Source organism: Nesoenas mayeri (genome assembly GCF_963082525.1).
Source record: "Nesoenas mayeri genome assembly, chromosome: 16".
Taxonomy (NCBI): Eukaryota; Metazoa; Chordata; class Aves; order Columbiformes; family Columbidae; genus Nesoenas; species Nesoenas mayeri.
In genome coordinates this window covers 10,971,132-11,082,653 of record NC_137562.1, presented here as the reverse complement: position 1 = coordinate 11,082,653, position 111,522 = coordinate 10,971,132, and the positions used below count along the sequence as shown (strand labels likewise).

Genomic DNA, 111,522 nt, shown 5'->3' with positions numbered 1-111,522 from the left:
CTGCATCTTTCTGGAGGTGAGTGTGGATCAAAGGCAGGTCCTGGCACAGCCAGGGATGCTGCAGCCACTGGCCAGGTCCTGCTCAAAGCTCAGAGGGAGGTAGGTGATCAATAACATGCCCAAATTCCACTGATGACTTTGGCAGTTGGCTTTGGGTCTTGGCTGTGCTTGTTCTTTAGAAAATCAGCATAACGGTTCTGGAATGGGGCACAGCAGTGATCTCCCAGACAGAGAACCCGCTCGTGCTGCTGGTGGCCGGGGAGCTGTACAAGGACCCGGTGACGTCCCTCTGTCTGTCTGGCTGCAGCGGCACAGGGCACAGCTCGGTCCCCTCACCCTCTGCATGTGTGGTGTGATTCCAGGTGTTGGCTGGTGCCAAACCCCACCCCGTGCCAAACACCACTGCGTCCAAACCCCACTGTGTCCCCTGCTGCCACTCCCAGCCGGGATGAGAAGGAGCTGAGAATATTTTCCTGCATCCTCTTTTCTTCTGCTGAAGTTAATGACTGTCATCACAAAACATCGCGGCTCCAGCAGGCTGGGCCTTGCCTAATTTAGAGAGATTTGCATGCTGGCAGCATTCATTTTTTATCTCCAAGAAAAATGCATTGTCAGGGAAGCTTAAAGGCTTCCTTCAATCATGAGTGCGTAGGCACTGCTGGCCTGGACGCCATCAAACGCCGTTATTCAGGGATCAACGTGGAAGTCAAGGTTTCAGCCGCCACAAAGAGCTGCAAAAATACGTTTTTTGTTGCCAAGGTTGTTTGAATTCCTCATTTCTTTCTTCTGTTTTAACCCCCTCCCTTAAAGGTGTTTTCCCCTTTATCTTTCAGATGTGTTCAGTTTTTTGAGTGTTGGAATTGTTCCCTTTCCACAGCACAGACGGGGTTTTTGGTCAGAGCAGGTCTCTGGTTTTCCTCCTGGAAACTGAGCTGTGGTTCTGTCTGACAGTGCTGGTCAAGGGACAGCGGCGGAGGAACTGGAGGCACTGTTGGTGGTGCCGGGGCTGTGCTGTGGAGGTGGCTGTGCCATGGCGGTGCCGAGGCTGTGCCATGGTGGTGCCAGACCGTGCGGGTTTGCTGGACCCAGGGCAGTAGGGACAGGTCCTGGTGTTGCTCTGAGTTCAGTGGTCAGTGCTGTCCCCACTTTCCCACCTGGAGTGGGGATAACTGCTGGGGAGCAGGAACCCTTGCAGGAGGGTTGTCACTCATTTTTACTTGTGAGCTGAAGGAGATATTTACAGGGATTAAAAAAGCCCAACTGCCTGTGCTTCCCTGAGCACCACCCAGCCATGGTGTCTCTCGTCGATAAGGATGCTCCAAGTGCTGCTGAGGAATTAGCACAGAGCTTGTTAGTGCAGGTCAGGCTTTTACACGGTGGTTGATGGATTGTTCTCTCCTAATTTCCAGACTCTTTCAGGAGGAGGAACCCCAGTGCTCAGGAGTTGGGATCCTCTGCCTGACGGTCCCTGCCCTGTCTGGGACAGGTGAAACCTGTTAAATTGTACAAAACCACAGTAAAGCACAAAAAAACCCTTTAGCATTCCTGGGGCCTGGTGGGTGTTGGTGACCTGGGTGTGGCAACAGGGTCTGGTCCCCAGCGTCCCAGCACAGATGGGGGTGGGAACCACCGTTCCATCCTGTCCCCCTGCTGCGGGGACCTCTGCGCTGGTGTTGCTGCTCCCAGCGCTTGTGCCTGGAAAAATCCCTGCTCTGGACATACTGTCAGCAGGAAATAATGGAATTGGGTGAGGAGCAGGAGATGCACTGGGCGAGGGCGATGACCAGTAAATGGGGATGTTGGTCTGGGCCATGGCAGCCAAGCTGTGCTCTGGGTGGGTTTGGGGAGTCCCTTTGTGCCCCTCCTGCGGCTGGGGGAGCCCCCGGCACTGTCAAAACCTGTGCCTTTACTGCAGGCACCGGGTCCTTGTGCTGCCCACCTGGCCTGCTATTATTAATTAAGGTAATTATCAGCCTAATGTGCTGCTGCAGGCCAGCTCCTTTTTGTGGTGACGCTGAGCAGCAGAGGAGCCTCGGATCTCTGAGGACGGGCACCATGAGCCTGAGCAGCTGTGGGGACATCGGTACTGTAATTGGGGGAGGATAAAAGGGTTGAGCTAATAATAGGTTTTCTTAACGAAGCATTTGTAGGTTGTGGATGGACAGTGAGGTTTGTTCCCTGATTTAACCCCATCTGATTTTTTGACCCTGAGCTGGAGCTCAGGGACGGCAGCATCACTGTTGGCTTTTGGGAGCGGGAGTGGCCCAGACCCCGCAGCACCAGGGGGGCTCCGCAGGGACGTCTCCGAGGTGTCGGGAGCCAGGTGGCTTTGGCTGGTCTGGGAGCCCTTGGTTTGGTTCCTGTGCCCACCCGAGGTGGCTCCTGGGCTCGGGGGGTGGGAGATCTCATGTTGGGGGGCAGAGCCCGGGGGGTCCAGGCTGCTGCCCCCACTGCTGCCCCCGCTCTAGGGGCTGTCGGCTGCGGTTCGGGGGCCGTGAGCATGCGAGGGGGGAGCAGTGTTCACTGAACCTCTCCTTGGCTCATGTTTTCTTGTCTCTGATCGTAAACAGATTTGACTAAGGAGGTGGATTAGACATTAATTAGAGGGAACATGATTGATGAGGCACTCAGGTGATGGGGAGGTGGGAAACTTGCACTGAGAGAAAGGAGAGGGGAGGGGGTTCGGCAGCAGGATTGTTGCCCTTCGCCCCCCAGCCCCCTGCGGGGTTGGGGCTCAGCTCCCCCCAGGAGCCCGTCACCCTGGCATCGGGGCTCTGCCAGGGCACCGCTCTGGGCAGCCTTTGGAAAGCAGAACAGCGAGGGACGGGGAGATGCTGTCCCCATGTCCCTGGTTTGCAGAGCCATTGGCTTCCTCTGGTGTGGGGGCTCACCTGATGGGTTTTGCCGGGGCCAGGTCCTCCCCAGGACAGTTGCGGCTCTGCTGGGTGAGTCCTGGGGGTGTCGGTGGGGGAGAGAGGGGCAGAGGACGGTGCCACCAGCCCCACGGTGGTGATGGTGGGACCCTGGTGCAGGTCGGGTCCCAGCTGCAGGACTTTCCTCACCTGGCGTGGGTGACGTTTCCCATGGCCACAGGGTGACACTGGATCCAGCTCCAGCTCCACTCCCGGCTGAGCCGCTTGAAACGGGGGGAAATGAGTGTAAATGATGACTGAGGAATATCTCCTGACATCCCGGTAGGGATCCTGGTGGAGAGACCCAGGCTGCACTAAATGCAAAGAGACACTGTCAAAATGGGGAAATGTACCTTCAGTAGCACAAATAAGTCACTTAAACTATTGATTTTTTTTTTTTTTTAGGAGTTTTTTTAAGAATCTGCTTTCAGGGAATGGTTTTCTTGTATGGCAGTAAATAACCGGGAGGGGGAAGGGGCGGTTTGGGTTTTTGGATTGAGTTTTTTTTGCGTTTGACTTTTTTGGCCCTTAAAACCCTGGTTTGGAAAGGGGGAACTGCAGCCGAAGCGACTGACACGGTGACAGCGCTGCCCTCCATGGACCTGGGACGGGCCCTGGGAGGAGGAGGGAGTTAATGGGCTGGAAACGGGCATGAATTGTTCTCTGAAGAAATAATTCTTCTCAAGTAATTTCCTTCTGAATGTTGTGCTCTGGGTGACCTTGCCCTGCACAGGGGTGGCTCTGGGCAGAGGCCGGTGACCCCAGAGCCCTTTGGGGTGGGTGGGGGTTCCCACCACCTTCCCCTCTCCTGGCCCAGCCTCCCTGCTCAGCTCATTTACTGTTGTTATTTGTCGTTGTTGTGCCGTGGCCGGGTGGTGTTTGCTCCCCTGGGCTCCCCCCGCCGCTGCCCACCAGGGTTTTCCGCGGATTCTGCCTGAGATGATTTGTGGAGGAGAAGGTTGTAGTGTTGGATGTCGGTCGTGTTGTTTCCTGCAGCGCACACAGACCTTTGCAAATAATCTAATAATGCAGGAATGTCAGGCTTCAGCTGTGGAAGGAAATCCTTTTGTACAGGGATTGTCAAGTCTCTAAACAAGTCTCAGAAATGAGCTCGGTATCAATGTGGAGGGTGTTTATTCTGCCCGTCAGAGAGATGAACAACCCAATCTGCTCCCGGCAGCTGCGGATCAGAGCGGCTCGTGGGCCCTGCGAGGGCTCTGGGACCTGCGGGGAACATGGGACCAGCCGCCCTGGGGGTGAGAGTGGCTGTGGGCAGCGTGGACAGGATGGGCAGAACAGGCAGGGTGGGCAGGGGGGACAGGAGAGCAAACATGTCCCCTGCTGTGCCCCAGAGTGAGGGGCTGAGCTCCAGGGTGCCCCTGCACAAACCCTTCAACAGGTGAATTTCAAAATAATGCAGGAGGCAGCGCTCAGCGCGTCAGGAGCTGCAGGGTTTGTGGTGGGTTTTTGTTTCTCTTCCCTGAGTCCCGAAGCTGACGGTGCAGGTGCTGTGTTGCTTGGCTGTCAAAAGGGAACACAAGGTTGGGCTTGTGTCAGAACAAACGTGAGCAGTGTGCGGTTGCCAGCAGGACAGACTGACCCCACTTTGGGGTGGCTCTGGGTGTCCCTGAGGCTGCCAGGCCCGGGCTGTGTCACCAGGGGACGTTCCCCACGTCCTGGCAAGTGGATCCTTCCGGGGGATCATCCCGGTGCCCTGTGGGGTCTGGGTCCTGCCGGGCGCTGGTCGGGGCGATGCCCCAGGAGGTGCCGCTCATGGGGCTGGGGCCCTTTGGTCCCCTTGCCCTCCGCCCTCTCGTCCAGCTCTTCGGAGCTTCGCTGCAGCTGCTGGCCCCACAGATTCCACTGCCCAACATGCACGGGAACCACCACACGGTACCACCAGGGGCTTCACGGTGTTACTACCTGGAAACGGCCACTGGATTCCCCGTCTTGCAGCTGCCTACCCTGAGCAGAACTGATGGCACATGCAAAATTAAACAGGAAGCAGCAAACCTGGCACTAATGGAGATAAGAAATGTTTTATCCTTGAGAGCGAGTCCCTGGGCAGGTTCAGCTGGAACAGGAGCCCTGCAAGGGAGACACCAGTGATTATAGAGCAATAGTGAGTTGCAGATAAGGGGCCTCGTTACGCACCGAGCACTGGTGTCGGTGTCGGGAGCTGCTGGCTCTGCTCTCGCCCTGTGAGCGAGCGACCTTCCCTCCTATCGCTGTCAGACCCCGGGGTTCAGCAGCGCTGCGTGGCTGCAGCAGCCGACAGCGTCTGCTCCGGGCCTCGGCACCGAGGAATTAAAACTGAGGAGGAAAATGAAACCTTCCCAGTGTGCTTGAGGTGCGCAGATGCTTGGCTCTGCTCCCCTCCCACCTGCTGGGCCCCTGCACAGCCTCGGCCTCCGTTTGTCATCCTGCTGTGGCGGCAGAAAATCAGCTGGAAATGGGACAATCTGGAGGTGTTCTCAGCTCCCTGGGGAACTGATGCTCTTTGCTTTCTTGTGGTGTGATTTAAATATCTGTGCTGACACCTGGGAGATCCCGGCAGGTTTCAGCTGTGAAGGGGCCGTTGTGCTGCTCCTGGGGCTGCGCTGGAACAGGGACCCCAGGGGTGTCCCCGGCTGCACCGCAGCGGGTGCTTTGCAGACTGAGGGTGTCAGGTCTGGGGGGCAGGTTGGAGGTGCTGGCTTCACTCAGGTTCCCTCTCTGTCTCCGGGGCCACACTGTAGCACACAAGACCGAAGGAACCCTGCTGAGGGAAGGGCGAAGAAATAGAGTTTGTATTCTCAAGCCAAATTTAAAGAATCTCTTTGTAGCAAGCATCTGTCATCTCATGGCAGAAAACACCTGAAATAATCTGATTTTTACTGTTTATCTAGAGAGCAAATATCCTTCAGATCGCTACGTAGCACACAGATAATATCATGTGAGTGAAGTCTGCATCTGTGCCCTCCCTTCAGCATTGGAGCTGCTGTTCAGGGTGGAGATCTGCTGCCTTCCTCCTCCTCTTTACGTTCTGGACTTTTCAGAATAGGTGTATAAATTGTATAGCTCATGGTGCCATGGTTCTGATCTTCTGCAAGGCCCAGGTTTGGGGAAAGGCTGGTGCTGTTGGTGGGTCTGGCCTCTGGATTTGTACAGCTGAAGGGAGATGAGGATCTTGGCCCTTCTCTTACCTGCTGTCTGTGGCAGGAGCAGGTTTGCTGTTCCCAGCCTGGCAGGGTGGGTTCTTGGAACAGCCTTTCTTCCCCGAAGGGCTGATTTCGGGAGCTCCCTGGCTGGGCTGTGACCAGCGGTGCTCCAGCCGGGCCCTCAGGGTGGGTTTGAGCCCACACATACTCCGGCTCAGGGTTTTCAGGTTTGAGCCAAGCCTTGGTCAGCCCGTGGCAGCGATCCCTGACCTGCCCGGGAATCGCGCCCTTGCTCTTCCCTTAGCCTGTGAAAAAAAGGAGAAAACCACCCCAGCCGTGGCATGTCCCCCGTCCATACCGGGGGTCCCGGCTCCTGTCCCCTTTCCCGGGGCTGCAGTGGGAGCTCCGGGGGGAGCCGGGAGCTGTGAATCATCCCGGCACCTTCTTTTCCCCGAAATCCCCGATTGTCCCTGGTGAGAGGGGTGAGGTGCAGCCACCGGCCCCGCGCCCCGCCGGGGGGTGACACGGGGGTGGCGGGCAGTGCATCACCCCCGGTTCCGCACCCCCGTGCATCGCTCCCCGCGGGGGCCGGGCCGGTGGAGCGGCGCGCGGCGGCGGGCGCTGTCCCGGGTGCTGAAGCCGCCCCCGCCGGGACCGGCGGCGCACGGGGGTGGCGGGGCCGGGGCGGGATCCGGGCGGAGACCCTTCCCGCGTGGGGCCCGTGCGCGTGGCGGTACCGGGGGTCTGGGCGGGGCGGGAGTCTCGCGTGGGCGCGGCGGGGCCGGCCCCGCCCCGCGCAATTTTAGAATGAACCGTGGGAAAAACTTTGGGGGTGTGCGCGGGGCCGGGATCCCTCCGCCGGGCGGGGGAGGCTCCGGGCTGAGCCGCGGCACCGCCTCGGCGCGCGGCGCCCTCCGCGCGAGGGAAGAGCTCCGCAGCGCGGCGGCGCCGGGACCGCGGCGCAGCCCCGGGGACAGGGCTCGGCCCGGCGGCGCCGCCGCCCCCGGGACAGACGCGCCCGCGGCAAGATGGGCGCCCTGGCCCTGGCCCTGGGGATTTTCCACTACCTGGGGCTCTACCTGCAGCTCGGCGCCGCCTCCCGGCACCCCCCGTGGGACGCCCCGGCGGCGGGCAGCGGTGAGCGCGGGCAGCGGGGCGGGCGGTGCCGGGGCGGCGGCGCGGGATCCGGAGCGGGCGGCTGCCCGGAGAGGGCGGGCCGGCTGCGCTCGGAGCGCTCCCGTGGCTCGGTCCGCCGCCGTGTCGGTTCACGGGGCTGCCGGTCCCGGCGGTGGGTCGGGACGGGCGGCGAGGGGGTCCCGGTGCCCGCGGCGGCGCTGAGCTCCGCCGCTATGGGCAGCACCGCGTCGCGGTCCGTCGCGCCGGCGGCTCCGGGGAGCTGGGAGCGGGGGGCGGCCGGGGCTGGGTTCCGCCGCTGCCGTCCCTGGGGCGGCCTCTGCCTCCGCCGCTGGGCTCCCGAGCGCGGGGGCTTTGCACGGTGCGTCCCGGTGCGCTCCCCCGTGCACACCCGGTGCAAGGATGTATCTCCGTGCACACCCCCGTGCAGCCGCCGTGCCTCCCTGCGCGGTGCCACCCGCCGCTGGCGGCGGGAGCACTCGGGCTCCGCTCTCGTCTCCCGTTCCTCTGCCGGCTCCGGTGCACGGCAGGTCGGCGGGTCTGCGGTGCTGCCGAGTCTGGCCGGGGCCCAGCCGGGGGCTGGGAAAGGGGAGCGTCTTTCTGCAGCCTCCTGCGAAAAAGTCTGTCCTAACGTGTGGATCAGGTGACAAGGGACAGAGCCCCCTCAGAGTATAGCGCTGAGACCTTCCTTGCTCTCTGCGGGGTGACACGGGTGGGTTTAAGCCTGAGCCCGAGGAGTGTCCATGGGGTGCGTGCTGGGTGCCCGGTGCCCGGGTCGCAGCTGTTCCCCTTGCCCAGCTCCGCAGCTCCCGGCACGGCAGGAGCTGCTCTCTGCCCCGAGGAGCCACCAGGCACAGAGACGGCAGGGCCGTGGGGTGTTCAGTGTCCTGCCCGGTGCGGTGTGTGCCGACCGTACCTGCCTGCACGGGAAGGGGTGATTTGCCTTTGTGCTGGAGGGGCAAAGGCAGGAAGGTTTCTGGACCTGCCAGCCTGGCATGCCGGGAGGAGATGTGGGCGAAGAGCCTCCATTAGCCGCTGCTGCTCCCCTCAGAAATTCAGCAATAGGCAAATAAATAGTGAAATGGTTGCTGTGAGGGAGCAGGGAGCAAAGGAGAAGAAATATTCTGGGAGGACGCGTGCACTTTGGAGCCACATTACAGCTGCTACTATGAGCAGTTCTGCAGCAACTCACTTAATCACAACAGAAACCTTTATTAACGATACTGAAAAGCAGTGAATAAATGGGTCATGTATAATAAGCCATTTGTGTTCAGTAGGTGAATACCAATTTGATAAAAGCTGTGTGTGCTGAAAACCTGTATAAATTGCTGTTTAGCAGATCGGAGATTGATCATTTCATTACTTACTGGTACAGCGTTCCCTCCACACCGTGAGAGCTCGGCGGGTCGGGGCGCAGAGTGGGGCTGGGGCCAAGGGGACGGATTCAGCAAGGGGTGTGCAGGTCCTGCCGGGCTCTGCCCGCAGCGTCCGGCACTCGCCGCCATCTCTGCTGGTGCAGGCGGCCTGGAGGAGCCTCTGCTGCACCGGCACAGCCTGGCAGCGCGGTCACCGTTACTGTTAACTTGCCCATGGCAGATGCAGCGAGGGAGCTGAGCAGGAGCTGGGTGCACTCTCAGGCATCGGCAGGTGGCCCTGAACACCTCTCAGGGCAAGGGCTCCCCCATTCTAGTGAGCTCCTGCCCCTGCTCACATGGCAGTCAGGGCTGCTCAGGGAGGGAAGAAGACTGTTACAGAAAGTCCTTTCCCTGCCCCCACAGTAAAGGCTCTACCTCGAGTGAGAATGGAGGAAGGATGGGTTCCATCTGCCCTGCTGCCCCCAGGAGAGTGCCCAAGCTGCAGGATCCTCCCGGCATCCCTCCCCTACCCACAGCGCTGCCGCGCTCCCCTCCTCTCTCGTCTCTTCTCCTCGGGCTGGCGCCTTCAATTATTCATGCCCCCCGTTGCAGACAGCCTGTGCACGCTGGGCTGCTGCCGTCGGCTTTCAAACCAGCGCTGGCTGGGAAGCTCCAGCCACCTTCCTGGCCTGCTGGTCCCAGCGCAGGACACGGAGAGCCGCTCGGTGAGCAGCTGGTGTTCCCGAGGAGGAGAAGCTCTTTCCTGCATCGTTTTCAAGCGTTAGTGTCTCACCGTCACTAGAGCTGCTGCTGAAGGGCTGAAGGCTGGAGGGAGCAGCACCCCAGCTCCCCAGGGTGCTGCCCTGCTCCTTTCTCACACACCCCAATGATTATTCTATCAATTACTTTCATAAACACTTTGCATTCTGCTGGATTTTTTCGTGCTTCCTGATGGGAATTCTCCACCTGATGTGTTTTTCCTGCTGCTGTTCGTGCAGTCATTCAACACAATTACTTCTGACACTTCTCCTCATCAAATGTCTGTGCTTTCTTTTCCCTTGAAGAAGCTGACAGACGATGGGCCAGACACTGGGAATTATTACGTTAGGACAGTGACAGCTAATTTTAATCATAACGTTCCCTGCGAGCGAGGCAGCAAATCAAACGAGCAGCCGGTGCGGCTGCGCGTGGGCCAGAGCCGTGGGCAGCGCACCGGGGCCGGGGGGGAGTGGAGACCCGGGGGGCTGTCGGCTCCACGTCGCTCCCCCCGTGGCTGATGCTGCTCCGGGGATCAGGGCTGGGCAGGTGCCCAGGTGGGGACAGGTTCGGGTGCTCCTCCTATCGTGGGTGCTCTGGAATTTTACTGCGTGGTTTGGGGACTCGTGTGCCCCAGGATGAAGAGAATGTCCTGGCCCAGCACTGACGGCTCTGCCTTTGTCCCTGCTCCTCTGCTCCGTGGCTGTGGGTTGAGCTCCTGCCTGGCTCCTGCACTGCGCCGGGGCTGGTGCTGGCGCTGAGCTTGGCTGTGCCAGGTGCATTTGTGCTTTTTACCATGTGCTCCATCCAGAGCTGCTGGGACAAGTCACAGGGCAGGCAGAGCCGGGCGGGCGACACTGTGCCTGCAAGCACCGGGACAGACACCAGCACCGTGCGTGGCGTGGGCAGCTCTCTGCAGCGACTGCTGGTGCCGGTCACTTGTGTTTTGGGTGCTGGGTGTGAGACCAGGGGGGCTGATCTCCAGCAGAGTGGTGCTCCTTCCTGCCTCATCCCGGCTCCTGCCCGCTGGGACCGTCCCTGTGTGTGGCAGTGAATGATGGCTGCATGGTGCTGCCAAGGGTCCCACCGAGCCATCCCAATGGGCTATTTTAGGTTTTTGCTACTTATGCTGTCAGATAACTGCTCCTCCTCACTCCCCTCGGGAGGCAATTGTCTGGGAACCACGACGGCTCTGGGAGGCCGCTGGGAGCAGTGAGTCCCCTCGCCTGCTCAAAGCTCCTGGTACCAGGATGGAGGGTTCTCAGTGCTGGCAGCTCTTGTGCTGGCTGGTAAATCCTGGGCACGGCAGGGCTGCAGGAGCTGGGGACAGCCCAGCCGCAATGGTTCACTCTTGGAAATACTCACAGGTTTCAAGGTTAATTCCCGCTCCCTGGCGAGGTGAGCTCTGGCCGGATCACAATCACCAAATTAGCTGGATTTTTTTTATTTTTTTTTAATTTACGCTGCAAATTTGAGCTAATTCTGCTGCTAATATGACAGTAAATAGGGGCAGAGAAATGGCACTCCTGTCCCAGCGTGCGGCAGGCACTCCAGCCTGGGGTTTCTCTTGGAGCAGGGAATTGCGGGATTGCTGGGGGGGAGCAGCTCCCACGGTGCGGGTCCAGTCTGCCGGCACCCGCTGGCACAGCCGGAGCTGCCCAAGGGCTCTGTGGCCGATCTGTGCCCGGTTCACCCTGGCCTGTGTCCCCTCCCTGCCGTCCACTGGAGCTGCCGGGGCTGGAGCTGCATGCCCGGCTCTTGCTGGTGACGCCAGCTGTCGTGCCCCTGTGCTTGTGCACCCGTTTGTGGCCATGGTGTGTTTTTGGTGCCCCGGGTCAGCATCCCTGCTCGCAGGCAGGTCAGGAGGAGTGGCTGACACAGCTGTGCTTGGGGTTATGCACAACTCGGTCTTGGCCCTGGCGTGGGGGAGTGAGACCTCCCCAGGTGAGACCCCCCACTCCCCACTGTCTGCCTGCACCCTCCTGCCTGCGCCGCGCGGGGCCGCGGGGCTGGATCCTGCCCGCTGCAGGGGGGAAAGCAGCAGCCGGTATATCTCTGGTTTATGAGAGCACCAAGCTGTCCCAGCAGGCGTTTTCAATTCCGTTTATCTGTGTTTCCCCATTGAGTTCATTTTATTTCCCCTGATTTTTGTTTCCTGGAAGATTTATCGATCCTGATTCTCTCAGTTTATGACAGGTACAGGCCATAAAGCACGCGGAGCAGCCAGCCCGGCACCGGCCCCCTCCCTGTCACTGGGAGGATGCAGCACCGACGGCAGCACTGGGGAGGGGGTGGTGATGGGCAATGGAGGGGCCGGGGTGGGCAGGGGGTGGCTGGGCTGTCCCACGGCCCTGCCGGTGGTGACACCCCGGTGAAGCATCTGTGCCCCCCGTGAGGCTCCTCATGGCTGGAACTGCCGGGGGGGCTGTTTCTCCTCCACCTGTGTCCCTGTGGGGCAGCAGGGCTGGGGTTGGGGGGCACAGCATGGCCAGTCACCACTGTGTCACCTCTGTCTGGGTGCAGGGGTCCATGATGTCCATCAGGGAGGGCACATGGTGCTGTTGGAGGGATGGGGACCAGCCCCTCTGTCCCTCCCCAAAGATGTCACCTCCTGGCAGCCCAGGGGGGCTTTGGGGCCTGGGGGGGCTCTGCAAACACACTCTGACCTTCCTCCCGCTCATCTCGCTGCGCTCTGTGGCCCCAGCGTGCGGTGGGAAGGGGTCTCAGGGCAGGGGCTCCCTGGGGACGCTGGGTGCTCCGGATCAGCGGGTCCCCAGCAGGACCTGCCCTCCTTTGGATGCACTCTGAGGCGGCCAAGCCCTGGGGTTAATTAATACATACGCTTCCCAATTAAAATCTGAAAGAAGATGCTTGATTCAATCAAACCCTTCCTCTGCTCAGCTGCCAAATTCCCACCTGTGGGAGCAGATTTTAATTGTGTTTGGGGTAATTTGGACACGGCTGGAGCCCTCAGGCCATCGCCCCCACTCTGCTTTGTGGGGTCCCGGGGCTGGGGGGCTCTGCAGGGACCCCTGGCTCTGCCATCACTGCTGTCCCCAGGAATCCCACGGAGCAGAGCCCAATCCCGGTGTGGCTGGGGCGCATGTGGGGAGGGTCGGCTTGTGCTGGTTGCGGGATGAGCTGTCGCCACGTGCCGGCAGCACCGCAGCCACCTGCTCTCCCGCACCCTCGAGTTTGGAGCTGCTCCCCAGCCCCAGTTCCCTCCGCTCTCGGCACGGAGGACACCGGGGTCCCAGGCAAAGGAGGGTGCAGCACCTGTACTGGGAACCCACCAGGGGGAGGACTGGGATTCCCAAACCCCTGCGCTGGGTGTTCCCCGCAGTGTCCCGCTCAGATGGAGTAAAGGGAAGAGATAAGTGTATGGGATTTCCATCCTTCTGGAGAGACAAGGAGATTTTAAAGGCATTAACTTTTCTGTTGGGGCTGATAATTGTTCATTTTCAGAGAGGATCAGGGCTGTGTGAGCAGTGATGGGATGTGTGTCCCGGGTGTTCTGGCAGCACCGGAGGGACCTGCACAGCAGCTGTGAGCGGCAGCACCTGTGGCACGAGGTGGCTGCTGGAGACGGGAGGGGACAGAGCACCTGGCACAGACACGGTGGGACCCTGATCTGGCGTCTGTCACCAACCCGGGCTGGGCACTGAGCACTGCGGGGCAGGAGCGGCAGATTCCAGCTGGACCAGGTTTGTCTGGTGCTGCTGCCAGCCCCGAAGTGATGCTCTTCAGGTGGTGGGGACATGGCAGGTGGTCCCTGTGCCCCGCAGCCCCTGCTCGTCTCTGCAGCCAAACGGTGCCCCAGGCAGTGCCGGGGGTGGCAGCCCCAGGCCGGCTGTGCCAGCGCTGGGGGCTCAGCCCCGTCCCTGTGTGGTGCCAGGCTGGGGAGAAGCCACCACAGATTGTCACAATAACATTTGCTGGTGACCTGCGCGCTGGGGCCGTCTTTACAGAGGAACAATATTCTCTCCAGAGGAGATGAAAAGAATTCTAATTACATCTCCAAACAATATTTGTTTTGAGCGAGGAAAGCAAACCATATGGCATGTGGGAGACTGTTTGGGGGCCACATTAAACAAGGATTTGTTTTTCATTTATGCGCTGATCTGAGCAGAGATGTGATCATGTTTTGTTTATGTATTCCATCCCAGAGGCACATGGGGGTCCTGTGCCTGCTCTGGGGGGTCCCAGGGGACAGGGTGGGCCCAGAGGCTCCTACTCCCCCCGCTCCTCCCGCTGCTCTTTGCAAGGTGCTGGGGCCAGGGGCACTACCGGGCTAGGGTGGGGACACTGTGGTGGGCGAGGGGCAGCAGGGACAGGAGGGTCCATCTGCATGGCAGGGACCTGTCCCCTCTGCCTGGCTCTGGCCAGGGAAGGGTCTGGGCGCTCCTGGTGACACTGCTCGCGTGGCCAGTGGCTCCGTCCCTCTCCGAGGTGGTGGCACGTCCCCGCAGCCCTCGCTCTGTCCCCCGCAGCCCTCTTCACCGAGACCCCTCATGACATGACGGCGCAGGCGGGCGAGGACGTGGAGATGGCGTGTTCCTTCCGCGGCAGCGGCTCCCCCTCCTACTCCCTTGAGATCCAGTGGTGGTACGTTCGCAACCACCGGGACTGGACGGACAAACAGACGTGGGCTTCCAACCAGGTAACGTCCCTCCTGCTCCGGTAGCGGCGCCGGGAGGCAGAGCCCGTCAAGGTCCCCGGGGACTGAGCTTTGTCTTTGTGCTTGTCCCTTCTCCCATCTCATCACCGACTCGTCCCCTCGCATCGTCCCGCATCTTCTGCCCCCCAGCCTTCCCTTGTTCTCCTGGTTTCCGTGTGGACCAGGCTCAGCAAACAGCTGCCTCTTTATTTCTCTTTCTGCTCACACAGAGATAAGGGCCAAATAATGGGCAGGCAGCTCTAGGTATTTTAATGAGCCTTTATTATTGTGTCTTTGGCAGAGCTACTCCTGGCATTACCATAAATTGAGAGCAGCACCAGGGCGACGCTGCTGCTGGGGAGCAGGGCTGGGGGTGTGGAGTGGGGCTGTCAGGGCACAGGGGGCTGGGGGTGCCCGATGTGGATGGGCTACATGACTATGCGGGGACCCCGGACACCTGGGCCCTGGTGCTGACGATGACAACCAAAGGGGATCCAGGGCGCTGCCGATTTAGCCGATTTGGGAATACTGATGGTGGTCAGAGCAGGTTCTGATTGTGAAGGGTGGGGGTCACTGGGGACAGGGTCACTGCCGCGGGGGCAATGCTGTGGGCAGCTGGTCCCCAGGTGGCGCTTGCTGATGAGCCAAACTGCAGGGGGCCCTGGGGGAGCACCCAACCTCCCGGTGCCGCCATTCCCTCCCGTTCCCAGCCACCCATGGGTCCTGGTTGCCCTGGATGCCCAGGTTTGCCCTTCACCCTCCTCCCCACTCCCCTCTCCTCCCTCGTGGCTCCTGTCCCCCCAACCTGGCTGATGATTCTCTACCCTCTCTGCTCTCCCTCCATCTGCTCGTCCCACCAGCTGCCGTTGTCGCCGCCGGAGGATCCGGGGAAGGATGCAACCAAGATTAGTGTGAGTTTCCCCGATGGTTCTTATGGGGGCTCAGGCCGGTGGCACCGCTGGGACGTTTCCCCTGGTGCTGCCACATGGAGCTGGGGCTGGGGGGTCTCCTGGGGTTTGGGTCCCTACACAAGGCTGGGGGCTCCGGATGAGGCGTCCGGGCGAAGTGGGGGCTGCTGGTCCCGCCGGTGCTGCCGTGCTGTGGGTTGGTGACACTGGGTGGGCTGGACACCCCCAGCCTCGACACCTCCACCCTCAGTGCTGAGGACCACAACCGGACCAGGAGCCCCACTGCCTGCTGTCGGCATCTGAGCGACACGTTTACGCTGAGAAAATAATCTAATTTTCTAATTTACTCGTCGGATTAGCATCCCAAAGCCATTTAGGCTCACGTGAGCAGAATGAGGAGACACTAATCAGTTAAATAAAATAAACGCTCTTGGCTTCCCGCTGTCAGGCATGTGCCCCCTACTGCTGGCCTCCCCTCCTTGGGGGGCTTCACGTCTGGGGTGCCACGGAAACTCAGCAATAGCGGAAAGTGGGTCCCCCACCACCCCTGCCCGGGCACCGTGCTGGTGTCGTGTCCGGTTTCCCTACCATGTTGGGGACGGGGCTCGCCCGGCGCCCACAGCCCCTCTGGGTGGGAGAAGAGACTGGGGGGACTGCAGAGCCTTCCTGGACCATCCACCCCCTCAGCTCAGCCGTCGCATTTTTCAGTATAATTAGGCAGTTAATTGCACACCGGAATGTAATCGATGCGTGTGCATGTGCAACCAGGATTTATTTTGAGGCACTCAGGGTGCGATGCTTCTGCCGTCTCCTCCAGATCAAGCCAGCGGGGAGAGGCTTGAGTTCCAAACCTTTTTTTGTTTTTGTTGTTTTAAATGTCCTTGATTATTAAGTGTTTATGGAACAGAGGAGATAAACGAACACGGACAAGGCACCACGAGCAGTTCTGATAAAACGTGCGTTACAGGCACCGCGGCAATTGCCTGAGAACAAACGTCAGCGTCAAACAATGCAAGATGATGTAAATCAGATGCAGAAACTGCTGTGTCCGGCACCCCTGGGCCAGTTTTTATCCATCAAAACACATTCGGTGTCAGAGGTGCAGGTACCGGCTCTGCCAGTGCCACCGCGCTGTGCCGGGATGCTGAGGGGGAGCTGCTGCCGCCCTGTGCTGTGCGGTACAAAACACAGCAGGTCTGGGGTTATTTGTTTCCCCCTTGAATTCTTTACACCTGCTGCTTTGCCCCCGAGCAGCCGTGTGTTGCAGAGCTGAGCTGGGGCTGCGCACCGCCCTGTCTGTCTGTCCGTCCCGCTCCCACAGGGCTGCTCAGTGTCACCGTCCTGTCTGAGCCTGCAACTCCCGGAACATCTTGACTGTCACAAAACTGTCCCTCCCGCTCATCACCTGCCATGGTCTGAGACTCCGGCAAATTGGGGGGTTCTTTTATTAGTTATCAATTTCCCAGCCATTGATTTTGGTGACTCCTTGCTCCTAGGACACGCAGGGGTTGTTTTGAAGCTCCTTTCCCCACGCTGCTGCCCACGTTTGAGTGCTGTCCTCTTTGCCTTTTGGGCCGTGAGTTTGTGGGTCTTTGGTTGCAGCTCCCAGCCCCATTTCTAAACACCATAAAATCTTCAGCTAACAAACGCAGCGGCAAGTAGAAAAATGGCCTTTGCCATCCAGTGTGATTATAGGGAACAGAGCCAGGGGCCTCGGGGCAGGTTATAAATCTGATTTATTGACCCAGTCGAACAGCAGCCACAGCTCTGGCTACCCAGTCTTAAATTTCATGGAGTGATAAATACTGAGAGCGAATCAATTTGGTAGAAAAGCTAATTAGCCCGCGTGGTTCTGCATCGATCTCGGAGCCCACGCGGCTGGGCGTGCACTGGGGACTCCATCACCGGGGCCGGGGTCCCCCCATGCCCACTGCCCAGCGTCGCCCCCTTCGCTGTGTCCTCCCCGGCATGGGGCTGGGCACAGTGCGGTGGCACGTGGTCAGGGGTGGCAATGACCCCCGTGTGTGGGGCTGTGGGGCCCTGGAGCCACCTGACCCCTCTGCCCGCTGCAGGTGGTGAAGGTGGTCGGCAGCAACATCTCCCACAAGCTGCGTCTGTCGCGGGTGAAGCCGGCGGACGAGGGGACGTACGAGTGCCGGGTGATCGACTCCAGCGACGGCAAGGCACGGCACCACAAGGTGAAGGCGTACCTGCGCGTGGAGGCAGCGGGGGCGCCCGGGCACCCCCAGGACACCCAGCTGCGGGGCGCCCCACTGCCAGAGCCCCCCATGCCGGGCTCAGCCCACGCACACCCGCACCCTCACCAGCACCGGGCTGGGAAGGAGCTGAGGAAGCGCTCGGCAGACGCCTCCTGCGTGCTGTAGGTGCCGGGGATGCCGGAGCCCCCGCTGCCCCGGACTCAGCGGAGCCATCGAGGGTCCCGCGCCCCTGCCAGAGACTGGCTCCACTGCCCCGTCCTGCCCACCGCCCCCACCACTTTCTCCCACCCACCACGGCCACACCAGCTCCGTTTTGGCTCCATCCCTGTGACACATGCTGGCTCAGTTTTATGCCCAGCCCCGTGGCGCAGCAACGCCGGGCTGGGTGTGGGAGCAGGACTGTGTCCGTGCCAGGGCTATGGCATTCGCCCACACACAGGTCTGCATCCCCCTGGCCCCGCACAAGGGGGACCCTGCTGCTCGCTCTCCTCGCGGTGCCACCGGCCATGCTGTGCCCCAGCTTCACGTGCCCGGTGGAGCCCCCCTGCCAGCAGGACCCTCCCACCCGCCTTGTGCTTTGCAGAACCAGCATCTGTCCCGTAGGAGCCCCAGGTTAGTTGCTCTGTTCCCGCCCCGCAGTGTGTAGATAAGTTCCAGCATCCATTCCAGCCCAGGTATATTGCCCCTCCTGCCCGTCCTGTCCCTTTTGCCACTGCCCACCCCAGCACGTCGAGGCCCGAGCTCAGTGGAGGAGGAGGGCACGGCACGCTCCCAGCGCGCTCCTGGCACAGCCATGGTGCTGTGCGCTGTACTGTGCATCACCCAGTTGAGCAGCCTGCCCTCTGTCTGTGTGTGACCAGGGAGCCGTGCCATCGGAGCTGGGTCACTGTCACCCATCGCTCCTCCTGCCCTTCGCGTTTCACAGGGATGGGGGGCTCAGCCACCCTTTCTCTGTCCCTGCTGCCCGGGCGTCCCCTTTCTCCTGCCCCACGGCACCGCGCTGCCCGGGCAGGGTCCAGCTCACGGGCTCTCATGTTTCAGTGTGAACGGCAGAGCTCAGCCCCGGTGCCCCCGTGGGCAAACGCCGCTGCTGGGGACAGGGCTGCAGGGAGGGAGGGGGGTCCCGAGCCTCCCCATCTGGGTGCCGGATGCTGCTCCCTCCGCCTGCCCCCACCGCCCAGCTTGCCGCCGCCAGACCCGCTGCAGCTAATAAAGCTCTTTAAACAAAGCCTCTGCATCTGCGGTCTCTGTGCCTGGCGTGGCCAGGCCATGGTTCTTTGGCGCTGGCTTTGTGAAAAAGAGGGCATGGCTGGGGCTGCCCTGGGGGCTGCTGGGGATGGCAATGGGCATCATCATCATCATCATCATCATTATCATCATCACTTGCAGCTGTGGGCTCAGAGCATTTAAAAGCCACAGCTGGGAGCTCCCTATCCTGCCAGGAGCTTTTGCCTGTGGGTGTGGGATGTGGCTGGATCTGGGTGAGCGGGGGCTGCTCTGCAGTGGGGTGGGTGGCGCTGGGGCTCTGGCCCCTCTGCCGGGTACCAACCCTGGCCCCTGCCTGGGCTCCCGGAGCAAAGGCTTTGTCCCTGGCCAGGTGGGAGGTTGGGTCCCCAACGTGGGACAGCAGCTCCCAGCACTGGCAGCGCCCACTCAGCCCCAGCTGCTGGGAGTCTGCTGGCTGCTTTGCGGTTATTAATCCCTGGAGCTCCATCGCGCTCACCTCTTGCTTTGTTGATATGAAGCGATTTGTCATGTGTTAGAGTAACAAAAGCAAGAGCTGCTGGGCCGGTGTCAGCCAGCGGCAGAGGAATGGCATGGCGCGACTGGTGACGGTGGGACGCGGTGAGAGCCGCACTCACCTTTGCCACCCGCTGTAGGTGTCACCGCAGAGCCGTGGTCTCAGGGCAGCAAATGGCACAGGAGCCTGTAACCACACGGGGTGCTTTGTTGGGAGAGAAATATCCAGCAGCTGCAGGGCAAGGAGCTGCCGTTGGACGTCGTGCTTTGCCACGAGCACTGACAGCCGCTGTGCCGCAGCTCCTCGATAGAGACCTGGGGCTTATGCTGTCCCCCCTGTCAGGGACCCGTGTTGCTGCAGGGGGAGCAGGAGGTGTCAGCCACGGGTGCAATAAAAAATAATCTACAGAGGAGGAAAATGGAGAGCTGGAGCTGCTTTGGGGAGGGTAAAAGGCTGCAAATCACCTCAAATGGAGAGTAAACAAATTGCTGTGTGGTGTAGTAATTTGCAAAACCTAGAGGCAAGCTTTAAAAATAACAGGTTTTATTAGAAGAGATTATTTTTGCTGAGTTTATATGAAATCTTGGGAGTGGGAGCTGGAGGAGAGGACAGCGCTGGCTCCGTGTGCAGGACCCCGTGAGGCTGCATCCGACCCGGGGTGCTGGGGCTCCCCGTGCTGTGGGGTTTGTGCTGGAGGCAGCTGGACAGGGCTGTCCCAGCCCTGGGGTGTGGGGGGAGTGGGCTGGCAGCCCCACGCTGGGCCGGGGAAGGGCCGGGTCTGCTCCAGGGTGCTGAGGGGTTTAAGGCTGGAGCTGGCCCCCCCGCCACGCCTCAGGGTGCTGCTGCGGATCAGTCCCACACCCTGGAAGGTTTGGGGTGCTCAGTGCAGCCCAGGGAGGGGCTGTGGGGAGAACCCCCAGGCTGAGCTTGATATGCAAGTCACTGCTGGGGAGGAACCAGGCTCATGAAAATGCCATTTCCACGCAGTCGCTCCTCTGACCATTATCCTGCCTCAGACAAAAGCAATTTACTCTGCCTGTAATAAAGCAGGGGTGATAACGAAGCTGCGAAGAGCTGTGACAGGGACGGTGAGCCACAGCCAGGCCAGGCTCTCCCAGTGGGAGATGGCCACAGGGACCATCTCTGCAGAGCCGAGACGCACCAGGAGAAACCGGCGCTGGGATGCGGTGGGTGTCCTGGTGCAGTTGCTTGTGCCAGGGCCCAGCCAGGGGGATGCGCTTTTCTTTTCAGAAATATGCAACTTTATCCTAAAACCAGCTGGAATACGGGTTATTGGTTTCTCTTTCCAGCTGGTCCGGTCTGTGCTGAGGTGAACTGGGCAGCGCTGGGCGGTCACTCCTGCTCCCGGGGTGACCGGTCTGGATGCAGCAGGTGCAGGTAAATCCCTGCTCTGCCCGCAGCCATGAGCCGGTGACAGGATGGTGCTGCTCAGCAGGCTGGTCTGGGGGTGACACCGCGCTGCAGGACCACAGCACAGGTTTCTCAGGGGATGTTTGTCCCTCTCTGGCAGGAGGAGCGCGGCACAGCGCGGTGCTGCGGCTGGGGAACCAGTTTGGGCAGCAATACTGACACCATCACCACGCTGCTCATCTGTCACACTGGAGCCCCAACCAGCGCTGAAGCGATGGCAGAGACGGGCTGGATGCGGCATCTGCACCTGATGGATGAGATTGATCAAGTGCTACAACAATCCAGAAAATTCTGCACCACCCCCCAGGCTGCTCTGGAGCCCCAGGTAATATTTCACCTTTCTGCCTCTCCTGTCAGATCAGCTCTGAAGGGTTCCTTTGGACAAAATTCAACCCAACATTAAGCACTGAATACATATTTTAAAAAGCATAAAAAGGTAAAAGCTGAACTGCAGCCCTGTCCTACCTGGTAAAAAGCCACTGACTTGGGTTCTCCCTGCAGAGGCAACCAGGAGTAAAGCGATGGGGGGTGGGGATCAGCAGCTGTCCCCTTGTCCCAACAGCTGAGACATGTTCTGGACGCTCACCCAGGATCCCCAGCAGTGACGCACATGCCTATTCCATGTAACAATCACTTTATTGCTTTGGTTTTTGTGATTTTGAGCTTGCTTCAAATGTCCAGGCCAGACCCATCCCTGTGCTTCACCCGCACAAAGCTCCATGGGTGTCTGTTGGAGGCAGCTGCTGCATCGGTGCAATGTACGCACCTCATCCTCAAACACAGTTTATAAATAATAAGCTTCTGTCCATGGGTAGGGTGTTCAGGCAGCGCCTTAGCCTGGGCAATTCTTCTCCTGTCCCCAGAATGATTGGCCTGATATGGGCATTTTCCTCAGTGAGCTCTGTCCCCTCTGTCAGGGAGGAGGGTCCTGGTGGGCGCCAGCCCGTGGCTCTGTGCTCTCCCGCTGCTGCAGCTGCTCCAGCAGCCCCAGTACATTGTCGGTGAACTCATCCCGCTGCCGCCCCATCCCCGGCAGCTGCACCGGCCGCAGGCTGGCGTGGGGGGGCCGGTACCTGTCGGGGCAGCAGATCTCGCTCAGCAGCAGCCAGGTGCTGTCGGGGTCCATGTGCATCAGGTGGAGGAAAACACTTTGGAAAAGAGCAGGAAGAAAGGGAAGGTGTGTAAGGAGTAGGTCCTTGGACTGGCCCCCAGCAGGGTCATTACCAGAGCTACTGGAGTTCTGGTGGGGATTGGAAGGGACCTCAATAGATCATCCAGTGCAATCCCCCCATGGAGCAGGAACACCCAGATGAGGTTACACAGGAAGGCGTCCAGGCGTGTTGGAATGTCTGCAGAGAAGGAGACTCCACAACCCCCTGGGCAGCCTGTTCCAGGCTCTGACACCCTCACTGAGAAGTTTCTTCTCAAATTTAAGTGGAACCTCTTGTGTTCCAGTTTGAACCCATTACCCCTTGTTCTATCGTTGGTTGTCACTGAGAAGAGCCTGGCTCCATCCTCCTGACACTCACCCTTTATATATTTGTAAACATTAATAAGGTCACCCCTCAGTTTCCTCTAACATTCTGTGATTCTGTGTCTGCAGCCCGAGGCTGGAGCAGAGCTGGAGGCTCATGAGACAGTGAAATGTCTCCTGTGCTCAAGTGAGGACAATTCAGAGCTTGCACATCTACCAGCAAGTGGGAGAAGAACAGTTACTGTGCACCACGGTAAGTTATCAACATCAGACAACCCGGTGGCTAAGTGGCCCAGGCTTTGGTGTCACCACAGCTGCTGCTGGCAAAGCCTCGGACATCAGGCAGTCCCAGAAGCGACTGCGGAGCGTTGTATGTGCTACGTGCATCTGGTGTTGTTTGGACAATATACAACAAAAGAAGTTGTCTGCCTCCAAATTTTCTTCCTTCCGAATAGCACCTTTCACAAAGCAGGAATTTTTTTTAAACAACCAAATCTTCATTAACAATAGAATGGAGGACAAGAGGAATGACAACTTCCTCTAGTGCTTTACTGCTGTGTTGATGTTTTTCACTTTGAATGTCAATGCCCCAGGTAATGTGGGGATTTGACTCCTGAGTGTGCACTTCTCACCTCTGACTGCAGCTGCAGGGACAGGACAGTCCTGATCTCCGTGTCTGCTGAAATCATGGGGCCAGGAGAACAACAGCAGCTTTGCAGCCCCTTCCCAACCCACTGCGGGTCCGGGAGCTCCTGCCCCTGAGGCTGTGGTGTCCCTGGGATGATCTGATAACCTGAGCTGCTCTGATGAAAGAACAACTTGACTTTTACATTTTCAAACTAACTCTGGGGTAGTTTCTAAGCAACCTGTTTCCATGGCAAAGAATCCTGGGGTTAATCCAGGTCTATTTTCTGTTGTTGCCTTTTTTTTTTTTCTTTTAATACTTAAATACTGTTTTATTGAATTTTGCCTTGTGCAGGTGGCTGTTTTTGTGCACTTCAGCCCGGCTTGTGAGTGACAGCTGTCAGTAACTGTTCCATGAACTACACAATCAAGCCAGAAGAGGTATGCTGGGTAATCAACTTGGGTATCAGAAAAGGTCCAAAAATAGCTCACATTTGTTCCAGCTAAACAACCTGTTCTACCAGCACAGAGCAGTGTGGCTGTTCTGCTGCCCTGTCTCTTCCCAGGCTCTAAGCAAAGCCACAGCACGGGGACAGGCAGCAGGATGGATCCTGCCTTGGGCGTCTCTGCCAAGTGTTTAACCACAGACAGTCCACTGCAAACTGGGGAAACGATTCCCACATCCTGGGGAAAAAACCTGATCCTATCCAGACTGCGGACCAAATGGGCACATGTTAAATTGCACAGGCTGTAAACACTTACTAGGAATTAAGTGTAAATTTCAAACCAGTCACTTCAAACTGGAAAAGCGCAGAACTCCTGGGAAGTGCTGACGCAGGCCAGGGACAGTTTCTTGATCTCTTTTCCTGCAAAGTTTTTTTCCCCCAAAGTGACCAGCTTCTCAGGGATGATGCAACTTAATGAACTGATGAGAAGCTCAGATTGACGTATTGTGACTGCCAGTTTGCACCATCTTTCCCCCCGGCTCCCATACCAGCTCCTTGCTGCTCGTGGCACTGCCTGATTTCCATGGGAGCAACGCTGAGATGTAGCTGGGGTTCCCCAGCCTTCCCCAATGCCTCTGCAGGGTTTTTTTTCCAAGCTTTGGATAATATTCCTCTCCGGGAATACTCCCAGCAGTCCCATTTTATCTTCCTCAGACATGCTGGGTTCATTTCTAATGTTTTTTCCCTAGCATCTATTTTTGCCTGTTGAGTATTGCATGAAGCTGCAGCTACAAAATTCACTTACTCCCACTGGTTCATCTAATAGAACTACAGGGTCCCATAAATGGGATTAAGCAGCCTCCTCGGGCCATGATGACATCCTTGGAAGACAGCCAAAACACCCTTTTTGTTTTCAGGTTTGTTTTTCGTTTGCGGGTTTTTTTTGTGGCTCCAGCACCCTGGCCAAAAATTCCTGCTTAGCCCTTTGCATACCTGCAGAATCCTTACGTCCTGCAGGGAGTTAGTGGGGCTGGAGCTGACTTTGTAAGACCCGACCTTGTTCTTGGCAGGTCACAACTCATGAGTTGAGTAAGAATCCAAAAGGCTGAGCAAAGGCCAGTGAGTATAAATCAATATGGCAAGCTGATTCCAAACATCCTTTTACCTTGTAGGATTTCTGCAGTGATAAAGCTGAGTTATGTGACGTATGTTGGCACTCATTCTGCAGCTAAGATTAGTTCTGGTCTGTCTGTTTTTAGAAGCATTTAAAATGCAGAATTTTTCATGTAGCAGGCTGATAATGTCACCCTTGCTGAGATGGAAAGGGCGTCACTTGTGATGACCCGTGTGTGTTTTCAGGGTTAGTTCAGCACGTGGAGAGCCAGGCCCGAGGGCCAGGGCTGCCAGATTCTGGTGGTGCCACAGCCAGGGGAAGGGGCTGCGGCACGGCCGGGATTGGACCCTGGTCCTGGTGCTGGAGCTGATTGTTATGGTACAAACTGTAATTTTGATTTTCCCAAGCTGAAACCTCACATGTGCTATAGTTAAAAGCGACATGATATGTTTAACTCTGATTCATCCAGGACCAGGGATCACACAGGACTAAACTGAACAAAAAGTAAAGCAAAGTGAATGCCAAGTCCTGCCATGTGTGTGGTTAGTACCGGGCCAGACGTGATCCACGCCTCAGTGCACGGGTGAGTCCGGCCAACAGAGCTGCACACGGGAGAGCTGTTCACAGAGCCCTCGCTTTGTTCAGTGAGATATGTAACACACGGTGCACCAAAGGCATGGGGGGAGCAGTGTAACGTGGCATTTTTCCCTTAAAATAGAATAAAAATAACATACAGGAGAAAAATGTTATTTAAGCCTGAACTTTGCTGCTCCTTTTTCTCCAATAACAAGGAGCTCGCTTCACAATATAGCTTCTAATAACTGTATTGCATCATAGGGCTAATTCAGTATTTCCCCCACCCCTGCTGGGGGGGGAAATTGCACAGCTTTTCAGGCTTCTTTGTTAATGATTTAAAAGCTTAAGATTCCAAATATCTAGATGAATCCTGGTGTTCTGCTTTCTGTTCCAGCATTGCTTACACAGATGAACGCTTTATGTATGAAGGGTATGTGAGCCCACAGCACAGAGCCCCTCTGCAGAACAAACGCTGCTCAAGCCTGCTGCGATGCAATAAAAGCCACCAAGATAAAAATAAACCTCCTCTCCCCAGCGCAGGAACACAAACAAAGGTACGAGTACAGCTTGAGAGCGCTCTGAACTGCTGCCCAGCCACACAAAGCACTTCAGCTACGGGAGGGCTGTGCTCAGGTGAGGGAACGGGCGGCTCTGCCCTTTGCAGCAGCCAAAACTCCAGCGCCCGGGAACTTGCTGCCCGTGGGGAGCAGGGCCACCCAGAAAGGGGAGGCTGTCCCCCTGTCCTCCTGCAGGGACAGAGCTGCTTGGCTTCCTCATCCGCTGCCTGAGCTCTGTAACTGCCTGGGTCTGGCTGCTGGCATGGCTGGCTGTGTTTCCAGGTGACAACATATGACAACAGCAATTTCTTCACCTGGCAGCAGGAACATCCTGAGCAGGAGTTTGAACACCAAGCAGCAAAGTATGTCTGTCAACAGCTCACAGAGCTGCCGCATGTTCACCTCAACTGTTTGTGCTCTTTTCACCTCTCCCAGCTGCCTCGGAGCGAGTCTGGTGCCCAGACTGACAATTCCAAATCAGCCTCTGTCCGCCCAGCAGAGCCTGCGCTGATGATCACAGCAGCCCAGGGAAAACAGGAGGATAACACACGTAAATCCCCAGCCTGCAGAAGGTACAAAGCGATAAAACGCATGGGAGTGTCTGGCATGTGTTCCTGTGTAGCTGTCCTCCCCCTGCAGTTTTTTATGCCACCAGTGGGCCAAGAGCCCTGAATATTCGAGCACAGGAGGTGGTTAGAAAACAGCAAGCAGCACCTGGCCCCAAATGCACAGCGAGGTTACCTGACTGTCAGCTGTAACCTGTGGGCAAGCCCAGCTCTCCAGCTCATTTTGGGCAGTAACTCTTCACCAGAGAAAGGGGTTAAATTCTGTGAGACCCTGTTGTATGGGACTCAGATGTGCAGGAAGGAGGAATGGGGAAGGTGAAGAAGGGAAGGGGTTACTGTGCTCCCTCCGTCCAGTGTTATTTGCACACGTGATATACCTGTGTTTAACAGATATTACCTCCGGGCAGCTTCTTGCAGTTTCATGGGCTGCTTGGCACTGAGGTAGATCAGGCAGGCATCTGCCACTTTATTCAGGTCACTCTCGCCTGCAGAAATGGAACACAAAAGAAGGCTAGGAGGGATCCGACTCAGCTGCGGCTGCTGCCTAACAGAACTGGCTCTAAATTGGCAGCAAGTGGTTTCTGAGCCTTTGAACTGCCTGACCCAGAGCTCTTCTGACCTTGCCTCTTAAGCCTCTTGCTGCAAAGCCAGGAAAGCAATCAAGGGCATTGCGAAAGGAAAAGAGCAACCGGCCAGCAAACCTTCTCCCTCATCAAAGGTAGCTCCAGATATTTAACCTGGGACAATTTCAGAGTTTCAATCCGCAGAAGAATGTGATATGCTGCATTTAAAGGGTCACCCAGAGAGATGCCTCAAAACAGAATCAGTCAGCTTAGCCGGAAGCCTTCTCTGGGCTCCACTTCTTCAGCTAACGAAGAACAAAGCATGGCCCAGCAGGCATCGCTGCAGCTGCACTCCACCTCACACCCTCTTCTCACACACAAGCAAGATGAGCAGCAGACTCTGCAAGGTGCTGGGCACCATCCCACTATTTGTCTCTTGAGCAATAAAGAGTGACCAGCCCCTGTGAGTGGACAGACAAAAGTCGCACAGGACCTAGGTGGCATGAGGTTGGAGAAGATCAGGAAACCAACCCCTGGGGCAGCAGAAGGGTGAGGAGCAAGCACAGGCCTGGGAAGCTGGGAGGATCAAAGAGGTGATTTGGGCAGAGCTGTGGCACAACCTCTGCTGTCCTCGGTACTCACCCATGTCCAGCCGCTGGCACAGAGCACCCAGGCCCTGCAGCACGGCCAGCTGCAGCTTGAAGGCGAGCGTGTGGCTGTAGATGGGCCCGGCGCGGGCGCTGGCCGGGGCCTGGCTGCGCAGGGAGCTGGTCAGCGCGGGCAGCACGTCTCTGGAGAACCTCTGCCTCAGGAAGTCCCCGCACCGCTGAGCCAGGGTGCACAGCACCTGGGGGACACACCGGTTACTGGGGGCAGCTGGGACACCCCACCAGTGCGGGACAGGCTGTCATCCTCCCATGACACTCCTGCAGCTGAGAGCAACACACCCACACCTGCCACAGCTTCCCACAACAAGCAGAAGGCAAATGGCCAATGGAGAGACCTGCACGCTGCTCTTCAGCTCCCCAGGGCGGTCCCAGGACTGCCCTTCCCACACCAGCACAGCAGAGCTGAGGAGCTCGGCAACTCAGAACTGCTGGAGGACCCTCTGACGGAAAATGCCATTAAAATATAGATTCCCTTTGTGATGGAAACAGTCCATATTTACAAGTGTGCTAGTGAACAGAAAGACCAATTGCTACAGCATAGGGCACCCAGCACTACTGGTGTGTGCCCAGGCTCAGAACCAAACCAGCCCATGGAATGGCCTTAAATACACCTGAAAATGGAGGAAGATCCACAGGGACAGAACACGGTTCTCTCTCAGAACTTCACCAAGCTCCTGGTTTCAGTGTGCACGACTGAGATGCTGATTATGCTGTATTTGGCTTTCACTGATACTACGCTGCTTGTCCTGAGATTTAGGAAGCTAGTCCTGGGGGATTTCTTATAACAAACCCCAAACTTCATGCTAATTGAAATGATCCCTCAAACTTTTGAAGAGTTAGTTTCTGTGTAGTGATCTCTCCTTCCTTTAGGGCAGGCACGTGTGAGGTATGGCTACTCTGAAATGCTAGTGTATGGCTTCTTGAATTTGGGGAATTGAAACTCTCCTTTTATTCATACTGAAGGACTTTAGCAGCTGGCAACCTCTGCAAACGTGCTTTATTGTGCAGCTGGTGAGTCAGGAGAATGCAGACAGCTGATGTGGGCAGGAGCTCTGGAATAGTGTCATTACGAGGCTACGGCTTTGCTTAACCTCTCCCCTCCCCTGCCAATGCTTCAATCATGGAACAATCCCTTCTCTTCAGCTTAAGACTTCCAAAAGCAGTGCTGAGACTGCGGCTCCAGCAAGGGCAAGTTGCACTGTACGGTACCTCTGACAGCTGCTTAGGCTGCAAAAGAACTGTTTTCCACTTCCCTGCAATAACCACTCACATTGCTGTTTCCCCCAGGAACGGTGTCAAGGTTTTATCTGTGGACAAGCTGCAGTGGGAGCAGTACAAGCCTACGCACGGCAGGCTGGTGACCCTGTGTGCCAAACCACGTTTAAAAATCACCGCACAAGCCCAGCGCTTCTCTCGCGGGCTGCAGCGCTGCCTGTTTGCCTTCCCAAGCAGCAGCAGCGTGAAGGCTGCTGGCAGATCTGCGTCCGTACCTTGAAGGCTCTGAGCACCGCCAGAGGGTCGTCGCTAATTAGCCGGGTGACGAGAGCTGGCCAGGCACGGTGAGCCAGGGGAAGCAGGTGGTTTCCGTGAGGATGCAGCACAGTCACGCAGAGCTCCAGCACGTCCAGGGCCTGGCAGGAGGGGCAGGGAACAGACTGAGCGCTGTGGGGCCAGGGATCCCCGGCACAGAGCCAGGAGAAAGGAGGTTTCATACCAAAGGTACAGTTTTACCTCAGCATGAACTGGGATAACAGAACAGCGCACAGAGCACGGGCTTGTTTGAAAGGGACTAGCGGCACAGCAGCATTGCCTGTGCTGGAAGCAGGGCAGGTCCTGGCCCTTCCATGGGCTGAGCTGCGTGCGGGACCCAGCTGCTCCCCGGCACGGCAGCGGGACCACCGGGCAGGGCTGGGGCTGCTGTGGTAAGAATCTGGGTTACGCCTCACTGCTGCATTTTCTGCCTTGCTTTGCAGTTTCAAAGGAGGCCACCTTCAAAGGGTTTTTATAATTAAAAAAACCCAGGCTTTTCGCCCTGCTTATCGTCACCCCAGCAACTTCAAAAATGTTAATCAGTCTGTGAACTACAGTCTGAGGAAGGGGGATGGGAGACCTAGATGGGAGAAATATGATTCTGCATCCTCCACCAAAGGCTGAGGCACGAGCCTTGACTACCATGAGCATCGAGGGAAGGTGCCTGACACATAGCCATCCTTCAGATCCTGATCGGCCTGGCTGCCGTTCTTGAACTGGACTGCTTCCAGAAAACCACCCCCCTTTCTCTCACCAGCCTGGGGAGCCTCTGTCCCAAATTAGCAACCTCATTATGTTAGGAAGCCCATTGTGTTAATGAACTACCAGCCCCCTTCCTGGGCCCCGTCTGCCCTCCCAGAGCAGAGTTTACAGACCTGCAGCCGCACTCGGAGGTTCCCATCAGACAGCAGGTGGATGCACCTCTCCATCGTGTCCTTGGCCAGCTGAGCGTGGCTCGGCAGGGGAGCTTCTCCTTCTGTGTCAGGGCCATTTGGGTCCAGCTTAGCACAGGGCGGAACCTCATCTGGAAGGCAAAACCATTACTGAAGCCACAAAAATGATTTGGGAGTTCTGGGAGATCACAACACCCACCCACAACTACTCTGCAAATCCCCAAGTGAGGCCTTTGGCATTTTTAAACCTATCTGGATATAGTCAAGCCTGTGCTTGAGTTCTGCGAGTTAACTGTCAGATTCATTTAGGAGTGTGGGACTGGGGAAGGTCTGTGTTCTTCACTGGACAGTGCAGTTGATCTGACATTTGCAGTGTCTCCTCACCATGGACTTACTTCCCATTGATTTTTATTAAAAATGAAAAGCCTGGGTATTTAAAGATGAAGTATGTAAAGGTCAGGATTGCAGCACAGCCCAGGAAAGACTAAGAAGCTCCCTGCATGAATGTCTGCAGGACTTGCCAAGGCCAAGAGAGAAGGGAGTGGTGGCATCATTAGCTGGGAGAAAATGGTACAGGGACTCCCAAGGGAGGGTGAGGAAAATGCAGGAGGATCCTGGAACGAGGAAACTTTGCATCCTGAACCCAAACAGCCTGTGATGAGGTCAGGAAAAACAGTGTGCTTGTGTCTTAGAGCCAGACAAGCCTGGATCAGCAAACATTTCACTTCCCCCACTGCCACGCACAGAACAAAGTGAGAACACGCAGTAGCACCTTCCAGCTCAGGCCAGCTCAAAGCAGCCCCGAGTGTCAGGAGCAGCTGGGCTGTCACCCTGCCCCCATGGCCCCGTCTGACAAAAGGGAACCTCGGGGGTCATGGTCTTCCTCCAAGCTGAACAGGCTCTTCTCCAGGCACTGACCTGCCTCCTCGTCTGTGTCAGGAAGATCGCCCTCTGCAATCTGCTTCTGTCTGACGTAGTCAAGGAAGAACTGCTGCAGCTCCTGCCCTGTCACCACCTGCGGCCCCAGGGACAGAGTCCCGCTCTGGCCCTCAGCAGCCTGGAGTTCCTCACCGCAGGATGAGCCAAACCACCGCACTGCAAAAAAGGAATTGGTATGTTACTAAGTGATCATGGTCCCTTCCTGAACATCAACAAGGTGTTGAGAGACAAATACGAGTCTCATGGGACTGAACTACAGAATAGGGCACCTGCTGTTGCATCACTCTGACCTCCCTGATGGTAGGAGAACATTAAAGCCCCCCAAAAAGAGGAATACGCTTCATATGCTCACACAGAACATGTATGTAAGCAGGAAATCCATCCTTTCTGGGCCACTATGGGCTGTGTTCCTGCATATCTGCAGGCCAAACAAACTGGCTGTGGAGGGGGAAGCTACTGGCAATCACTGCCCCACCAGCACAGCAAAGCTGCCACCAGCCACGGCACCTCGGCTGCTGGAACCTCCCGTGGCAAGGTGTCACGTCAAAAACAAGAACCCTTGGCTACAGTGAGCCTGAACTACGCAAAGGGAACATTGCTCAGGTACCTAATGCTGAAGTGACTGAGTGGAGAACCCTGAGGAAAGTGGGAGCCTGGTGACTGTAGGACTGGTCTAGAGCAGCCAAGACATCTTGGATAACATCTTCTACGAGAGGCAGCAAGCTGGCATCCGAATGCCTCAACATCGTGTCCAGGACCTGGGAAGCGTGTGGCTGATGTGCCAATTGGCGCAAATTCAGGGAAATCCCGTTCACCAGATAGTCCGAATTCTCATTTATCAAACTCTGCACAGAGTCATAACCACAGGCCTCGCATATGTCTGCCAGTGTCCCCAGCGCCGTCTCGCTGATGAGCAGAGTCTTGTCACCAGCCTTCTCCAACACTGGGTAGAGAGTCGACAGCAGAAGCAAGCGGAACTCCCTCCCCAGGACAGCGGCGAAGCAGCCGATGCCTTCCAGCTGGATGCAGATCTGCCAGATGTTGCTGTTCATGGTGCGGGTCGTTGCGGGAGGCTCTGGGGACGGAAGCAGAACGCTGCTGCACGCACCTCTGGGACGGGCGGTGAGCTTTGCATGCTGCACAGAGTGCTCCTGGCTGATTTCTTCTGCATCAATGCTGGTGACCAAATACCAGTTTGCCTGGTCTGTGTACTCATCAAGAATGGATGTTATGGACCCTTTGAGATCATCCACATTCGGTGAAACTTCCCTCTCCTGAAGGACATCCACGCCCATGCCAGCAGCCCCGGCCAGCAGCTCATTCAGCACCATGGCTGCCTGCTTTCGGTACACGCCAGACTCACTGTACAGCGCTGTGAAGTGATCCACGAGCAAATACAGGTTCCCATAGTAGCCCAGGACACGGCAAACTTGCTGCAGGAGCTGGAAAACCTTCTCCTCCGTGAAGAAGCGGAAGTATTTCCTCTGCCACCTGCGCGCCAGGGAGCCCGCGGGCCCGCACGGGCTGGCGCTGCCCCCGCCTCTCTCCTCCACGATCTTCACATCTGTCACGTCCAGCTCCAGGACCTGCATTAGCGCTTTGGACAGACGCTGGAGGTGGGACGTGGAGTTGAGAACAAAGTTAATCTTGGGGCCCAACAGCTTCAAATAGCCCAGTAAGAGGCTCAAAGTGGAAACTTTGCCTGTGTCATCCTGAGTGTTGATGAGGCGTGGGAGGGCTGTGGCGAGGGAATGGAGGTTCTCGGAGAGGACATCAGCGAGAGCCCGGTTCTGCGCGACCATCCCCTGCTCAGCCATGCCCTGCAGAACCTCCTGACACCGCCTTTGCACTTCGGGGTTTTCATCGTTCACCAGCCCAACCAAGGCCTTTAAAAGGTGACTGAATGAGTCCACCAGTGACCGACTGCAGTTCTGCAGCAAGTGCTGGACCAGTTCCACCAGCTCCAGTCTCACTTTCCAGTGTGGGTGAACTGAAGAGAATTCAACTGTTTTATGCAGGAGGAGCAAGAGTTTTTCAGCAGTACTTTTACTCCAGTCGGGTCCTCTATGGACCATTAGTTCTGATATTCTGCTTTGTTCCACTGGCAGCTTTTCTTTATTCTTTGGGACTCTGGCTAGCTGTGCATCAGCCATCACCAAGCCAACAATCAGATAAAAGAGTCTGATGGCAGAAACGGTGGGTTTGTGACCTTGTTTGAGGTCTCCAGTAATAACCCGAGACAGCGTAATGGAAATCCCAGGCAGAAAGGAAGCAAACAAGTCCCCACATCGCTGCGCCTCGTCTGCATCCAGGCACCGATGCTCCTGGCAGTCACATTGCAGGACTAGGACCTGTAAGCACTTCAAAGCAGAGATCTTAATTTGCTTTGCTTTCTCATGCTCTGCCAGGCCCAGAAGTGAAGACACAGCAAATCCCAGGAGCGGAAGGGTGGCAGGCTGGTACAGGGACAGCACGACATCCTCGTGAGCCGAGTGCAGGAGGGTGTGCAGCGCCTCCATCACAGCCAGCGTGAGCTCCTCCGCCTGCGGGGCCGGTTTACCAGCGGCGCCCGGGGCCGGGAGGCAGGTGCTGAGCTCGGAGAGCAGCTCCCGCAGCAGCTCGGGCCGCCGCACGCGGGTGGCGGCGAGCACGGCGGACACGCACCGCACCGCGCTCTGCGCCAGCCGCTCCCGCCGCGGGCCCGGCGCCCGCAGCGCGAAGCGCACCGGGAACAGCACGTACTCCTGCAGCTCCTGCAGCGCCGCCGCGCCCACCGCCGCCAGCTGCGCCTGCAGCCGCGCCACGTTCTCCGGGGTCTGCGCCCGGGTCAGCTGCACGCAGACGGGCCGCAGGGCCCCGAAGGCCTCCTGGGGGGTGTCGAACACGGCCATGCCGGGGACCGGGCCGCAGCTCTACGGGCTCCCCCGGGCCGGACCTGCCGCGCTCGGGCCCGGGGCGGCCCCTGCGGGCCGGGGCGCCTACCTGCTCCCGCGGCGGGGCGGACACGTACCGGAAGTTACGCTGAGAGAGCTGGGGCTATCAGCGCGACAAAGCGCACCCATGCGAACGCAGCGCGGGGTGTGTTGTGAGAAAAGTCCCGGGTGCGCGCAAAGCGCATGCGCCTCATGGCGTGCGGGGAAGCCGCGCATGCGCTTTGCTTCCCCCGCCGCGTTCTGCGCCGAGCGTGGCGGTTTCCGCTCTCCCTCCGGCGACCCGTACGATGCCGCCCTCCGACCTGCCGCCGCGGGGTCAGGGGTGGGGCGGCCATCTTGTGGCGGCGGCCGGCTGTCGGTGAGGCGGCGTCGCGCCCTCCCCGCGGGCGGAGCAGCCCCGGCGCGGGCCGGCCCGCCGCCATGTCCTCCTTCTCCGAGTCGGCGCTGGAGAAGAAGCTGTCGGAGCTGAGCAACTCGCAGCAGAGCGTGCAGACCCTGTCGCTGTGGCTCATCCACCACCGCAAGCACGCAGGGCCCATCGTCTCCGTCTGGCACCGGGAGCTCCGCAAAGGTACGCGGGCCGGAGGGCTCGGCCGCCGCCGCTCCGCTCCCCGGGCTCGGGCCGCATCCCGGCGCGGGGACCCGCGCCAGCCTCCCGTTCTCGGGCCGGTTCCTCAGGGCCGGGGGCTCGGTAACCCGGGAGCGGCGGGGGAGCCGGGCCGCGGCCGCCGCTCTGGTGGGGTCGTTTATCGAACCATACGGGATTACCGCGCACAGCGGCGGGATGCGTGTGCTGGGGCGGGCGGGAAGCACCGGGCAGTGTCGGCCGAGGGGGCCGGGCCGGGAGCGGAGCTGTGCCCGGCGGGCTCCCGGGTGCGCCCGGGAACCGGGATGTTATAGTTGAATTAGTTTTTACATCTTATAGTTGAAATAAGCTTTGCATCTTATAGTTGAAATTAGTTTTCTTATGGTTGAATTAGTTTTCTGTTTTGCAAACCGTATCTAAGATTCTTGGTTTAGTAAACTGTATCTAAGATGCTATATCCAAGATTTTTACCTTATTTTGAAGTTTTCGGACTGTGTCCAGGGAGATGTGCATTCAGGCATGGTCTTATATAACCGTACCCTATTCTTCAAATTGACATAGATTTATGACATATTCTCTTAAAACAGGTAACTTAGAAATAGCTGATAAACATGCGAATGTTACTTAGCATCGCTTAGATAGACAGTTTGTGTTAAAATAGGTGTGGAATATGCTAATGGTTGTTAAGAGTTGTGATGAATATGTATGTAACTAAGTTGTATAAATGTAGTGAGTTTTGAATCGGTGGTCGAAGCTTTGGGTGCGAACCCCTGGTTTCCCAGCGCTGGAATAAAAGCACCGCATATAACTACGTCCGTGGTTATGTGTCCTTTTTGCTAACAGGGACGTGCTCAGCTCCGGGATTTTGCTGCTAAATTTCGGATTCATGCCTCTTATCCATTATGGAACTGCGCTGAGAAATTAGCAATTCAGCCAGGTGAACGTGACTGTAGAGATCTTATAGAAACGCTTTGGTGGTATAATCCAGAAATATTTTGTAGTTTTTATCCTTGCAGATCAACTTAACCAAAGTTTACCTTCCTAAGTGCCGCAGAGCAGTGTGAGGGTCAGTGCTGGTGCAGTGTCCCCGGGCAGCCGCAGGTCCAGCCGCCGTCACCCCCTGGCCTGGGCAGCAGGTCCCAGCCGGTGCCTTTCACACAGTCGCTCGAGCACATGAAGCGGGAATTTTGGAAACCTGGGGCTTTGCCCTGCCGTGGGAATCCCTGCTTTTGTTTTCGGCCTCGTGTGTGTGGATGTGCGGCCGTTGTGCTCCGGAGAACTGCATGTGGCGCCAGTTCTGCCTGTAGGAAAATGGAAACTGGAGGTGCAGGATGGGAAAAACTTCTGGTGTAGGGAAGAAATTTAACATTGCTTCGGCACAGTGTTGCCTGGAAAAATATTGGAGTCTCCGCAATAGATTTCTCCTGCAATTTCACTCCGTTCTGAGTTAAGTTGTTCCATACCAAGTTTGGTTCTTTTCTTTCCTATAGTTAATGAAAAATAAGTCTGTTGGCACATTAATTTGCTGGTAGCTTAGAACAGCTCACTTTAATAAAGTGCTTAATGTTTATTTATTACACAGCTTTCCTCAGGGTTGATGCGTCCCTGTGTGCAAAAAGTACTAAGCTCATGTTTGTTTTATAGATCAGTTAGAAAAAAACCCAGGAGAAGTAAGGAGACGAAGAACTACTTGACTTAAAAGTCTCTAATTTGCTTTGGTAGCATGGAAATGTGTTGAACTTTGTTTTTAGGCTAAAAAGCTATAAGCAACTTTGAAAACCATTTCAACAATTCTAGGTGGAAGAAATGAGAAATAAACGCGAACTCTTTTTTTTCTTCCTTTTTTTTTCCCTTTCCCAGCAAAATCAAGTAGGAAACTGACTTTCCTGTATTTAGCAAACGATGTCATCCAGAACAGCAAGAGGAAAGGTCCTGAATTTACCAGGGAATTTGAGTCAGTTCTCGTGGACGCTTTTTCTCATGTCGCCAGGTATGTTGCTGTGTTGGGCATTTCTTCAGCTTTTCTCTCTAGAGATTGCTGTTCTTGTTGTACAAAGTTGAATTCGGTTGTGTTTTTTTACCAGATCTCAGGGATGCTCCTACACTCTCTAGTAGAGATGTGATTGTGACTACTTTAGAGTGAGGAGCTGCTTAGCACTAATATTTCTCTTTCGGGAAGCATGTTTGTGTGTGAATCAGCCCCTGATGGCTTAAATATACTTGTTCTCTGCACACAGTGCCTATGTGCTTTATTTTAATTGTTACCGAAAAGTCTTATGGATCTGTTCAGGGTGGAGAAATTGAATAGTTGCCGCATAACGAATGGCCCTTCCCTGTTGCCTCTAAACCAGCTGATATTTGGGTCACTGGGTTGTCATCAGTCTCCTGGTTCGAGCACAGATTCTTTTTGCCTTGCTTGTTGTAACGGTTATTTGATCGATAGTCTCCTTGCTGGGGGAAGAATGAGTTTTATACCTGAAAAGGAAGAAGACACACAGCTGCCATCCTATCCAAAATGGACTGTAGTTTAGTTAGCATTTTCTCTAATTAGCATAATAATTATCACAAGTAAGGAAGTTGGTACTGTGTGTTTGGGGGTGCAGCTCTGGGTGGCTGTGGAGCTTCCAGCACTGTGTGAGTGCAGTTAAGTGCCTAATGATCCAAACAACATGCTTTTTAATTGGGATGTTATTGACTGAAACAACTGTTTAAAGCTAATACTCTGAGTTGTAAATGTGTCAGCTTGGGGGTGTTTTATAATTCTTCTTGCAAATTCTGAACAATAGCAAGTTTCTTCCTTCAAAACTTTTCCTGCTTTTACTCTGGGGTGGGAATGTGGGGCACTTCCAGGCAATCTTTGGCCCCAATTAAAGGAAAAAATTGACCACAAATGTGTTTTGCCAGTTTGTCCCAGACAATATGAGAAAGATTCTCTCCAAATGTGCAAGTATGGCAACAGACACAGCTGCTAGTTTGGCAGATGCTCTCTTAAAACATAAGGGATGTTTTTCAGCTGAATTATAATTGTTTTCTAATCTGTGAACAGAGAAGCAGATGAGGGCTGCAAAAAGCCCTTGGAACGATTGCTTAACATCTGGCAAGAGCGAAGTGTGTACGGCAGTGAGTTCATCCAGCAGCTGAAACTCTCTATGGAGGACTCCAACAGCCCCCAAACTAAAGGTCAGTGCCTGTTGCTCTTGTTGTCTGCCTCACTTTGGTTTTAAACTGGTGCATGTTCCGCTGCGAGGAGGGGAGCTCAGGGCTCCTGGAGCTGAGTTATTGCCAGCGCTGGGCAGGAGATTCTTCGGGATTGTCTTGGGAGAAGCCTGGTTTTGGTTAAACTGGCAGTTCAGGTTTGCAGGTGTGTTGCTGTGGGGCGGCGACAGGACGCTGCGCTGCACGTGGTTCTGTCTCTGCTCATGGGCAGAGCACTGCAGGGCTGGGGACAGCTCAGTGGGCACAGGGAACTAACTGATGATATTTTGGGAAAACAAAAACTTTGCATCATTTAACATCATTGGAATATCATGGTTATATCCTTATTATTGCATGAGACAGATGTGAGTAACTGAGCATAAGCTTCTTGTGTTTACTGCTTTCATGCTGCTTTGGCAGACACTGCCGCCTCTTCTGCAGCATCAGAAAACGTTTAACCAGTAGTGCTGTACTGACAAGGGCAGCAGCAGGACGCATGACCTGTGACAGGTGAGGGTTGTTAATGGCCAGTGTTCTGTCAGGGGAATATTTGTCCGCTTTGCAGCTGAGGGAACTGTCAGTGTCTTCAAATCACCTGCAGTCACGTTGCTGCTTCAAGTGGGTTTTGCTCTGTTCCTCACAGGGCTGCAATAATTTGTGAGCAAGTTGGCTTGGCTGTTAGCAAAGTGCTCTAATGCTGGTCTTAAGTGGTGAAGATGAGCAAGATACATCTACTGGAGTTGGTAATTAATACAGAATGAATACAAAGACATGAGCATTAATACAAGACGTGCACGTACAGACATCCATCTGGGGCTGTAGGTTTGTGTTTTCAAGGTGCTGCTTCAGGCCCAAGTCCCGGCTGGCGCCGCAGCAGCGACTTCCCAGCCTGCCCTACTCGGAGTGGGGCGGCCAGGGGGTTTGGCCATTTCCCTCAACACTGGAGGCACCGGCGCTGCCCGGGGGTTCTGTGCCCATGGGGAGCGGGCAGGGTGGGGGTACAGCCTCTGTGCCAAACCTCACACTGGGTGGTTCTGCTTGGGCACAACGCATAGGGCACTGCTTGGAGTAAGGCACAGAATTTACTTACCTGAACTCCTGTTAGACCAAGTAACTGAGGGGTTGAAACTGTTGGTGTAAGGTATGGCACCTAGAGAAGTGTTTCACCAGTGTTTGATTTTTAATGTGAACCAAGTGATACTGTGTGTTCAGGGACAGGCAGTTCCTGGGGAAGCAGCAGGACCCTCACTCCATGTGTCCTCCTGTGGCCGGTGGTGTCCTCAGCCCTGCTGCTGTTACCTTCCCCATTTTCACATGATTATGCAAAATCAGGCCCTTCCGAAGTGTAACAGACTTGTCGCTGTGGGAAGCAGAACCAAGAAATAACAATGTTTTAAGAACTCCTGTGTGCATGTCTTCACTTGTGCAGAACTATTGATTTGTCTGGGTAACTGGAAATATTAATGTAGTGTCCTGTATTTGAAGGAGCAGTTCAGGCCTTTTCATGAGTGTGAATATTGCTGCCTTGTCAATTCAATGTAAAAAAAGAAATGGAGATTTTTAAACTAAGAGAAAAAGAAATTGGAAAAACTCAGCAGAGTTCTCCTGAGTTTCTCCTTGTTTTGACTGGCTTGTTTTCAAATTAGCTGCTTAATGATAAGAGCTAGTTTCATGTGGGATTTTCATGGATTTCTGAGATAAATTGGTGTTTGTCCAGTTTCTGGTGGGTGACTATGTATGTTACAGAAGGCTTTGTTGTAGTCACTCTGTTCTGTTTTCAAACAGATGAACGTAAGCGAGATGGATAATAATGTGTTGGGTTTTACAAATCTAACGTTTATCATAAAAGGGGAAAACTGTAGTACACTGCTCCTCCAGAATCGTTCTGACGTCCTGGGTTTGTCTGTATCCAAGGTAGACACAGCTGGGCAATAACTACCGGTGTCTTTAGATTGATACAAGGTTGTGCCATTAACATTTTGAAGCTCCCTAAGGATATCTGGTGCTGTAATAATGAGTATTCTTCTTTTCAGCCCAAGATATGGTTTAAATTCAGCTTGTTTGTCTTTCAAATAATGGTTACCTATAGAACTTCACAAGTCAAATCCCCTGTTCTACAGGTTTAGTTGTTATTCTAGAACTACAATAGCTGTGAAATGGGGTTTCCTTGCACGTTTCCCTGCAGGCAGAAGTTTCTGCTCATGCAACTTGTCCTATAACTGTGTGCTTAACTATCAGAAAAGGTGGGTGATGTAGCTGTGCTGGGGCTGATAAATCCTCATGTGAAATAAGGACTTTTTACTTATTGGAACCCTTTGCACAGTTCCCTCCAGTGAAAAGCGTTATCTACACGGGGAGTTCCCTACCGTATGGTGTGGCTGCTTCATGAGCGGGGAGATGAATGTAACCAAGTCCTCGTGAGAGCAGATAATAATTTTGTGTTGCCTTGAGATTAAAAAAAACCACACATAAAGCCACTGTTTTTAACAGAGCCAAGTTCCTGCACTCTAGTTATCCTTTTGTATGTGTGCATATGGATTCCACAGCTCATTTCTCTTTTCTGTGCACATGAGCCTGGAGTCAAATCAGAGCAGCCTGTTTACCTGTAAAACACATCCTGAGAGATGAGAACAGGTGAACCCCTGGGTGGGAAAGTCTCCCAGCCGGAGGAAACCTTGGGCTTCGTGACCATGGTCTGTGAGGCTGTGAGCTTTCTCAGGCACCAGAGAGGGTTTGAAGACGGAAAGGCTGGTGGAGAAATACCTTTACAAGTCTCGCTGGACACTGCAACAGCGGGATAACAACACGTGGAGTTTCACTGCAAAGCTGTTATGATGGCAGTTGGTTGCTTTGGAGAAGCAAAGTGCTTTGCTCTTTGAAGGCTTGCGGGGAGCAGTTTGGTTGTTGAGCTGTGGAGAAGAGCCCGAGGAGCAGGAGAGCTGACTGCATCTCCAGTAGTGGCTTCTCAGGCTTCTTTATGGCTGTGTCAGGAATGGCCTCGTGATTTTCCTGCCGGAAACTGCCCATGTTCTCCAAGGATACCCCGATTGTTTCAGAAGATGCGTTACACACCACCGCTGGATTCGGATCAGTTCCTGGTGCTCTTAATGCTGGCTTTCCTCTTCCCTTCTGGGATTTGATGGGCTTTTTCAGAAGTGCAATGCTGCAATAGTCCAATTACTTTTGGCTAGCGGATTTTGAAAGCTACCCGAGCAGGGTGTGTTGTAATTGATGCCTGGGTTCCTGCCTCTCTCAGAGGTCCTCTTCCGCTGTACGCTCTGGAGTTTGAAAATAATAAGTGCGGGTTTTTTTTTTCTATCTTGCTGTAATGGAGATGGTGTTTCTAGGACTCTTCAGTGAGGTCTTCCACTGCTGCTGTTTGCTGATGCCAAGGAAAGAAGTGCAACAGTCCACTGTTATGTCATGCTATTCATGCCCAAAATGCTATTTCAGTAGAGTCTTTCCAATCCAACTCCCTTGGTCTTGTTCAGATGGGAAATTCAATTCTGAATCCTCACCATTAGAGTGGTAAGCAGGCACAATACTATCTTGTGCTAGAATGGTTGGCAACACAGCAGGAATAGCTCTTCAGGAATTTGAATGCCAATTCTCATTTTTATTTTCATTTCTGTGCACACTACATGTATTCTTTTATTGATTATCTTGTGTTTAGCCTTTGGTTAATTACTTTATGGTAAGTGCACACAAGTGATAAATATTGTTGACAGGTTGTCCTGGGCTGCACAACTTTAACTGCTCTCTTTGGTCGTTTTGTCACCTGTACATCTCCCTTGAGCTCGGCTGGTCCCTTTTGCAGAGCTCAGTGGACAGCAGGTGGTTTTTGTGTTGATCTGGTATCTTTTCAGTCAGATTATCAAGCGTTATTACGCATATGATATACATACAATACTTAGTCTGTACCTTTTTCTAGCCTAGGTAGCTTTGCTCTAGCATGCATCAAAAGTAATTTGGTTGAGGGTAACTGTTTTCTGTGCTTCTTTGCCTTGCACTGAGTAAATCTGTTGTCTAACAGAAACGTGTTTGTGTCGGCCTCACGAGGGTTGTTCAGCTTTTTCTCACAGCAGCATGTACAGCACCTCTCACTTTGTCTCTCTGGAAATAAAGCTTTTCAGACATATGTCCCACCTGAAAAGCAGGGAAAGTTCTGGATTTAGGGACAGACTCTACTGTTTCCTTCCTCATTAGAGCTGGGCAGACTGATCTCGTTTAAAATCAAGTGTCCTTGGGTTTTCTTGTGAATCAAATGTTTTCCTTGAACTCCATGATTATCTTGGCAAGACTTTGATTCCATTGAAGGGATGTTCACAAGACTGTCCAGAGCTTTCTTACAAATCACCCTGGCCCTTATGAATTCTGGTGGCAAGTCTGAAGAATGATGTGTCTTCTTCTGAAGGCTCTGTGACTGGAGCAAAGGCTGCACTGGGATTTCAGACTCATTCAATAAACTCTCTCTCCCCTTTCAAGCTCGAGTATGCTACACTGGGGTTCATTTAACCGACACCGCCTTGCTGTATGAAATCCTTATTTCTGAATGCTCTGGGTTACCTGCTTGGAGGCCGGTTCATGCTCTGCCTGTTGCTGTCATTGCTGGGTTTTTGTTTCACAGAGCTGTCCTACTCTGACAGATAAGTGGAAGGTTGAATAATCAGCGGTCATTCAGTTCATGGTGGGACCACAGTGAGCATATATTTGGTGCAAAACGATAACAAGGAATTCTTCTGTCCATGTGTATCTTGGTGTCGATGCATCATTTCTACTGGTAGAAATCTTGAGCTGTGTACACGGTATGAACCAGAGAATCAGAGCGGGCTTGGAGACCCACCGTTTATCGGCAGATAGAATGTTTACTTGCCTTTCGTGCTTCAGTGTAGGAGGCAGAAGTATGTGTACAGTGCACATGGCTGATACAGAGACTGTATCCTAGTACTTGCACGTACAGGATGCATGTGTGGGCAAAAACAGCCTTTTATTGCTGTTTTGCCTTTGAGTGTTTGGAATATGGTGCCAACGTGAGAGTCCAGCTGTGGTCACCCTTCTCTTTAGAGAGCTTCATTGTTAGAGCATCTGGTGCTGGTTTTTTTTAAGTAGAGATAGTCAGGGTGGGCAGATCTGGCATCCAGATGAGTTACTTATGTACGTCTTCAGTTGCAGAGGAGAAGAAGTCGTTGAAGCGAACTTTTCAGCAGATCCAAGAGGAGGAAGATGATGATTATCCCGGGAGCTACTCGCCCCAGGACCCCAGCGCTGGGCCGCTGCTGGTACGTGGGGAGCGGGGCTGAGGCACCTCCCGCGGGTGCAGCCACGAGTTGGAGCTGCCCGCAAGTGCTTTCATGGGGACATTCATGTGGGGCTTGAGAAATCCCTGTGAAATAGAACTGGTTCCTTTTTCGTATTGGAACGCTCTGCCGCTCCTGGGTGATTGCATGTAGTCTAAACCGAGTCTGAGTGGCACTACCAGTAGAGAATCTCGAAGGGCTGCTGGAAGAGCAGACCATATTCTAAATTCTTGCAAAGAACAGTGTATAATCTCTCAAACCCAAAGTTGTAACACAGTTAAATATTTTCTTTTGTAGAATCTCTCTCCATGACCTATTAAAAAGCCCAACCTTTGATAGATGTGTATGGAGCTGGTTAGGAAACCAGTTCTGAAGACTTTATTTTAGTAAGAATTAAATAGAGGATCATTCTGAGCATTCAAGGCTACAAAATGAGTGTGTTAAGCCTCAGATGCAGTGACCACAGCCACAGGAAATGGCTTAAACGTTACCTGGTTTTAATGTTTGCTTACTTGTCTTGTAGACTGAGGATTTGATCAAAGCCCTGCAAGACCTGGAAAATGCAGCATCAGGAGATGCAACAGTGCGGCAAAAAATTGCCTCCTTGCCTCAGGAAGTTCAAGATGTTTCATTACTGGAGAAAATTACAGGTATGGAACTGGAAGATGGATAAACATGGGTCTGAGGAATAGCTTAGAAATCAAAGGTGGTTTTCTTTAAATAATCAGAAGGTACAGTGGAGTGAGTTCCTGCTTTTATGTCCTTGTTGTGTAGCTCTTGGGTAATGAATAGGCAGCAATGCTGAGAAGTAAGGTTGAAGATGGAAATTCGTAGCTGCTTCCATTTTTTTGGCTTGGACCAAGGCTTTTGTACTTGAAGAGCATCAACAGCATTTTGCAAGAACGTAAAGGACATAGGGCCAGAGTTCTCAAATGGATGTGTTTGATTTTGAACACCTTGACTGTCAGATATTTTTGAGTTTTATCAGACTGTGCTGAGTACACGCATAGTCCTTGGTTGCTATGGAAAAGGAAACTTGCTACCCCCATTAGTCTGTCAGTCCTTGTTTAAATGGGCTTTTACAATTGTATTTGAAAAGTAATCTTAATAGAAGCATTTGAAGGTTGAACTGATTTGACTCTCGTTCATTCAAGCAGTTTTAATGTAGAATTCATTATGAACTGTTACTTACTCAGTCCTTTATAATATAATCTTACAGTGTCCAACTGTGAAGACTAGTGTTCAATTCCTATCTTTGCTCATATACATTAGGAGTTGTTCAAAGAAAAGATCAATTAAAAAGTGCAAACCATGTTTAAATGTGGAAACCACCTGATTTGTTTAGACTGCACTTCCAGAATTCAGTTAAACTTTTGATTAGCCAGTTTGTAGAGGCTAACTTCATAGATTTATTCTCCCACCAGTCACCGACATTTCTGCAAGGATTAAAGGCCATCAGTCATGTCAGCATCTCAAAACCACGATTCTTGGCCTGTGGTCCTGTTTTCTTTGTATCCCCTGCTGCAGGAACTCTCACTTTCCTGTCAAGCCAGGAGCATGTTTATGAGTGAGATGTTATTGTGTGTGTGGCTGGTGAATTGCAGCCCCTCTGTCAGAGAGGAAAGTTCTAAACTTTGTCCTCTGCATTACCCGACCCTTGTGCACGCAGACAAAGAGGCAGCCGAGCGACTCTCGAAGACGGTGGACGAGGCGTGTCTGCTGCTGGCCGAGTACAACGGGCGGCTGGCGGCCGAGCTGGAGGACCGGCGGCAGCTGGCACGCATGCTCATTGAGTACACCCAGAACCAGAAGGACGTGCTGAGCGAGAAGGAGAAGAAGCTGGAGGTGAGTATTGGTGGCAGGGAGCTGACTGCCTCACCACACACTCCTGCTCGGCCCCTCATCTGTGTTTCTCTCAGGGGAAATGATTATAGATGTGAGCGTTACATTTGGAGTAAAACAGGAGTGCGCATGCGATGTAAAAAGTCTGGAGAAGACAAACCTGTTCTGGTGTTCAGTCTGGTATGTTTTAATGCATGTGGACGTGGAAAGCCCAGAACTCGGTAATTTTTAAAGAAAAATAGGTTCACCCAACGAAGTTTCTGCAGATTTACTCTATTTTTTAAATTAAATTGCATTTCCAAAAATTCAGTGTCCCTTTGCCACAATTAGCTGGCGCTTTTTTAGTAGTTGTTTTTTTTGTTATTCTTTTCCTTATGGTTGGGTGCCCCTCATCTGCCTTCCCAGCCTCTTCATGCTAAGGAGCTGCTGTTTAAACAAGATCTTCTGGCATCCATCCTTCAGCAGCCGCTTCCCAACAGCTTCAGGGATGAGGTGTGAACTGGGCTGATGGGAAAGGCTGGTGACTTGCGTGTCCTGCCGTAGCTCCTCGAACACAGGCAGAACGCCGGCAAATGCACCAACAGGGCCTGAGCACCAGCCGCACATCCCAGGGGCCGCGGCACCCGCCATCCATCTCAAACGGGCTCTCTTGGAGGAGGTTCTTTGAGCGCCACATCCTGGGAGCAGTGGGGAGGTTTAATTACCGACCGTGGCTGTGTGTCACTCTGCCATCTGTTCAGCAGCCCCGGGCGGCACGTGAAGCGCTTCCCCGGGCGGCTGGTGCTGTGAGCAGCTGCAGAGGACAAAACCTGCTGCAAGGAGACTCTGCTGGAGCATGTGCAGCCTCTGCTCACTGTCGTGACAAACTTGTCCTCTGACAGCTAGGCAACGTTGTTCTGGGGGAAATTTGGGATGTTTCTGTTGTCATAGGTGTTTATACCAGAGTTTATCCGTGTCTTGTGGCTGTGAACATGTTGCTTTTCCAGAGCAAGGTTTTTCCCAAATCAACCAAACAAGTGCTGATGCTGCACTCAGAATTAGAGTGGATAGTTAATAATTCTGTTAGCTTGTTTAGCTTGAATTTCTTCAAGCATAGTGTCTGCCTTATGACCGAGTCATTAAAAGGCACTTTCAGGTGTGGATATGACAGATGCCATAAAACCAAATCCTGTTTGGCACCTGATTTATTTGCTGAATGCTAGTGGAAGTTTTGCATTGTTCTTTTTCCTTGCTGAAAGGACACCTGTCTAGTAGATACACAGATGTGTGTGTGTATATATAAAGATATAAATGACAGAAACAATGCTCTTTACTTTTTTAGGAAAAGAAAAGAAATAGGTAGCAAGATGCTGCACATCATTGTTTTAAAAAGCCCAGAACAGTCCATTAATTTGAGTCAGTTTGAGACAGTGAAATGAAGAAATTCACAATGAATGTAATCCTGAAAATCAGGCAATTTGCTGGCTGAGTTCTTTTGTTAATAAGAATAATCCTGCTGATAGCAACAGGATAGGTTGCTTGCCCACTGTTGAATGTACACACATTCTTAAATATGTTGGAAGCTAAAGAATGATCTTATGAAATACCTGTTTAGGTTGGCGTCTTTGCCGTTTTGACAAACAAGGCGGCCTTAGTACTGTGAAGTCTGAAATGCGTGGCAGGAAATGCCACTCCAGAACTCGGTGAACATGAAGGCACAATTCATATTGGTGTCAAATCTCACATCTTAGCTGGGGGATGTTGCCTGATTAAAGCATTGCATTGTTCTCGAGTTGTGGGGGTTAATAAATAGTGGAAGACAGTTACAGATATGGCAGGCATATCTGCTCATCAGTTTTCTTTGAGTCTTTGATGTTCTCACAGCAACGTTAGTGATAAGCCTGGATTTTCCTTTATAGTGCTAATAAGCATTTTAATAGGAGGCTCTGAAATTCTTGTAGCAATTAAGAATGTATTAAAACCCAAAACATTTACTCCAAGCAAAGACTGAAATAAGAAAACAACTTGAACCAATCTGATTTTACAGATCTTCTCATTGTGTGATTTGCTCTCTCCAGTTATCTTTTCCAGCATCTTGGGTACTACCGACTGTGAGTTTTTCTCTCGTTCAGCCAGTTTCCTGACTCGGTTGAGATGGCATTTCAGGTGGAGGTGGATTGTTCACTTCACTGTGCTCATCTTGCTCGGGTTGCCAGTTGGGAAGGGGTTTCTGGTGGGAACACGACTCAGGCCTTTATTGTAAGACATGGAAGTGTCTGATTTGGAAATCGCTCTGGATATTTTGTGTGCTTTATTTACTCACAAAGCAAAGTCTGTCACTATGATAGTAATGAAAGTAGCTCATCTACATCTTTTGAAAAGCAGCTTTTGTGGTCTAGAGCGCTGCGGTTGTTTACTAATCCTGTTAATACTGTCCCTTGCGAAACATGGCAAATTCTCAAGACATACACATAAACTCAGTGTATTTATGTCTGGTGGGCTAATGCTCAACACATTTGGCAATGTGAAAACCCTGGGACACAGCTCTTGTCATCAGCTGCAGAAAAGCTGTTTAGTTGAGGGACAGGGTGCTGGAAAGCGTGGTTTTGGGCAATGAGTTACAGTTCAACGTCGATCGCCACTGATGTGATTGGGCTGAGACTCCATGGTGCTCAGGCGCTGGTGGGGACGGAGGAGGCTGCACAGAGCCCCAGATTCGTGACATACAGACAGACGGACGCTGCTTGGAGGGCAGCACTTGAACAAATCAAAAGTGTATTAACTAGCATTACTTTACTGAGCGATGGACCAAAGCTGATGCTACACAGCCCATAGCAAGATATATATTCTTAAGGGTCAATATTCCCTAGATTAACTTACTGAAAGGAATGGTGGATGCTGGTGTTGAATATCTGAACAAATCAAGCGCTTACATGGGCTGCTCGTGTACTCGCTGAGCAGGAACGTGACTGTCCTGGCTTTAGAAAGCTTTTCTTTTTGAGTATTTTCTCCTGACACCCTTCATATTGATCAGTTCTTAGAAATACGTTGCAATTGTGACACTTTATTCTGACATGTTTTAATGTTTCAGAGTACTTTGGCTAGGAGGCAAGCAGCAAAGCTGAGGAATACCTAAGCAACCTGCTATATTAGTGTTGTGTATTTAATGTTGTAAGAAGACTTTACACAGCCGTACAAACATATGACTGTCAAACCTGTTGCTTCACTACGGACTCTTTCCAAATTCCTGTCGAGCTGCTGGTGCGTTTTCCCCCTGACTTCTGTCGACTTTTGCTCTCGTACGTCTGGCTGAAGCTGCAGCATATCAAAACTGAGACTGGCTGCTCTTCCTCCTCACGTTCTGAATTCTCATTAATGCTGAACTAGATGTTTTCCAGCAGCTGCAATTGCTGTGATGACTTACAGCGTGTTCCTGCTTGACCCTGAACAGAGGTGGAAGTGCCCAGTGCAGATTCGAAGCTGAAATGAGATGAAGCTTGTGCTGTGACTCACCAAGGTGAACCACGCGGGGCAGCAGCCCTCGGGCTGAATTTCCTGTCACATCGATCGCAGTCGGGTTTATAATGTTCAAGCCAGGTTGCTTTGGAATGCAGCCCTTCTGTCAGATTCTTCAGTGGCGTTTAATTCTGATTTTGCGTTTCTTTCAAGGACTAAGGATCTGATTGACTTGGCCGCTGTGGGTGTTGAATCCCGCATACTGAAAGGGAATGTTGATTAGGAAAAGCATCCGCGTGGCACAGTGCCAGTTTTTTCTGTATCATCCTGAAACTCCTGCTTACAGCAAAAATCTCATTATTTGGACTAAAAAAAGCAAATAGCATCCAAATACTATTAATCTTAATGAAAGCCGCCTCTGCAGCGAGGCAATTAGCTAGACACATGGAGTACAAACTAAGACCTCAGAAAACAGTGGTTTCTTTTAAGTGCACTTCATATTTTTTCAGTTTTATAGGATGGAGAGACGTTATGCAAAACCTGCACGGTGCAGTTTCTGCTGTGACCTGTCAGCACCACGCTGGGTACCGGAGCAGACGGAAAGTTCTGCAGCGGGGTCTGTGCTGCGGATCCCATCTGCACAGCACGCATTCATCTCTTCTAGGAAATCTTGGGTTCCTGAGTTACTCCCTTAGAATGTCATTTCCATTCCTGAATTTAGTGACCTTTTTCTGAGCCAGATTTCTTAATGGTTTTGGGGCTGTTATTGCCTTTTCCTTGTGAGCGTCTTTTGTTATCAATAGGTACAATTTAGGCCTTACTGCTTTAACAGACTTTGGTGTGGATTAGTTAATCCCTGCATTAACCTACTAGTAAGGTAGAATTGTTAGCATTGAATGGAGATAGTTCTCACGGTGACTTGATCTTTTTTTTTGTCCTGTGTACCCAAGTCTCTGTTTGCATTGAGGTGTTTCTGATAGCTTAGTACTGCAGATAGTTCTCAGTGCAGAGTATCCCTGAAAACGTTAAGAGCGATATTTTTCTAACCATTTTAAGCTGTTAATTGTGATTCTGGGGACAGGCTGTTGCTGTTGTGTGGATGAATTGCTCCCAAGTCCTGGTGTTTGCTGGAGCACAAGTGTGGTCTGTACGCCTCCCGCTGCTGCTTCGTTCGTCAGCATGTGTGCTCGCAGCTGGGTCACCAAGGCATTGCAAAAATTCTCGCTCCCCCAAACAGTTCTGAAGAAGAAATATTGTTTGAATCTAAGACAATGTTAATATTTATACAAATTGTGTTCAGCTAAAAAAACCCATAGTGTCCTGCTCCTGAGCGTCCCTCGAAGCAGCATGTGCTGGTCCTCCTGCCAGTGCTGCCCTATGAGCGCAGAACATCAATCTTCCTGGGGAACAGATATTGCGTTGTACCTGGCTTTACATGGTTCTTGTGCATGGGTCTTGGAAATTCAAGCGTTATTTGAGATTTTTTGGCTTATGCTTGGTATTTGCACGTTTTACCCCATTTATCAGACTGGGAGGACTTGCCAGCTGCCTTGCTCTTCTTGGTTTCTTTCCTATCTTTAGTAAGAATTACTACAGAAAAAGAAAACTGCTGATGTTCACTCTTGACAGTGTTTGGCGTTCTTGAGAAAGTGCTGCCCCTTCTTTCTTGGCTTGGTATCCATCACTCCCTGACAACGTCCTGAGTTACGATATTTTTTTTTTTAAGACAGTCTTTTAGGGGAAAAACAAGCCCTCTGAATGCAGCCTCTTCCCCCTTCTGTCCATAAGCATTTGGAATACAATAACACAGTAGGTATCTTTGCCATGTCCCGTCCGTGCGGGAGCTGGTGCCGCGTCCCTGCCCCACAGGTCCCTCTCCCCGACTGCCAGCAGCAGATGCTCCGTTCGTGTCTCTGTGTTTCCCCAGTGTTGGCTCCGCCATCTCTTGCAGAAGTACACGCGGTGCAGCGCTTCACAGCTTTCCTCCTCGGCTGCTCCTCCAGCCCCGTGAACAGCACGCTGCTGTTTGTGAAGCTGGTGGAGTTTTGTTTGAGCTTGACTATTTCAGCACACATCCCACGTGCATTAACAGGGGTGTTTGGTTATGGCAGTGTGTTAACTCACTGAGCCCCACAGAAGGATTTAAGTTGGAAATAAGCTGTTAAAGGACATTCTTACTTGGTACTGGCAGGAAATTTATAGAATATATTTATAAAGCCATTCCAGGCACAGGGCTATTCTGAGCTGTTGCAATCGGCTGCTGCTCTCGCTATTCTAATTCAAAATAATGAAACACAGAGAATGGAAACTCGTTGCTTGTAACCCCGCAGGAACTGCTCTGCTTTGATATTTGGAGAAGGTGAAGAGAATTTCCATCACTGAGAAGGTTACAAAGATGGCATTAAAGTTGTAAACTCTTCAGAAAGATGCTTTGATTAGATGCGTGTCTAGTTTTACTTGATCTTCAAAGACAGACTTCTGTTCTCTGGTAAACTGTTCTCTTTGCCAAGTAATTAAGAAATGAAAAGTAAGTTAGTATTACAACTGACTATGGAAGGCCGTGTACAGTTTTTCTTCAGCTCATTGTTGCCTGCATTGTGGAAATGCTGTGGAAGATCTGCCATACCCACCATTGGGGCCTGCAGGTTTGCGGGCATTTCACACGGGTTCTGTGACAGTGCCATGGGACAGGATCAGTGCTTCGTGGGTGCCAGAGCCTGGGGACAGGCTGTGAATTTGAGTCATGTAGCAGTTACTCAGAGAACCAGGATCTTGCCACCTGCTCCCAGAGTCCTCACCTGTAAAATAGTCCTGGCTTAACTAAAAGCTTTGTTAATTAACCTGTGCTTAATCTTGGTTCTGTTTCCCTCAGGAGTACAAGCAGAAGCTCGCTCGGGTGACCCAGGTGCGCAAGGAGCTGAAATCCCACATCCAGAGCCTGCCGGACCTGTCGCTGCTGCCCAACGTCACGGGAGGGCTGGCACCGCTGCCGTCGGCTGGTGACCTGTTTTCCACAGACTAGGACAGACTGTCCCCAGTTTCCGCTGCCAGCAGAAGGAAGACGACTGGTGTTGGCTGGAAATCCACTCTTCCGAGATCTGCAGTAGGAAGGAACTTGCAGACGCTGCTTTCGGCCTCTCGGCTGCTCCTGTTCTCCCCCGCGCTTTGTGCGTTTCCTCACGCTGAGGGGAGGAGAAAAGTGAGTTTTTGGGAGCTCAGAAGGGAGTGGGGACAGTCCAGATAGGAAGACGTATCTCATCTTTTTCCATACTCTTTAGTTGCTGTTTGCTCTTAGCACTTGTCACCCCCACAAAAGTCACGAGAATCATGTACATATTTACCTGGAAAGTTTTCCAAGAAAGGCTGACCATACAACATTTGTTCTCTATAAACATATTGTATTATTTCTGAATAAGTCTAGTCCGTTTTAGTTTGGTTTCTGCCCCTCGTCTCTGAGCAGTGGTGTGGCCGGTGTGCTCCCAGGGCTGACAACGCGCAGTGGAGCCGCGCGGCACTTAACGAGCACTGGTACAGAGAAATACTGTCCTTGAGTCTGCAGTTCCTCGTTCTACTGTGGGACTGACGGACACAGTTCCCGTTCGGCGTGTACGGCAATGGGAACTCACCACAGGCAATAAAAATAAGCAGCTTTTCTTTGTGAATTAGAGAGAGCTTCTCTGCTGAGCAATGCAGAACTGGATATTACCTGAATGAGGATGAGAGGAAGTTTTGTTCTAGCTACCTTAGATTTATACCACATTTTTCTTCTTCCTTATACAAAATCAGATGGTTGCAGTAGCTGGAATGGTGTATTGCAGCTGGTGACATCCCGGTGGCCAGCACTGTCTGATCCACTCTGAGGATGGTTATGCTGAAAATACTATTCTATAAATTCTCTGTGTAGCTTTAGTGAAGTTATTCAATGAACAGAAGTTAAATGTGGTATAAATATTTATTTATATAGAAAATAGACCCATATATATATGCACATATCCTGTATGCACATGTACCATGTCCATGCATGTAGATATTAGAAGGATGTACTTAATTTTGTGTCGCAGATTATTGTGAATTGATTTTTATAATTGGGAAAAGTCAGGAAAAAAGTCCAATTTAAGATACTCTTAACTGCATTATGTCGCTAGCTGATGTTTAACTGCCACGGGCGCAGTGACACTTCGGTTTGTGTGTTAGGTTAACAAGCTGGACTCTGATCACTGAAAAGCATTCCAATTTGGATAACAATTCTGTTTAAATTTAGCACCTCTCACTAGAAAACATTTTGGGTTTGTGGAAACACTTGATCTGGTAATGCCGGTTTTGTAACACAAGCTGTAATGGGTTGAGTGACGTGCTGTGGTTGTGCCTCCCTATAGTCTTAAGCTGCTGTTCTCACAGACAAGAGAGGAGACCTACAGGAACGCAAAGCTTGTTCTGTGTGCTCAGTAATTTATTTAGGGTATCCAGAGCCTATTCAGCACTCAGTTAAAACACGTAATACAGCATTTTTTGGTCACTAAGTTGTTCAGAAGCTCCCATCCTTTTCTCCTGCCGCTGCAGCGTGTCCGTGTTCTCAGAACTCGCACCCTCGCTGCCCAGCCAGGCCCTGGGGCCCATCCCAGACGCTGTCCGTGGCTGAGCTGTTCCTTCCCAGCTGCCTTGGTTGTGCAGCCTCGTGAGGGCCAAATGTTCCTCACGCAAGCACTGGACGTTCTCTCTGCTTTTGCCAAAAATGAAAAACAAGCTCCCCTCCCCAAGCCTCGAAAACCCAAACCAAAAGACTCATTTCTGTCCTGTCGCAGCTCGTGGAGTCACCCGGGGCTGTTTAACCAATAGTTGTTCTGACCATTGATTGAATGTGTAGCCGTTAGAGGACAAAAAAGCTGTCATAAAAAAATTATGTAGACAAGTGTGTTGGGATCTCACGCCGTTATTTTGGGCAGATCTGTGAGAGAGTTGTATGTCTTTTTTAATTGAAATGTTTTGATTTTTTTTTTTTCCAAGTATATGTGTGTGTTTTATTTTGCTTAATTTAATTGAAGTCTTGTGGTTTTTAATTGTATTTGTTTTACTTTTTGGGCAAAGGGCATCTGGTGAACTGGGTGACGTTCTCTCAAGGTTGAACAGATTTCCCCCAAGGTGTGTCTTTTTTTTTAACAAAAGCTCAAATCTGTATATGAATTGATTCAGGAATTAATTTAGACGTATAGGCTGCCATTTGTGCCAGCAGTATATTCTGAAATGTCTCATAGATATCTATTTTTGAATAAAGAGGGTGTCGTTGAGTAGCAGTGGTCTCACTGGTTTGTCCCGGCGCAGCTGTCGCTCCGGGTTTGCTGTTCCCTGCAGTCCTGGGGGCCGCTGGACGCTGCTCCCCCCACTCTGCAGCCCCACTGCAGCAGTTTGTCTGTCCCTGGTGCAAAGTCCGTGGGGCAGGAGGTGCCGGGGCGGGTGTCGGGCTGGGGCAGGACCTGGTTTGGGAAGGAGGAACCAAAGCTGGAGGTTTTACACCCCGCAGGCTGGATTTGCGGTGAGAGGACCTGGGGCACACGGGACTGAGTGAGTTCAACTCAGGATTCTCTGCAGAGTCCAAGACGCAAATCTGCTTATTTAAGGGGTTATCTGGTGAACGGCCAGGTCTGGTGGAAGGAGGATGGAGAGGAGCGGGTGCGAATCGCAACCATGGTGCCTTCGTGGCTTCTAGAGCTGCTGCCTTTCCCTTCTCCTGCTGCTTGCAGGAATCAGTAGGTAGAAAATAGTGTCTTTGTGTTTTCAGCAGGGCTTTCACATGGCACCTTTTAGCAAGAGTTTGGTAGAGGCTGAGCCCTCGCAGGCCCCGGCGTGTGCGGGAGCAGAGGGATCTCGTTCCGTGTGAATCGCATTCTGTGGTTCTGCTGGCCCAGACTGCAGAGGCTTCTGCTGCGGAGCGGCCGCGGCCCCTGGGAGGGACTGGTGCTGGTGGCTGTCACACAACTGGGGCAGGTGACACTGATGTGAGGGGGGGATGAGGTTGGGGACTTCACTGGAGGAGAGCGGCAGCGCGGGGCCGTCCCCTGCACCTGCGCTCAGCATCCCCACTGTCACTGACCTGCCCGGCTTTGCCGCGTCCATTGGTGGAGCAGCCATTCCAGCGGGTCCTGGGACATGTGCCACGCTGGTTGCCGCAGCAGGTGACAATCATCTGCTCTGCTGCAGTCATCGAACCAGGGGTTTGAGATGTTCTGTGTGCTGTCCAAGAAACAGAAGCTAAAGAGTGTATTTAAATGGTACACCCAGTTAAGTTCTCCCTGCGTCTGCCTCATGTATTTTCTGGCACAGAGTTAACTATGCAAAATTCTTCCTCACCTGAAACTGTGTGTCTTCACAGTTTTTCTGATGCTCTTGGGCGACAGAAACTTATTATTTGTCTTGGGAGATGGAGTGGCTTCCAGCAGGTCTGTTCCGTGCTGATCAGCCTCAGTGCCGGCAGCAGTGGGGAAAACCCAGAATTGTCCTTGTGCACGCTCTGATTTATGGGAGTTTGTTCTGCTCTCAATCTGTCAATGACGGTAAGTTAAAGGTCCTCAAGTCTAAAATGAGTTTACAGTCACTTCTTGGCAAGTCAGCACCTCTGGTGAGCCGAGATGTATTAATCACCTCTCTGCACAGAAACAGCCTCACGTTTCTCCACACTTGGCTTAATGCTGAATTACACGTTATCCCGTGCAATGGATGCTGTAAATGTTTAATGTATAGTTTGTTGCACAAGTGCCAAAGAGCCTGGCAGCTGTAGCATCGGGGTGTGCACAGGGAGCCTGTCCCTGAGCTGCGGCACCAGCAGGGCCGGTTCTGCTCTGGCAAGGCCCCACATCACTGTCACCATTCACAGCATCCTCGTGGTCCTTCACGGGCCACTGAGCAGGTGAGTGGGGCAAAGGCCTGTGGGCCCTGCACTCTGCCAGGGGGTGCTGGTTGCTGGGGATGAGCAAGGAACCAGCCCCAAAGATGCAAACCCAGAGCCAAATCCTGAGTGGAGTGTTCAAGCTGGTTTCTTGTCGGAGCCGCCGTGTGCTGCCGAGCCTCAGATGGATGGAGTGACCTTCAGAAATAGCTGCGCTAATGTTTATTTTATCAGGACCCAGCTTCGAACCAGAGGAGCTGCTGTTATTTTTAACCCGGCGCTGAGCAGCTGGAAGCCTGGCTCAGCAGAGCCGGGTAACAAATGCTCCAGCCGGCCGTACATCATCGCTGGGCTGAGGAATGTTCCCGACAGACCCAGCGCCGGGTCCAGCATTAACCCCTTGGGCACTGCGGCGCCTGGGACGGGGCTGCTGTGGGGTGGGGAGCCCTGTCTGCAGCACACACCAGTCCTGTACTGGTTTCTCTGGTGTTTAACAGGGGCAGGGACCTCCCACAGTGTTTCTGGGAGGAAGCGGCAGGGCTGTGTCTGGTGTGGGAAGCGTTTATCCTCAGCAGCACCCTGACTCCCTCCAGGCCTGAGACACTCCCACACTCAGCCTCCCTTTCCCATGCTCCTGGGTTGGGTTTTGGTGCTTTGGGTGCTGGTTTGTGCTTTCTCTGGCTGCCCTGGCAGACCTGGGTAGAGTCTGAGTGTGCAAAATCTGTGTGTTTAATTCTCCACGTGGGTTTTCCCTCCTGTCCTCGGTGCCATTGCAGCACCGTGTGGTTCTGCTGTGGGAGAGATGCACCGGGAGCGCCTGGCACCACTGTGACCCCCTGGGGCTGGTGCGGGTTTTACCGGTGCCGTGGGTGCTGCCGAGCTGTGCTGTGGGGCCACGGGAGCTGGGCTGGGGGCGAACCTGCCCCCCACCCGCTTGAGCACTGGGTGAGGAGCTGCCGGTGCCTCTGTCGGGAAGAGACACTCAGGAAGAGCCGGGATGGCTTTAAAAGTGAAAAATAGAGGTTTTATTCAGTGCTTGCATAGTTAATTCACGTCAAGGTACATCCCATCCCTCACCGTAGTGTTTGCAGTGACAGGGACAGTTATTAAAGCAAATACCCAGCTTTACCTATGCAGTAGGGTTATATGCAGTATGCATTTATATAGCTATAAATAATTTGTTATATATGTGTATAGCATATACACAGCTTTGTCCTCACAGTATACAATTTTTCTCTAGTGCGTTGCGTTCAGGTGTGAGCGTGGCAGAGGTGCGACCCGTGCGGGAGAAGGTTGTTCTGCTCTTTGGTTCATGGGATCTGCTCTGTGGCCCGGGGCTGTCGGTGCTGCAGGGGGGAGGCTGTGTGGGGTGCGGGGGTCCCTGCGAGGTGCAGGGGTCCCTGTGGGTCTCATGCTGGGTGACCGGCGGGACAGGAACGGTTCCACCCATGGGTGAGGGAAAGGCAGCAAAATGAGCGGCTGCCTGGGGAGCTCTGACACCCCCGGCCCCCTCCTGTCTCTGCTCCGTCACATCTCTCCTGCAGCACCGAGCACTCTGGGGAGGAGCCGGCACTGCGGCTGCCATGCTGGGTCAGGCTGGGCTTTGGCAACGTCCTTTACGTGCCGTGGGGACCATCCTGGGCTAAAGCGAGCGGGGGCCACGAGCCCCGGGGCAGAGGGGACGCAGGGTGTCTGCGGGGGACGGCGGCCCCTCACTTGGGCTGGGGCGCAATGATGACGTTGCGATAGCCCTTCACCCCCATCAGCTTGTCGCTCTCGAAGTCCACCATGAGCTTGCGCAGCCCTGCCAGGCGCGGCACGAAGTCCAGCCTGACCTTGGCCTCTGCCTGCGGCTCCACGGGCTCCTCGCTGTGGGGACAGGAGGTCAGGGGGTGGCTGGGGTCCCTCCCAGTGACCCATCACCCTCCCTGTGCCCACGGTGCTGTGGGACAGTGCTGGGAAGCAGGACCTCCCCTTTCAGAGCCCCCACACCCCATGGGAACCAGCCCACCTGTGGCTCCCACTGTGCCTATGGTGGAGCTGGGCCCCATGGTCGTCCCCCCGGGGGCTCCGGTACAAAAACCTGCCCCGTTCCCAAAGGCCCAGCTGGGTGGAAGGAGGAAAAGCTCTTACAGCTCCTTGATCTGCTGCCCCTCGGTGAGGCCGGCGCCCTCCACCACGAACACGCAGTTGTTCAGGGGGGCTCCCAGGGGGTTCACCAGGCTGATCTCCGCCACCAGCTTCCGCTGCTGCATCGGCTCCCCTAAAACCTGCAAGCAGGAGGGGTTGGACCCCCAGCACCACTCTGCCTGGGGGCTGTAGTGCTCCCCAAGCCTGGGCGGCCAAGGCAGGTCCTTGGGGATGCAGGTCCCTGGGATGCAGCCCCACTCTGTGATACAGGACCCTGCCGTGGTGGGGACAAACCCCCAGGGTGACGGCAGCAACCCCCTGTGAATGGGAAATATCCTACCAAACCCGCTTGGAACAGAGCACTGAGCCCTTACCCTAATCTTGATCTGCGGATTCTGGATGTAGACGTCCCTGACGGCCACGATCACATCACCGGTCTGGTACTCGGTCAGGAGAGCCACCACCTTGATGATGTTGTCCGGGGTCAGGCTCTCCCCGTACTTCTCATACAGGATCCGCAGGGGCACGCGCTTCTCTGGCGGGGGAGGCAGAAGGGGTCAGGGCTGCCCCCTCCCCAACCAGCGCCACTGCAGACCTGAGATAGAGCTGAACACAGGCGAACCACAGCCCCAACCCCAGCCACACCGCGTGTCCTGTCCCCAGGCTGCCGGGGGTCTCTCACCAGCCCGGGGCTCGAGGGCGACGTTCAGCAGGTCCTTCATGCCGCACTGGGGCCCGACGCTGCCGCTGTAGCTGGCGGTGCGGGCACAGAGCATCAGCCGGCAGACCCGCTCCGTGTCCGTGTTGTTGGTGATGACGGCAAAGACGTCGAAGTCGCAGCCGTTGTTTGCACCCTCCGACAGCTTGATCCGGAGGTGCAGCCCCTCGTCCTCCTCCCTGAGGGAGCTCTTCTCATGTTCTGCCTTTGCAAACACTTCTCGCTCCTTTTCAGACCCTGTAGTTCACAGAAAACTGGGGTTCCCAGAGTGGAACCGGGACACATGGTCCAGGATGCTTTGCCCTGGTCCCTGGAGACCTCCCGGTGCAGTTGCTGCATTAATCAATCATTTCCCCACTCTGTTTTCCAACAGCCAAACCCCCTTGCCCCACACCCTGGGGGTACTTGTAGGTGTGCGTGACGTACCCTCGGGGTACTTGTATGTGTGGGTGATGTCCTCCCTGCTGTCCCTGCCCACGCTCTTGGTGCTGATGTTCTTGCCCACGACTGAGGGGTGGGTGCTCTTCTTCTGTGACCCATCCTGCTGCACCACCCAGTACACCACGTCCGCGTTCACCTCCGCGAAGACAAAGGGGACATCATAGCGCAGCTGCAGGTCGCCCTCCTTGATGGCTCTGACAGGGGCTGGCCCGCAGCAGAAAACCCCTGTGGAGAGCGGAGCCGCTGTCACTGCCCGGGGTTTGGGTGCCACAGGGACAAGACACTGTTGTGGCAGGGGGAGACCCTGCGGTGCTGGGGGGGAAGGAGCAGCCCCCCAGTATACACTGTACCTTCGCTCTTCTCCTGGGGTGTTGGGTCCAGCGCCTGCCACCCATCATAGCCAGGCGCCAGGTCTGGACGGGCCATCCAGGATTCCACCCAGCAGTGGAAGTTCCTGCAAATGGAATCAGGACACGGGAGCCTCAGGCTCCCCTGGCTCCCGGGGGTGGCTGGGGAGGGGCAGAGGCTGCCTGGGGGTCTGCTCACCAGATCATGTCCCGGGAGCGCCGCTCCTCCTCCCCCGTCTCGCTGAGGTAGCGGTCGATGACCAGGTTGCCATTGGTGTCGTGGGCAGAGTTGTAGTTGGTGACCACCCGGCTGGGGATGCCCAGGCAGCGCAGGACTGGGGGACAGGGCAGGGTGAGGGGGTCCCGGTCTGCACACCTCGTCCCTCTCCCCAAAGCGGTGCCGGGGACGGAGCCCCAGCCGGTCCCTGCGGCACTGCGGGCCAGGCAGGTGGCAGCGGCACTGCCAGCCTGTCGGGTTTGATATCGCAGGAGAAAAAAGGCACAAAAGTGGCTGCGAGAGCTTTTGAGGGAGTACGCGGGCAGCAGCACGCTGCAACCTCTCATTTAATCTCCCAGCTGCCTTTTACTGCGAGCAGAGCTCCCCGGGGAAAAGGGAGGCAGTTAGAACGCTTCAAAGGCAGGCTATAAACTTCTGAGAGTCGCAGAAAATCCACTTTAGTTTTCTGTTATTTCTCTCCTCTAAAAAGGATCTCATATATCTGTGACATATAAATGCACACGCGCTCACAACTCAGCCAAGGCGTGTGTGTGTGTGCACAGAACAGCAGCGAGCCTGGAATTTTTTCCTCTTTTGCCCTGGCCTGAATGCCTCAATGGCACTGAAATTATTTTGATCTCAGTGGATTCATTACTTTATTGCAAACTTGACCTTAAAGCCACTTTTCTTCTGTGCCTGAGCGCAGCCCTCCCCCCTCTGCCCGGTGCTAATTGAAAAGCCAGAGCCCTTTTTCTGCCATTTTTCCCCTCTCGTTTCCTGACACAGCAGAATAGCAGAGAGCTTTATTGCTAAGCAATCAGTGCCGCTGATTGCAATCAGCCCCAGCGGTTCCCCCCTGCTGCAGCACAGGGACTGAGTGGGAGATGGGGGGCACACGTGTGACCCTGTCTCACGAGGATGGGGACACGAGACATGTCCGCTCTCACCGGTACACGCCACGGCAGCGAAGACCCAGCACTGGCCATACTTGACCGGCTGACACCCAAATTTCTGCCACCTCTTCAGAATATCCACGCTCCCGATCCAGGCCATGGGGCTCGTCCCGTCCTCGTAGCAGTTGTCCCATCGCCCTGCCAGCACCCCTCGGTCCTCGTCGTTACAATTGACCTGTGGCACCACAAACAGGGGCTGTGATGGATGGATGGATGGATGGGCACGGGGAGGCTGGCAAGGGTGGGAAAGCACCGTCCTCCAGCTCATGTCACCTCTGTGTGACATCCTGGAGCAACGCAAGAGCTTGCCGGGATGCGGGTGGACGCGGTGCGAGATGGCACCGGGATGCACGCGAATGCGTGCATCCCGGTGCCATCTCGCACCGCGTCCACCCGTATCCCGGCATGTGGGACTCACCATGGCGCTCACCACCCGTCCAATGTACACGGGATCATTGCGGCGGGAGCAATCCCGGTTCTGGTCCCTCAGGAATTTGGGGTTTGTGTCCAGCAGCTTGAGGCAGATGGACAAGATGTCGTCCTCGAACTGGTGTGAGGCGGGGAAAAAAAGCTGCATGAGGGCTCCCCTGTCTCTATTCCCCCTCCCTGCTCACCATGGTGCCCTGGAAGCAAAGCTGCAAGGCATGGGGGCGTCACACATCCCTGGGGTTCCCTCCCCAAGCCAGCACCCCCCTGGGTGACTTTCCCCGGTTTGTGCTGCCATGACGAGGGGCTGGATCCTGCAGCTGCCGCCATGGGGGGGTCAGGACCCGACCTCCAGGAAAACCACTGATTTCCCATCACTGGTGAGTCACGGCACTTCCCTGAATTGAGGATCCTGCGGGGTCACGGCCACCCCCACACCCACCCACCCCACAGCCCCCAGGACAGCCCAGAGCTCAGAGGGCAGCCGGGTCCCCCCAGCGTGGCCGTGGGCGCTGCAGCTGGGGTGCGGGTGCTGTCTTATCAGCACAACTGGCACAGTGCCGGGGAGCACATTATCAGTGCCAGCTCCCAGCACAGCGTGGTCACCCCGATTAGGAACATGTGGCCCCAGGGCCCCCCGAGCCATCAGGAACATCCCCTCGCTCTGCCCCACGCTGTCACCCACTCCCCTCTCAGCAAAGGGACACTGGTTTGTCTGTCCCACAACAGCGCATGGGGGCAGACCCTGCCCGGGGTGCTGGCTGCGTTTGGGGCACTCTTTTGGGGATACAGAGGTGGCAGCAGCCCCCACGCCCTCAGTGACAGGGCTGGGCTCAGCCGGGGGTCCTGGGGCTGTGTCCCCCTCACCTGGCCGAAGTTCCAGGGGGTGGAGGTGATGTATTCGCAGGCACCCTGGTAGATGAGCCCCTGCTGAGCCAGCACGTACTCCCCACGCTCGTCCTCATCTCGGAGGAAAACTGTGTCCTCTGCATGGACAGCGAGAGATGGGGACGGGGACACGGCTCTGCCCCACATGTCCCAGCTCCCCAGACCCTGCTCTGCGCTCCCCCTCCCCAGGCTGTGCCGGATCTGGGGAGAAACAAGGCACCAGGGGCTGGATCTGCTCCTGCTTCAAAAAGCTGCTGGAGAATTTCAACCCAGTTTGATTGGAGCTGATGGGAAAGTTTCAGCGGGCTTGTGGTTTTGTTTTCTATTCGTTCTCATTTCTCTCTTTCCTCGCTTTTGTTTTATGGAGTCGGGTCTTTTCCCAGGAGGGAAACCTCCCTGGTGGGAGAAGCGAGCGGTGGGAACTCTGAGCGTGGCTGAGAGCGCAGCTGAGACGGTTTCACTCGCGCAGCAGTTACTGCTGGAAAAATCACTATGTACTGGAAATGTTTTCAGAAAAAAGCCCAACACATACATCCTCAGTGCCAGCGCTCAGCACAGCCTGGGCGAGCAGAGCTTCCTAAAGCCCCTTATCTCAGCGGAGCCAGCTCGAGTGTTTGGGATTCAGGAAACCGGCTGTTCCAGGGCCGGGGGGAGCGGGGCAGCTCGGGCTGCTCCTCAGGCAGAGGGAGGATGGGGAGAGATGAAAATCCCAGCTGGTATTTGCCTGGTGTCGTTAAACTCCCAGCACTGAACCCCTTCCTGTATTGGGCTGCCCGAATTTCAGCAGGACAGTGACACTCCTGGGAGCACCCCGGGCTCGACCCTGAGCTTGTGGCCGGTTCCTGAGGGTGGGCAGGGCTGGGCTAGGTGGGGCTACTAATTAGGGGCAATTAATTAGGGACAATTAGAGGCTTTTCCTCTGAGTGCTGCCTGGCTGGGAGCTGCTGCCCAGGGCTTCATGTCTGTACTACAGAGGTGAGCTCTGTGGGCACTGTGTGGTGGGGACAGCTGGGTGGTGTACAGGGTGTTTGGGGGGTTGGCAAAGGGGCTGTGTGTGTCCTGGGGTGTGGGACAGTGCTCGTGGCCCAGACCTGCTATGGGGACCACGTGGAAGTGGAACAAAGTGGGGATTTCTGCTGAGACCTGAGCTTGGGGCAGGGCTGGGGCACTAGGGTCTGCAATGGGGTGAGACCTGGGGGGCAGCTTGTGCCCCCCTTACTGGAAACCCTGCTGTCGGGAGGTGACAGCCTCACCTGGGTGCCAGGCATTAAAGAGCAGGACGAAGTCCCCGAGGTGGCAGCTGGAGCCCTGGTAGCCGGTGGAGGTCTCCAGCGTCAGGTGGTAGCGGCCGATGCGGGCACTGGGAGGGGAGCAGAGCGAGACAGAGAGCGAGTCCCCATCCTGCTGCTGGATCACGGCACTCCAGCTCGATTCCTCCGGGAAGTCGGTCACAGCAAAGTGGCACCTGGTTCCTGATGTCTCGATGGGGCAGGGCCCTGCAAAGAGGAGCATGTCAGCTCTCGGGGGGCCTGGGGAGCCCCATACTGTGGGGGCTGCACCCAGGGGACCTGCCCCATGAGTGTCCCCTGCCCTGCGGTGGCTGCCTGGACCTTCTGCAGCCCGGGAGCGTTGGCTGTGTGTCAGGGTGCAGGGTAGCCTGGCTGTGGGGATCTAAGGTGTGTCCCTTGCTCTTTGGGAAGGGGCAGAAAGGAGAGACTCGCCCTGCAGGAGAGTGGAGCAGGTGCTGACCCTGTGTGCACCCCAGGGCCACATCTCCTCCTCTCAGCCGAACCATTCCTGGCTCAGAGCAGAGCCACTAGGTCCCTGTGCCCACATGCTCCTCAGTGTGGGTGTCCCGGCAGAGCTGGGGTGCTCTCAGTGGGAGCCCCACTGTGTGTGCGCAGCCTTGGGCGTTGCTGCAAACATCCCAGCACTGGCCATTACATCAGTGGCTGTGTGAGCCCAGGACAGTGTGATCCCGGCCGAGCGTGCGGCTGCGCCAGCCACCTGCGCCCAGCTGGCTCCCGACTCTGCTCCTCGGGGACGCTGCGTGCGGCTCTGTGGTGATGCCGCTGCCTGTGTGGGGCCGGCAGCCGGTGCAGCGGTGCTGCCATTCGCTCCCCTGGGACCGCAGCCTGGGGCTGGTCCCCTGCCCGCAGCGTGGGCAGGATGCCAGGCGAGTCACCAGAAATACTCATGAACTCATCAGAGTGACACAGTTTCTCCGCTCTGTCGTTCTGAGGAGGACGGGCTGAGGTAACCGTGTTTTTTTGGCAAGGGCCAGCCTGGCGTGGCCGTGGGGACAGGCGGCCATGGGAGCCTTCTTCCTCTGCCTGCAAAGCACGCAGCATCCCTGGGCCCCAGGCGCCTGAGCAGGGCTCTTCAAACACGCCTGCTCTATTTTTGCATGGAGCCGTCCCCTCTCCCGTGGGAGGTGGCACATGGCCTCGGTGTCCTGGGGACAGGTTTGGCAGTCCTGCTGGGGCTGCTCCTCAATTGCACAACCAACCCGTGCCCCAGGACACAGCAAGACCTCGTATTAACCAGTGGGTCTGGGTGGTGGGCAGGACCCCGCACGGCTGCTTGGAATGGGGAGCTGCCAGTTTAGGGTGAAGCTGAGGGGTGCTGGGTTTGTGTTCATCACCGCATGGTGGGATTGGAGCTTTTTAGGGAAAAAAAGAGCATTTTATGCTGTGAGGAAACTCGGGTGAAGTTTAACTTTGAGCTCTGGCCTGGTTGACTCAGCAGGATGCTGCAGCCCCAAAATAACTTTTGCCCAAGAGTTTCCTCTCCCTTTGCTCTGAGCTGGCCAGGGCTGATCCCTGGCGTGGCGGCCGCACCCGGCTCCAGCCATGGGACCAATGTCCCCATCCCCACTGCCCCCGCGAGCTCTCGCCAGGGTGGCAGCAGCAGGAGCGGTTGGAGCCGCAGGGACCTGTCGGAGGCTGCGCCCAGTTCCCGTGTGCTGGCTCTGGCACTGGTCGGGGGTCACACAAGGGCTGTGTGCTGGGGAGGCTCAGTGGGGACGTTCCCTTCTCCAGGGTTTGTGTTCCTGGAGCAGACCTTGCTCTGGGGATATCTGAGAGACAGGGCAGGGGTGGTTGGAGAAAAAGCCCCTTGGCAGGAGTATGTGAGACCCCCTGGCTGGAAGGATCCATTATTGATGTTTCTCAGAAGGAAGGAGTCTCGGGCGGGTTCCCTGGCTGCAGCCACGACACTTCCCGGTGAGCCGGCGGCTCTGGCACAGCCCGAGTCTGGCTCGGCCATGGGGAGGAGGGGATGGCAGAGGTAGTGGCAGTCTTTTGTTCAATTTCTTTATTGCTTCCGTTCAGCTCGTTACAGAGCCAAGTTTCTACCTTTTCTCTGTGTTTTGGTGTAAAAGCTGTGCACAGCACCAGCCTCTGCTGGGAGGGAACAGGGGAACAGGGACTGCATGAGACGGGGCAGGTCCCTCAGCGCAGCACCCACAGGACAAGTCCTGGAGCAGGGGCAGCTCACAGCGCATGGCATGGTGACACTCACCCGTCTCCACGTTGAAGGCGAGTTTGTCCACTCCTTCCTCGTAGCCGCGGCCCGAGAAGTGCAGGGTGATGGTGAAGGGCTGGCCCCGCCGCACCACCAGCTGCTGCCCACCCAGCTCCGCCGTCCGGTGCTCCCGGCCATTGCGCTCGCACTGCAGGTCCCACGTCTCCAGTACCAGCTCTGTGGAGGCAGAGGACATATAGCTGTCCCCTGCATGTCCCATGCAGGCAGACCCTGCTGGCAGGCAGGAGGGGTTGCTGTTACCCCAGGCTGAGCCCTGGGTTTGGGTTTTGGCACTGGGGGCTGGCAGCCTCCTCTCCCCAGGCTGCTCCGACCTCCCCGGTGTGCATGGTGCAATCCTGGGTGCTGTGGCTGTGCTGGGCTCTGAGCATCCCTCCCGAGGGCTCTGCAGCTGAATGCACGTCCTGTGCTGGGTCAGGGACAGGGGTCCTGCAGCCGAGCTCACAGCCAAGCGCTGCCCTCCCAACCCAATCGTGATGAATTTCTTGTGCCGCGGCGCTGCCCGCCACAGTACCACCACAGAGGAGGGGCACCGTGTGCTCCCAGAGCCATGCCAGGTCTGCGTCTCACGGCATCCAGCACTGGAGCAAAGCCTCAGCGCTCATCTCTGTTTCCTGGGAGGTGCAGGGCCTGTTGGCTGGGGTTTGCTGTCTGTATGCAGACACTCTGGAGAACACCAGGGACGGTTCTGTGCCATAGCCAGGCCGAGGGCAGCTCTCCAGGCAGCTTTACTGCCCCATGACTGCTGACAAACTGGAGACTCTGACTGTAAATCTCGTGACAAAAAGGGTGTTTGATTCCCCGGGCTTGGTTGCTCGGCTCTGCCACCCAGCCCAGTGCCGGTGCAGTGGGGCTGTGTGCTGGTGCAGCCACGTCCCTATTGCCCTAGGCACAGCGCTGGAGCGATACGATATCATTCATCATCGCTCAAGGCCAGTGACTCTGGAATGTTCTGCCCAGACGGGTTAGTTGCCAGAATAAGCACAAGCGTTTAGTGCAGGAGAGCATGCAGTGAGCTTGGTGCCGATCGGGGTGGCTCAGAGGGGCGATGCTCGGTGTGCTGTCAGTGTGCTGCAGCTCTCCTGGCCATGCCGTTCCTCCCAGGGAGGCAGTTGGACTCATCACCAGTCCCCACAGCACTGTGAGAGCTGCTGCAGGCAGCTGGGACTGTCACTAAATCAGGGCAAGGTCCATGGGGAGCACAGAAAGCACGTTTCCCCTATCACCTCCCCCCTTGTAAGTAGAGTCCCGGCTCTGTAACACAGCACATGACCTGTCCAGTGCAAACCTCGCTGCCACTGAGCCAAACTTGGAGCAAATGAGTGTGTTAAGAGAGCAGGACCAGGGCTCCTCCTGTCCCAGTCACACAGGGTTTCCGCCCTCAGTGGATTTAGCAAAAAGCAGATTTTCAAAGTGCAGGTGCCTCTTCCCAAACTGATTGGTGGCAAGAGCCGGGTGGGAGGGGGCTGCAGTACTGCCAGGGTGTGCAGACAGCAGCGGGGACCCAGGCACAGCCCCGCAGGAGCAAGTGCTGCCTGGGGTGTCGCGGCTCAGCTTTGTGCTGGGAGCTGGCAGTGCCTGTGCCAGGGCCCAGAGCAGGGACCTGCGGTGGCATTGGTGTTGTGGTGCTGCTGGGTGATGCCATTTCACCTAGAGGGCTGTGCCCCCATGGGGATCGCACAGCCATAATTCCTGTGACTTTGCAGACAGCTCTGTGGGAAGTGGGAGTTGCCTTTGCTCCCTCATGCAAGTCTGAAAAGCCACCTGTGTGGAGGGGTTTCTGAAGGGCAGCAGCATCACTTCTGCTTGAGCCTCCAGAAATGCTCCTTAGAGCAGGCTGGGATGTGGGCACATGTTCCTAGTCCGGCTGTCAACACTCCTCTGAGAGCGCTGAAAGCTTTAAATAGCACCGAGCTCCATTCTGCGAATCCTGGCGCAGCTGCGGCCAGGGAAGCGTGTGGCTGCGGAGGGACTGGCCGGACCCGCCTGCTCCCCGCTGCCCGGTCCCGTTCGGTCCCTCCCGGTCCCGCCGCCCGTTGCTCTCCCTGGGGTTCGCTCAGACGGTTCCGGTGCCCGCTCGCAGCTGGAGGTGCCGCCGAGCCCCGGCGGCGGGGGGGCGCTCCGGGTCGGCGGGGGGTTCCGGCCGGTTCGCGATCCCCCCGGGCCAGGAACGCGGGGACCGTCGGGCGGTCTTACCTTCGGCCATGGTGCCTGCGCCGGGGTGTGCTGGTGCCTGTCCCGGTGCTGCCCCCCTGCCCGGCCCCGCCGCTCGTCCCGTTTATACGGCGCCGCGCACACCCCCGCGGCCGGGACGGCGGCGGGAAAGAAAAGGAAAACAGTTTCCAGGAAACCGAGTGGTTTCGGTTCCACCTATTTAAAACAACCACCCCCCCCAAAAAAAAAAAGCCTCCAGAGTTTCAGCTCCCCCCAGAAGCGCCGGGACCGGCCCCCGGCGCGGCCCCCGGAGCCTCCCCCGGGCAGGGGCTGAGGCGCTGCCGGTCAAGAGGAGAGGAAAAATAATACTGGGGGGAGGAGAGGGGCTGTGCAGTTCACACCGAGATGCCAGAAACTTGGGGAATGTTTTCTCCTTATAAAGTTTTCTTCCCCCGTGCCTTATCTCATGCCCGACCATTTCTGGCGAGGGCCGCGGCTGCGTGGGGCTGCAGCGCCAGGCCCCTTCCCGTAACCATCCCTGAAACGGAGCAGCCAGAGGGAAAGTGCTGGAAACTTTGCTGTTGGAGGGAAAACGGGCTGAAAAGCTTGGTGTTTGCTGCGGGGCACGGTGCCATGGGGAGATGTGCACAGAACAGGTACTGACGCTTTCACTGGCAGCCATTGCCCCCTGCACTGGCTGTCTCTGCCCTGTCCCATGGGATGCCAGCACAGCTGTCTGGCTTTCCCTGGGCATCCCAACCGTGACCCAGCACACTTGGGACCACCTGGCAGGGGCAGAGGACAGAGACCCGCCCCCCATGGTCTTGTGATCATCATGGCTTGTGAGGAATAAGGTCTTGAGACATTCCACGTCTGTAGCAGGCTTCGCTTAGTTACTGGTTTTCCTTCATGAGATGTAAGCTGACCAGGACCAAGGATGGGTGCTGTTTCTTGTGGAGCTCCATGCCAACCATCTTTGTCTGGCCCTTGGTGGTGTGGGATGCTGTAGCTGCTGTGCTGGAGGTGGCTGTGTGCTGGGAACCTTCCTGAACCTGATGAGTCCCCTCCTGCTCCCCCAGACACCTCACCCCATCCCCTTCCCAAAGCCCAGGAGGTTTGGTGGTTGGTGCGTTGCTCCAGGACTGCTGCGGGTAACGAGAAACCTTGTGGATGGCAATGTCCTCAGAGCGGTTGAGGTCTGTCACTTGGTGTACTCGAGGTGACCCCACAGGGCTCATGCACAGGCTGTCTCCAGTACAGCCCCGCTGTCCTGGGCGCTCCCCGTGTCCCTGTGTGCCCTGTCCCTGTCCTGCAGCTGGATGACAGCCCTGGCGAGGGACCCCAGCCGCAGGCAATGCTTTCTGCTTGGGCGTGCTGGAGTGCTGCACTGCCAGGGTTTGCAGCGAAGCGTGCAACCTCTCCTGCCTCCACAGAGTCTTTTTGGTACAGACAGCATTCCAGTAAGGTTTGAACACCCCAAGACGCAGGAAAAGCCCCGTGAGCTGGGGCTTCCTGGTAGGGCTGGGCCCCAGCTCTGCTGTGGGGGTGCAGGGCTGATTTTGCAGCAGTGGTGCCCTGTGCCACCTCACGTGGCAGTGAGCAGAGGAGCCCTGGAAAGGCAGTGTCTGCTGCAGAAGAGCTGAACTGGGGGGGTGGCTGGGGAAGCCCCCCCCTTTTCTATCTGTGCAGGCGGAGGGAAGGAGGTCACAGTGGGTGCAGCAAACCCGCGCTGAGGCACAGCTGGGAGCAGCTGGTTTGTGTGGAGCCATCCACGCTGCACCATGTGCGTGCACAAGCTGGGGTGTGCAGGTGGCAGCGGGGGGAGCTTAGCCATGTTCTGCCTGTCCTGAGCTGCTGTCACCGTCAGCGGTGCCATGTGCATGTGTGTTTGGGCTCATGCTGGAGGCTGCAGGTCTGGCTCTGCCCGCACAAGCCCACTCTTCCTCCTGTACCCTGCGTGAACCTTGGCTGCACCCGCAGCCCGAGCTCCAGCGCTGGGATGTGTTTAATTTGTGTTGGATAACATATGACAAACAGCCCGTAATGGCCCTGTGCACCACAGGGCAATCCAAACCAGGGTTTCCTTGCTCAGCGTGCTGGCGGGAGCCATTCCTCACCACGGGGGTGTCAGCGTGTTTGGGGTGCGCAGGGCCAGGCCAACTGCAGTGCACGGTGCTGGTTGGGCTGGAGGGACTTGTACAATTTCTGTTTGTTTTTCGAGCCAAGCACAGAGCAGGAAGGACTGACAGTGTCTGTCCCTGTGCTGGCACCTTTGTCAGAAATGCCGCTTGATGGCGTTTGAGGCTTCACGTGACAATGGCGTCTGATCCGCAGTCCCGTGCCCACAGCTTCCAGCAGCTCCACAGCCATGATGGGAAGTTAGTGAGGGACTCGGGAGCCCTGGGCTTGGTCCAGCATCTCAGAGAGAGGAAACCTCCCTTGTTTCCATCTTTAGTGCCCACTTCATTCACCACCGCATATCGCAGAGTCATCTGCCTGCCCAGGCACTGGAAAATGCTGCACATGGAAGGCCAACCACACTGGTGGCATTATTTTTGCTCCCCTTAGTAAGACAAGGTTGCATTAAGAGGGTGTTTACACTGCTGGATGCCCAAAATAACTCCTCATTTGCTCAAGGTGTTCAGGAGAGGACTATGACTTCCCTCGCACCCACCCCGGGGCTGGAGCAGCTTCAAAGGCTCCGTACCGTCGCTCCCTGTCCAGAGCCGCTGTTTGCTGTCCTGGGTGTGTGCCGGCAGCTGCAGCCCCGCACCGCCCGGCTCGGGTGCTTGTGCCGGCAGATAAACACACCATGAAAAGGGACAGTGTCTTCCTCAGAGTTGCCCTGTGAAGTTGTCAACCGACTTTAACAGATCTGCCCATTCGCCTGCGCTGCCTCCCGCCCTGGGGTGCTCCCCAAAGCAGGGCTGTAGCAGAGCCGTGAGCTGCTGCCCCAGAGCTGGGGTGACCACGGCTCCCCCCTTGCGTGGTGACTCCAGCACCGGAGCCACTCACCAGAACCTGGCACAGTCCCAGCCGTGCCCTGGGCTCCACACTGGGGTGGCGGGTCCAGGAAGGGCTGGGATGTGACTTTGGGAAAAGCGTAAAGGGTGAGAAAGTGTTTTATGCTGCTGCTGATGGGGCCAGTGGGGGTGTTTGTGGCTGGCCGGAGGGATCCTGGCACAGAGGATATGGCAGTTGTCCTTCACTCTGCAGAGCTGGAGGGAAGCTCTGATCTGTAAGTGTGGAAAAATACTTGAAAAATCATGGGGAAAAACCTATAGCTCCGTACCTGGAAGGGACCAAGCTGAGGGCTGACAGCGGTGGCAGACGTGACCCATACAGGCACCGCAGCTCGGGGAGCTGGGGCCAGTGACTGTGGCACGGGGACATGCCGCTGTTGGGGCAGGGGCAGCAGCTGGCTCTACACAGGCATCGCTCCTATGCCGGGGCCTTTGGTCGCCGCAGGCAGCCCTGGCGCGGGACCAGCGGTTGAGCAAGCTGGGCTCGGCGCTGCCGCAGCGCTTGGGGAGCCGTACAAAGGGCTCTTGTTCCCGGTACAGCGGGCAGGACCAGGCAGCTGCCCACCAGGCCAGGCAGTGCAGGGAGCGGGCAGCCTTTCCTTTGGGAGGGGAAGTGGCTTTTCCAAGGAAAAGCAAGTTGTTTTTCCCCCTGGCCCCACAGGCAGGTCCAGGGAGTCCAGCGTGCTCTGGTGTCACAGCCACGGGGTGTCCAGTGGCTGCAGCCCTGCGGATTTGGGGTGTCCCCTGCTGCCCAGGCAGGAGGGATGTGCCAGCGGTGTCAGACACGGTGCTGGGCTCTGGCTCACACCAAGCCAGGGGCTGTTATCGAGACATGTGGATCCCTGAACCAGCATTGGCTGCAGGGGGTGAGCCAGCAGCTGATAACCAGCTTCCAGCCATGGGGAAAGTCACTCCGACCCCCTTCTAGAGGGGGGGGTTGAGGAGGAATTTGTTATGTCACCTTCTTTGTTCTTAGGCCAAATCTGTGTTTTCATTTAACAGAAAGGAGAAACACAAACCTCTCCATGTCTGTTGATTTATTGGGTCTCTGTGCTCAGTGGGGCCAGAGGGCTGGGGCAGGGTGTCTCTGCCACCCCTGGTGCTCGGGGCCGGGAGGGCTCCCCTGGCCGGGCCCCCAGAGCGATGGGACCTACGGGTGGCAGCAGACTGTGCAGGGGACGTGGCTTCTCCTGCTGTGTCGAGCCTTTCCGTACTGGTGGCCCCATGATGGACATGAGGCCAGTTCTCCTGTGTGAGATGGACACGTACCTGCTGCTGGGGAGCTGTGAGCAGGGGCAGGGTGTTTTGCAACCTGAACTGGGTGAGCCTGGTGGGAATTGAATTCCAGTGTCCTGGTGTCATTTCCCAGAAGTTTGCTGGAAATCCCCCAGCCCTCCTGCCCCCAACAACCGCGGTCCCTGCCCATGGGCTCCTCCTGGGGCGGGGGGAACACAAGGGCTCTGCGCTCCCCCGTGCTGCGGGGTGTAACTGCGCTTGTGAGCGCCAGTGTTGGATTTAACCCCCTGAAGCTGAGTTACTCCCCTGGAGTCACATGAGATGCGTCTCCCATGCTGGGGGCTGCCAGTGTCTGTCCATCTGTCCCACTGGTGGCTCCTGGGGGTGGGGGTGAGCCCTGGCATGCTTGTGTTTTCCAGGAGTCCCTCTGGATGGGGCACAGCTGGGAGTTTAGAAAGTAGCCCTTGGAGTTCCACCCTTTGGCATTATGTTTCACCTTCCCTGCTTGTCTTTGCTATTGCTGTTTCTTTGTTTTTTCACTTATTCGTGGCCACTCTGCAGGTCCCCGGGAGCATCAGCCACCTCGTCTCGGTGAGGGTGACACCCAAGTTTGCTCTGTTGGAGCAGGAGGTTGGACATAATGAAGCTGATTTGGGACATCTCTGCCCGCAGCCACTTTGGAACCTCAGCAAAGCCAAGGCCCGTGCTGGATGGTTTCGTGTTCTGCTCGGCTTCCTCTGGTGTTATGGGCTGCCTCAGTGTTTACCTGCTGAAACCAGACCTGCTGCCTCGGTGCCCCTTGGGCAGACAAATCCAGGCATGACTGTGTTTGCTCTGTGGCATGGGACAAGGCCCCGTCCTGTGCTTCAAAACACCCAAACCCCAGCACTGCTGGACACCCCCGCTGGCCCGTGAGAAAGAATTTTGCCATTTCATGGCTGGGAAGGAGACAGTGATTAACTCCTGTACTTGCCTTTCTGGAAAGGTTATAGCTTAATTGGTCAGACTTGGAGTCATAAATCAAGTGCTGAAGGAGCAGCAGAGATAAGAAAATTTTGGCAAAATGTTGCAAAACTACTATCTGGCAGGAGGCATCCAGCTGTGCCCAGCCAGCTGTGGGGGCTGAGGGCAGCTGGGAGCACAGGGCCCCACAAGGAAACGATCCACCCTCCAGCGAGGGGCCGGAAATTCTCCATTCTGTTATCAGTTAATCTCAGGATTTGCAAAATATCCTTTTTTTCCTTTTCTTTTTCTTTTTTAAAAAGAAAAACAACAGGAAAGCCATTGTTTGCTTTAGTCAGAAGAATCTGAACTCCATCTGTTTTGAAAGATGATTCTGTTTCTCCATGGGAAGTGCTATTCCCCCTAACCACTTAATCAAAGTTTTAAAACTCTCAACTTTTCCCAAGCTGAGGAGGACAGTGAAAAGGGGAGAAAAAGGCTCTTCCCACACAAGGCTCAGTCCCCACCATGTCCACCCATCACAGATTTGGGTGGTTTCAGCCTCTGACCTCATGTCACTGCTGGAGCTGGTGTGGGAGAGCAGCAAAGCACAGAACATCTGCTGGGCACCGGAGCTTTCACTCCTATAAACCATCAAAGCTCTTTGGAATCAATACGAAGTTTTACTTGTGGCCACTGGAGAGATTTTACCTCCTGAATTATATGATTGGATAAATGAGATCCTGGCCTGCTGCTATCTGTCCGCAGTCAGCTGAATGGCTCCCAGAATTAATTAGAATAATGAACCCCCAAAATGACAAAAGTATTGATTGGCATTTTTGTCTCTCTGCAGCCGGCAGTGGCCATGGGAGCATCACAGAGTGATGCAACGCAGCCTGAGCTGGGGATGGGAGACGCTTATCCCATGACAGTGCCGTGGAGATGGGTTTGTGTGCAACGATGGCATCAGCCAAATGCTTCCACGCGATGTTATTTCAGTAACAGGTAGGAAGCAGGAGTGGTGGGGGAAACCCTTGGACCCAATGCCAGCGGCTGTGCAGGCAGCTGCCCGGGTTTTGGGCAGCTCCCAGGTGGCCCAGCCACCCTCGCCAGGCTGGGAGCTGCCTGGCCATGGCACGAGTCCTGCAGGGATGTCCATGCGAGTCTGGTGGCCGTGGGGAGCTCAGCGCCCGCCACAGCGCCCGGGCTGACTTTCCCAGGAGAGATGTGCGGCGTGGGCAGCATGTCCAGCCCACGGCACCAGCACGGACTGCGCTGGGACATGGGCTGTGTGGGTGGCAGGAGCTGAGCTCAGCCACGCTGAGAATGAGGAGTCCTGAGGCCGGGGACTTCTGTGAAATGACAGGCAAAAACTGGTATCCAGAGAGGAATTTGGAAGGTGTGCTGCTGCTTCAGTGCGCTGCAGGGGCGAGCATGTAACGGCAGGATACAACACATTGGCTGTCGGTAGAGCAGAAAATAGAGTGAGGGAACTGTTAGTTTGGTCTTTAAAGACTTTTGGAGGTAGAAGAGATTTTTGACTCTGGCAATGGGCTGGGCATGGCATTCACCAGCCGTGCGCGTGGGGATGGGAAGCAGACATTGCAAGAGCCAAAATCTCTGCAGCAAGGGGATTCCCGAAGCCCTTTAAACTTGGTGTAGGGCCAGATGGTTGGTCACAGGTAAATACTGTAACATGAAGAGGTAGGAAGAGTGTCCTTGCTGGGGTGACCTCGGTGATGTCCCAGATATGGTGCTAATTGGAGAATGCAACAAAGCCGGCTGGTTCACCCAGGCGGATCGTGCAGAACTCTCCCAATGTCTCTCCATGTTAATGACTTATAAGTGAAAAGGAAGAGGAGAGATCTCAGCTATCGGGATTTCAGGGAAGCAGTGATAGAAGTGCTACTAGGGAAATTGGTATTTAAGCTGAAGAAAATGGATCTTAAAAAAAATGTGAGGAGAAGCAAAGGGCAGACAAAGGGCAGGACTGGGAGAAGCGATGGGCAGGAGGTCCCAGGGCAGTGAGTGGGTTGGGATTGGGCTTCATTAACACAGTCGTTAATGATGGGGGCAGGAGGAGCACAACGCTGTGGGGGGGCAGCCGGGACTGCAGCCTCCAGAGAGGAGCTCAGAGGGGCTGGGCTCGGGGATTTGGCACAAACAAGGCTTCGGGGGGTATGGGCGATGCTCACAGCTGCCGGGATGGGCCAGTGCCCTTTGCTGGGGTGCAGCACTGTGTGGGGCCACCAGCTGGGAGGGGGAGAGTGTTTTTCTGAAACGGCCACTACATGAGATGTTAGTTTTTCTGTGCTGTCCCTTGCTGAGCTCATGGTGCAGGTGGTGGGTGTCGCAGTGTCCTGGCTGGACAGCCTGTCCCCTGCCTGAACGGGCAGTGGGCTGGGCGGGATCCCCGGGGACGCCGGGCTGTTTGGGACGGAGATCTGTGAGGTTCTGCCCAGCTCAGCCAGATCCCCAAGGCTTTGGGACAGCATGTTCCCAACAAGCGAGGGTCTGGGCAGGATAGCACCCATGTACCAAGGAGCGGGTAGGATGGGAGTGAGAGCTGGGGACAAAGACATTGCTTTGAACCCCCAAAAAGGGAGAGGGGCTCATTCTGCAAACAGCTGCAGCCTGGCAGGGCACAGCAGGGATGAGCCAGCAGCGGTTTGGGCAGGACCATCCTCCTGGCAGCAAGCACTGGCGGTGGGCAGGAGAGCCCGCCTGCATTCACAGCCTGCGCAGGGACACCGGGGCTCTTGTGGTGGCACCAGCTGCCCAATGGCACCAGGGCGGTGGGAACCTGGGTGAGCAGCTGATGTCTGGCCCTGGGCAGGACACAGCTCTTTTTTCTGCTCCACGAGGATCACACCAGGCACTTCTCTTCAGGTTTATTAATGTTAGTAATGTTAGTCCCACGTTAACAAGTGCACGCAAACAAGATGCCACAGCAGCAGCACAGGGGGACGGTAGAGCCTCGGCACAGGCTTGCACTGCCATGGGACACTCCAAGCATGAGTGCTGGGTGCAAGGAGCCCTCGCCGTTGTCCTGGGGTGAACCTGGGGCTTGCAGGGACAAAGGCACTTGACTGGAGGGTTGCTACACACCCGGGAGATGATTAATGAACCTGGTGAGGCTGGTGATGGGGTCACTGCTGCTCTGCAGCAGGGTCAGTGCTAAGTACAGGGAAATGAAGGGGTCTGGGACTGATGATGGGGCACCGGATCCCAGAGTCCCACCACTGAACATGGGATGTCCCACCCCGTTGGTGGTCAAGGCTTCCACATCTGGGCAGGAACCGCCCCATCCGGAAGGGACTGTTTTGACTTGGCATTTGCTTTAACTGGACTCTCGGTGTGGTGGTTCTCCAGGTAAACAATCTGAGGGGGCTTTTCAGAGGGGCAAGGGGGTCTGGGGCTCGGGAGGTCCCGGGGCAAAGCCAGGCTTGCTGCTGGGGCTTCTTCAGTGGAGTTCTGAGAGTCTGAGTCTTCAGAGGATAAACTGCTCTGGCTGGAAACTTGGAAGTACTGGGTGGCTCCTGCCCATGTGTTGGCAGGCGAACGGTGTGTGCTGGGGACTGGGACTGCCTCGTGGGGCACAGCGGGGGGACACAGCGGGTCAGTGCCTGGGACACATGCCTGGGGAGGCAGGCACAGGGGCTGCCTGTGCGGGGGCTGCCCGCGCTTCGAGGAGATGTGTCTGGCAGTCCCCAGGCTGGCTCCATGCTCAGGTTTAGGGAGAGAGGTGGCAGCAGGGACGTGGCAGTGACAATCCTGTTCACCCTCCAGCCCCTGCTGCTTTGGGGATCTTGGCTCTACACCCAGCACGGGGCTGGGGACACTGCCAGCCTGGGGCTGTCCTGGCCCCCCGCCGCTGGGCTCCAGCTGCTCCGCTGCCCCCCGGCTCCCCAACACCACCGGCTTGGGGCTGGTGGTTGCTCTGCAGCCTGGGGCTTCCTTGCAAGGGGCTGCGGCCCCTGCAGCGTCTCCCTGCCCATCGGCTTGTGTTCCCCAGGCCTCCCGCAGCTCCGCTAGCATCTCCTCCAGGATCCGCTGGCTGTCCCGGTAGCGCTGCCGTGCCTCACTCCAGGCCGCCAGCCCCTGGCTGCGCTGCATCCCACGCACCTGAGCCTTCATCTCCTCCAGCTTCTCCAGGGCCAGCTCCACAGACAGCTTCTGGAAGGAGCTCTGCAGGCAGCGCAGCGCCCGGCCACCCCCACGCTGTCCCTGCGCTGGGCCCTGCCCGCAGCCCCGCTCCAGCGCCACCAGCTGGAACAGAAGGCAGAGTGGCTGCTCTCACGCTGCCCGGGCAGCACACGGCCCGCGGGGGACAGCCCCAGCACCCACCTTGCTGGAGAAGGATCCGAGCTCCCTCCGCAGCTCCCACTCCACCTGCCGCCGCTCCAGCTGCCCATGGAACCTCATGAGCCTCGTCCGGAACAACGTGGCAGCCGCCTGGAAGGGCTGTGCCTCGGGGAACACCGCATCCTGCACCGCGGCCGCCTCCTGGCACAGGCTGAGGCCACACTGGTACTGAGCCTGCAGGGACGGCAGGAAGGACACGAGCTCCTGCAGGGAACAGCGCTGACCTGCTCTGTGCAGGTGAGGATCACTGCAGTCAGCGCTTGCCGTCGCTATCTGGGCTATACGGGAAATGTTGCTGGGCAAGAGAGAAGAAACAAAGGTAACTGGGGTTCTCAAAATCTCTGCCCTGTCCTGGCTCTGCTCAAAATGTACAAAATGCACCATCCTGTATTGGGTGTGGTCACCTTGCTCTGTCCTCCCTGGCCTCCCCACCCAGGGGTATGGCAGAAACACCTTGTCACCATGTTATCTGTCTTATGGACACTCAGGCTCTGAAGCCTGGCCCTGTGGCATGATGGGGACTGCAAAGGACGGAGCATGGGGGGGTCAGGAACAGCAGCCCCAGCCCAAAGCACACCCAGGAGCAGCACAACCGTCCCCCTCCCCAGAGCGGGGCTGCCCAGAGACCCCGGCAAAGCCTGAACCAGCCAGCCAGGGGACACCAGCTTTGCCCAGAAGCCTCATTCCAAACTTGGGGTATCTGGACTGATTGTATCAAACTTTGTAATGATCTTCTAATTCTAAATGTTCTAACTCTAAATGTTTCTAATTTGGCATTTTCAGTTTCTGCCGAGTGCCAGGCAGGGTCCGGCGCCACCCAACAGTGCAGTTGGCAGCGATACCCCAGGGATGTGTGTTACAGAAAAGCCCTTACGAACGCACCGCTGCCTGGCTGAAGAACTCGCTGCACCACTCGGTGGAGCCCTGGCTGCCGTCGGGGCTGCACTCCTCGGCACCCAGCTCCTGCAGCCGCGCCGCCGCCTCCCCGTCCAGCCAGCTGCCCAGCTGCAAGAGAGCACGAGCAGGGTCAGGCACCGGCCAGCGGCAGCACCTCCCTTTCCTTCCCCGAGCAGGGATCCCACCCCAGGCGTGGTTATGCAGAGTTGCGCCGCAATGAAAATCAAAGCTCAGGCAATCCTGTTATTCTCCATGCTTCCTTCACCATCAAAAAACAAGGAAATGTGCCAAAAATGCTCAGCCGTGGGAACACCACAGAGGACCACCCCAACTTGCTGCAGCCACAGCATCACCCCAAGGACACCCTCCTTACCTTGCTGAACTCGGGCTCAAGCTCCCGGACCTTTTGGAGGAACTCCAGCCGCTCCAGGCAGCTGTTGGACTGGGACACCAGGTCGTGCAGCTCTCCCTCCAGCTGGCTGTACAGCTCCTCGGCCAACTCCATGCTGGTCCTGGGGGCCGGGGAGGAGAGGGGCCGTCAGTGCCAGGGCTGAGGACACTGGCCGGGCAGCTCTTCGGCGAGCAGGGCCCTTCGATGGGACAGCTCCCTGGAAGCGGGTGCTGGAGTGTGGCCATGCAGGCAGCCCGGAGCTGAGGCAGCAGACAGGCAACCACCCAGTACATGCGGCTGGCAAGGGCCCGGAGCCGAGCAAGGGCTGTCTTCTCCACCCACCCTGTGTGTCCCCAGAGCCCACCAGGGACATGAGGGTGCTCCCAGGAGTGCTGGGCAGTGAGAGAGGAGTCAGGGAACACGTGATGGGATCGCGTTGGCTGTTGGAGTAGCCCAACCAAGAGAAGGGAGCAGTGGGATTTGCGCCATGGATGCATGGACCACGGGACAAGCATGGCACCACCAGATATGTGCAGCACCACCAGATGTGTGGCACTGCCAGACATGTGCAGCATAGCTGGACCAGCATGGCCCTGCCGGACATGTGCAGCACCACCAGATGAGCGCAGTGCTGCCGGGGCTTGGCCCCATCTAGTGGCTTTGCGTGAGCCCAGCCTGGCTCATGCAGGCCTTGCAGAACAGCTCTGGAGCCTTGTCCTGGAGCAGGAGACCTCCCCAGGGACCCACACGCCTTCCCGAGCTAGGAACTCCTGCAAAGGGCTGTCTGAGACATAAGCTCCAGGCCCAGAGGGACGGCCCCAGCGCTGGGACATGCTGGAGAGAAGCTTGTGTGGGAGGTGGCTCTGTTGCTGAGTGGAAGAGGCCAAGGCTCCCCGGTGCATGCAACTCGCTCCCAGTGAAGCTGCCCCCTCCTACCTGACATTGGCTGAGCTGTGGAGCCGGGCGGCCGCCCTGCGCAGCCGGGCCAGCATGGCCCCCCCTTCACGCTGCACCTGCACCAGCTGCGGGTCGCTCAGCACCCTCTGCATCAGCTCCTGGTGCCGCCTGATGCCAGCGGCTGCATCCTGTGGAGAGAGGGTTGGACGTGTCCCACCTGTGCCAGCACAGGATGGGCACCCGAAGCCACATCCCGAGGGACAAGGACAGGGGATGGCTCTGCAGCCAGGAGTGAACGGTGCAGGAACATTTGCATCGAGCTTTGGGGAACAGGGGCAAAATGTTGCTGTGATTTGGACTGCAGATGGGCTCTTTGGAAAGTCCAACAACCCACGGTACCGCAGCCCCTGTTACCTGCGTCCCCGCCAGCACGTTGGTGCTCCGCAGCTCCTGGATGCAGCTCTGCAGCAGCTCCAACGCTCGCCTGAGCCCAGCCGTGAAGGGATGGAGGTTCTGCAGGTGGGACATGGCCTGTCAGGGGCTGGGGACTGGCAGCAGGGTGGGAGGGCAGGCAGTGAGGAGGAGGAGGAGGATGAGGAGGAGAGCAGTGCCAGGCCACAGCAGGGAGTACCGGGGCAGCAGGTTAAAGCTGAAGAGGGAGTGTGGGTGGCACCAGGCAGTCAGGCAGGAGGGGGCTGTGCTCAGAGCTCTCATCTTCATTCCCCTCTCCTGGGCATTCCTGTCACTTTTCCAGGGATGTTCATGAGACAGGGCAGCCATGGTGGGGATAGAGGGGCAGGGCGGGGGTTGAGGTGATGGTGAACGGCTGGTACCAGACACCTGGAAGAACTGAACCCACTCGCTGTGGCAGTAGGGGAAGGTGCCATTCAGCTCCGGCGTCAGTTGGGAGCTGTCGATGTAGCGGCCCAGCGCCTTCAGCGATGCCAGGGTCTCCACCTGCGGGACATGGGGCTCATGAACACCGTGGGGCCACGCCAGGTCCCTCTGCAAACATGTCCCCAGGGGCAGCCCGGAGCAGGGGTCATAACCTCCCTGTCCCAAAGACACCATATCCCGTGCAGCAGCTCCACAGTGTTTGGATGCAGGGGAGATTGCCAGGACTGCAATAATTTGCCATGACAGCCAAGCTAGGTGATTGAGCTCATTAATGTTTCACATATTAACTACACTGAGCAGCACTAAAAGAACAATAAACCCTTTCAAGCAGTGCCTGTGTGTGGCTGCTGCAGGTAACTGGGGAGCTCTGGCCGCCCCAGGGCAGCTTTTGCTGCCTCCACCTCCCAGCGAGCCCCTTAGCAAGGGGCTGCCCTGCCTGGTGTCCCCAAGCAAGTAACGGGGGTCTCCAGGTGAGGGGACAGAGGGTGCCCTGAGGTGGGAGGCTCCTTTGACCTGGCTCTGCTCTTCCCACAGGACACAACACAGGGACACAAGGAGGGGACAGGGACAGGCTCACCTGCGCCCCGGGCAGCCTCTCGCGGTGGGCGAGCTCCTTCTCAGCCAGCAGCAGCACGGTGTGGATGCAGCCCAGTGAGACGCTCTGCGGGAACGGGGCAGAGTCACGGTGCAAACCTACGCGCAGCCCTGAGTTACCCACAGCACAGCTGCAGGTTTTCCACGCCGTTACCCACATTGACTGAGGCCAGTGAGCTCATTGCAAAGGAAATGGTTCCCGAGCTTGCTGGTGTGCGAAATGGAAACGAGTCACTCAGGTCACAACCCTGGCCCAGCCACCAGCTCCTGGGCAGAACAGACCCACGGGAAGAGGCCTATGAGCGGACCCCACTGTTTGCACCGGCGACGCTTTTCCACCTCAGGAACATCAGGCCAGTGAGGGATCTACCGGATGGGCTGCAGCCAAGCCCTGAAGCTCTGAGTAGGCAGAGGCAAAGCGTGCTGTGGCGGGGAGCGCCCCACGGCCCCCGACAGCACAGGGCACTCTCGCGGCACTGCCGGCACCGGCGCAGAAACCTGCCAGCGCTGCAGAGCCTGTTCCCAGGTGAGCACAGCCAGTGGGATGCTGATGGGGTCTGGGGCATGGCGCGGTGCTGGGTGACAGCGGGGACAAAGGACAGACCCCGTAGGGCTGGGAAGGGACCTTTGGTCCCAAACCGCCAGCGCCTCGTGGATAGACATAAGTTCTGGTGTGAGCTCGGTTTGGGGGCTGGGGGCAAATGGGGTCTTTGTGCCCTTTTGAGGGACAGTCTGTGCCACTGCAGATGTGCTCAGAAATCAGAGATTCAGCAGCAGCTTTGGGAACATAGTGGCAGTTGTGTGAGTGCTGCCAGACCTACAGGGAGTCAGGAGCCAGGACCGGCTGCTGGAGGGTCAGCAGCGAGAGGGACATGGATTTTCTGGATCAGCACATTGCAGTGCAGCCGAGAGCTGCTTCAGTGCATCTGCACCACGACACTTATGGGTAACATCTAGTGAGATGAAAACCACAGCCCCAGGCACAGTAGTGCCGAGGGCTGCTGGAGAGGCTGCTGCCAGCCAGGGATTGAACCGAGTGGTGGGTGCAGGGGTGGCTCTGACAGACCTGCTCCTGGACAGGGACCCCACTGGCACATCCCCTGCACAGGGATGCAGAGCCCGGCGTACCTGGACAGAGCGGAGGGCCGAAAACAGGATGGGAGCAGGTGGCTGCTTCCTGGCGTCCACCACAACAGTCACTCCGCCGTCCTTTGCCTCCTGCCTGGCCGGGGAGACAGAGTGGGAGAGAGATGGCGCTGGTTAGAAGTGTGACATGGAGGGGGCAGGACGTGCTCAAAGCCTCTTCCTATGGCTCCCTGTCGCCAGGCAGGACTGTGCAGCTGCCGGCAATGGCCTTGTCCCTGCGAGACACCCCAGACATGGGCAGCACCAGCCCTGCAGAAACATGTGCCTTGGGCAGGGGCACTTGATCCTCAGGGCTGGCTGCAAGGGGGCACACTGGGGACATGTGGGATGTGCCCAAAGCAGCACGTGCAGGACACCGATCATCCATCCTGGCTTGGCCCAGGGGCCGTCCAAGCCCCCGAGCTGGGAAGCAGCCAAGGGGTCCCAGCAGGTCCCCTGGCCCTTACCTGGGCAGGGAGCAGAGGTGGAGGATGAGCCTCGCCAGCTCGGCCGCCGAGCACCACGTGGCCCTCCAGGCGCTACTGCTGGTGTTGACCTGGAGCAGGGCCCTGCCCAGCCTGTCCGAGCTCCCTGCGGGGAAACGGGTGAGTGAGCCCTCCAGCAGCACCCACCAGCTGCTTCCCCAGCCCTGAGCACCCTGGGGGACTAAGGCTCCCACTGGCCCCACTGCTGCTCACCAAGTAGGAATGGGCTCTGCACCGGCTCAGCACGGGGGGCTCAGTTGGGTTAATACTGTGCAGCTGTGGTGGCACAGCGGCCACCCCGGTGCTCTCCTAGTGCCACCCCAGTGTTACCACCCCCAGGCCCTCTGGACGGGCAGTGCCAGCACATGAGGGCTCTTGGCACCAAAGCCGGCCCTGGAAATGCCAGGGTAGAGCTGCTGAGAACATTTTTCATTAAAAAAAAAAAAAAAAAAAAAAAAGAAGATGGTTTTTGTGACTGTTTTTCAGCTCTTGGGGAAAAGGAAGAAGCCAAATGTTTAGTGTTTGGCAGCTACAAGCTGAACAGCTTCACTGGTGAGGAATGGTGTGGGAGGGCTCGCTGCAGCTGGGAACCAGGGCAGCTGCGTGGAGCAGACTGCTTGTTTTTATGTTTTTCATTTTTTTGCCCAGTTGAAAGGAAATTTTCTGCTTGGGAGCTTTCTGGCCTCTGGCAAAGCCCTGAAACCCTCCTCCAGAAACCCGTCTCCAGCAGCATGGCGCTGTCCCTCCAGAGGCCTCCCCGTCCTCGCCGAGGTCCCGCCGTACCTGGCAGGGTGACGATGCCCGAGCGCAGCAGCCCAGCGTGCAGGTCCTGCCAGGCCGGCGGCTCCCGGCCGGGGGTGCCAGTGCTGGGCACAGGGGCACCGCTCTTGCAGCTGCTGCTTTCCAGGGCCGTCCCACTCATACCTGCTGGCAGAGACAGAGGATAGAGGAGATGCCAATGTGCAACCAGGCAGATAAATGCAAAATCCCCACCAGAGCCCAGGCAGGTGCCATGGCCCCAATGTGGACATCACCTTTCCCGGTGGGCTTGGCTCTGCCCATCCTGGGCGAGTAGATGGCAGATATCTTCTTCCAGGCTCCTTCGTGCTGGCTGGCGGCTCGCTCGTCCCCAGGGGCTGCCCCGAGCCGCGGCCCCTTCAGGAAGGAGAACTTGTGGCTGGAGCCCGCAGGGGCCGGGAGGAGGTGGGGGCTGCCTGGCTGTGCCCCCGCCTGCACCCTGGGACTTGCTCTGTGGGGACGGCGGGTGCCAGACCCTGGACCCAACTGTGTGGGGGTGTCATTAGGAGTGGTGGGGGGTGGCTCGGGGCCCGGGCCATCTGGCTCCTCCAGGATGGCTGACATCAGCCCAGGGCTGAGGCTCAGCGGGTTCTGCAGCGCGGCCAGGTAGGAGTCTCGGTGGCGGCACCGTGGGCTGCGTGGCCCCTGCTCCCGGCTCAGTGTCCACCCCAGGCATGGGGTGCAGGGACCCTCCTCTGCCCCCCCGCAGACAGAAGCATTTGCCTCTGGCCCTCCGTTCGCCCAGGGGAGTGTCACCCTGGCTCCCATTGGCCCCGCCGGGCAGATAGGCGGCAGAGACCCGGTCAGCAGATCCGGCTGCTCCTGGGAGGGCTCCAGCAGGTCCACATACTCGCCCTCCAGGTTCTGGCTGAGGATGTGGCAGAGGCTGGGCATGGCCAGCACAGCTGGCTGCTTCTGCAGCCTAGCCTGCTCCACCTTGATCAGTCCCGGGTACCTGCCCTGGCTCGATTTCCGCGGAGTGCCCTTGCAGCCTGGAATGGTGCTTGCGATGTTGCTGTAGGGTGCAGGAACGCCTGCTGTGCTGTGAGACACAGGTGTGCTGGGTGCTGCCGGCTGAGCTGTGGTTTCTGGAGCAGGGCCATGCTGAGCCCCTGTGGGCGCATCATCAGCTGCAGCCTTGGGCTTGTCGATGAACTCCGGTGTGGCGATGCTGCTCCACGGCAGCGGGGCGACGCCGTTCTCAGTGGCCACCAGGCACGTGTGCAGGGGCACCCGGGCCTGGTTGCTGTTGATTTCCTCTAGCCACTCGTTGGTGAAGAGCAGTGCATAGGCGGCCTCGGGCACCGGCGTCTCCTCCACCGTGTGCAGGTCCAGGGACAGGTGTTTGAGGGTGATACGCGCCGAGAGCTCCTCGCATGGCTCAGCCTGCAGGTAGAAGTCCCCGGGGCGCAGCAGGAGGGGGTTGAGTGGCGCGAGGTGGACGACCACTTTCTCATGCAGACACAAGGGCCAGCCTTCATGGAGAAAGATGCAGTTAAAGTATGGAGCCTGGGAGGGAGGAAGAACATAGCACATGAGCGAGAGCCTCGCTGGCTTCATCCCCCCTCAGCCGAGCCCGCGTGCTCTCACTGCCGCGTTCCGCCCTTCCCATGATGGAGGCTGAAGAGCTCAGTGACCTGATCGGATGTCCCTGAGCTGAACCACAGCAGGGCCCTGCAAGCCCACCCGAGCCCATGGCTGTTCCCAAGGTGCTGTGTGGTACCCAGAGGGGAAACCCCACTGAAGCCTCTCCAGGAGCAAAACAAGGTGACCCAGGAGTCCCCCTGCCCTTATGGAGGGGAGGGTGTGTGCCAGGCTCTGTGCCAGAGCTATGCCGGGAGCTGGGCTCACCGTGGTCCCCTTTGCGGGGCAGGGATGGGGACAGGGAGGTGGATGTGCAGAGGGAGCTGCAGCCCAGCGCAGGGACCAGGAGGCAGGGCAGACCTGCATGGCGGGGTGGGGGCTCTGAGGGCTCCGCGGGGCGGGGGGCTTACACAGGCTGCCTGTCGCACATGCTCGAAGAGCCGCTTGGCCGGGATGAGGAACCGGAGCAGGCAGCAGAGCCCATCCCCCTGGTAGCGTGTCTCCAGCAGCCGGAACACCTGGCCCAGCACCGTGGGGGCCGTGGCTTCGAAGGGTGGGTAGAGAGCCTGGAGTGCACCCTGCACCGCTGTGTCCAGCGATCCGGCGTCCTGTGGGATGAAAGTGTCACTGGTGGGGAGAGTGGCCCTGCAACGGGACGCTGTCACCCCCGGAGCCCGTGCCCACCATCCTGCCACCGCAGCACCACGGCTCTGCTGGTCGCTGTGCCACCCACACTGGCAACATCACCAGCTTCAAACCTGCTTGGGCTGGAGACTGGGGAGGGACTGGGTGCAGAGCGCACCGAGCACGTTGCTGTTCCCAGTGTTGGGCTGTGGTTTAGGGAGCCTGGGGTGAGTCCCTGCCAGGAACACGGCTGTGTCAGCCCAGCCAAATGGAGAGCATGGGGATGCACCAGGCTCAGCTACAGGATGCAGCAGATGGCAGGAAGGACAGATGTCTGAAGGTGGATTGGGTGTTTTAGTTCAGACTCATTGCTGAATTCGCCAAACTCAAAATTAGTCCTCCCAGTGTTTTCTGGGGAGCGCTCTGCTGCGTTACAGCCCCCTCCCGTGTGCTGCTGCCAGACAAGGCGAGGACACTGGTTTTGTGCCACGTGTAAACTGGTGGCTCTGAGTTCGCTTTCCCAGCTCCACAGGAGATGATGGCTGTGCAGACCTGGCTGGCACAGCAGGGCACAGAGGGAAGACATCGGATGGCTCCCGTGAAATCCCAGCTGTGCTACAGGCAGCACAGGGGGGGTTACAGGCTGAAGGTGGGATTAGTTGAAGGTGGGATTAGCTGAAGGTGAGCATTAATTTCAGGAAGCTAATCCCTGGCCTGGGAGCCTATACAAAGTGGCCGCGGTTAATTTAGCTTAATTAGCTTTAATGTGCTTTAGCTAAAGCACTTTCCAGTCACACTTTGGATAATTCTTCATTACTTTGTGTCTCTATACAGGGATCTCCCGCTCTCAGGCCTGGCAGGAGGAGAGCAAGTCCCTTCCTGGTGCCCTGACCACTACCGAGCTCAGCTCCTTCCCCGTTCCTGCATTGAGGTGAGAAGCCACCGTCTGTCACAGCAAAGGGGGATCTGTCAGCTCCCCATGCTGCCTGGAGAGACGGGCCAGCCCTGCCTGCACCAGAGCCCACTGCCCGGTCACCCTTGCACAGCCCTGGCACATCCCAAACCCAGCTCTTTTGAAACCAGACTAAACTCTTCCCAACTGAGCTCATGTGGCACTGATAAAAACACAAAATAAAACAGAAAGAGAAACCGGGTACCCCAAGACTGGGCTCTGCTCCAGGCAGGCTGCGGGGGGGACAGGCAGCCCCAAACCTGGCCGTGGGGTAAAGGCACGCTCTGCCAGCAGCCCCATCCTACATCCCATCTCTTACCACACTGTCCCCCAAGCCCTGGAGCAGCCTCCCTGGTCCCACACCTTGGCAGCTGGGGAGAAATGCCCAGAGTTTGGGTAAACCGGCTGGGATAAACTTGGGGTATCAGGGAACAGCCCTGCTGCAGGGAAAAAGGAAAATCTTCCAAACCACCACCAAAACCCCACAGCAAAGGACGCGCAGAGGATGAATCAACCGAATAAACAAAGCTGCTTTGCTGTCAATGGAACGACAGCGCCCAGGATGGCATCCAGCAGTGGGGACAGCGTGAGCCAGTGGCGGGCGGAACCACTGATGATGGAGGTACCAGACGCAGCCTGGGTTGTGCTGGGGTGTATTTTGGCCTGGAATGACTAAAAATGTTTTAATTGAGTGTCACAAAGCGGTTCATCAGTGGCGGAGGATTTGGGGTAACTGTGGTGCAGCGGCTCTGCGTTCGCGGGAGAAGCTGAGGCCAGATAGGCCAGGGAGCCCTTAGAAATCCAAAAGCAACCAATTAGCCCCTGCCCCTCCGCCAGCTGCAAGGGAGCACGAAGCCGAAACAAAAGGCATTGGAGAGCATAAGGAGATTTACATTTGCAAAGCTATTTCCATTTTAATAAGCCAAAGTGCTGTTAAATAGAGATTGATATTTCTCCCCAAATACCCGTATTTTTTAAAGTGGTTTACACCAACAGGATGAGCTGCGCTTGGTGTTTTGGTGCTGTAAAGTTGTTTAACTTGTGCCCAAAGCCACAGAGTGACTCAGCTCCATCTCCCTTCTCCCCGCTGCTCAAAAGGAGCAAAGTTTGAGTGCCGGGACTAGCCCTGAATAACAATTCCTCTCCCTCTCCTGCAGCTCTTGCTGTAAGCAGCTTTGGCAGGGCTCGATGCCATTGGTATCAAACAGCCCCAGCGGAGCTGGAGGCCAGGGCTGAGCACAGGATCACCCAGAGCCCAGGGCAACGGAGCATGCCAGCTGTGGCAACAAATGAGATGGCCAACCGGGAACGATCCGCTGAGTGTCCTGTACCTGCATCCAGGCATGGTTCACAGAGCAGCACCCACTTGCTGCACCCCTCCCACTGCCAAACTTTTGCAGGGAAGTTTATGCACCAGGAGCTGCAGCCCTGCACACACCTGCCCCAGCAGACGCCCGCCTTCGCACCCATCCACGCCCACCTTTGCGTCCCCCATTCATGCCCCCACCCACCACGTTCACACCCACCCTCCACCTTCACACCTGCCCCCGCCTTCACACCCCACCTTTGCACCCTCCTCTACCCCACCCTCGCTGCCGGCCCCCCCAGCGCCGGGTGGGCAGCGAGGGAAGGTGAGCGGAGGGGAAAGCAGAAGGAATTACCATGTTTACTGGGAAGCTTTGAGGGGCCGGGGGCACCGCGGCACCGACGCTCCCGTCCCACGGCCGCCCCGCCCGGCGCTCCGAGCGGCTGTTCCCGGCCCCACCGGCTCCGGCCGCCGCGCCTCTGCTGGGATTAAAAAAAGTAAAAAGAAAAAGAAGGAAAAAGAAAGAAAAGGCGAAGAAAGAGCGAGTGCGGCGGGGCGGGCCGGGGGAGGGGGCTGGCGGGGGCGGCTCGGGTAGCAACGCGGGGCCGGGGGGGCCGGGCCGAGCTGAGCTCCGCCGGGGGCTCCCGAGGCGGCGGCTCCTCCCGGGGACTCCCTCGGCCCCCCCGGTTCCTCGCTGGCCGCCCCCAGGGCGACGGGCAGGCAGGGGCGGACGCGGCGCCGGCTCCGTCTGCCGGGGGGATGGGGCGGGGGGGGCGGCTGCCCCGGCGGGTCCTGCCCGGTTCCCCGGCACGGTGCCGGGCGACCCGCTCCCCGCCCCCCAGCAGCTGCTGCCCCCGGCTCGGGGGTCCAGCACAGCCCCGGGAAGATGCGAAACTGTGTGTGTGTGTGTGTACAGGCAGCCATGCGATATCGGCGGCTCCCCTGGTTTTAAATAAACACAGGCCGGCGTTGATGTGAGCCATCAGGGCTGGTTTGGATTCAAAACACAGCACTTAGCACAGCCTGAGTTCTCATTTGTGAACTGGCCTAAAAGCACAGCAGAAGAAGAGTGTCTCCTAGGGCTTTTTGGATGTTTCAGTGATGGAAAGTACCTACTTGAAGGCAGAATTGTGTGATTTAGCAACCAGAATTCCTATAAAAACAATCAGCATAAGCGCCAAAGCCACAGATTTGGTCTATCCCAGTGCAAACTGCTGCTGGCTCAGCACAGCTCCCCCGTCCCCAGCACAGTGTCCAGCACTCCAGCCCCTCTGCTGCCTGCTCAGGCTCAAGTCCTGTTTGCTGTCATGTTCCTGAGCATGGGCTCAAGGATGAGACCGGGGACAGGACCAGGGATGGGTGGGACAACCACAGCGTGGGCTGGAGCTGCCGAGTCAGTCTCAGTAACGACCGCCTGTCCAGGGATTTGTGAGCAGCCAAAGGACACTCTGTGAAAACAAGCCGAGACAGGAGGAAGTACAGCTGGGTTGCTGGCTCCTTGGAGGGAGGACAGCGCCAGGGAGGGCTTGCGTCTGCTTCCCACTTCCCTGGGAGCCAGCGAGAGCCCCCTCGTCGCCAGTGCAGGTCATGAGTGCTGCAAGGGCTCAGGCACCAGCGGTCACGCTAGGTGGGCAGAGGGGCTGGAGCACTGCAGCCCATGGCACAGCTGCAACACAAACACCGCTGCAGCCCATGGTGTGGCCACAGACTCACAGGCACCACTGCAGCTCTGTGCAGCGCTGGCCCTTGGCTCAAACCCTGCCCAAGCCGTCTGCCCAGGATCCATAATGCAAACTGAGGCCTGCTGAGCCAGTTCCTCCCTTCCCCACCAGCAGCCAATTGCTCCTTAATTGCATTGGTTCACATACGCTGCTGCAGCCTTTTTATATCATTGAGTGCAAGGGGAGTATGAGCTCATGCTCTGACCTTCTTTAATTGCCTGGTTACCTCTGAAAGGAGCCCAAGAACTTGCTTTGGCTCTTCCAGCTCCAGAGAGGCTGGGTTTGCAGACAGTGGGCAGGGAGGAGGCAGGGCAATTGACTGGGTCCCAGAACCAGCAGGTAGGGGTCCTCTGCAGCACTGGGACTGGGGAGCAGGAGGGGGAGGATGCAAAGCAGAGCCTGGGGGAACCCAGCCTTATTGAGTGCCTGAGGGCAGCAGCTCCCAGCCTGGTTCCTGGGGGCTCCTATCAGCTGTGTTCAACCAGCCCACTCTGGATCCAGCCCCACGTCCCTGCAGCACCCACAGCAACTCTCTGTGCTCTACTGAGACAGAATGATGTTGGGGACCAAGCCTGGCCAGCAAAAGGCAGAGCTTCTGGGGGCCTCCTGGGTGCCCCTGACCCCATGAGCTCACCCTCCTCTGCTGCTCCCTCTCTCCATGTCCTGTTTGTCCCCAGCAGTTGCCAGGACAGGCTGCATGTGGCCTCTTGCTCTGTGTCTCCACCGGCACAGAGCCACCATTCAGATCCCCTCAGACTCTGCCTGAGGTCACCATTCCTGCATTTTTATTTTTACTTCTCTGCAAAATCATCCCTCAGCTCTCTGCATCCCCTTTTGTCTCCCCCGAGGCTCCCAGACCTCATGTCACGAGCTGTTGTGCTGCAAGAGGAGCCTGCCTGTCTGGGGTGATGGCAGCCCTGGCAGGAGGGGGCGATGCTCTGGCTGCAGTGCTGCTCCCATGGGGACCCTGGGATGCCACCGGGGTGCTGTGCGGAGGGAGAGTGATGGTGGTGAACCAAGCGTCAGGGACAGTGTCTGAGAGGCTCATTGCTTCTGGCTGCCTCCCTGCTGCCAGGGTCTTTGTCTGGTGGTGCAGCCGCTCACTGTGTTCTGCGGGACTCCTGTGTTATTAGCAGTTGGTTCTCAGAGTGTTTCCGTTTGCCTGTTTTGGATGCAGCGGTCAGGGCTGGCGTCAGCGGTGACCCCGCACTGGCACAGAGCCCTCCCGGCTCCAGGAGCAGCCGGGGCCAGGTCAGGCCGGTCCTGCAGCTGGGAAAACATCAGTGCAGGAGCCCCCGCACATCTCCTGGCCGTGTTTTGAGATGCTGCTGATCCAAGGTTGTCAGGGACTTGCAGGAGCGGGTGGGACAGCGATCCTGCACGTGTGGGAGCGGGCAGGAACTGCAGCCCTCCACATCTCGATGCTGACAGGGTCTCGCTGAGCTCTGGGGGATGTCCCTGTGGGTCTAGGGACAACCATGGTGGCCACAGTTCTGGTCAGAGCCTGGTTCTGTTGGTGGCAGTGAACTTGTCCTGGCTGGAGATGCATAGGGGGAGATTTTATTTCTGATTGTGGACTTCTCTTTTTCCAAATTCCCCCCAAAACCAGCTGGGTTGCTCTCACTTTTCTTGCCAAGTTCCCCGGGTTTTCCCCTGCATTTCCCTAGCAGAGTGTTTGCCAGCCTGCAGCTCTGCTGGGGCTTGGGTAGAGAGGACAAGCAGCAGTGATGCTGCTGGCACTCGTGGAACTGCCCAGCCCTGGGGAAATCCCAGGGCAGTTGTGGCACCGCAGGAAAAGGATGTGGCCGAATTTCCTTGCAGAAGGCAAACGTGCCTGCGTGTCCTTGCTTGCAGCCCAGGATCAATAGCAGCCGCTGTGCTGCCTCACACCTGCCAGCGGCTGTGCCGGGACAGCTGGGGTGCAGCAGCCCATGCCAGGGCCTCCCGGGACGGGGCTCGGAGTGGCAGTGAGCCCAGGGCACCCGAGCTGTTGGCTGCTGGGGATGGAGCTGGGTCACAGCTCAACCCTGAGGTCCCAGGGAGCCCCAGCCTGCCATGGCAGGATGGTTTGGGACATTGCACCACACGAGATGTGGAAAGAGCTGCGGGCAAGGATGGGGAGCTGCCCATGTGTGCTGAGGAGCGGCGGGGCCAGAGGAAGCCCTGGCCTGGGGGTGGCCTGGGGACAGCAGGGACGGGTCCTGAGCCACAGCCCCGGCAGGGGACAGCAGTGGCACAGGAGAGGGCCGTCCCGCACCTCCCAGCCCATCCCATCTGACAATGACCGTTTCTGGACAGCAGACCCCAGCCATGGAGACACCGGTGTGTTCCCAGCACAGCCAGCTGGCAGGCAAAGCCCTGTCCCCTCTGCAGGGCCAGGCAGGGCTTCCCGCTCAGTTCCCTGCTGTCATCCCTCTCACGAAGCACTATCGGGACTGGCCGGGGTGTTAGATGTGCTTTTAGCTGTTTGTCACCAAGCACAGGAGTGTTTTGTCAGGATTTGTGCTGTTTGAAGGGTCTTTTCAGTTCAACTTTAAAATTTCTCATACTCAGAAGAAAGACTCTCTGGTTTTGCTTCCTCTCTGTGTTGCTCTCCATGAAATTTCATTTCTCTTCCTTGAAGAGGTTCTGCTTCCCCAATGTTCATCCTGAATATCTTAAATATTGTTTCAAAACAGCTCTGCTGAGATGCAGCATCATGGACAGGAGGGTTTTGGGAGCACTGTGTCTGGACCAAGCAAGACCCAGTGAAGTGTCGATGAGGACCAAGCGAGGACTTGGCCTTTTTCTTCTCTGTTGTTGGCTTCTTCTCTCTGGGCAACGTGAGCTCTGCCCATGGGCTCCTGGTCCCCAGGGTGGGTTGGGGCCAGCACGGAGGGGAGGATGTCAGCCTGGGATGCTGCCTGGGTGCCTGCGGGATGTGGCTCTTCCATGGCCATTGTCTCTAGCAAGCACCAGCAGCACCAGACCTGCTGGGCTGCTCTGTCCTTGTTTTCCTGCCCTGTACCCGAGCGCTACCGCCAGCCACGGTGCTGCCCTTTGGAGCCATAGCTGTGTGTGCATCTGTAGGTGTTTGATGTGCAGCTGCCTAGCAGCCTGCAAGGGCCCCTGGTTGAAACATGGAGGAAGGCAGAGCAGGTCCGAGAGCCCTGAGCTCTCCAGGCACCCAGGCTCTGCTCCTGTCTCCCCAGGCCTCAAGGGGCTGTGGCGCCATGGGGACAGCCCCAGGCTGTGCTTGAGCAATAGCTGCATTTCACAAGCTCCTGATCAGGGATGTTGCCTCTGGCAACCAGGACTTCCCTGGATGTAGCATGAGATCTGCCTGCATCAGCTGCCAAGGGCTTCCTGTGCCCGCTCCTGCCACCTCCCTGATGGGAAATGAAAGTAGCTTAAATGTTTTGTTCTGCAGCCAGGGAGGGTCCGGCTGGGGCTGTGGGCTGCTGCCCCTCCTGCCTGGCTGCACCCAGCTCCAGCTGCTGCGAGCCCAAGCGCTGGGACATCAGGGCTCCAAGAGTTTTGCACCTGGGGCTTGTTCCTGGCGTGCTGGACAACCCCTCCACACAGGGCTGCTCCGTGGCAGAATCTGGTGCCAGGGCTGGAGGTGCAGGGCACCCCGTGATTCAGGTGTCCTGATGCAACCCCAGTGCAGGCAGCTGCCCCATGGGTGCGGGGTACCCAGGGTCTGCTCACATGGGGTGAGAAACCATAATTTGCTTTCTTTAGCCCTGACTGTGTCCCAAAGCTGCTCTGCAGCGATGGTGCTGTGGAGTGTGGGTGTGCCGTGCCGTTGGCGCGGGTGCCAGCGGTGCTGAGGTGCGGGGCGGTGGCCCAGCAGGAAGCCCTGGGGCTGCGGGGACGCCCCGCCACAGCTGGTCTGCACAGCCGCCTCACCGCGGTTCCCGTTTTGGCAGGGATATAAAGGCGGTGCGGAAGGACAGTCCGGCAGTGGCACCGCAGGGCATCCAGGATGCGAGCGCAGAGCCTGGCAGTGGCATGTGGGGCACTGGCCCTGTGCCTGGCACTCACCGGCGCCACCAACCCCGGCTTCGTGGTCAGGATCACCCAGGCAGGCCTGGACTATGGTGGGTTTGGCCTCTGCTTTCTCTCTTTGCAGGTGGACAAGGGGCAGAGCTGGGCGCTTGCTCACAGAGTGCAGAGTCCTGGGGCAGACAGGGGACCCTTGGCCATGGGTGCCGAACGCACCATTGCCCAGGGGTCCCTGCAGATGCACCCGCCTGCCCACACCCCCCCTCCTGGAGCCCTGTGGGGTGTGTGGCCCCATGGGGTCTCGGGGGCTCTGCCTGGGCAGGTGGTGGATGCGCTGGGCTGGGGTGTCCTGTGGTCGCAGCACATGTGAGGCAGCCAAGCTGTGAGCCCCACGGCAGCTGCGGGGGGGAGCTGCAGGGGGCAGTAATGGAGATGGATATGCCCCATGCTGGGTTATTGAGGCAGGCAGAGCACGGTTATGAATGGGAATACACTGCGAGAGAAACGGCTCATTTACCCGGCAGCTCTGCTGGCTGTGCAGGAGGGAAGGACGTCTCCCCAGAGGGATGCAGGGCTGCAGCACCCATCTGTGCCGTGCTGCTCCCTGGGTCGTGTGCTCCAGCCAGCTTTGCCTGCGGTGCTGAGACCTCCCACACCCTTGCAGGGTGCCCAGCCCAGGACTGGCACCTCTGCTCCCTTTCTGTGCCTCTTGGAGACCACCTGCCCCTGGGGCTTGCAAGCAGATGTCAGGCAGCATTCCCTGTGTGCTCACAGGGGCTCTGTGCACCCAGATGAGCTCTAAAGGTGGCCTGGGCAGTGGGAAGTGGCCCTGGTACCAGCGGGTGGTGGTGACGCTCTCCCCCTGCCCTTGCAGCCCACCAGCATGCGATCGCCTTCCTGGAGAAGGAGCTGGCCCGGCTGAAGCTGCCGGACATCTCGGGTGATTTTCGTCTCCTGGGGAGGGTGCGCTATCAGATCTCCAAGTGAGTCCTGCCCGTGCTCTGGCCCAGCTCCTCGCTGCCCCATTTCACCTCTCACTCCTGCTGCGTGGGATTTGGAGCTGCTGTGCGTGGCTGTGGGGACAATGTTTCCCAAGGCGCCGCTCTGCTCTGCGTGTCCCTGCCAGGCATGGCTGTGCCGCAGCAGGACGGGAGCTGAAGACGCTGCTGGCACGGTGGCCCCACTCCCTCCCTCCCCAGCTATGTGTCCACAGGTGAGGCACCCCTGTAATGTCACTTATGTCTTATTTTTCATTTATTTATTTTTAGTTTGGACCTTCGCACTTTCCACTTGCCGCACTCGCAAATTTCCCTGGTCCCCAACGTGGGCCTGCAGGTCTCCATCTCCAACGCCTTCGCCGAGCTGAACGGGAACTGGCGGGTGAAGTACGGAATAATGTATGTGCCCAGCTCCCTCCACCCTGCTCAGGGGCTTCGCTCTGTGTCCCCCTCTCTGGGTCTGGACAGGTTTTTTCTCCTCTCTGTCTCCCCGGTATCTGGGCAGCTGTTGCTTCGGTCTCTCCAGAAGTGCTGACTTGTCTTTCCCACAGCTGCTGTGTTCTTGATGCACATCTGGGAGCCCCTCACCCCAGGGTACCCCCTGGCCCCAGGGGAGCCCCAGGTCTCCCTCTGTGCTGGGAGTCCTTGGCGCTGGCCAGGCAGCATTTATCACACTTGCAAGTGGCTGGGGAGCAATGTGGACACCACCTCCCCTCTTGTGGCACCTGGGGTGTGAGGGACCATCCCTCCCACTCACACTGGGGCCACCTTCCCAAGCTCCCACAGGGACAGAGCTGAGCCAGGACCGGGGTGGGCAGAGGTCATTGCCACTTGTAAAGCCACTGAGATGGTTAAAACAGGGTGGGAGGCAAGAACAAGGTGGATGATGAAGGAGCTGTGCATTAACTCTCCTTCTTCTCTTCCATCTCCCACACTTGCTCTCGGTCCTCTCCATCTAAAGGTGACCTCTCCTCATTTATGTTCCAGTCCAATTTGGTTTCCCTGAGTTTGAAAGCCTTGCTGGTCTCCTCTGGGTGCTCACTACAAGAGACAGCCTGAGTTAATTAGAGATGTCCCAAAGCTCTGGCTGGTTTGGATTTGACCAGGACTCACTGATGAGAAATGTCCCTTTCTTGCGCTCCTCTCCCTGCAGCCGGTCCAGTGGTTCATTTAACCTGAAGGTGGAGAACATCTATATCAGAATCAACCTGAGGCTGGGCAGTGACAGCTCCGGGAAACCCACTGTTGACACGTCCAGCTGCAGCACCCACATCTCCAAAGTCCGCGTACACTTCTCGGGCAAGCTGTCGTACGTATTCACTGTGCAGGGCTAGAAATGCCACGTGTGGCCCCTCTGCCGCGGGAACTGGCTCCCAGACCCCGGTGCAGGGATAAGATGCTGGCAGATCTGTGGTCCCTGGAAGCCCACCCATCCTGCCCACTCGCACATCCCAGACAGCTACTCTGGGCTCTGGCAATGTCCTTCTCGTCCAGAGAGGCAGATGAATGGACTTGAACCTGGTCTGATTTGTCCTGCTGTGGCTGCATATCTAAGCCAGACACCAAACTGGTGCAGGAATGGTGGTCCCCAGTGTCCAGAATTGCTAGTGTCTCCTTTTCCTGATACATAACCCTGCAGCAGCCCCTGGGCTCAGGGACTCCTCTCTGGTTTTCTCTGCAGGTGGCTTTACAACCTCTTCAAAAAGGCCATTGAGTCCAGACTGCGTAAGGCCCTGGAGGGGAAGGTACGTGAGCCGGGCAGCGCTTGGGTTCTCCTGGTGGCTTCAGCCCTTGCTGGTAGTTGATGTGAGGGGTCAGAGCGCATGGAGGGATTGCACTGGAGCAGGACACTTAGGTGTGTTTGTGCTGCCCACTTGGTGAAAATGGGCATCGCTGACTGCCATCTCCATCATATCGTGTGGTTTAGGCTGAATTTGAAACCTGCACCCTTTGCCAAAGCCCAGTGTAATTGGTTACTAATTAACAAAGCCTTTTCTTTCCATGTGGTCAGTTAATTAGATCTTACACCTCAGCCAAACTGACTAACAGAGGAAGCCCGCTTGGAGCTGTCCTTTAACCAGCCACACTCCCATGTGCTTTGGGGAGTGCTGGGTGGAAACCCTCATTTCTGGAGCTCAGACATTTGCTGTCTTGTTTTAATGGTGTGTCGGGGGGAGTCTGGTCCTGTACCCCCATACAAAAGCCTGCATGCAGGGGACCTGCAGCAAGACATGGCAACAAGCTGTTCACAGTAATTAGAACAAGGCTGCCTGGCAGGCAGTGCAGCCTCCCTGGATGTGAACCTTGCTCGGGAAGGAGCAGCTGGAGAAGAGGCAAATCCCGCTCCCGCAGCACATCCTCCTGCCCGGGCGCCATTCCCGGTGCTGTGTCCAGGCTTCCCGAGGCCGCGGCAGCAGATGAGCTGGCAGCAGGAGCTAAGCCGGGGCTCAAATGCCTTTTCTGCTGTTTTGCCTCCTGGAAGAGAGTAGTCCTGGGGCTTCAAGGAGACCGTGGCCGCCCTGGGCTCCTCCTCCAGGCCCCTTTGCCCAACACATGTTTCTTGATGTCCTTCTCCATGTGTGAGAGTGAGGGGTGATGGGCAGGAGAGGGCAGGGGCTGGGACAGCATCGCACCGGGGCTGCCTCCTGCTCCTGCTGCACCAGCCCGGGTGGCCCTTGTGTCCCCAGTGCAGGAGAACCTGTCACAGGGAGATCCTGGTCACTGGGAGGTCTTGGTCATAGAATCATAGAATGTCCTGAGTTGGAAGGGATTTTTATTTAAGCAGGTTTTTGTAAGGAATAAAACCAGCACCGAGCAGCAAAGCAGAGAGTGCAGCTGAGGCTTCAACCCAGTGGGGTGAACCACTTGTGCTGGCAGAACTGCCCTCGCTCAACCTCGCTGCCTCTATTGCTCGCAGGTCTGTGACAACGTGGCCAAGGCCGTGCGGAATGAGCTCCAGCCTTATGCCCAGACCCTGCCAGGTACCAGACGGACCGCACGGGGTTTCAGGAGCATTTCTTCCCAGCTGTGAGGACAGTGCTTTGTCTCGTGCCCGCTCCCCATTTCCTTGTACTTCTACACCCATACTGGGAGCTGGGAAAGCTGTACAAGCAGCGACTTGTCACCATGCACCCGTTCAGCCATGCATGCAGCCACCAAAGCGCCGTGCCCCAGAGCTGGGGCGGGGGCACAGGCTATTGTAGCCAAGGGGCCCCCAACCACTCCTCTGCTCCAGAGTTAGTCCATGTAGCTGAAAAATTGAGTTAGGAGGGAAATGGGATTTTTGCTTCTCAACAGAAGCGCACACACACACACGAAGCTGGGACTGAACAGGTGCACCGGGCAGCCCAGGTGCAGCTCTGCCTGGATGCCAGCAGAGGCATCTGCTCCCGGTGTCCCTGTGCCATCTCCCCTCACTGATCTATCTGTCCTGTGTCTTACAGTCACAGCCAGGATAGATGCCAGGACTGGCATCGATTACGCCTTGGTGGCAGCCCCAACTACTACTGCCCGCTCCCTGGACACGGGCCTGAAGGTGAGAGGCTGCACTGGGGAACCTCGAGCTGGCTGATGCCATTGCCACAGGTGAGCGGGAATGGGTTCAGTACCTCCTGCGTCACCCCTCTCCCTCCTCCTAGGGCGAGTTCTTCTCCCTGGCCCACCGCTCCACCGTCCCCTTCTCTCCACTGCCGCTGGGCCTCCCCCCGGATCATGAACGCATGGTTTACTTTGGAGCCTCCAGCTACTTCTTCAACACCGCCAGCTTTGCCTACCACAGCGCCGGGGCGCTGGTCTTTGAGATCTCAGACTCCATGGTGAGCAGTGGCTGGGATGGGGCTGACCCTGCGCCCCTGGGCAGTGGGTTCCGTTTGCAGGGGAGCTCAGTGGCAGCCTGTGGACTTGAGGTGTTCCCCTGGCTTCCTCGACAAGCTGCCTGAGCCTGAGAGCTGGGGGCTGTGTGATGGGGGCACGGCAGCAGGGGGCTGATCCCACCACAGCTCAGCCACTCTGAGTCATCCCGGTGTGACTATCCTATCCCCGCAGATCCCAGGGGGTGCTGACTTCCACCTGAACACCTCCACCTTCTCAGCCTTCATTCCTCAGGTGAGTGGTCCTGACCCCTGCAGCTCCTGCTCTTTGCACAGGGGTTTGCTCCATGCACGGTGCTCTCCCCAGGGCGCAGGGGTTTGTGCTGCTGTCTCCATCCTCTCCCCGCTCCTCTGCAGCTGGAGACGATGTACCCGAAGCTGCCGATGAAGTTCAGGCTCTCCACCCGCTCCGCTCCGTTCCTGAGCATTGGACCCGGGGGGTTCTCGCTGCAGCCCGTGGTGGATGTGCAGGCATACGCCATCCTCCCCGATGCCACCCTGGCTCCCCTCTTCCTCCTCAGCCTGGTGAGTTGGGCTCAGCCTGCAGCACTCCAATTGCTGGGCTTGTTCCCGCTCCTCAGCAGTGCTGAAACAGCAGCTGGAGCTGTGTACCCTCCTCCTGCTGCGCTTAGTGATGCTGAGCCATTGCTGCGAGCTCTGCCACAAGAGGGGCTGCTCACGGTCCAAAACCAGCCTTGCCGTGGGGTGTCCCCAACAGGAAAACACTCAAGCTGACCAGTGCTGGGTTTAACTGTATAAACCTGCCCCAGCTGGTCTGGGCCATTCCCTAGGGGTCTGGGCTGGGGTGAGGGGGTGAGCACTGCCAGAGCTCTGCACTCTCCCCCTAGACAACCAACGTCTCTGCCGTCGTGGATGTGACATCTGGGCACATTGTTGGGAGCCTGACTGTGGGCAGGTACAGAGGGAGAGCAGCGCTGGGGGGCTGGGGAGGCTTCTGCTCTGAGCTCCTGGGGACAGAGGTGAGGTGGGGAGGTCTCGGAGTTGGGGACAGGATACAGAGGGGATGAGCTGGGCTGGAGAGAGCGGGAGCCCCCCAGCCATTGACAGGTGGCACCAAGATGGGACTCGCTCTCCCCATGGGGACAGCCATGATAGCATCACCTCTATCTCTGCGCAGGATTAAACTCTCTCTGAAGCGGTCGGATGTCGGTGCTTTCCAGGTAAGCCGTCCTTGGCCATGACCATGGAGGTGAGAGCCTGCTGGGGGCCAAGGAGGGGGCTCATTCTCCTGCCCCTGACACAGGGCCTGGGGCTGCACCCAGGACCCTGCGCTTGACCCCACAGACCCCTCAGCCTGTGGGGCTGGGGCAGGTGCAGGACCAGCTGCTGCTACCTCTCACTGCTGCTCTTCCCACCACACCAGTGTGGCCAGACAGAGACGCTGCTCTCTGGAGACATGTGTGCCTGTCCCAGCTCCTCTCTATCTTCCTTTTCCTAATTATCCTCCAGTGCCCTGTCATCTGCTCTCCTGCAGACTAAAGCTCTTTTTCTTGCCCCTTTCTCTGCCCCCAGGTGCGAATGCTGCAGTCTATCATGAATATCGTGGCTTCCAAAATCCTACTCCCGCGTGTCAATGGTGAGAACCTGCTGGGGGAAAATGGGGGTGCTGGAGGAGTTGCTGGCCAGGTTGTTCCATCTGAGCAGGCCCAGCTAACTAATGAAATCCCTGTTGTCAAGTCTGCTGGGTGGGTAAAGCTGCAGTGAGGGCAGGAGACAGCAGAAAAGGTGCCTGGTGAAGGCTGGGGCAGCGGCATGCAGGAGCCTGTCGGTGCTGTGACATTCATCCGGCAGTGAACGCAATGGAAAAACTCAGCCTGCTGCACATCCTAATGTGTTCCAGACCCTCGCCCCCGCTCACTGCTTCCTGTCCCTGCACATGCAGCCAGGGTGGCGTTGGTGGCTGCCAGGGGTCTGGTAGGGGGGTGCCATGGCACAGCATGCAGCCCCCAGCCCTTCTGTGGAGCTCAGGAGGGCTTTAGGGATTTCCTCTGCCTCCCTCGGGAGTAGTGTGGGCAAAGAAAGTGACAGGGAAAGGAGGTGGTTGCTTGCTTTGCATGGCCTGTGCTTCCCCTTGCTCCCCTTCCATCCCATCACATCCATGTGTGTTGTCTTTTCCAGCCAGGTTAGGGCAGGGCTTCCCGCTGCCGCTGCCCGACAGGATCCAGCTCTCCAACATCCTCGTGCGGTTTCACCAGGTGAGTGAGGGCAGCACCTGGCCAGAGCCCGTCCTGCCGCACTGAGCCCCACCCTGCCCACACTGGGCTCAAGAAGGTGCTCAGCTGGGATCCCGGCGGCACAGCTGCACACCAGAGCCCTGCTTCTCCCCTCTGCATGGGCCTGGTCTGGGTTCTGCTTCTCCCCTCTGCATGGGCTGAGTCCGGGTTCTGCACCCCCTGGGTGGCACCACGTCTTCCCCCAGTTCTTAAACCCAGGGCCTGAGTTTCCCACGATGTTTTTTATAGCAGCACACAGAGCTCTGCAGCAGCATTGTCCTCCAGCCCCTGCGTTCCCTGGGCAGGATGCTGCCTGTGAGCCCAGAGCAGCTGCAGCTGGACACATCTGCCTGCGGCGGGACCGGCACCGCAGCCGGGCGGGGGGCAGGAGCCCGGCCAGGGCCTGGAGCAGAGGAAGCTGCTGTTGTGGGCGGCCCTGGGGAAGCCCCAGAGGGTCTCACTATGGGGATGCTGAGCATTTATGGAAGGGTGGGGCTGTGAAATGGTTTGGGAACGTCCCAGGGCAAAATTCATCAGCAGGGCTGGCAGAAGCCCCTGTGCCTGCCCTTCCTGCCTGGGATGTGGTGTGTGCTGGGGGCCACAGCCACCCAGGCCACGCACAGCCCCATTCTTTCTCTTTTTCCCCCAGAATTTCCTGCTGCTGGGAGCAGACGTGCAGTTTCAGCCCCAGATCGGGAGATAAGGCGACGAGAGGGACCTCGAGCACCAAAACTGCCCCTGTCCCCCCTTCCCTCCCCTCGGCCCCACCGCTGGAGCTGCAGTGCCTGGTTCTGCCGCAATGCCCCTCGCTGCCCGAGCGGCAGCAGCACCGCCCCCCCGGAGCTGAACCCCCCAGCCCGGGTTCACTCGGCACTGCTGGGGGGTCCCCGGACCCCAAGCCCCCCGGCCCCCTCCTCTCCCGCCTCTGCCGTGTCGGAGGCAGCTGATGGCAATAAAGGCGGCCGGTGGGGGCCGTGGTTGTGTGTGACCGTCATGTCCGTGTTATGCTTCCCGGACCCTTCGCACCGGCCCGGAGGCGGCCGCAGGCGCCGAGGAACGCCTGTTTCGGTTATTTTTATCCCTGCGGTCGTGGCAAAGCACCACACACCATCATGTTTTCCTCGTTATTTCTCTTTTCCGCCGCGGGGACTCCGGCTCCGCCCGGCAGCGGGGCGGGAACGGCGGAACGCAGCGCCCAGGGGCGGGGGCGCGGCGGGGCCGTTTGGGCGGTGCACGGCGGGGCCGCCCCGCCCTGTCGGCGCCGCTTCCCGCCCTGCCGGCGCCGCTTCCCGCCCGTCCGTCCCGCAAAGCGCTCCCCCGGGCGCGGCCATGCTGCCCTGGCGCCGGGCGCTGCGGCCCGCGGGGCTGCTCCGCTCGGCCGGTTTCCCCCGCGCCGGGGCCGCCCGCCGAGCGCGCTGCGGGCCGGGGGGGCGCAGGGCCGCGCTGCCCGCGGGGCCGGACCTGCGGCACTTCCTGCGAGAGGCCGCCGCGGGGGAGCCGCAGCCAGAGCCGGAGCCGCAGCCGAGCTCTGCCTCCGGGCCCGGGAAAGGTCCGTTGAGCCGGGGGGTGGCCGGGGCCGGGCCGGGGTTCGTGGTGCCCCGCAGTGCCCCGCAGCCGGAGCAGGGTCAGTGCAGCGTGCCCGGCACACTCGGGTTATTCGGGTGCCGGAAGGTTATTTTAACGTTAGCAGAAGTCCAGCTCGCTGCCCACGTACCCGTTGCTGTGTCTCCCCGGCCGTGCGGGCGCACTGGGGAGTGAGTGGTTGCTCTGACCTGTCTGCGATCCGTGTGCGGGTTGGCAGCCGGAGAAGGGGCAGAGCTCGGGAACGGGGCAGAGCTCCTGGCTCTGGGATGGGGCTTGTTGCACTCGATGCTGTCTCTGTAACAACACGGCTTCTGCGCCTCTGCCAGGCACCAGGCACGGTCACGGCCGGTGGTGTTGCAGTGACGTGCCCTGAGGCCCTCGGGCTCCTCAGCGTCTGTCTTTCTGTTTGTTTTATCCTTTCGGTACGGGCTGCGAGTGAAGCAGCTTTTATACAGCTTGCCTGACTCTCCCATGGTGGGACTGAAGTTCCTCCCTATGGAGAGGGTCCCTGAGAGCACCCAGGCAGGCAGCTGTGTCACGGCGCCTTTGTTGCAGTGTATCTGGAGACGTACGGCTGCCAAATGAATGTCAACGACACCGAGATCGCCTGGGCCATCCTGCAGAAGAGCGGCTACGTGAGGACCAGGGACCTGGCTGAGGTGGGGAACTGGCAGCTCCGGCAGCGGGTCTGGAGGCGCCGCCTTGCGCTGTGCCTGCGCGTCCTGGTGTCTGTCTGCAGCACAGTCCTGTAGGACGTCGTGGGTTTTGCAGTTTAACTTCTGGAGAGTAAAGGAAACTACTTAATGAGTGCTAGAAAGCTGTGAGGCTTGGGCTTTTTCAGGGTTTTTTTGTCTTTAAACTGCTGGGTTTCCTCTCAGTTGGAGAGGGATTGGACACAGCGGGATACTCCTGACTCATCTTTGTCTGAGTTTACTTCTGCCATTTACTGGAAGACTCTGCTTGTCTTCTGCAGAATCCTGCTATGCACCTGGGCAGATCTTCTTCACTGAGTTAAATGAGTTTTGTAGTCTGCCTAGTCAGGTTTCCTGTGCAGGGCATGAGTACTTACCAGTTGGCTTTTACAAATTCTTTTTCCTTTTTTGTTGTTTTCATTTTAGGCAGATGTGATTCTCCTTGTCACCTGTTCCGTCAGGTAAGGAAACTTTTGTCACTGCTGGTTTTGTACGGTTTTTAAGGAATTACCATTTGAAAACCAAGGCAATAAATGTGTTGTATGAGTAAAAGAGCACGCAGATGTGAAACTGCCTGTGTAGCTAGAGGTTGAGCTAGCTGATGCTACAACATGTAACATTAGTTGTGCTATTAATTGCTTTTCTGTAGAGTGAGAAGCTCTTTGGTAGTGTAAGCTCTGTGTATACGTCATGGGCCGTTAGAAATCTGTGCATATTCGTGCTTTAATGATTTTAATTTTTTTTATTCTATCTTCTCTTGAAGTGACTGTCTGCCCAGTACAGAGCCTGTGCTTTAAAAATTTGGAAAATAAGTTTTAAGGGAAATCTGGGATATAAATATGTAGGCAATTTTGCTTTTTTTTCTGAACGCAGCAGATGTTGGGTGCTCAGTGTCACTGCAGGGTAGCTCATGTTGGCGGGCTCAGGCAGACTGTCTCCGCAAGAGTTTTGTCCCCAAGTTTCTGCAGGGTATATGCTCCCAAGTGAGCAAAGTGATAGTAGATAAGCTAGAGTAAAACCATAATCACACCACAAATGGCACTTTCTCGTGCCATCAGATCATCGAGTGGATGATTCCCTGTCTTTACCTGAGTTCTCTTCTCAAAGCACTTGGTCCGCTTCACGCTGCGGGACTGTTAAAGTGTGATAATCAGAATAGCGGCTGTTTGCTTGGAACGAATAGCGACTGTTTGATCAGAATAATGGCTGTTTGATTGAAATAGTGTGTATCTGATTGGAACAGCAGCAGACAGCTGTTTTGTTGGTAACGGCAGTGTCCTGCCCTGGCAGGGAGAAGGCAGAGCAGACCATCTGGAACCGCCTGCGGCACCTCAAGGCACTGAAAGCCCGGCGGCAGCCGGCTCGCCCACCTCTCCGCATCGGGATCCTGGGTACCTGTCGGAATGTACAGCAGTGTATGACACGCTGCTGTGCCGTATCCCATTGTGCCACCTTTCCTTATCTCCTCTGGTGGCATCAGGCCTGTTCTGCAGGGGGCGGGCAGCCAGGGAGGGGTATGGAGGAGTAACAGGCGCTGCCTCATGAGGACCCTTCTCCTTTGGTGCAGGATGCATGGCCGAGAGGCTTAAGGAGGAGATCCTGCACAGGGAGAAGCTGGTTGATATTGTGGCAGGCCCTGATGCGTACCGTGACCTTCCGCGGCTACTGGCCGTGGCAGAGTCTGGCCAGCAAGCTGCCAATGTCCTGCTGTCGCTGGATGAGACTTACGCAGATATCCTGCCCGTCCAGACCAGCGCGGGTGGCACCACAGCGTTTGTGTAAGTACCTTTGCCCTGTGTGCGGTTCTACAGCTCTGGGAATGCTGCTCTGCGGAGCAGCCATGTTGGTGACGGCAGCTGCTCGGGAGTGTGGTGTCTGGGCTCCTCTCCTTGGAGAGCACTGGTTGTCTGAGCCCTGTGCTGCACCACGTGATTTCTGTCCCACCGACATTTGTGCCTTTCTGAGCTCTGTGCCTCTCGCATCCCCTGCCTTCTGCTGTGTCCTGCCCCAGGTTCTCCTGTTTAGTTCTGATCCTGCATGCACTGTAACTTCCGTTGGTTTTGTTTCCATTTGCCTGGTTTTGATAATAAGATTCCGAAACATTAAATCAGACTCTGCTCAGTGGGGCCATGGGGCACAGGACAGTGTCACTGTCTGTGGGAACAGACTGCAGAGAGGTCTTTCATCTCAGCCACATTGCCATGCAAGTCTGTGCCTCAGTAGTTGTTTCCCAAGTTTCCTGGAACTGCACTCAGGAAACCAGGTGCGAGGGGGACACGCAGGAGGCAGCTCTGCCTGGAGTGGTGTGAGCCGCGTTCAGAGCTGGTGCTATGTGTGCTGGGGCTGGGCCAGGTCCGAGCAGGGCAGGATGCAACACGGTTAATTCCTCCGGAGCAATCGTGGTGTGACCTGAGCTTCTCCTCTGGGCAGATCGATCATGCGGGGCTGTGACAACATGTGCAGCTATTGCATCGTGCCCTTCACGCGTGGCCGTGAGAGAAGCCGCCCCGTCGCCTCCATCCTGCAGGAAGTGAGGATGCTCTCGGACCAGGTGAGGCAGAGGATGGTTCTTTGTGACAGTGTGTGCAGTCACACCTTGGACCAGACAGGGAATGAAGGGCTTCCTATGAAGACTCCTTCTTGAAGTATGAATAAAACAGCAGCTGCCCCTGCAGCTCAACCATCCTGACTGGGTTATGCTTTTTCCTCTCTGTTTATCTTTGCAGGGAGTGAAGGAAGTGACCCTTTTGGGTCAGAACGTCAACAGCTTTCGAGACACATCTGAGGTGCAGTTTCAATCAGCTGCTGCCCCAGGGCTCAGTCGTGGCTTTAGCACAGTCTACAAAGCTAAACCAGGAGGCTTGCGCTTTGCGCATCTTCTAGACCACGTTTCTAGGATTGATCCAGAAATGAGGATCCGTTTCACCTCTCCACACCCCAAGGATTTTCCTGATGAGGCAAGTGTACAATAAACACCCAGACCCCTGCTTGAGGGCAGGCAGCTCTGAACTGTGAGATGTGATTGGTGTGTGGGCTGCACTTCCTTCCCAGAGGGAACACGGGATCACAGGGTGGGAACTGCAGCTCCCGGGGGTAAATGTTTGTGCTAAAGCTGGCAGGTTTGGAATCTGCTGCCTTTTACCCAGGAAATCCTGTTAGGCAGGCATCCTGGTAGTGTAGAGCTGCCTGTGACATTGTCTCATGATTGCCCATTGCAGGTCCTGCAGCTGATCCAGGAGCGGCACAACATCTGCAAACAGCTTCACCTGCCAGCACAGAGTGGGAGCACGCGAGTCCTGGAGACCATGCGACGGGGGTGAGTGTCCCCACAGGCAGTCCTGTACCCTGCCTGCTTTTAGGGTGCTGCTTTCTCCTCATCGATGTCGTGGTTTTTTGATTAGCAGATCCCTGTTGTTCTTTGCAGATACACAAGAGAAGCGTATTTAGAGCTTGTACAGCATGTGCGTGAGTCCATTCCAGGTAGGGGTTCTCTCAGGCTGGGTCTGAGCTCAGCACAGCTGTATCTCGCTGTCCTTGAGTGAAGCATTCCTCTCTTCCCTGAGGGAGCTGTAAAGCTGTGTCTTTCTTACAGGAGTGAGCTTAAGCAGCGATTTCATTGCTGGTTTCTGCGGAGAGACGGAGGAAGATCACCAGCAGACTGTGTCCTTGCTGCAGGAAGTGCGCTACAACGTGGGGTTCCTGTTTGCCTACAGCATGAGGCAGGTGAGTGCAGGGCCCAAGGGGGAAGACTCTTCTCTCTGGGTATCTCACCTAATTCCTGAGTGCTGTTGCTCACAATAAGACACTAAAACAAAAGCTATTGAAGATAATAGCTAAAGACTTGGTATACAGGTAGATTTTTTTGCTTGCATGCAGCACTTGTAGTGTGTGTGGCTCTGTAGGGGCCACCTTTGTGCCTGAAAGGCTTCCAGCTCCTTGTGTGAGTGTCAGGGCTGATTCGTGACCGAGTGACCTGGCCCTGCAGACGCCCCAGAGTGACTGCAGGGAAGCAGTCCTGGCTGCAGAGATGTGTATGCAGGTACATTTGTATTTGCTAATGAAAGTTGTGCTGATGTAGCTGAGCTGGAGCCAGCTACAGCAACTCTGACAGTTGAGTCTGGAGGGAAGTGATGAGTTTTCAGAAGGTATTTCCATGAGAAGAGCGGATAGGTGATAAGTTTCCTTTAGAATGCGCTCAAAGTACATGATGCCAATGGGGAGGAGGACAGGAGGTAGCAAACACAAGGAAGCAAGGGAATATGGATCACCTTGCAGCATTTGGGACTAGATGGAGTAGAATCCATTGCCTGACTTTGTGGCCAGTCAGGCAGCAGACACACCTCGTAGGAGCTGCAGAACTATTCCACACACATGGGTACTCAGTGCCCTGCACCAAATCTCTGCCACAGGTGGTGCAGAAAGAATGTGAGGAACTGAAAGACATTGCTGGTGCTTAGCAACTGAAAATGTTCCCCGGGATTGTAAATACAAACTAATGTATGGACAGCTGCTGCTGGCTGGGGTCAGGCGAGGTTCTGATCTCAGCGTGGTTGTTACTGAGGGGCCACACTTGTTTTGTCTGTTCACAGAAAACCCGGGCGTATCACCGGCTGCAAGATGATGTGCCTGCAGACGTGAAGAAGCGGCGGCTGGAGGAGCTCATTACCGTGTTCCGAGAGGAGGCTGCGAGGGCACACGGGGCGATGGTGGGCCAGGCCCAGCTGGTGCTGGTGGAGGGGGTGAGTGTGTGCTGAGCAGTGTCCTGTTCCCCTCTGGCTGGCTGAGCACTGTGCTGGTGCGGGCTGTGAAACGTTGGCTGTGGTGCGGGGGTGTCACGCAGCAGTTTTGGCTGTAGCACATTGTTACCCGGCATGTTTAATAGGGTGGAATGTGGGTTTTAATGCTGACAATAGCGCTCAATTAATTATTGAGGCTCTAAAGCCCAGCGGTGTACAGGAGCTGTCACAGGTAATGGTCCCTGTCCTCCTCCCAGCCCAGCAAGCGTTCTGCCTCTGAGCTGTGCGGGAGGAATGACGGCAACATCAAGGTGATCTTCCCCGACACCGAGACGGAGGACGCTGCGGGCTGCCGGGCGCCGGTCAGAGCCCAGCCGGGGGACTACGTGCTGGTGAAGGTGACCTGTCTGCATTGTATTTCCTCAGGCTCTCTTCCTTGCATAGTGCTATTCTCGAGAGCAGCTGCTGCCATGAGAGCCGAGGATTAGAATGGATCCTCCTGGGCATTCCTGCTCCTGAGGATGGCTGTGTGTCCCTTGCAGGTGACGGCTGCTAGCTCACAGACCCTGAGGGGAGTCCTGCTCTGCCGCACCAGCCTCTCCCGCGCCGCGGCTGCTCGCTGAGCCAGCTCTGCTACCAGTGCCTCTTCTCCAGGAAAAAACACGGGAGTTTGGTCAGGTGGAGGTAGGATAGAAACAGGGAAATGTATGTATATTAGAATACCTGTGTGAAATAATAATAAAATATGCATATAATTTATTATTTGGCAACAACCTAGCCCTCATAGTGCTGTGTGAGTTTGAAGGCAGAAGGGATGGAAGCCGAGTATGGACTTGCCAAACCCCATACTGTGTGGTCTCATGTTTTCACCCTCTGTCTGCTGGGCGCACCCTCGGGTGCTGCAGCTCTGTGCTCTGCTCACGTCCCAGCCCAAGACATGCCTGGTTGCAGAGCAGGGCCTTCCTGCTCACTCCAGTGGATTTAGGAGCTGCAAAAACTGGCAGTGCCTAGAAAATACAGCTCCAGTAGCTGCTGGGGAATGGCAGGAGTGCTGCCGTGGGGGACAAAGAACTGAAAGAGCAGGAAGGGATGTGATGAACTCTTTACAAATGCTGGTAACTTCCCGATCTACAGAATGCTTGGAGTAGGGACGTGAGAACTGCACCATGCCTGTATGATGAGGTGTGGCACTGAACCGTGGAATATAAAATGGTGTTTAATGTGCACGAGTGATGCTCTCTCTATTGTACCTGAGGGTGAGGGAACACGGCCTGACTCTGCACTGGGATGTTTGGGTCCGGCTTAGTGAGGATTCCCCGTCCCCAGGCCTGAGGGGATGCAGGGGGAGAACTGGCTGTGATCCAGACTTCTGTGATGTCCTTCCCTTTGCTCAAGAGAGGAGAGAAAGGGCTGTATTGATTTAAATGGCCACTGAGTTCTTTAAGTGTGTTTTATAGTTCCTTCTTGTTATCAGCCAACAGCTGCCCCGGCTGCATTGTGTGACATTCCAGCCTGGCCTGCTAAATTCAATCAAGGACCTGTAACCCGCACTTGTGAGTAAACTCTCTCTTGAGAGATGGGAGAAAGAATCATCTTTTTTAATATAGGTAATAATTTTATTTAAATAAATCATAAAAGGCTCTATCCAGTGACAAATTTTGAAGGAACAGCTGATCAGCTCTTAATAGAGCAGTCACTACATGAATGTGCAGACTTTTAAAATAAACATGAAAGGGTTTTGCTAGAAAGCCTTCTCTCCTGCTCTGCTCTTTCTGGGATATAATTGTATCTCTTTGAAAACAGCATGGTTCACTGAATATTCATTAGGCCTTAGTTGAAGAAACAAATACATTTTGCTTATTATCTCAGAGCTGATTCTTTTCTCAGGGAAGTGAATCTGCACAATCAGCACAAGTCAGTGCTGATTCTGAGGTGCTGACAAACACTGGCTGCCGTTCTGGCTCCGGACGGAGACGTGTCCTCGGCCTAAATTCCCAGAGCAGGTCCTGGACCTCTGCAGCCTGGTGACCTCTGGAAGGCGGGTTTGGAGGAAGTGGCAGTGCGAAGCTGTTTGGGTTGGAACACCCGAGGAAGCAGCAGGTTGTGTAAGGATGTGTAAGCATTGTCCCTCAGCAGCAGCAGGTGCTTCAGCCCTTGTCTGCTTGCTAATTAAAACTGGGACAGTGTACTGGTTCTCCTGCCCCCTGGCAGCTCCCAGCCTGGTTTCCCAAGCGCCTAGAGGCAGCACCCATGAAGGGCTGAGCCCACCTCTCGCTGCCAGTTCTGACCTCCTCTGGCACCTCTCTGGGTGGGAGGTGGAGCGCAGGGTGCAGTGTCCCCCTCTGCACCCAGCCTTGGGGCCAGCTGTGGCCATTTTACAATCATTATTTTCAGAGCAGGAGACTAATGAGGAGGAGAGCTGAGTTTTACATTCTGATGAGTAGGTGATGGTGCTGGCTGCACAGGCTCCCCTGGGAGCCATAGCACTCACTATTTGCCTCGCCTCCTTAGTTTTTATGGGCCTGTGGAACGAGGGTTGAGGTTTACGGCAGCGACACATCCGTGCAGCAGCGCTTGCACTGACCTTGGCTGCTGAGTTCGTCATTTGGCTCTGCCAGGAAGCAGGAACGTGTTTTCTCGGGGGCTAGAGGTGTGATGTGGTTTCTGTGTCATATTTGCTCCCTGAATTTGGCTGTTAGGGAAGCTGAACTCGTGTCTGTGTTCATTCTGCCTTGTGCTCATTCTTGGTTGTTTCTTTTCCCAGCCTGAGCAGGGATGAGAGGCCTGAACTCCACAGATTTTATGACAAATCCCCCACGCTGATTTACACCTGTGCCTTCTGCAGCTGGGACTGAAGTGTTGTGGTATTTGGGCACAGCTCAGCGGTGGAAGGGGCTTGTTCTGCTGGGATTGCTGGTTAATGTCACCGGGCGCAGAATCTCTCCTCTGGAGAGAGCACAGAGCCAGGAATTGGTATGCAGACTTGGCAAGACCATAAGTGTCTGGGATTTGTTACCCACAAAGAAGCCTGCTAGATTTTTATTTTCCAGAGCGTAGTGTTTAAAAGCCTTAATTCCAACCAATTTTGTAAGTGTCCTCCTAAGATGTATTTTGTGATGAAGCTCAGCCCTCACCTCTGGTATCCCAAACAAGTTCTGGTGCATCCCCGAGGGGCCACAGGAGCCAGCAGCCCTGTCACAGGTTGAAAGCTGGTCTGACCCTGTTCACCTATCGGCAAACACCTAACGAGGCGGTTGGCAGCTCCCTTTTCCCAGCACAGCCCTGAAGTGCGGGGCTGACATTTACTGCCAGGCACAGCCATGCTCGAGGTGTCTCCCCAGCCCAGGGTTTGAGCACAGGCGGCCCACACGCTCTCCTGTCCTGGACCTACCACCAGCACAGTGGGAGCTCCACGAGGCAGAAAGGTCGTTCTCCAAGAGAACAGGAGCTTGTTTTTTCACCAGGCCCCGTTGTCCCCCAGCCCTGAAGCACAAACCTGTTTGTCTGCATGTCTCATTTGTCTGTCTGCAGGTCTGGGCTGTGCTCATGGAGGAGGGACAGGCGGCAGCGGGTGCTCTCAGCCAGCGTTCATCTGCTCCTCACTGCCCGTTATTGCACAAGGACAATCTCACAATAACCGCCCGTCGCTCCCTGCCCAGCCCTGTTCCTCTCCAGGGCTCTCCAGGCAGCAGGTGGGTTTTTCCCAGTGCCAGAGCTGCCTGTGCTATGTCACGTCCTTCCCAAGAAGCCCCAGAGGGCTGCAGGCTGTTTTCTTTCTGAATATCAATGCAGTTAGAGGAATGACTGACGTTTTCCCGATGGCAGCCTGTAGGCACAGTTTGATGTGGGTTGGCCAGAGCCTTTGCTGAAGCCGTGGCAGGTGATGAGAGGCATCGCCACTGAGCGTCCTGCTGGGGGAAACGCTTTCTTTCCCTTCCCGGGGGGTTTCCCTGCAGCAGACGGGCTGCACGCACCCGCAGCCCTTTCCCCTGACCCCCTTTTCTCCCCTCAGCAGTGCTGCTGCAGCCGCAGCCTGCTGAGGTTTCCTCTCCTGGGTTTTCATCACCAGTGTCCAAGCTGTTTGTGTAAAGCTTAGGGATTTAATGCAACATGAAGCACTTTAAAAAATGTTTTCCGTTTCTAAAATCAGTTGTATCTGTGGCCGTGAGCTGAACATCCGTGGCAGAGCTGCTGCTGTGAGTGGCAGCTCCGGCTTTTCACAGTTTGTGAATTCAGAGCGTATCGTGCACGTCCGTCACAGTAAGTGCTGCTCTCTGGGGCTCGGGAGTCCTGTGGCTTTGCCTCCTCCCTCCTGAGCAATTTATTTCCTTTGCTGACAGCTGACTATTGACTTCGCATTCTCCTGAAGATGAGATGTCCTGTCTCATCATGTTTAAATTAGTTTTATCTTTAGACTTCCCTATTAGTAAGCTCTCATCGTGGTGTCATTGCTTGATATCTGTTTTCTGATGTTCTTCATTAATGGCTTTATATCTTCCAGACAGTTCTTCAAGTATTTTTTCCTTTCGCAGTCAGGGTGCAGAGCTGGTCGGACACGTGGGGGTGCAGCTCTGAGCCCAGGCTGAGCTCTGCCACACCGGCTGCTCCCGAGAGCCTGAGTCAACAGAGGAATTAAAATACCTCCCGTGAGGCAGAGGTGGTGCAATTTATTTGGACAGCTGTATTGGGTTCTCTCTGGGAAAAAGAGACAAAGACTTTCTATGCTCCCCGCCCTGGATCCTCTTGTGCCCCCCCCTCCAGCAGCACCAGGGACACAGGCTTGGAGGATTAAAGCTGAAAAGAACCTGGTTTCCCTACTCAACCTCTTGCAGTAACGAGGAGGAGAAAGGTGCTCCTGGTGCGACACCAGCCCGCCGCACGGTGACGGTTCCAATAGAGCTGTTGGGTGCTCTGGGGACAGCGAAGGAGCTGCCTGGCACAGCGCTCACACCAAACCCATAACCCAGCCGGGAGCTGCACCAAACCCATCCCAACCCACAGCCGGTGCAGCCAGTACCTGCAGCAGCTGCCGCACCAGCTTCAGGCTCATTAATATTCAGCACACTGCTGTGGAAATGGAAAGCCAGACAGAATTGTCCTCCGCCCCTTTCTACATCCATGAAGATGCCAAGGGTAACGGCTGAAGCACAGAAGCAACACCAAGGTTCACGTTTGGTTCCCACTTTCCTAGCACAATTAGCTCTTGAATATTCTTTGCTTGTGACTTACTTCTGTAGCTGATAAGAGAGATAAATAACCAAACCCTTGCAAATGCAAAAATCCTTTGGCAGTTTGGAAATAAACCAAGTCATGTGCTGAATGCAGATGAAGAAAAATCCTTTTTATTGTAAGAAGCAACAGAAGGGACGTGAATCCGCCTCACCCCCAACACAGACA

The 111,522-nt window shown here is 56.3% G+C and overlaps 7 protein-coding genes across 9 annotated transcripts; 4 read left to right on the top strand and 3 right to left on the bottom strand.

The window, feature by feature from the left end:
- Positions 1-7,080: 7,080 nt before the first annotated feature.
- VSTM2L (V-set and transmembrane domain containing 2 like) lies at positions 7,081-17,246 on the top strand (the record flags this gene model as incomplete). Its single annotated transcript, XM_080354785.1, has 4 exons — positions 7,081-7,189; positions 13,788-13,957; positions 14,815-14,865; positions 16,935-17,246. The coding sequence occupies 4 exons, from the start codon at positions 7,081-7,083 to the stop codon at positions 17,244-17,246; spliced, it is 642 nt and encodes a 213-aa protein (XP_080210911.1).
- Positions 17,247-20,241: 2,995 nt separating this feature from the next.
- Positions 20,242-33,178, bottom strand: TTI1 (TELO2 interacting protein 1). 2 transcript variants are annotated; one of them, XR_013922916.1, is made up of 8 exons: positions 30,811-33,178; positions 30,183-30,359; positions 29,247-29,395; positions 28,332-28,472; positions 26,816-27,020; positions 26,008-26,095; positions 21,020-21,401; positions 20,242-20,500 (listed from the first exon to the last, which is right to left on the bottom strand). XR_013922916.1 is itself a non-coding variant. In XM_080354761.1 (7 exons), the coding sequence occupies exons 1-7, from the start codon at positions 33,092-33,094 to the stop codon at positions 21,167-21,169; spliced, it is 3,279 nt and encodes a 1,092-aa protein (XP_080210887.1). In that variant the 5' UTR covers positions 33,095-33,178; the 3' UTR covers positions 20,702-21,166. The 2 variants fall into 2 exon arrangements, 1 of the variants encoding a protein (XP_080210887.1); XM_080354761.1 differs by lacking the exon at positions 20,242-20,500 and having other exon boundaries at positions 20,702-21,401.
- Positions 33,179-33,373: 195 nt separating this feature from the next.
- On the top strand, positions 33,374-52,773 carry RPRD1B (regulation of nuclear pre-mRNA domain containing 1B). 2 transcript variants are annotated; one of them, XM_080354653.1, is made up of 7 exons: positions 33,374-33,707; positions 35,583-35,712; positions 36,769-36,902; positions 42,090-42,196; positions 42,738-42,864; positions 43,884-44,059; positions 50,364-52,773. In XM_080354653.1, exons 1-7 carry the CDS (start codon positions 33,557-33,559, stop codon positions 50,511-50,513), a joined length of 975 nt encoding a protein of 324 aa, XP_080210779.1. In that variant the 5' UTR covers positions 33,374-33,556; the 3' UTR covers positions 50,514-52,773. The 2 variants fall into 2 exon arrangements, with proteins under 2 accessions (XP_080210779.1, XP_080210778.1); XM_080354652.1 differs by having other exon boundaries at positions 42,084-42,196.
- Positions 52,774-55,399: 2,626 nt separating this feature from the next.
- TGM2 (transglutaminase 2) lies at positions 55,400-66,346 on the bottom strand. Its single transcript, XM_080354628.1, has 13 exons — positions 66,231-66,346; positions 64,014-64,193; positions 61,745-61,987; positions 60,471-60,589; positions 59,596-59,724; positions 59,172-59,352; positions 58,207-58,342; positions 58,011-58,114; positions 57,646-57,885; positions 57,184-57,456; positions 56,876-57,036; positions 56,505-56,641; positions 55,400-56,240 (listed from the first exon to the last, which is right to left on the bottom strand). The coding sequence occupies exons 1-13, from the start codon at positions 66,238-66,240 to the stop codon at positions 56,084-56,086; spliced, it is 2,070 nt and encodes a 689-aa protein (XP_080210754.1). The 5' UTR covers positions 66,241-66,346; the 3' UTR covers positions 55,400-56,083.
- An 8,316-nt stretch (positions 66,347-74,662) lies between these two features.
- On the bottom strand, positions 74,663-86,493 carry KIAA1755 (the record flags this gene model as incomplete). Its single annotated transcript, XM_080354699.1, has 14 exons — positions 74,663-75,658; positions 75,737-75,928; positions 76,637-76,759; positions 77,025-77,163; positions 77,979-78,127; positions 78,354-78,452; positions 78,780-78,896; positions 79,414-79,497; positions 80,559-80,652; positions 81,023-81,146; positions 81,824-81,964; positions 82,075-83,347; positions 83,833-84,030; positions 86,437-86,493. 14 exons carry the CDS (start codon positions 86,491-86,493, stop codon positions 74,663-74,665), a joined length of 3,786 nt encoding a protein of 1,261 aa, XP_080210825.1.
- A 5,499-nt stretch (positions 86,494-91,992) lies between these two features.
- On the top strand, positions 91,993-99,824 carry LOC308046569 (bactericidal permeability-increasing protein-like; the record flags this gene model as incomplete). Its single annotated transcript, XM_080354495.1, has 15 exons — positions 91,993-92,107; positions 92,887-92,995; positions 93,281-93,409; positions 94,164-94,319; positions 94,692-94,755; positions 95,928-95,991; positions 96,454-96,545; positions 96,649-96,825; positions 97,055-97,114; positions 97,237-97,404; positions 97,728-97,795; positions 98,018-98,060; positions 98,413-98,476; positions 99,019-99,095; positions 99,763-99,824. 15 exons carry the CDS (start codon positions 91,993-91,995, stop codon positions 99,814-99,816), a joined length of 1,440 nt encoding a protein of 479 aa, XP_080210621.1. The 3' UTR covers positions 99,817-99,824.
- Positions 99,825-100,381: 557 nt separating this feature from the next.
- Positions 100,382-106,748, top strand: CDK5RAP1 (CDK5RAP1 mitochondrial tRNA methylthiotransferase; the record flags this gene model as incomplete). The annotated part of the gene is made up of 13 exons (XM_080354452.1): positions 100,382-100,662; positions 101,253-101,356; positions 101,816-101,850; positions 102,680-102,780; positions 102,957-103,167; positions 103,820-103,940; positions 104,116-104,346; positions 104,608-104,705; positions 104,814-104,869; positions 104,982-105,112; positions 105,979-106,128; positions 106,383-106,523; positions 106,668-106,748. Exons 1-13 carry the CDS (start codon positions 100,443-100,445, stop codon positions 106,746-106,748), a joined length of 1,680 nt encoding a protein of 559 aa, XP_080210578.1. The 5' UTR covers positions 100,382-100,442.
- Positions 106,749-111,522: the final 4,774 nt, after the last annotated feature.

What these genes read in the sequence shown, in the direction of transcription:
- RPRD1B (XM_080354652.1), top strand. Translation starts at nt 33,557, where the DNA reads ATGTCCTCCTTCTCCGAGTCGGCGCTGGAGAAGAAGCTGTCGGAGCTG. An exon ending in GCTTTTTCTCATGTCGCCAG is followed by an intron (nt 35,713 to 36,768) that starts GTATGTTGCTGT and finishes ATCTGTGAACAG; the next exon opens with AGAAGCAGATGAGGGCTGCA. An exon ending in CCAGCGCTGGGCCGCTGCTG is followed by an intron (nt 42,197 to 42,737) that starts GTACGTGGGGAG and finishes CTTGTCTTGTAG; the next exon opens with ACTGAGGATTTGATCAAAGC.
- TTI1 (XM_080354761.1), bottom strand. Translation starts at nt 33,094, where the DNA reads ATGGCCGTGTTCGACACCCCCCAGGAGGCCTTCGGGGCCCTGCGGCCC. An exon ending in TGACACAGACGAGGAGGCAG is followed by an intron (nt 29,396 to 30,182) that starts GTCAGTGCCTGG and finishes TTTGCCTTCCAG; the next exon opens with ATGAGGTTCCGCCCTGTGCT. An exon ending in GTGCCAGCGGCTGGACATGG is followed by an intron (nt 26,096 to 26,815) that starts GTGAGTACCGAG and finishes CCATTTCTGCAG; the next exon opens with GCGAGAGTGACCTGAATAAA.
- TGM2 (XM_080354628.1), bottom strand. An exon ending in ACCCCAGGAGAAGAGCGAAG is followed by an intron (nt 57,886 to 58,010) that starts GTACAGTGTATA and finishes CGCTCTCCACAG; the next exon opens with GGGTTTTCTGCTGCGGGCCA. An exon ending in CACATACAAGTACCCCGAGG is followed by an intron (nt 57,457 to 57,645) that starts GTACGTCACGCA and finishes TGTGAACTACAG; the next exon opens with GGTCTGAAAAGGAGCGAGAA.